This window comes from Juglans regia, chromosome 6 (assembly GCF_001411555.2).
Source record: "Juglans regia cultivar Chandler chromosome 6, Walnut 2.0, whole genome shotgun sequence".
NCBI classification, from domain to species: Eukaryota; Viridiplantae; Streptophyta; class Magnoliopsida; order Fagales; family Juglandaceae; genus Juglans; species Juglans regia.
Window position 1 is genome coordinate 37,865,434 of NC_049906.1, and position 131,118 is coordinate 37,996,551.

At 36.0% G+C, this 131,118-nt stretch overlaps 7 protein-coding genes and 1 pseudogene across 9 annotated transcripts; 4 read left to right on the top strand and 4 right to left on the bottom strand.

Annotated features, from left to right (window-relative positions):
* Positions 1–6,935: 6,935 nt before the first annotated feature.
* Positions 6,936–37,099, bottom strand: LOC109005577 (dicer-like protein 4). Of its 2 annotated transcripts, none has more exons than XM_018984574.2 (26): positions 37,008–37,099; positions 36,694–36,911; positions 35,657–35,834; positions 34,071–34,181; positions 33,400–33,540; positions 33,227–33,299; positions 31,214–31,278; positions 30,480–30,623; positions 30,234–30,362; positions 28,774–28,912; positions 28,415–28,511; positions 26,647–26,839; positions 20,032–20,192; positions 19,731–19,937; positions 19,345–19,610; positions 18,971–19,245; positions 18,461–18,894; positions 18,227–18,327; positions 16,599–16,804; positions 16,195–16,404; positions 9,557–10,021; positions 9,155–9,427; positions 8,648–8,974; positions 7,808–8,123; positions 7,614–7,728; positions 6,936–7,373 (listed from the first exon to the last, which is right to left on the bottom strand). In XM_018984574.2, the coding sequence occupies exons 2-26, from the start codon at positions 36,876–36,878 to the stop codon at positions 7,217–7,219; spliced, it is 4,968 nt and encodes a 1,655-aa protein (XP_018840119.2). In that variant the 5' UTR covers positions 36,879–36,911; positions 37,008–37,099; the 3' UTR covers positions 6,936–7,216. The 2 variants fall into 2 exon arrangements, with proteins under 2 accessions (XP_018840119.2, XP_035546826.1); XM_035690933.1 differs by having other exon boundaries at positions 36,989–37,099.
* An 8,796-nt stretch (positions 37,100–45,895) lies between these two features.
* Positions 45,896–48,700, top strand: LOC109005582. Of its 2 annotated transcripts, none has more exons than XM_018984584.2 (3): positions 45,896–46,940; positions 47,082–47,218; positions 47,982–48,700. In XM_018984584.2, the coding sequence occupies exon 1, from the start codon at positions 45,992–45,994 to the stop codon at positions 46,907–46,909; it is 918 nt and encodes a 305-aa protein (XP_018840129.1). In that variant the 5' UTR covers positions 45,896–45,991; the 3' UTR covers positions 46,910–46,940; positions 47,082–47,218; positions 47,982–48,700. The 2 variants fall into 2 exon arrangements, with proteins under 2 accessions (XP_018840129.1, XP_018840128.1); XM_018984583.2 differs by having other exon boundaries at positions 45,896–46,968; positions 47,982–48,073.
* On the bottom strand, positions 47,770–55,556 carry LOC109005581 (leucine-rich repeat receptor-like protein kinase TDR). The gene is made up of 3 exons (XM_035690938.1): positions 55,365–55,556; positions 48,739–51,321; positions 47,770–48,297 (listed from the first exon to the last, which is right to left on the bottom strand). The coding sequence occupies exons 2-3, from the start codon at positions 51,287–51,289 to the stop codon at positions 47,990–47,992; spliced, it is 2,859 nt and encodes a 952-aa protein (XP_035546831.1). The 5' UTR covers positions 51,290–51,321; positions 55,365–55,556; the 3' UTR covers positions 47,770–47,989.
* A 2,286-nt stretch (positions 55,557–57,842) lies between these two features.
* Positions 57,843–75,416, bottom strand: LOC109005572 (protein ENHANCED DISEASE RESISTANCE 2-like). The gene is made up of 22 exons (XM_035690943.1): positions 75,061–75,416; positions 73,936–74,010; positions 73,631–73,684; positions 72,702–72,767; positions 72,274–72,332; positions 71,780–71,856; positions 71,149–71,274; positions 69,566–69,600; positions 68,504–68,604; positions 68,273–68,368; positions 66,877–66,941; positions 66,287–66,358; positions 65,548–65,718; positions 62,924–63,135; positions 62,744–62,810; positions 62,036–62,211; positions 60,776–60,877; positions 60,417–60,464; positions 59,914–60,057; positions 59,715–59,810; positions 59,004–59,105; positions 57,843–58,096 (listed from the first exon to the last, which is right to left on the bottom strand). Exons 1-22 carry the CDS (start codon positions 75,292–75,294, stop codon positions 58,004–58,006), a joined length of 2,271 nt encoding a protein of 756 aa, XP_035546836.1. The 5' UTR covers positions 75,295–75,416; the 3' UTR covers positions 57,843–58,003.
* A 6,640-nt stretch (positions 75,417–82,056) lies between these two features.
* On the top strand, positions 82,057–83,172 carry LOC109015720. The gene has a single exon (XM_018998188.2). It carries the CDS (start codon positions 82,152–82,154, stop codon positions 82,674–82,676), a length of 525 nt encoding a protein of 174 aa, XP_018853733.2. The 5' UTR covers positions 82,057–82,151; the 3' UTR covers positions 82,677–83,172.
* An 18,704-nt stretch (positions 83,173–101,876) lies between these two features.
* Positions 101,877–106,032, top strand: LOC118348727 (UPF0481 protein At3g47200-like). Its single transcript, XM_035690957.1, has 3 exons — positions 101,877–102,022; positions 103,848–104,705; positions 104,823–106,032. Exons 2-3 carry the CDS (start codon positions 104,655–104,657, stop codon positions 105,717–105,719), a joined length of 948 nt encoding a protein of 315 aa, XP_035546850.1. The 5' UTR covers positions 101,877–102,022; positions 103,848–104,654; the 3' UTR covers positions 105,720–106,032.
* Positions 106,033–107,026: 994 nt separating this feature from the next.
* On the bottom strand, positions 107,027–107,990 carry LOC108979985 (annotated as a pseudogene).
* A 17,216-nt stretch (positions 107,991–125,206) lies between these two features.
* Positions 125,207–128,331, top strand: LOC108979984 (UPF0481 protein At3g47200-like). The gene is made up of 3 exons (XM_035690947.1): positions 125,207–125,355; positions 125,632–126,210; positions 126,328–128,331. Exons 2-3 carry the CDS (start codon positions 125,893–125,895, stop codon positions 128,062–128,064), a joined length of 2,055 nt encoding a protein of 684 aa, XP_035546840.1. The 5' UTR covers positions 125,207–125,355; positions 125,632–125,892; the 3' UTR covers positions 128,065–128,331.
* Positions 128,332–131,118: the final 2,787 nt, after the last annotated feature.

The window sequence follows — 131,118 nt, forward strand, 5'->3', positions numbered from 1 at the left end:
AGACCTTTATTCATACTTTTCCACATGAAAATAGAAATCTTTATAGGCAAAAGTTTATGCCAAATCCATTTTCCCCACCAGACAATTGGCACCCTTTCTCGGGTCACCATCCAAGCTGATTTTGTTGAGAAGACTCCATTTGCAATAGGCCTCCAAATCGGTTGATTCCATTTTCCCCACTAGACAATTGGCACCCTTTCTCGGGTCGCCATCCAAGCTGATTTTGTAGAGAAAACTCCATTTGCAGTAGGCCACCAAATCAATTGATTCGGTCCAACCCTCCTTGTCAATGGCTGCTCTAGAACTTATTGACAAAGATCCGCCCCTAAGAGTTGCCTAAGGAGATTCTCATTCCACCCCTCACCGTTAAACAAGTTTGTCTGCCACCACACCCTCCTGCAATCCCCCAATCTCTGTCAATTCTTTAAGAGCCCCTAAACCTATCCAATCCTCATTCCAAATTGAGATCCTTCCTTCTCTAACTCTCTAGCAGGTTTTTCTTTGGACAACAAGGAGTAGAGCTTGAATGGCCTTCCAGAAGTGTGAGTGGCGAGTAACCCTAATGATCAGAGGTTGTTCTTGAAGTAAGTACTTCCCTCTGCAAAATCTGGTCCATAGTGAGTTGTCATGGAGAAACTTCCACGCAAACTTCATAAGTAGTGCCGACTTCACTCCAAGTCTCTCAAGCCAAGACCTCCTTCAGTAGGTTTGCATGCTTTCATCCAAGCCACCCATCTTCTTTTCCTTTTACCATCACTACCCCCCAAAAGAAATCAGCAAACAAACTGTTAAGCCTTTTGATGATCATAACATGGACATTGCAAATTGACAATAAATGAATGGGAAGACTTGAAAGCACATGTTTAATCAGTGTTAGCTTCCCTCTAGTGGATAATAAGCCTGATTTCCATCCCGTCAACTTCTTTCTCAACTTCTCCATGAGTGATTCAAATAAGTTGCCCTTAATCTTGCCTGAGAGAATAGGGGCTCCAAGGTAGGTGCACGGGAGCTTCGCCTCTGAAAAGCCCAGTGTGCGCAGCCCCACCACTCTCCTAGCTGGAAAGACCAAAGTGACTTTGAGTGATTAATCTTCTGACCAGACATTTCTTCGTAATCTCTCAAAACTTTGGCACAGCCCATTAGCGATGCTTTCGATCCATTGAGGAATATGAGTAAGTCTGCATACAATAAATGAGAGATTCTTGGGAACCCAGACCTAGTGAGGAAGGCACCAATTTTCTAGTCCGCAAAAGCTTCATTCAGCATTCTACTAAGAACTTCCTCAGCCAAAATAAAAAGGTACGGGAAAAGAGGATCTCCTTGTCTCAAACCTCTAGATGATTTGAAAAAGCCTCAAGCAGTCTTATCCATCGTAACTGAGAAAAATGGGCTTGAGATGCAGCAGTGATTCAAGGCATCTAGTGATCCGAGAATCCAAAAGCCTCCATAACTCCTAGTAAGAGATGTCATTCCAGCCTATCATAGGCTTTGGCCATATACATTTTGATCATCACATTACCTCCCCTCACTTTCTTGTTCAGACTTTGTAGTAGCTCTTAAACTAATGAGATGTTCTCATGGATACTCCTTCCTTGTAAAAAGGCCCCTTGCTCTTCTGAAATCAATCTAGGTAGGACAATAGCCAATCTATTCACCAATATCTTGGGAAAAATTTTATAGGCTACAGAACATAAACTTATAGGCGAAACTTGGAAAAGTTTATAAGGTTATCTTCCTTTTGGATTGTGACAATGAATGAGGTTGTATAGTAGGATGGGAGTCTAGCCTCCCTGAAAAACTCAATAGCTGCTTCTAATAAATCTGATTTAACTGTATCCCAACACTCCTAAAAGAAACATGAGCTAAAGCCATCCGGGTCTGGGCTGCTGTCCTTTGGGATATCCTTTAAGGCCTCCCAAACTTCATTCATGGAAAGTGGAAGGCATAACTTTGTATTCTCCCCCACTGAAACACTGAGGGTGATGAAAGATCTCAGGTCCCCTTCAGGTGTCACTCAATTAGAAGTCAAGGTCCTCTGAAAAAAATCCACCGAAGCATTGTGAATTGCCTCTGGAGTTGTCAAAACTTCACCATTTTCCATCACCCTTCATTCAGCCACTTCACCCAGACTTTTGTTTTAATAGGATTTCTTTTTGTAGTAAGCATGTTTCCAAGTCCACTTTCTTTTTAAGGAAATCATCATCCACCATGTGATTAGCGCCCATCCCAACTTCCATTTCAAGCAATTCATCCTCAAGTTTTTTTATATTCTTATCAACCTAGCCAAACACCTCTATGTTCCACTTCTTGAGAACCTATTTTAATCTTTTCAATTTGGCTGCCAGCTTAATCAGCCCACTTCCATGTATAAGTTGAGACCAACTTTCTGTTATAACTCTCCGAAAGTCCTAATGAGTGATCCACATCCTTAAGAACTTGAAAAGCGCAGGGTCGTATGCTTTGAAAAGTGGTTTCTCTGAAATAACCATGGGACTGTGATCTGAAAACACCTTGGCCAAGTATTTTTGTTGTAACCCATTGCTCATAGAAATTATGCTGGGGGAAACCACCGTTCTATCCAATCTGGCCGACACCCTTGAATTACCTTCAATACAATTACACCAAGAACACTTCTAAAAAAAAAAAAATCAGTTACACCAAGAATACTTGGAACCTTCAAAATGGATATCCATAAGTTCACACCTTTGGATACAATTATTGGTCTTCCATGACAACTCTCAGCTTAGGAATACCTACCAACTTTTTAGCATCACATCGAATTGTATTGAAGTCACCACTAACAACCCAGTTTCTACTTGCATAGGCTACTCCTCTCCAAATAGTCATCTCCAAATAAATTAGTCATCTTCTCCCATAGGCTGCTCCTCTCCAAATAGTCACAACTTGCATACACTACGGATAGCGCCACTTCACTGTTATTGAATTTGAGTAGCCCGGATAGCATTTGATTGGAGCTTTGAATAGGCTCAACAGACACATCCTCTTTCCAAAGTAACCAGATTTCGCCATTCCTCTCTTCATTCGAGACACAACCTGCCATCTTTAATTTCCTAGCAATTTTGTGGGCCTTTCTAAAAGGTAAAAAAGATTCAAGCAGAGCAATAACCTCAGTATCATTGGACTTCTCAATCTTCCTCAACTTTCCCAAAGACGCCATGTTTCCTACACCCCTAATGTTCCACAAAAGAATCGGAGGTATCATGCTTTAAAGTTTTGGGGTTTTGTTGCTTTTGCTAATGCCTTTGGCTTTTTCTTTCTTGACTTTGTTCACATCATAATTAAAGGCCGATCTGAATCTGAAGCATAGCCTTTTCCATTGCTCAAGATAGTTTGGAGCAAGTTTTCCTCATCCTCCGTATCCTGAAGTGATCCAAAGGAATTAAAAAATGGAGTCTTCCACCCCTCTTGACCTTCACGTTCCTCTTCATTTTCCTCTGAACTAACAAAAGTTGAATCATGATTAGTTGTCTCCTTGGATTGAATGGAGCTCTTGACTACCTGGCTCGAGTTTCTACTAGCAGGGATCCCCTTCGATTTGCTCCTGATTTCAATATTCAATGCAGAGATGTTCCTCTCCTCTACAGTGGGCATTAGAGAAACCTCATCTATCACAACTTCTTCATCCTTCCCAACCGATTGGTAGCTATGTAGATGCCCTATTGCTGGGGCTCTTCGTCTTTAGTGGTTGAAGATTCAATAATCCCTTGACCCACACTATCCTCCTTGGCTCGACTTCCACTGGTACCTTTCACTACATACCCCACTTTATGAGAATTCCTTGTTTGCCCTTCCTCCATGATAGCTAGTTTCTTCTTATTGTCAATTCGACAAACACCTGGGGGATGGCCCTGATGTTTACATTTATGACAATATTGGGGGACTTTTTCATAGACCACCTTCTGCCAAAATCCATTGAGTTCTGAAACACCGATCCAGAACTTCTCAATCAAAGGTTTAGAAAGATCTACCTCTACACAAAATCGGGCATAGCTTGGACGTGTGAAGGCTTTTGTGGCATTATTAGCTCTCAAAAATCTACCCAAAGACCCTCCAAAAATCTTCAAATAGTCTTACTCAAAGAACCGAATAGGTAAGGTTAGCAGATTCACCCAGACCAAGGCTAGTGGTGGTTCATCACGCCCGTTAAATTCTGGGGTCCACTTGAAAACTTTGTACGTGTATCCCTCCATTTCTCTGGCCTCTCTGGCCCAAGCAAGCGTGAAGTCTTCCTCAGATTCCATTTGCACCATAATATTTCACCTGTCGAAAATACTGATGTTGGGAATCCAAGAGAGTCCCCAGCATTTTACTACATGCACTTTTATGGTGTCCAGTGAAGGCCGCCCCTTTGGAAACTTCAAAACCAACATAGGTTTAACACTTTGGATTGTTGTTAACATCTCTCTCTCTGTAAAAAAACAAATCCGGAGCTCCACTCAATTTCATGGGAGCTCTCATACTCACGATCAGATTGCTACCGGGTTATGGTTTTAGGTCCTTTAGAAAGTCTGCAAAGCAATCTTTTGAATATTGTATCGGATACCGTACCGGTCAAGATATTAGAACTAAATATTTTAGTATAGTGTTGTTTTGTGTACCGTTTCGAGATAGTCAATATATAAATAAAATATATATAAATTATAAATAGTCTAATCTAAATTAAAAATTAAAAAATGAACTTGTAGTTTGAAAAATAAAAATAAAAAATTAAAAGCCGAAATATCAGCCGGTACAAGCTGAAATATAAGTCGGTACAAAATATATATAATACCTATACTGGCCCAATGACCAATACGGCAAATACTAGCCGGTACGGTACGATATTTAGAACATGAAAAAAGCTATATGCAGTCGCCTGTTGCAAGCGCAGGGCAAATGCGTCTTACGCGGAAAAATTAAAAATGAATCGTTTCGTGTTTGACCCCTCGACTCTCCCTCTTTCTATTTTGCTCCCTCTCTGTATTTCACTGAGTTCTCAACTGTTTGTCTTTTTCTTCATTCTTCTTTGATTACTTGCTCTGAATGTGGTGTTGTTCATCTTCTTCTTCTTTTCATTATAGATCATTCTACAGCAAAACGTTTCGTTTCATTTCGTTTCGTTTGGGACTTCTTCCATTTCATCTTCAGCAAAACGTTTACAAATGGCACGCTTGACCTCCATTTTGCAGGATCATACGAAAACTCACCAAACAATGCCACATAGCGATCTGGCCTGGGTTAAAAAGAAAGCCATACTTTTCAAAAACCACACTAAAAACCAATTTTAGTGAAATTTCCCTTATTAAAAGCAAATAGCAGGCTTAATATGACTGCTCCCACATACACACTACACTGAAGGCACTGCAGTGTATTGTGAAGCTATCATTTTCTCCAATTAATCTGATACAGGGCAGTAATCAAGAAATTTCACATTGATAGAAGGTGTCCAACTTGCTGAGAATGAACGCAAAACAAAAAAAAAAGTAAATAAATAACAGTTCTTCAATTCCCCAAGATCCTCTTATAACTTGCAGACATATTAAACAATATAGAGATCGCATACATCACCAGAAAATCACAAATCATGTCAAGAAAATAGTATTCGCGCCTTTGCTTTTGAAGGCAAACTTAACTTACCAATGAATTTGCAATAAATCAATGTAATCAGTGCCGAGGCGCTTAAGGCTTTTCTCTACACTTTCTTTAATATTTGCAGCGTTGACCCGTAAAATCTTATGATTGTTTGGGTCTTCTCCCTACACATGCCTCAGACTGGGTTCCTGTAATTTGCTCTTTTGGTTTCTCACGAAGATCACTTGAAGACCACAGACCCAGCTCCTTACGGACACATCCACCTGAAAAGAGAGCACACATCCACTTGAAGACCACGAAGATGAAGACGAGCTCAAGAAGACCACTGAAGACGAAGACCCACTCCCAACCAAAGACGAATTAATTCGAGATCTGTATTCTTTGCCTCTGTCTCTTTTTCTTTTCTTTTTTTTTAAATTTATTTTCATCTGTTTCCGTGTGTTTTTGTTTTATATTAAATATATTAGACGACTCCTCCGCGCTTACCCACCGCGACTGTACCTAGAAGAGCCGTGGACGAGGATGCACTCATTGAAGATATTGGAAATTTAGCAAATCTAATGGATGGAAGTCAACTTTAGAGTATTCTTATTGAATTAGTTAAAAGTTAAATTTAATAAGTATTTAGTTATTAGAGAGTAAAATATACTCACATTAGATTAGCCAAATTCTAAATATTTAAAATTTAACTACAGTGACTTTTAAAAGTTTTTCCAGATTTGAAGATTCCTGTACATATATCAAATATATATTTTATTAATTATTTATCTCTCCATTTCTTTCTATCACATATTTGATCACAATTGATATATTAATTTGAGTTAGTGATATATTAATTTAATAAGAATAATAATAGGTAGAATAATAAAATATGATAAAATAAAATAAATTAATAATTAAAAAAATAAAATATTTTTGAAATTATTAGTTATTCATTATATAGATATAATGAATAAATATATAATCTAATATAAAGATTTGATGTGAATAACTAAAACCAAATTCATCTTATATTATTTTATTATATAATGAAGAAATAATTATTCTAATGTGAAAACTTATGTGAATGAAATAACTAAAAGTCAAATTTCTCTTACATTCATCAAATTTCTCTTATATTCAATGTCCGCGACATTGAATATAATAATGAATATTATGATGATGACAATGATTATAGCGACATTGATTTCGAGTTGTACCCACAACAAAGGAGGCCTTCTTCAACCTTGGACATCAAATTTTTTTCTGGAGTCTGAATTCCATGGTTTGACTTTAAATTCATTTCAAGTGTATAGAGGAGCAGTTATGTAAAGTAGTTAATTTATTTTGCATTAAACTTAAGCTTCATATGAATGAAATATGATTATTTAGCCTCAAGTATTCTAGTTAGTGTTTTGGAGGCTCCTCGAATTGCCTCCAAAAACTGGAAGAATACACAGTTTACCTTCCTATCTCCCTTGAGTCGATGGATTTCAACATTAACCACCATTTACAATCACCATCGCTCCTTCCACATATAATATATAGAAATTGTAGTTTTGACTATCAGTTTTAGTAAGCCTCCTGCATTAAGATCTTCAATACTTACAAAAACTGATTCAGCAACATCTTTTACAGTATCATGTCAGTCGCTCTCAAGAAACAACCCTTGGTGCTTTAAGTACCAAAGGGCTCCTTCTGCTGCATGCTCTGCTGCATCTTTCTTTTTCGACTGCGGTGTTCCCAAGCACTCCAAAATAACATCTGGGGCTTCTACTTCCACAATCACCTTGAAAGTGAATCTGCAAGAGATGCGAATTACACGAGCATTCCTATTACCTAAATTTCAAGAAAATTGGACTTATGATCAACTTTAATTTCTGTTATTTGATGAGATCATAAGTCCTGAACAAATTTCTCTCCGAAAACAAAGGGTCTATATTATCATGGACTCACACCTGAAGTCCATGACAATAGACTTGCCCAAAAGAGATTATGCATATGTGTGCTTGTTGATCTGTATACTTATATATGTGACTTACAACTTTAAGTGGCTTGGTCCTTCCTCTCTGCAACATTCAAATAGAGGGGCTTTCCAACAGTTAGCAGCACAGACTTCATACAATCGTGATCTTGCCGTTGCTTTGTTTGACCCACCTGGAAGATTATTTTAGTTTTAGAGAGAGAATGAAATACTTGTTCAACACTTGATATCCTGCAACTAAAATAATTGTACCTGTGGGCTGTAGGTCAGGATCACAGCTTGGATTTTCAGCTGTCCTGCAAGCCTGCCCACTTATGGTGCCAGGTGGGTGTCTAACAACAGGTGTTACGCATGGGGGATTACTATCGGATACTTTAGTGAGGGCTAGAATTTTTGGCTCAAAATCTCTGTCAAAAGGCTGTTGTACCGTCAACTTCTCAAATCCAATTGCATCAGGGGTATTTACATCTATAGGTGTTTCATCATATCCAATCAGTCTGGCTTCCATCTTGCAGCTTGAATTCAAAACTTCCTCCAAAGTTTTTGACTTCGGTATGTAGCCTTGAGCCTGCATCGTGGAGTGTTAAAACGTTTAAGTTAGGATATGCTAGCAAAGCAAGTCAATCGTGAATGTGTGACTGCAGTATGAAAACATTAGTACAATTATTGGTAGAATCATATTCAGGATTCCAAGAGATGCCATACAGAGTCTGGCTTTTTCGATTATTCCCAATCTGTGTAAAAGGGTACTAAATGTTTCCAGGAGTCTATACACAAATGAAATGTGTAAGATACAAAAATAAAAATTTAACATAGTAACTTTGATATGATACTTTTAAGATGAAAAGTATATATTAAATTTTAAAACAGTAGATTTTCATATTTTCTTTCTCCCTTCATTTTTTTTTTTTTTTTCCCATTTTCGTGGAGGACGCAGATTAGTCAAATAATTTATTTTTTACTCCCTAGTTTGGTTAAAAGCTACATTCTCTTCTCACAGCACTGGTGTTGAAGCAAATGATGGAAGAATGATAATTTGATACAGTTGAGGTAGCAGGACCGAAGAGCATAAAGTAAGCATACAAATTTTACCTTCAAAATTGTGGATATTTTTCGCGAAGCGATCCTAGTAGCATCTTTCTTGTTTCGGTATGTTGCAGAGGCAGTTGCACAAACATCTTTTCCATTCACTTGTGCTTCAACCAGAGACATTCCACCCTTCTCTGATGTTAACAACTGCAGATCCCAATTATAAGATTGGCAAAGTTCTTGCAGTTCCCTGAAAGGACTAATCTGCAAACTGGAGAACCTCATGATTGGATCCAAAAAGGAAAGCATTATCTTCCACATAAGCCTCAGATTAAACCCTGAATCAAGAAGAATGGCACCTAGAGAAGACTCTACCAAGTCACCCAAAGCCTGACGCAATAAGAGAAATCATTCTGAGTTAGTAATATAACAATTACATTCCCACACCCCGCTCCTCTCTCCAAAAGGAAAACAAAACAAAACTCGAAAAAAAAAATGATGCCTGGAGGTCATTTCGTCATTGTCACCATGCCACAACAGAAAAACTTCATAGAAAATTACAATGTCTACCTTCGGACATTTTGGCCCCTCAAGAAGACTCCCTTCAGGCGCTTGCATTTTAACAGCATCCACATACATCTCAATTGCCTCAGTAAGGCTACTGGAATCACATATAAGAAATTTGTGGAAGGATCGTTCTACCGCAAGATTGGCAAATGCCTCATTATTCACCAACACAGATCTCAAATCTGTCAATTGACCAGGATTCAATTTTGGATAAGCTGAATAAAGATATGATGTAATTAAGTAATCCAAGACAGCATCTCCAAGAAACTCCAATCTCTGGTGAAAAAAGACATTTCAAATTATCACAAGATAACATGTTGCATAGTTGTGCAACTGTCATAAGAGATATTAAGCGGAGAGAATATTATTGTCTAGTACCAGAAGTAGAAAGGACATAGTGCATACCTGATAGCAGCCTCCTCCATTTTTGTTGTGCGAAGGATGTACAAATGCCTGTATAAGCAGACCTCTATGGAGAAACTGATACCCTAACAAATTTTCAAGGGAAGGAATGTCCAAAGAAGTAGCAAGCGGGATGTAGCTAGTGCTTGCTATGCAGGCCTTAGAAACTTGTGAGGCTTCAAAATCTACCTGTATTCCAATCCATCGAAGAAATGCAATTGCAGCTCTGAAGCCACTATCAACTATGAACGCTCCAACAAGAGCTTCAACCACATCAGCGATTGTTTTCTTATGAAGCCAGTGGTGACCTCTACAGCATCTAGTTGGACTGGAACTTGCATGATCTGCTAGACCACTTGAATGCTGGAAATGAACAGCTGCTTCTGTCTCCTTGTTGCAGATTATTGGGCAAGGGCGGCCCAGAGCAAAGAATTGGCAGGGATCCAACGAATAATCACGGATGTAGACCTGAGATAACAGAGTATACCAAGTGCTTAGTTAATGAAACCTACTAGAAGAACACCTCAGTAATTAATCCATAAGGTGTTAATTTTGCTCAGAGTTTTCCACACCGCACTAGCAGAAAACATGCATTGGTTAGTGGAAAAAATATCAGCCAAATAAATTCTTAAATATCAAAGAAGTGGGGTCTTGGCCAGACCACAGAGAGAGAGGGAGAGAGAGAGGGCAATATTTATTTATTTATTTATTTATTTTATAATTAAGAGAGAAGACAACATTTATTTATACACTGGAGAAAAGTACCATGTCAAACACTATTTTTTTTTTTTGGATAAGTAATAAGATATTTTATTTATCAAAAGTAGGCATAGCCCAGGTACATAGGAAGTATACATGTGGATACACCAATTTAGGAACTAAAAATAGTTACAAGGAAGTCATGGAAGCTGAGATCATTCAAATCTAAATTAATGGCCCACATAAATAAAGTCTTCCACTAAAAACTCCTAAACTCTTCCAAGAAGCATTCATGATCCTCCAAAATGTCTATCGTTTCTTTCACACCAAATGCACCAAAGAATACATAAAGGAGCCATCTTCCACACAACTGCTATCTGTGATGTCCCATTAATCCCTCTCCAACTTGCTAGTAGTTCCACCACCCTTTCCGGCATTACCCATGCAATTCTCATTCTACTGAAAAAGTAATTCCAGATTTATCGTGCAAACTCACAATGTAAGAGTAGATGGTCCACCGATTCACCACTATTTTTACACATACAACACCAGTATGTGAGAATAAAACCACGTCTTCTAAGATTATCAATAGTTAGAATCTTCCTTGAGGCTGCTGTCCAGACAAAGAAAGCAACCTTCGTAGGTGCTTTACTCCTCCAAATGTTCTTCCATGGAAAATTCTGTCGATGTTGCATGGTAGTTGATTCATAGGAGGAGCTTACAAAAAATATCCCTTTCCTAGAATGTCTCCATTCCATCTTATCTTCATTTGTGACAGCAATAGCAGCGTTATACAGCAGGTTAAGAAACTCCATCAGCTCCTCCACTTTCCAATCATGTGCATATCGAGTAAAGCTAATGTTCCATTCTTGTGTGCCATGAGTTATAACCCGCAAGTCAGCCACCATAGCTTCTTTGTCTCGTGTAATTCTGAATATAGTGGGATAAGCCTCCTTCAACGCCGTGTCTCCCACCCACACATCATACCAAAAGCTGATCCTATTGCCATTCCCCAAACACAACCGAGTATGACTAACAAAGGAGCACCAACCTTTCTATATATACTTCCATAACCCCACACCATATGCCCCCCTCCCCCGCGGGAGCACTTTCATACTTCATGTCGATCACCCCTTTCCACAAAGCTACCCTCTCATTGTTATAGCGCCACAACCATTTTCCCAATAGAGCCTCATAAAAAGCCCTCACATTACAAATCCCCAATTCTCCATCTCTCAAAGGAGTACACACCTTATCCCACCCCACTAGGTGAAATTTATACTCGTCTCCTAGTCCACACCACAAGAAGTCACGATGAAGTTTCTCATGCTAGCGGGGAGGGGAAAAAGAGACAAGTAATATGTGGGAAGGTTGGATAGAGTACTCTTAATAAGAGTGATCCGCCATACAATCTTTTTCACCCAGCCAACCTACGCTCTATTTTCTCCAACAACTCTTTCCAAATTGTCTTAGCTTTAAAAGAAGCCCCCAAAGGAAGACAAAGATACTTCAATGGCAATGAAGAAACCACACATCCCAATATGTTTGCCAACCCCCTAATGTTACTTACCTCCCCCACCGCAACCATCTCCGTCTTAGCATGGTTAATCTTTAACCCGGATACCGCTTCAAAACAAAGTAAGATAGCCTTCAAGGATTGTACATGTCCTACATTTGCCTCACAAAACAGCAATGTGTCATCTGCAAACAAAAGGTGGGAAATAATGATGGAACCATGATTAGCAGCTCCCACTGAAAATCCTGAAAAGAATTCCCCCTCTACCACAGCCGACACCATTCTACTTAGAGCCTCCATTACTAGAACAAATAAAATGGGTGATAATGGATCCCCTTGTCTTAGTCCCCTCGAACTATTAAAGAAGTCCACAGGGTCACCATTTACCAATACCGAGAAGCGAGCTGTTGACACACAATGCTTCATCCACATCCTCCATCTTTCCCCAAACCCACATCTATTCAACATATAGAGTAAAAAATCCCAATTAACATGATCATAGGCCTTCTCCATATCTAATTTGCATAAGATGTCTGGTTCTCCTGACTTGATTCTGCTGTCCAAACACTAATTTGCTATAAGGACCGAATCCAAGATTTGTCTCACTCTCACGAAGGCATTTTGAGACGTAGAGATAATCTTGTCCATAACCGTGCTCATCCTATTAGTAGCAAGGACTTTGGAAAGTATCTTGTACATGCTGCCCACTAGGCTAATAGGCCTAAAATCTTGTACCTCTATTGCTCCCGCCTTTTTAGGGACTAGAGCAATAAAAGTTGCATTCAAGCTCTTCTCAAATTTGCCAAAACTATAAAATTCCTGAAAAACCAGCATGACATCCTCTCTTACCACCTCCCAACAAGTCAGAAAAAATGCCATAGTAAAACCATCCGGTCTCGAAGCTTTATCTTTATTCATTTTTCTGATTACCAGCTGTACCTCTTCCTCTTCAAATGGTCTCTCCAACCAATCCATACTACTTTGATCAATGGACTCAAAAGCTAGTCCATCCAAAGTAGGCCTCCAAGCATGAGGTTCCGACAGCAAATGTTCAAAATATCCAGCCACATGATCCTTTATCTCAGCTTGATCTGTAGATGAGTCTCCATCAATGTTCATGGACTCAATAGTATTAAAACTCCTGTGTGAGTTCGCAACTCAATGAAAGAACTTTGTGCACTCTCGTCCCCCTCCCTAAGCCACAACGTCCTTGACTTTTGTCGCCACGAAATTAGGATCAACCTTTCTAGTTCCGAAACCACTTGCCCTTTTCGTTCATGCTCGTCTCCTACACCCCCCAAGCTTTGTAACTCTTGGAATAAACTCTTCTTTTGTAGAGATACATCACCAAATACTTGCTCATTCCATGTCTTCAATTCCTTCTTCAAAGCCTTTTATTTTCCAGCCAAAACATTGCTAGGAGTGCCTTGGAGTTGAAATGAATTCCACCATTGTCTAATCAAATCCATAAACCCCTATGTTTTTAGCCACATATTCTCAAACTTAAAATGCCTTCTACCTGCTTGAGTGCCTCCACAGTCCAACACAACCAGGAAGTGATCCGAGCATATCCTTGGAAGTCTTTTTTGACATAAATCTGGAAATTGCAGCTCCCAAGAAGAAGATATGAGAAATCTGTCCAATCTTGACCAACTTTGATTATTAGCCCAAGTATATTCACCTCCCATCAATGGTATGTCCATAAGGTCCAATTCAAAAATTAGATCCGAAAATTCTACCATAGCATGGTTGTGCCCCTCCCCTGATTTTTCACTAAGAAACCTAGTCACGTTAAAATCTCCCCCAATACACCAAGGTACATCCCACCAAGTGCATAGGCCAGCAAGTTCATCCCAAAGTAGCCGCCTCTCACAATCCAAGTTGGGGCCATACAACCCTCCAAAGGCCCATAGAAAGCCATCATCTGTGTTTTTGAAATAACACCCCACCGAAAATTCTCCCACAAATTCCTCAACGTTTTCCACCACCCTCTTGTCCCACATGACCAAAATTCCACCCGAGGCCCCTTTCGAAGGTAAGTATGTCCATCCGACATATTGGCAACTCCATATGCTCCGGATAGTTCTAGTGATGAGCTTCAGTTTTGTTTCTTGTAGACAAATAATATCCATCTTCCATTGTCTTAAAAGAGATCTTATTCGGAGACGTTTGTTGATCTCGTTCAGCCCCCTAACATTCCAAATCAATATTTTGTGCTTCATTTAACAACTAATCCAGTCATCCCCTTATTTCTTCCACGACTTGCACTCCTCTCCTTTCCATCATAATTTATGAGCCAAGTCAGCCTCTTCAATTCCCTCTCTCTTTTTTACCCTACCCCATGTTGGCCTACCCCAATGGCTATTATCAATGCCTTAAACTGATCCTCATAGCCCTCACACGAAATCCCCATACAACTTTGGAGTTCCTCCACCTTTTTCATAACCCAATCAGAGGAGAGAGTAGGAGGAATCATACTTATTGGTGTAGGATCCTCTCCTAAATACTCTGCCCCCTCTGCTGAGTGTTTACATGGCTCAAATAGGATCAAAGATCCTTCCCCTTCTATCTCCACCTCCTCTGACGCACCCTCATACTCCAACACAGCAAGTTCTTTCTCCCCCTCTCCCTCCTTTCGCCCATTGAAGGATCCTTCTTCCACCATAGTGCAGTTCTGATCCTAGCCCAAGGATGTCGGCGATTTCTGCGATAGCCCAGGTCTCGCCGGCGTGGTCTGTGACAGCCCACAGGGTGATGCCCCTCCCTGTACAGCTCCCACCCTTGTTGGACACAACTCCAAGCCTTCGGCTTCTGCACTGGGCTTCACGAAGTCCCCCTCTACCACTGCCGGCATCGGAGATGGCCCCACCATACCACCACCATCATCGCAACTGACCATTGCCCAGTTTTGTACCAGGTTTGGCCCAAGAACCTTCACCGGGTCAAAGGTTTCGGGCTGTTCCTTCAAACCCAAGACGGGTTGAATACCTTCATCGGCGTCTACTCCTACCTTCGTCGGTGACCCCAAACCCTTTGCCGACATCGGAGGCTGAGCCCCACCACCCTCGACGAAACCCCTTGTTGTAGGTGGAAGGGAGGCCCCTCGTCTTCTCCAAACAAGCCCCCTGGGTCTATTTACCTCCCTGATGAGCCTTGGCCCATTTGAAGAACCGGCCTTGTCCCCTGCAAAGACCATGGGTTCCTTACCCTTGGTTTGCCGCTTGGGCCCGTCTCCTGGGTCCTTAACAGGCAGCCCATGGCCTTCCCCTTTAGTGAACCCAACCCCCAATTGCCCCAGCCCTTGATCCTCAACGCACCGTTTCAGATAGGTGATATTATCTTACAGCTCCCCCATCTATTTTAGCATATCAGTCAATACCCGCAAGACCATTTCCTTTTTAAGACCAACACCTCTCCTACCATCTTCCTCACGTCCTTGATACCCTGTATAAACGACACCACTGAAAACCCCACTAGCAACCCTCCTATCCAATTGGAGAGCCTCCTTGTACGACTGAGGAGGTTTCGGTAGTGTCATTGTCACTGGTAGTGCCTGCCCACCTATACGAGCAACTTCCCTTAACAACTCCGCCAGCTTCCACCATCCCCTCCCATCTCTATCATCAGGAACAAGGATGCAGTTCCAACGTCCACCCCCTCGATGCTCTTCCATCGCCATGAACGCACCTTGAATATTTGTGCATCTCTGCACAGTGAAGCCCCTGTCCCCTTCCCGATGGCTAGCATGAAACCCTTTCCACCTTGCAGTCCTACCATCCTCTAGGGCTTTACTAAACCACCACGTTGTGGCTAACTCCATTATCATGCTTTTCACAAACTTCCTCCCTCTTTCTGTAAGAATCAACCATCGGCCCTCCCTAGATACCTCAAAGGATTTTAGTTCAATAACTACAACTTTCACATGAGCCATTTTCCTTTCCAACCAAACAACCAACACTCAATCGTTCAAGCTATCACGAAACCATCATAATACAGTTTCGTGCAAAAAAAGTGTGAGAACGAAATTGTATGGAGAGGATTTTCTCTCTTCAAAACCACTCTCTAAAACTATCCATGTCAAACACTATTTAATCACATATGTCACTGTTAATTCCACCCGACTTTCTATAGTTCTAATCGCATTAGTTTTCCATTTCTTTTCACTATTTAATGACTAGTTGTATTTGCTATGAACTAAATAATTCAAAACCAAAAAACTGAAAATACAAAAAAAGTGAAGTACAAAAATTATCTAAAAGAACAAATTTAAAAACAATTACATTATATCAAGTAGAGATAGAGCGAAAGCATAAGCAAATATTATTATTACAAATTCAATAATGTCAAATAATACTTGCCAAAGAAAAAAAATACAGATATATTAATATTTATAAAATAAAAATCATAGCCTAAAATTCAGTGATACCTGTAACTTGCTCCTAGTGGCTAGCTTGTACAAATTGGAATTGTTCACAGCATGAGAACGTTTCCTTGTAAGTTCTCCTTCATCAAGAGTACCATGCAAAATAAAAAGGTGCCGTCCAACAGCAAATTTGAGAAAAGCATCACCAAGTATTTCAAGTCTTTCGAGGGAAAAGCGCTCCTGGCACTTCTCAGTGGTGATTGCTTCTAGAAGCTAGTAAAAAAGTTCAAAACTTTTAGTGGCAATTAAGGTCCATGCAAATATTGACACCGTACAACTTGAACATGTATAATTGAAGTCGGGTACAACACCACATGTGGGAAGTCATATAAAATACTACAAGTTTAATTAGCGCAGCTTATGAAAGCCAATGATCAAGTTAATTTCCTCATATGGGAAGACCTTACTCGATGGCATGTAACTTCAGCTCCTTCTGGGAATGCAGAAGAAAAGGTTTGCTTCAGTTCAATGGCCACAAGCAAGTTTTCCAGTCGATGCATGATTGATGGTAACAAAGATATTGAACTCCCGATATCTTTTGAAAAGCCTATGATCTTCAACTGACATAGCTCAGGAGGCAAATCAATGAAGTATTCCTCCAGTTCATGCGATTCTGTTTTTGATATTTTTTTTATAGAAGTAATTATTCTCCAGTAATAAGCACAACACAAGTATACAGCAAATAAACAAAAGATATGCCTATCTAAACTGTTTTTGACATTTTAGACTCATGAAAATAATTTGAAAGTGAGGAGAATCCTAAGAGACGGGCATTGAGATGAGTCCTGAATCAAGCAAGAAGCTCATCATTATAATTCATAACCCTTTAAAGAAAGCAAAAACACCACAAGAGGGTAATGGGTAGAAGGATGACTCAGCAATCTTGAAAGCATCTCTGCTTCCAAATAATAAATTTTTTTTTGATAAGTTAGAACTTTATTAGGCACAATGTAATAGGCGAAGCCCGAGTACACAGGAAGTATACAAAAGAAACACCTAATTACATGATAAATAATAAATTATTTATCCATATTGTTGTTCTGAAAGAATCTAGGTTAAGGGTTGCTGGTTCTTGACCCCATTCCCCTACCTTTTTTTTACACTTATCCTCAGGCTACTTTCGTGAAATTATGTAAGCGGCCACCTCAAGATAACATGGGTGAACGTGGCCTCCCTTATCTTAAAAAACTCGTCATTCAATTTCATTCTTTTAAGTAAAAGATCTCAATATTTAGAAAATCACTTTTTTTCAAGACAGTACAATATTTAGAAACCACTTACCCTATAGACTTTGGAGCATCTGTTAACATATAACTTATTTTTGCCCTCTTGTTTATGCATTTTTTTAAAATTAAATTAAGGAGCCGAGTTACTGTAGGACAAGTATCATTCATGCCACTATTTTAGCAACCAAATTATCGTATTTGCCATTCATGAATTCTTAAAACAGAAATTTTGGAGTATACAACTAGCTTTATTTTGGATGTCAGAGTGGCTAGATTATCCTAATCCTCCTTATTGCTCAATCACTCTTATCTTATTCTTCTTTTTCTTCTTTCTTCTCATTTCTGCCTCCACTTATTTCTGGGATTATTATTTGCAGAGTTAAGAAAGCCAATACACAACAGAATAAAATTATCCTACACTCCAGGTTCTATGCCTATATTCCTATTCTAACAATCCCCTGCTCGTAGAAAAATCTACTACAAACCCACTCAATGCATGTGTCACCAATAAAACAAAAAATGTAATGCACGAGAAGTTCTAAGGTTCAACAAAGGCCAAATTTTATTCTCTGCGGTAAGAGCTATATCACACAAAAACTTATATATGTTTGTGTGTTCAAATTTATATAGAAGGTGCAGCCTGAATAAACACATAGCAAAAAACTAATGGAGAAATCATTTTGAATCATACAATTGGAAGATAATAGATCACTTCATGCAAGATCCTCAACAAGAAGAACTTGTCAAAAAATCAAAAAAAAAATATCCTCAACAAGAAGAGAACTATGACAAAAAAGTCAAATAATTACCTGAATCCTCTGGCTTTCGGTTGCAGAGCAAGTTACGCAAGCAAAAAAGTGGTTTCGCATTCAGAAAAGGTTGTTCAGGGTACTCAAGCTCAATCCCAAACCTGACTTCCAACATTTAAAGAAAAAACTATGTCAAAACAAGTTAATAGAAGACAAAATCAATAGATAAAATGTATTCAGAAGGAATCTAGAATGTAATAAAAGTACAATTAGTCAAGGAGTCTAGTTTTATACTTCTCATATAAGCGCTCTGCGTAGCTTGAAGTTTCTGAGTCCTTACAAGGGCTGTATCCATTCATTCCATGAATGATGTTAGTAATAAAGTAAAACTCATTTTTGTATGGGGCATACACTAGACTATTCTCAACATCACTTCTACTTCTGCAACCATTGGCAAGTTGCAGATAAACACCCAAAGGATATTTTTCGACCATGGCATCTTCTGGAGTCCGGAAAACTGGGGACGATAAACATCTACGAATAATTTTCCAATCTACAGCAATCTTGCTCTCATTATCATGCAAAATTACAGGAAGCAACAGGTAGAAGGTTAAGGAACTTGACATAAAAATATCATTCTTTCCCACCGAAACAGGTTCAGGAATAAATTCTGATCTGTCAAGGATGACCTTGAGATACATTTCTTGAAAATTCTTGGCTAACGTAATCTGTAACAAAATAAATAAGGAACTGTCAGCAAATAAGTTTTATATCATAAAGTTTTGTCCAAAAAATACCATCTACCTCAATTTGATTGAATTCTGCAACTCCAGATGGAACCAACTTTGTCATCACAGATCTACCACGAGCCAGATGAAGATCAAGTTCCATTCTCTCAGCCTCTAGTGGGAGAGGTGCTTTGACAAATAAACCAAACTTTTTATAGATCCTATCCTTGGGATCAGGACAAAATTCTATATAGTAAGAACTAAGACGGACGGGATTTTCCGAATTAGTCCACGGTCCCTTTAGGGCAGCAGGCACAAGCATCTCATGGAGTTCTTGTCGTGAACTCTCATCTGGCAACACACAAAATTAAAGATAATTTATACAAGATAATGACCAAAAGCATAGAAGAAACTTTGAACAGGACAGTTGATACTGCTCAGCGGCTCAACCTGCACAGCTATCTGAGTTAGAAGAATCCAACCCCACTTCATCTATATATGCATCATCTACCCCAGGCAAGAGATAGTCATTCAAGGCACCCATTTTATGCAAACTTTCAATTGCTTTCAGACAAGCATCTTGTTTAGCAGCTTCCAATGAAGATTGTGGTGTACCAACTATTTGGTTTATTGGAGCATTGGAAGGTAAATTGATATGGCAGACAGTACCCCCCAAGTCATCAAAATAAAAGAACTCCGGGTTGGGGTTAAAATACCTACAAAACATAGATCCATACATCCCAACAAATTAAGATCAGTTCTACATATTCACATAACCGTTTGAGTGATTGGACTCATGATTATGAGTGAAACAATGGGAATAAATAAGGACATACTCATCATGTGGTAGTTTTGCACAATACTGGTAGAGTAATGAGATGCTATATCCAGAGCTGATAGAAGCACCAGATGAATCGACTTTATAAATTCTTTCTTCAGAACCCAAAAAAGTTTCATTTGATGTTCGATGAGCAATTTCCATGTTCATTCGATCTTCATCTTTTTGAAAATTTTCTATCAAATCTAGCTCTTTCTGGTTGCCACTGGAACATTAACATTAACAACAGTTACTCTTATCTAGATGGAATGGAAAAACCAAATGGATACCTACATACAACACATGCTTTAGAAAAGCACCTGTTCACCAAAAAGGCATATTCAGACTGAGGCATCCGTGCACGACCTCTCGATTGTATGAAGCTAGAAACAGTTTCTGGAAGATCAAACCGAATCACAAGGCAGCATGTCTGAATATCCAGCCCTTCTTCACCAACTTTAGTCGCAACCAAAAGATTTAACTGCAAACGCAACAACAAATAGGAATAAATAACAAGCCACAATCTCTAGAGAGTCGATATCTTGCATAAATGTCTTTCTATGATCATCATCACCATCATTTAAAGGTTTGCCCAATATCACTCTAATTGCAAGGAAAAGCACATTTGAGTGATACACTATTTAGTATTTTATACTGGAAAACACTTTCCATCCAGTTGATGCATTCCTGTTGAGAATGAAGAAGAAGAAGAAGAAGAAGAGAGATCTTTTGAAGAGGAAAATTTTGTCACGTAGATCTTCTATTTTGCTGGAATTCATTAATTACTCCATACGAATTAATAATGCTGAAGGAAGGTTGGTCATAAGTTTGGAGAGTTTGCTTGTACACAGAAACAATGACTCAATGTTGCCACAGATGACCAAAAATCAATTCATATATATATATATATATATATATGATTAATGTCCATGCTTTACTGTAAAGGCTTTTGGTCTTCAGAAACTCAAGAAATGATCCAAAACCATTTAGGAAATCTAAAAGAATACGGCAAAAGAGTAAAAGCCATACCATCATATGGACATAATCTTAAAGATACCGTGCGTGAAGTTACAACTGTTACAGAGACAGACAGCATTGTTCTCATAACAACTTTTTTTTTTTGTTTTTTTGACAAGTAAAAGTATATTAATAAAAGAATAGGCAAAAAGCCATGTTCAATACAAAAGTGTGTCCTAATTACGTAGGAGCCATAGATAGAAGGAAATCATGGAAGTCTTGGCCATTAAATTTAACGGCAATGGCCCAAGAACAAAGAGTTCTAAAGAAAAAAGCTTTAAGTTCCTCCATCGATCTCTCTTTATCCTCGAACGTCCGTTCATTGCGCTCCTGCCATACATACCACATGATACAAATAGGAAGCATCTTCCATACAGCCTTGATTTGTTGATTACCTCTCAGGTCTGTCCAACTAGCCAGGATTGCCACTATTGACGCAGGCATAACCCAAGCCAAGTCTAGCCTACTAAATACCTCATTCCAAATCCCACGAGCTACCTCACAATGTGGTAGGAGATGATCCACTGATTCTCCTTCGTTCCTACACATATAACACCAATCGGCGATGATCACTCTCTGTCTCCTCAAATTATTCGTTGTGAGGATATTGCCTAAGGAAGCGGTCCAGACAAAAAAAGATGCTTTGATAGGCGCCTTGTGTCTCCAAATCCTTTTCCAGGGGAACTGAGTTGGAAGCTCTTGTGACAGAGATTTATAAAATGAACGAACCAACCTTTACCAGTAGCTATCCACCACAAAAAATCAGCACGCTGGTTACTCGGTTTGAAAGAATACAAGAGGCTGAAAAAAGATGCAAAACTGTCCATTTCCCAATCATGAGCCGCGGGGCTAAAATTGATGTTCCATTGGATCTGTTCCCCTCTAACACCATGACTTCCTCCACTGAAACATCCTTGTCACTTGCAATCCTGAAGAGCTCGGGAAATAGATCCTTTAAAGCACAATCACCACACCAAGTATCATACCAGAATTTGATCCTAGTCCCATCTCCTAGACAATATCTTGTGTGGCGAGAGAAAACCTCCCATCCTCTTCTTATATGTTTCCAAAATCCATGTGCCCCTCTCACTTCTTTGATATACCAACCAACCCATAAGCCACCATATTAACTCTCAATCACCAACTTCCATAGAGCTTCTAGTTCTTTATGGTATCTCCATAGCCATTTTCCAAGTAATACCTGATTAAAAATCCTCAAACTTCTAATGCACAAACCACCATTAGAGAGAGGACGGCATACCTTCTCCCACCTAACTAGGTAAAATTTAAACTCCTCGCCTATTCCACCCCACAAGAAATCCCATTGAAGTTTCTCAATACAAAGTGTCACGCTTACCAGAATAGGGAACAAGGATAGAAAATATGTCGGTAGGTTAGAAAGCGTACTCTTTATCAGGGTGATCCTACCCCCTTTAAACAAGTACATTCTCTTTCAGCCTGCTAGTCAACGTTCAACTTTCTTAATCATTGATTCCCATAAAGAAGCCACTCTCGAGGCGGCCCCCAACAGAAGACCAAGATATGTCATCGGGAGTGAAGCAATCTTACACCCCAAAATATTAGCCAACTGTCTTATACGATGAACTCCTCTAATAGGCATCATCTCTAATTTTTCCAAGTTCACTCTCAATCCAGAGACTGCTTCAAAACAAAGTAGAAGGGCCTTCAATACTCTTAACCTGATTATGGTCTGCCTCACAGAAGATAAGAGTGTCATCTGCAAACAAAAAATGCGAAATATTAGTAAGTCCCCCACCCGGGGATCCAATCGAGTAATCAGTCAGGCGCCCATTGGCAACCAAGGCTAAGGTCATTCTGCTCAAGGCTTCCATTAAAATAACAAAAAGTAATGGGGATAAAGGATCGTCTCGTCTTAGACCTCGTGTGCTGTGAAAAAAACCTGTCGGGCTTCCGTTTATCAGAATTGAGAATTTCACTGTAGATATACACCAACGGATCCATGTTCTCCATTTCTTCCCAAAACCACACCTCCCAAGAAGGTTGAGTAGAAAGTCCCAATTAACATGGTCATACGTCTTCTCCATGTCTAATTTGCATAAAATCCCTGTAGTTCCAACTTTCAATCTACTGTCCAGACATTCATTTGCAATAAGGACCGCATCTAAAATCTGTCTATCCTTGACAAAAGCATTTTGAGGCTTTGAAATTATCTTACCTACTACCTCACTGAGTCAATTCACAATACCTTGGAAAGGATCTTGTATACCCCATTTACGAGGCTAATGAGTCGGAACTCCCTAATCTCCGAAGCCCCAACCGGTTTGGGTATCAATGCTAGAAAAGTGGCGTTTAGGCTTTTCTCATACTGTCCAGCCAAATGAAACTCCTGGAACACCTTCATGAGATCATCCTTTAGTACATCCCAACAAGCTTGAAAGAAACCCATTGAAAAACCATCAAGACCTGGAGCCTTATCTTTAGCCATTTTCCTCACTACTTCAAAAACCTCTTCCTCCTCAAAATGTCTCTCCAAACGGATGCCATCCAAAGACCCAATAGAGTCAAAAAATAACCCATCAGGCTTAGGCCGCCAACCCTCCTGCTCAGTGAGTAGCTATTCGAAAAAACCAACTATGTGATCATTAATCCTCTGCTCGTCTTTACACTCTACCCCATCAATCTTCAACGACTCAATATTATTAGATCTCCTGTGGGAATTGGCTACCCTATGGAAGAACTTAGTACAATGATCGCCTTCCTTCAACCATAACGCTCTTGACTTTTGCCGCCACGAGATCTCTTCTAATAGAACAATCCTCTCGAGTTCTGCAACTAGCACTAGCTTTTGAGCTACTTCCTCCTGTGTTAAGGTCCTAGACTCTTGAACCCTTTCCAACTCCTAGATCTCCCTTGTCTTGCATTTCTTTTGTTCCCCAATGTCCCCAAAAGACTGGCGATTCCAAAGTTTTAAGTCTTGTTTTAGAGCTTTCAGTTTACCGGCAAACATGAAACTAGGAGTACCCTGAATCTGATATGATGATCACCACTGTTTGACCCTATCAATAAAACCTTCCGTTTTCAGCCACATGTTTTCGAACTTAAAGTACTGACGTCTTCTTTGAATCCCACCACAATCCAGTAAGATAGGCCAATGATCCGAACACAACCGAGGCAATCTCTTTTGCCAGACCTCCGGGTAATGACTTTCCCACTCTGGGAAAATTAAGAATCTGTCTAACCGAGACCAAGTCTGATTATTGGCCCACGTACATAAGCCCCCCGCCATTGGTAAATCCACTAAATTCAAATCAAAAATGCATTCTGAAAAATCTGACATTGCTGGACGCATTCTTCTATTGCCAAAACACTCAATACGAAATCTTGTTACATTAAAATCTCCACCAATACATCATGGGAGATCCCACCAACTGTGCACTCCAGCTAGTTCATCCCACAATACACTCCGATCGTTGTCTGAATTAGGTCCATAAACACCTGCAAAAGCCCACAAAAAATCACCTGATACACTCTTAAAGGAACAAGCTACCAAAAATAAACCAATAAACTCCTCCCTTTTCACCACCACTCATTGGTCCCACATCACCAACATGCCTCCTGAAGCCTCGTTAGCTGCCAAATATACTCAATCCACGTGTATACAACTCCATAAACTTCTCATTATTGTTGTATTAATAACTCTCAACTTCATCTCCTATAAACAAACGATATCCGCTTTCCACCCTCGCAACAAGTTTCTTACTTGAAGACGCTTGCTAACCTCATTTAGTCCGCGGACATTCCATGATATAATTTTTAGTTTCATTTGGGATAAAATAGCCCCTTCCCCTTGGTCCTATCCCTACTGGAACTGCCATCAGAGTTCATGGACCAAGTCAGCCTCTTGAGTTTACATTGTTTCTTGGTATCAGCTTTCCTATGTCGTTGGTGACCCGTTTCAATAGCAGTGAGTAATGCCATGAATTGTTCCTTATAACCATCACACTTCAAACCCACCATTTCCTAAATATCCTTCACTGTGTTAAGCACCCAGTCCGATACACTTGCCTGATCTGGAAACAAACACTTCAACGGGATAGGATGCAACATTTGAGAATCCTATTGTTCCTCCAAATTCTCTTCCTCGAGTACCAATCCAACCTCCCCAACAGAATCATTCGACACTTGGATAAGTCTCTGGGAGTTCTCTTCGTCTGAAATAAATAACTCGTCACTGGCCGAGTCCCCTTCACAATCTCCTAGTAAAATAGCATCGCTATGCCCCTCGGTATTTTTTGCCAGAGCCTCATCTCCTCCCCCCCGCGCCGTCGGCAATTTCTGTGCACTCCCCGGAGGTAGAAAGGCGCCCGATGGTGGTGGAAGAGCCACCTCTAACTCTGTCGGCGTTTTCTGATTCTCCGGCTGAAACAAACCTACTTCCGGCTGCACCACCACCTTCATCGACGACTTCTGATGACGACACGATGAAGACTCCGGCAAGTCCACCACCCTCTGGTGGCGGAGCGACAACGGGCCTTGGAGAAAACTTCTTCCTGCTCCCCTGAAATCTGAACGAGCCCTCCACTCTTGCCAGGCCTTGGACTTGGGCCCGAGCCTATCTGCCCGCCCCTTGTCCTTAGAACTATGCCCATTAAACATTCGGGCCTGAGGCATATACGGCCCATTAGGGCCCATTCTGCCATTTGAGTCCCAAAAGGGGTCCTAAAAATGCCCCGTTTTTTCCTTTAAGCTACCCTCCCCCCCAAAACGCCCCGTATCATCCCTTTCCATAATAACCCCGACACACTTCATCACCTTTTCAACCTCCCCCTGCAAATATCCCAGTTGCACCTGCATATCTCTCACCATGCAGAGCACCTCCCGCATGTCACTGACAATTTCTCTCTCCCGAAAAGGACAACTAGTGGCTCGGTGCACGTCTCCATCAGGCCCTCCCCCTTCGACACCAGAGCTCAACACCCCAAAGACCCCCGCCGTAGAGAGAGCATCTTTGTATGATTTCGAATACACCACTTCGCCCCACTTCCTCCTCTGAACATCCCCACCACCTCCATCTCTATTTCTGTCCACCTCAGTAACCTCCCTCAACACCTCCCTCATTCTTTTCCAGCCCCTTCCCCCCTCTTCTTCTAGAATAAGAATGAAGCTACGTCGGCTCCCATCACCATACACTGCCACCTCCAAGAATCTGCCTCGGTTATTCGAACATCGTTGAGCAATAAAACTCCAGTAGCCCTCTCTTGTTGACAAGAAAAAATCCTTTCTTTCACCTATAGCACTATCCTTCAGAGCTCTCTCTAGCCATTGTGCAGTGCCCAGTCCCATCAACAGCTCCTGCTTGAATTTTCTACCACTTTCAATGATATGAACCAAACACCCTTCCCTTACAACAGAAAAGAGCTTAGATTCAATCCCCAGCTTCCTTGTAAAAACCATCTTAACGTCGATGTAACAAAGGAACTTAATCCACCATCCTCGACGACAAAGAACCAAAGTTTACTTTTTTCGCACTTGTACAGAGAGCAAAACTAAAACTAAAACTTACAATAATAATATATATGTTGTCCTATTCCTTTGTATGGCATCTTTTTTTTTTTTTTTTTTATAAGTTCCTTTGTATGGCATCTATAATTAATACATGTCCAACAATAAGCAAGTTAGACAATTCCCGATACCAACAGTGTAATCTGGTCTGGCATGGATGCATCGAGTGTTTGCTGAACAGAATGTGCATCCAAACATCCACCCTCATTTTTTACATGTATACTTTTATCAATTTGTCAGTCCTAACCAGTTTGAGCTCAAGCTTTTCTAATGCCTCCTATAATATGTTAAGCTGGCTTAAAACAAGAAGACAATTAGATGAATTTTAAGATGCCATTAAAAGACAACATAATGCATCCTATCTTACGCATTACCTCTCCAGATCGGAATCTATCAAGAATATTGTTCATGGTCTTCCGCGACATACTTTTTATTTTAGAGTGGACTCCAACAAGATAATCACACTTCCAAAAAGCTAGAAACTTAAGCTTCTGTAGCATGCACGACAAGGATCTCGCAGTTACAATCCTATTTACGAATATTATACACTTCATATTTGGTTGTAACCTGAAAAAAGAGAAATTGTAGTTTTGTCAGAATAATTGCCAATGCACACACATGCCTGTATATCAATTGCCTCAATCTTATCATGGTATATGACATAAGGCAACAAAAGACTGGAATATAAGAGCACAATTGAAGAATACACAAATCTTGGAACCAACAACGACAATCATTAAAATCAAGGTAGCATGAAGTTTGATTGCTGTATACGGGTTGTCCACAATGGCCACACAAAAGATATGATCATCAAATTTTGGTTAATAACTGCATGCTTCTTAGCACAATTAAATCCTATCTGCTTGCCAGCTATTAATTGCTCAAAACCTAGAACATATCATTAGCTTGGAGCTGCATTCCCTTAGTATTACAATTGCTTTCATCATTTCAGATGTAGGCATGCACCTAGCTAAAGCACTTCATCCCTGTTGTTTCTAGAAATGAGCTCCACCAAAATACATGGTAATTACCAAGGTCCTACAACACATCAAATGCAATCATACTATGTGGTTGGACCCCATTATGTTATCTGGTAACGAGATGGGACCTCACCCACTCCTTTTTTTTTTTTTTTAGTAGGTAAAGTAAATGGGGACCTCACCCAGTCCTCCAACAGAATCCCTTTCATGTCATCTCTTCATAGAGCCAACAAAAAATATTGCAAAAGAAATCAGCAACAGTTATCTATCAAAGTTATTGGGGTCTCCAATAATGCAAGTGATTGTAAAATCTTGCACCTTATTTGATTATTTAAAGACTAAAAGATTACTGAAACAAAGAAGTTTGAAGTTATTATGAAGTATGGTACAATCAAATATCTGTATGGTACAATCAAGTAGGGTACCTCACGGATATTTTTTTTTTTTGTTTATCAAAAAAAAATATCCGTAAAGTACCCTAGCAAATTTTTTATGAAATTTCAATGCCTTTAAATGCTTGTATTTCTCATCAGTCTCCACATGCTTTCCCAATTGTCATTGATAATGTTTCTATGGGGCATATGATGTTGGCATATTCCGAGGAAAGATGTTTATGAAACTTGTACGACCAGAATGGGAATATTAAGATAAGTGGAAATAGCAAAAAAGATAAAATAATGAAAGAAGTAATTTATTCGAAGGGTGAGGTGGCAAACCAATTGCGAGAAAGACAACCAGAAGTCACCAATTGTGCAAAAAAAAGACTGATTAATGTGCCAATTAGAGAAAAATTCAATTTAAATTGAAGGAGTGAAAAGGAGTAGAGTGAAGCCTCAATAACTGGTGGAAGTAGTAAAAGAGAATGTGATTAAACAAGAAGGCAACAGAGAGCATGACCACGTGTAGGATAGAATGGCAGGAAAAAAATACAGGCTATTGCTAACCCAAGATGGAAGAAGACCCATGGAGCTGGGGCAATTACTTTGGAATCAGAGCTCAATTGAGTTGAGTTTGAGTTAAGTAGATTGGGTAGAATTTCACTCACGAGGTAGAATTTCAAATTGCCTTTAATATATTTCAATAGTTTATAAATAAAGAACATAAAAGAAAAGGAAGCATCACCATTCGTCATAAAAGCAGTAATAGATACTTAAATACCAACCTGAAGGATGAAAGAATTCCAATAAGGCGTAAAAGCTTTCTTGAAAAATATGGCTCCTTTAAGACCTCTACACGTGACAGATCAGATGAAGCACCATCTACAGAAAAAAATAAAAATAAAAATAAAAACCTTTGTTAACTGTAGAAAGAATTATTCTTGATTTAAACCTTTTTTTTTCTTCCAAGTATTTAATGGACCAGTAAAAGATTACAGATTAAAATATAAATTGTCATTAACTGACCTAATAACAAAAGCACACAACATAACGGATAAAATAAATTATGATCATTTGAATACAGACAAGGCCGGGATGACATTACAGGCTGCAACCAAAAAGAATTCTAAACACATTATAATACCTTTCATACATTCAGAAGCAAAGACTTCAGCAGCATGAGCTAGATATCTATCGCATGCAGAATCATCACTGAAATTTCCTTCCACCTCTATTAATTCATTCCGCTCAGAGTGATCACCAGTCAAAAGAATACGGCTAGCCTTGAAAGGGGAACAAAGAACCGAGAAAAGGTGAATTATAGCATGCCAGCAAACTCAGATTGAAGGACACACGAATGACAGCAAATGAAATGGAGATAAACACAAACAGTACACATGAGACTGAAACATTAAGAAGTGTTTCTACTTTCCCTTGGACTCCAATTTTAAGTAGTTTAACTCACCCTAGCTATATGAAGGAAGGGTTTCTAGACTCCGTCTGTGTGTATCTTAATAGCGCACTAACACCAAAAAAAAACCAACAGCCAGACCTTTATTGGTAAGACAACACTCAATGCATATATCAGATAGCCTATCTTGCCATATGATCAAATATTACTGTGTTATATCATCTTTAGCTATATACCAAATTAGACAAGGACTACACTGCTTCATCACAGGCCTGCCTCTCCTAAAAGTGCATTTAATGCATATATCATGATAGTCTATCCAAAGACAAAAATCATTTAACATACCAAAGAATCCTGGAAGATCAACAATATGCTTTAGCATTACTAGACCAGCCACATCCCCAGAACCATTATATGCAACGTCTCACCATTGTCATCCACTTAACATCGTAGTGTTTCCATGATAGCATTTTAAGCTAGACATTCCAAAAAAGTTTTGTTTCTGTGACATCCAAATTTTAATAAAATTGCACGTCTAAAACTAAATCTAGAATTCTATACATTGAAACCCAGCAAAAAAGAGCCACCCAAAAATGGGGCATTCCATAATTGACACAGGTTGAAACACTAGAGCTCAAAATATCAGAGAGAAAAAAGTTTGCACTTATATTTTGAATGAGAAGCAACACGTTCATCAGGCTTCTACATTCTCAAAGTCTCTGATATGTAGCTGCATTGTATAGTTAACATATGACTATATAGGTATACATTTAAAAATTTTAAACAAATTATAAGAGAGACACAGAATCTCCAGTAAACTTTCCAACCATCTCATCACTCTCTGAGATATCTCTTAGACACCTATTCCTCTTTCTCCACTAAAGTACTCCGGGTGTGTGCGCACATGCTTACAAGCATACATTCAAGAACTCCATTAAGATGCAGATTCTTGTTGCAGAAATTCACATAGGTTTCTTTTGAATATAATTGTGCAAACATTATCTGATATACACAGAAACAGGAACCAAACAAGCTTGCCCAACACTAACCAAAAAGATACAGAAAACAAAACTAGAGCAATTTTATCCACTAAATACGTAAGTGTTTCTTAAGGAAAACAGCACAGAGAGAGAGAGAGAGAGAGAGAGAGTTTTAAGAATCAAGAATATTGTTCAGATGCTACAAGAGCTTACTTGTAATGCTCCCCAAAGGCCAAGGTTTTCCAAACAGAATAACATCTTATCCTGCATTCTTGTTAGTAGCTTCTTCGATTTCCGTAGCTTTTGATGATCATTTATCTTCATACTAAGTGTTGTTATGCACTGCTCTTATCACAGATAGATAGTGGGAAGTGAATTTCTTTTTATAAGTAGCAACAAGTGAAAAGTAGTTGAAGGAAAACAAGTTAGGACCAAGATAAATGTCACAACAATATATACCTGACGTTTCATCTCCTCAAGTTTACTACAGTATGTCAAATGGGAGCTGGATCCCTCATTTGTAACGGAACCATAATAATATACTCTAACTATAGGAGACGCTACAAAATTATCCAATTCTCCCTTATCTTCAACGGAGTAAACCTGCAAAATAAAATGAAGTGAACTTTGATCAAACAGACTTTGTAGCATCAGAGCAGAATGCAAACTTTAGTTTAAAGATCCAAAAATACATAATCTGTCACATACAAGGCAGAGACATATGTAGGTCAAATACGAGTGCATATCAAGTATACCTAGGGCCATCCATAAACACAAGAACAGCCTTGTGACGTCCCCTTGGATTCAGTCATATGAAGATAGGAGACAGCCTTCCTAAGGTTTATCAGAGCTTGGATTTTGAAAGCCCTGGCCAACCCAAGAAGTGCTTTGTGCTGTTTCCCTAGATCATGGCTAGGACCATAGCATTGGTAGGATTGGTACATCCCACCATGGCTACGACCATAGCAACGGTTATGTATATTAACACAATGAAGACAATTTCATATGAAAAAAAGCTCTTTATAGGGTACAAAGACTATTCAAGGGGCCCAAACTCTTGTAAAATTTATAACACCTGTAGTGATCTAGTAACCTAGTTTACATTGTTATTTAAACTATGAAACATCAAAAAAGGAAGTTAAGAACTGCATCAACCCATATTATAGCTCAAATTTACAGTTTCAACATCCCACCTTTGCATTGAGTAAGTTTTCAAGGCTATTGATGCTTTTTGGTAAATTTGCTTGATCGGAAGCACCTGAAAGAATAGCAAATGGATGTGAAGAATAATGTATAACGAAATGAGAGATATAGTAATTCTAGTCAGAGTCCTTACACCACACACCCCTGCCAGCATGGAATTTCTTTTTTTTTTAATCAAAACCACAACACGGGTGACTTACATCTCAAATCCTTTGCTTCAAGACACAAATATCCCCCTTCCCCCGCCTCCCCCTTATCTTCCCCGAGCGTGTAATTTTTTTTTCAAAGTTAAATGCACGCATCCCACTGCATCTTCTCCCCAAATCTCCCTGTCACCCTCCATAATCCCTTCTCAACCCCCGCCACCCTTCACCGGCTTCCGTTTAGAGTTTTTCCTCCATTTAATGCTTGAACTATGCGCAACAACCTTCACTCTACAATATGAGGGTGGTATGAAGGACTCAAAGAGAGGTTTGGAGAGGGGGTAGCCCCTTTCTAGTACCATCCAAGGCTAAGCTCCAAAAAGGCCGGCTAATGGACATCCTTTAGCGAGCCTAAGCCACTGGAAAGCGCTAGTAAGCAACCTAGAAACATTTAAATTTTTTTTAAGCAACCCAGCAACTCAGAGACCCTTTCACCCCCTTTTCCACCCGCCAAAGTTTTGGTGCGTTTATGGTGGAGAGAAAAACAGAGATCGACAGGCATTTCTCATTGCTTCACTGCAAGTATTTCTTTTTGAAAAATGATATTTGCAGTCATAGAGTATGCAAGCGCCATGCACTCATTTTGAAAAAAGTAAGTAAATATGGGATTCACGTGAAAAAATTAATTTTTTAATGGTGGACCCTAATCTTTTTCAAAAGGAGTACACGGTGCTTGCACAACCCATGATTGTATCTAGCATTACTCCTTTGCTTCCTTAGAGATATAGTGTCTGTATTATTTTCTTTAGCTTTAGCAGATTCATGGGTTTGTGGGGTGGTGTTTGGTTGACGATGAAATGTAAGAAATTGGGAAAAGATTGATTATTTGTATCTCAGATGGGGGGGGGGGGGGCCTGGAGCAGGGAGTTCTTTGCTTATGAGTCTTTCCACTTTCTAGAGTTGGGTGGCTTAGGGGGACGGGGGAGGCAAGAGGTGGGTGGGTTTTTGTTTCAAACTGAACCGTGAGTTAGAAAAGTTAGACCGGTGTATGGTGTGAAAAATAAAACCAGCTGATGTTTAGCATTTTCTGGGAGATAAGTTATTAATATCCTAGCATGGACTACCCAAGTAGAAGAGCAAGTCAAGAACCATCACGAGCAAGCAAGGCAGCAATCCTTAATATAGGTTGTATAAAAGAGGAATCGAGATAGTATAGTACTTTTCTCGTAGTACGTGCCCAACTAAATCTCTATTTAGAAATTCAAAGAAAATCTACTTGGCCAAATTTTGTTTTCTTTTCTTCTTTTGGACTAAGGAGACAACTGGCTACACAACAAAGGGAATCCTCCCACAACCTTGCTCCCACCCACCACTGCCCCACCTCCCCTTCAAATTCCAGTCAAAGCAAAATCAATCTCGCATTTCTGACAAAATCCCCTTGAAAGCAAAGTCTAGCTCACACGTTCGATCTAATATAATGTTTAATTTTGTCCATTTATAGCTACCAAGAGTCTAGCTTAATAAGCCTATCAGAATAAACTTTAAAATCAAAATCTTGACAAAATATTAGAGACTATTAGACTAAGGTGATGTTTGGATGTTGGGAGTTTCTAAAATTTTCGAATGAATAAAAATCTGAATTACCAATAACAAGCATATGAATATAGGCCCATTTAACTTAGAAATGACAAAATTACTAGTCCAAGAAATCTTGAAAATTCTTATCCAAGTCAAACACCATATAACAATGGTACAAACCACATAAATTGTATATCGACATGATGGAAGAACTGACACACTCAGACAATCTCATCAAGGTTAGTGCTAAGAATTTAAGACAAAAGCATAAGATTACATTACCTTTTCCCACAACTGGAGATGCAGTCATGCCAAAAATACGGGGATTTTTTCCAACATTGGTTTTGTAGAAGAGCTACAAAATGAATACAATCTATATAAAACTACTGACAGTAAAGATGAATGTGGGAAAAAGCAACGCATGTTAGTAATAAGTGCAACCAAGAGCCCTTTACTTTCATGATTTTTGCATAAGGATGGTTTGTTTTGATTTGAGCATGATGACACTCGTCAAATATCAGGAGTGCAATTAACTCCATCCTGATAAAGCAGTGGTATAAGTTACGCAGAAGTATTTGAGGCGTCATAACAAGAATCTGCACAAAACAAACACAGAAAAACAGAAACACTTCAAGGAAGATGAAGCAGGTACGGGAACATCTCGTGGCAGAAAGAAATAAAATTTGTTTCTCAAAAGGCTCAAAGAAATATAAAACGGTTAATGGAATATATTCTTATTAAAATAGGGGCGTGGGGGGGGAGGGGTGCGGAGCAGAATTAATGCAGATCTTTAAGAAAATCTCAGCAAGGAGGAATAAATTTCAATCCTTTAAATCAACTAAAAGGTGTTGACTTCAGTTCAAGGAAGAGGATGTTACCCCAATTTTATTTATATGCCCTCACTTGTCATATATAGATCTATCACACTTGCTATGAAAGAATGATGATATCCAGATTATTAGTGACATTTTTTTTATATAGGTAAAAAGAAATTTTATTAAACCAAGTAATTAGGCATAGACCAAGTATACAAGAGATTATTGGAGACATGAAAAAATAAATTCACAGTTTTTAGAAAGATGAACACGTCCACATATAGAATGTATATAAGTATCAAAGCTTATACCTCATACTGTTCAATCTCTTTTTTCCAGTCTTCATGGCTTTTCAAATGCTTAGAGCTCCCACCATAGATCCCGACCTTGAAATCAATAGAGTCTTCTATGACCCTGGCTTGCTGAGACAGAAAAGAATGTTGATTGAAAACCATATGACAATAGAACGGAAAGATGGCTATTTTAAATTAAAATTACAAATAAGTTATCAAATACTAGCAAATCGGAAGATGTCTTGAATGAACACAACCATGCCGCATACAGCAACTGAATTAATCAAAATAACAACCTTGTAATAAAATTTATGTACATGGAGAATTTTCTGATAGGTAATCAAGTAGATTTATTCATAATAATAGGCATAGCTAAGTACATAGGATGTATACATGAGTAATACCTAACTAGAATTTAAAACCTGTACATGGAGAATTAAAACAATAGAAAAGGCCATACAGCAAATATGACAAACAAACAAATGAGTACACAAATCATTATAAGATTTAACCAAGAAAATGGCAAAACACGTGTTAGCAAAATATGGTTGATATGTCACTAAAAGGTGATGATAATCATAACTCTATTTATTAAATTCCAAGATCCCTAGCAAGATGAAGATAGCACACAGAAACAGAGAGGCCTTCTATGATACCCCATATAATAAGAATAATGGTAGGTGGTGTATAGGATCTCACATTACTTGAGAATGAGAAGTTCTTGATCTTTATAATGTTCTAATGGGGCTCCAATTGTATCATTGACTAGTCATTTTTTAGTATAGGCCTTGTGGTTTGGGTCTTCTATTGGGGCGTTACAAATGATATAAGAGCAGGTCTCAACCAGAAATGTGGGATTTGAACCATGTCACCTTATGATGGACTAGCCCGACAAGAACGTCGGGACTTTAAGTGGGCTAGATTGTGATACTCCATATGATAAGGGTAGGTTATGTATAGAATCTCACATTACTTAAGAATGAGAAGGAGAAGTTCTTGCTCTTTATAATGTTTCAATGGGACTCCAATTGTATCATTGACTAGTCCTTTTGGAGTATAGGTCATGTGGCTTGGGCCTTCTATTGGAACGTTACAAATGGTATCAGAGCCTGTCTCAACTAGAAATGTGGGATTTGAGCAGTGTCACCTATGATGAACTGGCCCGACGAGGACGTCGGGACTTTATGGGGGGTAGATTGTAATACTCCATATGATAAGGATAAGAGTAGGTGGTGTATAGGATCCCACATTGCTTAGGAAAGAAAAGTTCTTGCTCTTTATAATGTTCCAATTGGGCTCTAATTATATCATTGACTAGTCCTTTTGGAGCATAAGCCATGTGGTTTGGGCCTTCTATTAGAGAGTTACAGCTCCCATGACCACTACATTCATGATAGAAAACTACATGAACGGGGCACTAAATATCAACAGTCCAGCCCCTTTTCACAGCAAACATGTTCACCTCAGCCAAGCCAAGGAGCAACACACCCCTCAACTTTTGTGGAGCAATGTACTAACCATATAAGCTACAAATTTTCTCTAATACTTAAGTTTCCCAAACTAAACAACTAATATGAAAACCAAACTGATAAATAGCAGCTCACCTGCTGAACCAGAGCCACTGTTGGAGCGAGAAAAATACATACATTCTTCTGGGGATTCCTTATTAAGTGACCAAGTTCGTATATAAGCAGCACGGCAATGTGGGTCTTCCCACAACCTGTCCCCAAATAAACAATTATGTTCTCCTCCAAAGCTTTCTTGCATAGCTCCAACTGGTACCTTTAGAAAACAAATGTATCAATCAAACCCCACATCAACCTCCTCCTATATTCTAGGAAAACATGCAACCAATTATTCTAAAGGAAAGAAATTCTGAAGGTAAATTAAGCCAACAGAGAAACACAATTGGCTTAATTCCGCTATGCTATATTTTCCCCAAAAAAATCAATAAAAAGAAAAAACCCGAGAAAGTTGAATGTAACGCCCCATGGAAGGCCCAAACCACATGGCTTACATTCCAAAAAGATTAGTCAATAATACAATTGGAGTCATATTGGAATATTATAAAAAACAAGAACTTCTCCTTTCCAAACAATATGGGATCTTATACACTACCTACATTTATCTTTATTATATGAAGTATCACAATCTCCCCCTTTAAATTTCCGACATCCTCGTCGGACCAATCCGTTGTAGGTGGCATGGCTCAAGTCCCACATTTCTGGTTGGGATAGCTCTGATATCATTTATAACACCCCAATAGAAAGTCTAAACCAAATGATCTATATTTCAAAAGGATTATCAATGATACAATTATAACTCCATTAGAATCTTATAAAGAATAATAATTTATCTTTCTCAATCAATATAAGATTTCATACATTACCTATCATTAACCTTATCCTATGGGGTATTACATTGAAAACTCAAGAACTTAAGCCAGACATCAGTCAAGCATTTTACTTTTTCGAAGCAGTCGCTCTCCTGGACTTTCCCATCAGCCAAAGAGCAAACAAGTCACCGACACGCAACACAGACAAATTCAAAAGAACTGAAATACTACTTCAGAAAGAATAACTTTCTAGCAAAAAAGGCAAACTCGCATCAGAAACGAACTATATAGATTGAAATAACGTACTTTCTCGCGATCTTTCTGGGGTCTTTTCCAGTCCCTTGAGCACTTGAACGTGGTTCCTGTCCATCTTCATAAACACCAGAAACACCCAAAGACCGTTCCACGGGCGGCGAGGTGGTGGTAGCGCAAAAAGTCGTAGCAACGGCCATAAGATGATCGGCTCCGCCGGACACTTCGCCGTCTGGCATTGACTGCGGTTTCTTGCTTCGGTCACTCGTTGTCTGACGAAAAAACAGAAAAAGTAATTGGAAGGATAAGAACAGTACAATCAGAACATACATTAAGAAAGGAATAATACAAAGAGGAAGAGCACCAACGTCAACCGACGACTGATCCCAAGTCTCTGAAGACAAAAGTTCTCCCCGTACCGTGATGTGGGGGCCTGTGCTGTGAGTTTAGCTTTCGTATCGTAGTCATGAAGCTGCTATGTATAAAATTGATGGGTCTCCTTTATTCTTTTTTTTCAAAAGACAGTATTTAATAGTTATGTTGTTTTTACAAATGGGATTAAATAGATTGGGATAAAAATTAAAAATTAAATAAAATATTATTAAAATATTTTTTTAATAATATTTTTATTTTAAAATTTAAAAAAATTAAATTATTTATTTTATTTTATTTAAAAAATTTATAATAATTAGATAAAATTATATGAGATAAAATAAAAATAATTGTAAAAATAAACGAGACATTAGTCGAAAATATTTTAAATTTTAAATTTTTTTTAAAATCAAATTAGATGGTATAAATATTTTACTAATTATCTATATTAAATTATAAATAAAATCTTTCTTTTACGAAAGTAAAATATAAGTTACAAGAATGGAAAGCATACAAAGTTTACCCTATGCTCTAGTTAATGAAAGTCTTTTGCACTACATATAATTTTGTGGAATTTCTATTGGGATTATTCTGAAATATTGTTTGATAAATGGGACAAGAGCGAAATCTACCAATAGGATGTCCTTGTTCATGTTAATCAATCTCTAAAATTTAATTATTTTTTTTCTCAAAAAATATCAAAAGTCTTTTATAACTTTATAATTAAAAAAAATATATTTTTTCTCTATTATCCATTGGGCCATAAAATTACATTCTTTCTTTTATAAAGATATTTGCTGAGTTTATTGATTTACAAGACTTGAACACAGGGCTTAGGAATAAATGGGATATTTGATTTGGTATTGATTCCATTTATCATCAATAAGCAATACGCATCCATTTGTATTAGTTATAAATAATAAGATTTCAATATGGATGAAGTTTTAAAAGTATTTTTTTTGTCTCTGTGGTTATATGGTTTTTTGAAAAGGTTATGCTAAACCCTCTTAATATTTTTGAAGTAGTCATGATTTAAGGAACAAGTTTCTAGTTTGGCCAACTCAATATTGACCAACCGTCATTATACCCTGCTACAACTTTCAAGAAAAGAATAATTTTATTCTTCGTTTAGATAATGAGATGAAATGATATGATTTTAGATAAAAGTTAAAAATTAAATAATATTAAAATATTAGTTTTTAATATTATTATTATTTTGGGATTTGAAAAAATTTATATTTTATATGAGAATTTGAAAAAGATGTAATGATAAGATGATATGTGATGAAACCGTTTCTATATCCAAACGGGGCTACTCATTACACATGATTTTTTTATTTTTTTATTTTTTTTCTCTTAGTAAGTATGTAATGTATGGATGATGAATAGAAGATCTCAATTAGTCTAGTAAGAATAAAATAAAATAAAAAATTAAAATTAAAACATATATAGTGTGTGGTGGGATGATGTGTAATTTTTTTTATATATAAGTAAGAGATAAATATTATGGATATGAATGAAGTAGGCATAGCCCATATACACAGAAAGAATACACCTAAATACATTCTAAGAGCGATAAATTACGACAAGAAATCATGAACATTGTCCCCATTTAGTACAATAGTGGAAAACCAAAGCAGTAAAGTGTGGAGGAAAAAATTATTCAACTCCGCCATTGTACATTACTTGTCTTCAAAGTAACGCGCATTCATTTCCGACCAAATACACAACATGATACATAACGGGATCATCTTCTATACAGTTGCCACTTGATGACAACCTTACATCTTCCTCCAACAACCCAACAAATCCACCACCCTCAAAGGTGTAACCCAAGCAATATCAACCTTTTGAAAGATCTCATCCCACAACACACTTGTTACCTCACAATGCAGTAAAAGTTGATCCACAAATTCTCCATTCTTTTTACATATATAACACCAATTCATTACAATACATCCCATTTTTCTCAGATTGTTCGTGGTCAAGATCTTCTCGAGAGCAACATTCTATACAAAAAATGATACTTTAATAGGCACACGAGACCTCTAAATATTCTTCCAAAAGAACGGTGTATGATCATGTGTTGACAAAATTTTATAGTACGCCTTAACTGTACATTTCTTGTGATTATTAGACATCCATTTCAATCTATCACGATGTGCCATAAGAATCCCCATGGAGTATAGTAAGCTAAAAAAATATGATACGCTATATAATTCTCAATCGTGAAAATTCCTATTTAAAAATATATTCCACTGATGAGCGCCATGAGAAAATAGGTGCATATCCACCATTGAAGCCTCCCTATTAGCTGCAATATGATAGAGAGCCAAAAAAGCCATTTCCAATGCATGTTCTCCACATCACATGTCCTGCCAAAAACTGATTCGATTACCCTCTTTGACTACAAATCGAATGTGTTTTTCAAAACAAGGCCACCCCCTTATAAACTTCCATAAACCAACAGCATACCCCTCATCTCATTTCGTTGGAGCACCAACCACCCTAAGCAGCTTCATATTTAGCGTCGATAATTTCTTTCCATAATAATCCCCTTTCCGAATGATATCTCCATAGCCATTTCCCCAGTAAAACTTTATTAAAAGTTCTCAAGTTACACATTCCCAACCTCCATACACAACTAGAGCACAAACTGTCTTCTATCTAACTAGATGTAATTTATTCTCCTCCCTCATGCCTCCCATAAGAATGTTTTAAAGAGTTTCTCAATCTTGTTCACCACCCCTGCAGGCATAGGAAACAGAGATAAATATATATATATATATATATATATATGTGTGGGAAGGTTAGTAAGGATGCTCTTAATAAGAATGAGGCAACCCCTTTTCGATAAATACATCAATTTCCAACCAGCCAACCTTGTCTCTATCTTTTTCACCACCCCATTCCTTATAGCTATAGCCTTAAAAGTTGCTCTCAATGGAAGGTCCATGTATTTCATTGGCAAAGAGGACACCTTACAATCTAAAAGACTTGCTAAACTGAGAATATTTGAGACTGCACCCACTGGAACCATCTCGGATTTATCAAGATTCACCTTAAGCCTCGACACTGCTTTAAAACAAAGTAATAGTGCTCGTAGAGTTTAGATCTGGCTACTATCTGCTTCACAAAAGAGTAGAGTATTATCTGCAAATAAAAAGTGTGAGATGATAATAGAACCACCAGTGCCATTACCCACCTGGAAACCAGATAAAAAACCTCCACTAACAGCGGCCTGTAATATCCGGCTAAGACCCTAAAAGAGAAGATAGACGATCTCCTTGCCACAAGTCCCGAGAATTAAAAAAAAAATCAGTAAGTATACCATTAACTAGAACTAAGAACAAGGCAGTAGAAATACAATGACGCATCTAGGAAATTCACCTATCACCAAAGCCACACCTTCCAAGCAGGTATAGGAGGAGTTCCCAGTTCACATGGTCATAGGCCTTCTCTATGTCAAGCTTGCAAAGAATAACTGAACATCCCTCCCTCAATCTATGGTCCAAGTACTCATTTGCAATAAACATGGAGTCAAGAATTTGTCTCCCACGAATGAAAGCGTTCTGAGGCTTAAAAATGATATATTCCAACACAGAATTTAACCGAATAGCAAGAACTTTCGAAATAATCTTGTACACACTACTAACTAGGCTTATAGGATGAAAATCCCCAGTAATCGAAACCCCATGCTTCTTGAGAATGAGAGCAATGAACGTCGCATTAAGGGATTTTTCAAACTTTTAAAAAGAGTGAAATTCACTAAAGACCTGCAAGACATCACCTTTCACTATGTCCCAACAAGTTCGAAAGAAACTCATTGAAAAACCATCCAGGCCCGGTACTTTATCCTTAGCCATACAAGGGATAACCTTATAGATCTCATCTTCATCAAAAGGTCTCTCCAAAACACTCGCACTTTGAGAATCAATTGCCTCAAAGGACAAGGCATCAAGTTTCGACCTCCAACTAGTTGATTCTATGAAAAGGGTCTCATAATAATACACAATATGATTTTCTAGCTGGGGAGGAGAAGATAGCACCTGAGTATTTGAATGTAGCAACTCAATAGCGTTACTGCGCCGATGTGAATTAGTCACCTTGTGAAAGTATTTCGTACACTTGTCACATTCTTTGAGCCAAAAGACCCTGAATTTTTGGCGCCATGAAGTCTCCTCCGACAACAAAACCCTCTCCAGATTTGTCATAACCGTAGCCTTTCTCAATATCACCTCCTTCGAAATATCACCCAATAATTCATTTCCCTCTAACTCCTACAATTTCTCCAGAAGAGTAGACTTCTGATTGTCAATGTGACAAAAAACTTCCAAATTTCACTTCTTCAGGTCTTTGCTTCAGAGCCTTCAGCTTACCTGCAAGAGTAAAGCTTGGAGTGCCTATAAACTAATACGATGACCACTAGGCACACACCATCTCTACGAACCCATCCGCTGTAAGCCACATGTTTTTAAACTTGAAGGACTGGCAACCCCTATGAATACTCCCACAATCTAGAGTAATAGGAAAATGATCTTAGCTGACTCGAGCTAGCCGTTTCTGACATACCTCCAGAAAGTGGGCTTCCCATGAAGGAAAAACAAGGAATCTATCTAATTTTGACCAAACCTAACCATTTGATCAAGTATACTCGCCCCCTACCAGGGGAAGATCCATAAGGTCCAAATCAAAAATGAACTCCGAGAACTCCTCCATGGCCACAAAATTCTGATAATGCCCCGATCACTCACTAAGGAAACGGGTAATGTTAAAATCACCCCACATACACCACAACACATCCCAAATGGAGTATAGACCCGCCAACTCCTCCCACAACCTTCTCATATCCATGTCCACATTAGGACCATAGGTGCCTACAAATGCCCATTCCCATCCATAAAAAATGTTTCTGAATAGAGTCGCTACCAAGAAATCTCCAATACACTCCTCAATCGCCTCAACCATTCTTTTATCTCACATGAGTAACACTCCGCCCAAGGCTCCCAAAGTGGTCAAGTAAGACCAACCCACATACAAGCACCCCCATAGGCTCTGCACGATTCTTCTATCAATGTATCACAGCTTTGTATCTTGAAATCACACTACATCACCCTTCCACATCCGCAATAATGATTTGATACGGAGGTGTTTATTGTGATCATTAAGCCCCCGCACAATCCAAGATATAATCTTAGGCTTCATATAAATATCGATTACTCCTCCCTTTCGATCTACCCCTTCCATCACTTCCTTTTTTCACATCATAATTGATAGAGCAAGTTAGCCTTTTAAGTTTCATATCCCGCTTTGTGGCTAACTTCGAACGACTAGCTTCAATTGCCACGGGAAGGACCTTAAATTGTTCTTCATAGCTTCGCAAGATACCCCAATAATAGCTTGTAACTCCTCCACCTTCTTGAAAATCCAATTTGTTGAGCAATTATGGTATTTAGGACTGGGACGGAGTGTACATAAAGGGGTTAGAATAGCCCCCTCCTCACCAACACAATCTTTATCAAATAAGGCCGATTGCAAGTCCGAAGCTGGAATTGAACCTCTAGTACATTCAACTTCACCTCTAGGTACCAAAAAATTTTCAGAGAGCCTTATCCCAGCTTCAAATTCACTTCTGATGCAATCCGCCATCAAGTCTCCAACAAAACCACCCATCTCCAACAAGGGCGAGCCTATCGAAGACCTCAGAACCACCACTGGACTCAAGAGACCATGGTCTGGCGTGACAGACGACACAAAAGAGACAGCAAAGCCTCCAACCACCTCGCACGGCTGTTTCTGTACCAACTCCGGTGCCGAAATGATGTTCTCGGCACTACGCAGGCTCAGGTTTGTTTCTTTGGACTTTGCCGACGCACACTATAACACCCCAGACCTCGCCAGCAAACCCACTCCCATCGACAACGACCCTGATCACATGGTTGTTTCTGAGTAGATTTCAACAATGAGATGCACTCACGGCACTACGTAGGTTCGGATCTGCAACTCTAATCACTATTGGCACCAACTTCGCCACCCCAAACCTCGCCGGCAAACCCACCACCATCAACGTCAACCCCTGACCCACCACCGGCAGTGGGGGTTGAGGCCCATGCAACGACGATGGGATATCAACATTTGCAGCCCTATGTCTCCAGATAGGCTTCACAACCTGGGCTTGCGTGATAGGCCCCTAGGCCACTTGAAGACAGGCCTTTGGCTGAGGCCTTATTGAAGCCACACCCTTACCCTTTAGCCCATGGAGCCCATCCGCATTTGATCCACTTTTATATTCCTGTAACCCAGTTACATTTCCCAGCCCACTATAAGAGCCTTTTTCTTGGCCCAAACCGAAGTCCTTCTTCACCCCCTCCTCAATGCATCGTTTTAGAATACCCATATTATGTTGCAAAGTTCCCACTTGCATCTCCATCTCAGCCAAAGCATGCATCAGAGTTGCCAAATTTAGCCTTGACACACACTTGCCATCTTCTTCACAGAGCTTCGCCTTCACCAAAGAGGAAGTATCGCCTGTCCTCTCTACAGGTTTTGGAGCTCAAGACAAGGCCTCTCTGTACAAATAGAAGGCTTAGTGCCCCTGCGACGGAGGAGGAGGCATCCATGGGCTGCTCCCTCTGTTATTCCTTCCCAAAACAGAGGAAGTTGCAGAAAGTTCCTTCAACATCTCTCCAAAATTCCTCCAACCTACCCCCTTCCTCCCTTCCGGTATCACTAGTAAGCCACGCCGCTTCTCTTGACCGAACTTCGATAAGGAGAAAAAACTAACATAAGAGTTATGTTGCCTCTGCACCACCAAGACTTGAGACCCATATCTTCGCGATCTAAGGAAAACAAATGACCCCTAAAATGCTACACCTTCACCATGGCAGCCAACCATCCCAACAATTCTTGGTCAATGGAGATGTGTTTCACAGCACGATAACTGCTCTCAATGATTCTCCACAATCTTGCATTAATCTTCTTAAACTCAAAACACTTTTGATCAATAATAATATTCCCACTCAATCCCATCACGACGTAACTACTCATAAAGTACCGGAATAACTGAGCTAAACAACACTGATCTAAACCACCGTTAATAAAAGAATATTACCGACGAAAAGAAAAATATTTTTTTTCAAATGTACGGAGAGAAAAAATTAAGTGAGTTATATTAAATATAGAGACTGAATAGCATGAAAACCCAATATTGTAATAAAGTTCCTAAGAAAATATCTTCAATCCTATATTTCATGCATTAAAACAATGATTTTATGCCTTCTAACTGGAAGTGGGTAAAGAAAGTGGATGCCAAGTGTATGATGAAAATTCTCGGTCACCGTGAGAGTATCGAGTCATCTTATTGATATTTATAGTGCATATTACAGTAATACAAGATGCATTCTACCATTTGAGGATTGTCTTTATACAAGAGAATTATTGATACAAAGGAAGTACATAGTTGGCTAATTTTGGTTACTAGCCATTGCATGATAGGAGGCTCGCATACAAGTGATCATCGGAAAGTTCTTGCAGGTGATGTAATAACCGTTGTGCGTGGTTGTTTCCATAGGAGTTGAGTCTTCATTTGGTAAGAGATCGGAGCTGATTAGTGATTATGGTTGTAGCCATTGATGGTTGATCTGTGCTATTAGTTGGCATCCCATCATCTCTTGGTTTCCTAAAAAAACTGAGTTTCATGCCATCATTTCCCATTTTCAAAAGAAATTAAGCACGAGCATTTAGATTTTGAAGGTCTCGATTCTGCATCTGAAAATTTTCGTGCACTAAACAGTCGCCCATCCAGTCTCATTCCATCCCCAACTTCAAAAACAAGCATTTGGATGTAGAAATTGAGTGGCTTTGGAGGTTGGTGTAGAAATTGGATTTTGAAGGTCAATAAATATAAAGCCAGTGAAGCATATTTTCATAATCATCATGGGATTTTTCTTTTCTAAATCAATGCTAAATGAAGAATTTCAAAACAAACATATATATATATATATATAGTATATATAATTTGCTTTTTCTAGGTACCTCTCATGTGGAGCTAAAGATGTTTTGCTTGGTAATGATCATTGATTCTATGTTATGGCGGCCATTGTTGCAACTATTAGGGGTCTTCTTTCCCTCGCTACATTCCATTGTTTTTTCCATTCAGTATTTTAACTCCGCCGTCCACATTCCATTAGCCTGCAGAGGCTACCGAGGTGTTACCTGATAATTCTTCTATCCCACGAAGAAGATAGAGGGGGATTTTATTTACAAGTATGAACTATATATATATATCATGTATGCAATTGATCCGAATCCAGAATTTTAAAATCAAAAGGCTGTGAGGGTGATTGCTTGTTAATGTTATTGTCTTGATTGTTCATGTGCGTAAAACTGACACTCTAGCAGGTGAGCTTGAAATCCAAGGGCTTCTTTGTGAAGTAATTTTATTTTATTTCATTTTAAAATTTTTCATAATATATTTTTTTAAATATCACAGAAACATAAAATATTTTTTAATTTTTAATTTTTAATTTTTAATTTTTTGATCTAATCTTAACAACTTTTTCAAATTCTTAAATAAAATATAAAAAATAATATAATTTTTTTAAAATTTTAAAATAAAAATTATATTATAATAATATTTTAACTTTATAATACATTTATTTATTTTCAAAAAATTATTCATATAATTTTGATCTTGTTACAAAACCATGCCTCAAACAGTAACTACAAAATCTTAGAAAAAATCTTCTTCACACTCTACTGTGTGAAGAAGCCCCAGCACACCTAACGTGTTGGATGGAAAAAAAAAAAAAAACTATGTGAGGTGTGTGGAGAGTGTAATGAACAGTAATGTGTGATATAGCATTCCTCAAAATCTTAAGCCAAAGACTATAGATTTGGGCATTTATCAGGATGGATATACAAATGTATAAATTAAGCGTATGAATATGAGCAAATAGAAACCTTAGAATGGTCCTCCCGAATGGCGAATTCGATGACCGTGACCATGCAAAATCATCGTCTTCCTCCTCCTGCTGCTGCTGCGACCACCCCACTGTCAGCCAGCAGCAAGCACACTGTCGCCTTCACCACGCCTCCAAACTACGCAGCTCGCCTCTCTCACCTCCTCACCCTCAAGGGCTACATTCCTCTTTGGTGTCCTACTGTTCTCGTCCATCCGACTCCACACCTCCTTCTTCCTTACCTATCTCCTCCCTTCCTCCAACCCTTCTCCGCACTTGCCTTCACCTCACGTACCGCTATCCACTCGTTCTCCGCCGCCGCCGCCGCAGCCCGTCTCAACCACCCTCTCCTTTCCCCTCAAGGTGACACCTTTCTCATCGCCGCTCTGGGCAAAGACGCGGAGCTCATCGACAGTGACGTCCTGGCGAAGTTCTGTCACGACCCCAATCGGATTAGAGTTTTGGTCCCGCCGACCGCGACACCTAGAGGTCTGGTGGAATCGCTTGGGGAAGGGAACAGTCGGAAGATTCTGTGTCTGGTCCCACTCGTGGTGGGTCTGGAAGAGCCTTCCGTGGTCCCTGACTTTCTCCGGGACCTGGAGGCAAATGGGTGGGCTCCGGTCAGGGTAAACGCTTACGAGACGCGCTGGGCGGGGCCGGAGTGCGCGAGGGAGGTGGTGGAGAGGTGCGAGAGTGGGGCATTGGGTGCGCTCGTGTTCACGAGCACGGCCGAGGTGGAGGGTTTGCTGAAGAGCCTGCGGGAGTTTGGGTGGACGAACTTGGGAGAACTGGTGAGTGAAAGGTGTCCGGAGATGGTGGTGGCGGCGCACGGGCCCGTCACCGCGGCAGGGGCGGAGCGGTTGGGGGTGAAGGTTGATGTGGTGAGCTCCAGGTTTGACAGTTTTGATGGTGTTGTTGATGCTCTTGGATTGAGATAAATGACCGAAGGTGTTCGGAATTATTGATCAAGTTTGTATCTTAACTTCGTTTTCCTTGGGTAATAAAAAAGTTCAATTTTTATCCAAGTGTCAGCATATTAAGTTTAAGGGTGGACTCTATTTATAATTAAAAACACACAAACTATGATTAAAATCTGCATCTTTTGTTTAGGTGTCCCAAAAATCGAGTGTTTAAAGATGACCAATTCTAAGATACAGATGAGAGCAAGATGGTTTCAGGACTGCTTTTCTGGTTTATGACTACTGAGTTCATACGCAGACATTAAAACCAAATTGTTGGAGCAATCGGTAAAAGGGCAAAGCTGTTTAATCTCTTTTCCTGATATTGATTTCTTTTAGTGTAGACCCTTTGTAATTTTACTGAAAGGTTATGGAGTATCCCTAACAGTCTAACCTTCTCATTAGCAGTCTAATTGGCTTGTCTGCCCTGGAATAATGTAGTGTCACCATGATTGTCCATTTCGACATTTAACAGCACAACTTAATCCTGAAATAGCCTCTCCTACAGTTCAATGATTTATTTCGAGGAATTCCATGCTTTCCTTGTTTCTAATGTTTCTACTTAGCTAGGACATTCTTTGTACTGAACATGGCTTTTGCCTATTCTTTTATTAATATACTTACACTTATAAAAAAAAAAATGATTTATTTCGAGGAGTAGAATACCAGAACTGAGATTTCCTGGCAAACTGAGTTATAGAGAAGAAGTATCCTTGCAATCGGATTGAAAATTTAAATTGTTTGGGACTAGGAAATGACTGATTTGAGTTCAAACAAAGAATATATGATCTAGTAAAAAAATGAGAAGGTAAAGCAGACATTAAAAAGGTAGAACAAAATGAATCCCCCACACTCATAAGAGGGGTTAAAGGTATATAACTTTATAGGCCACAATTCTGCAGCAATGCAGTTGTATTGTTTATGGCAAAAGCAAGACCAAAATCAAATATCTACACACAAGACACTCTTTTATAAGCTAACTATTTGCTACATCTGTTCTTTTCCTTTAATATGGTAATACGTAACTGAGATTATAGCCTCCCTGCTTTAGGAGTGATGTTACTGTCTTGTGAGCCTCAGCCCAGATAGCAGCTTCAGTGCCTCTTCCATGGATGGCCGATCACAGGTCCTACTCCTAGTACAGAGCGAAGCAACTTCAAGAACCAATTTGATCTCCTCTTGCACAGAGGTTCTAGGATCAACTTCATTCTCATTGTAAATTTCTCTCACAACCACCTCTGTCGGCTTGCTATGTATGCTTGTTCCTGCATTTGTCAGCTTGCCATTGGTTAAAATTTCCAGAACGAGCTCTCCAAAGCTGTAAACGTCCATGTAAAGCTCGTCTTTTATGGCTCTGTTGAATTCACCTGTGCAAAGATACAGAAAATAAACCTCAAAAGGACTGCTTCTAGCTCATGAGTAGAGACTGAGAATATATAAAGCTAATAGATGCTGAATCCAGATGTCTTCATTGTCTCTGTAGACAAAATAGACTGGTTTTGATGTCCTCTTTGAAAAAAGTAGAACTAATTTGCTATTCCTGATTGTATGCTATGATTGCCAAGGAATAACATTGGGGATACTCTTTGACTTAATAAGCAGAAACGTTCTTGATTGGACCTGTAGTGATTTTTCAAAGCCTAGAAAGTATATGTACAGGTTGTTCGGACATTCTCTGTAATCTTGGAATGTCTGGTGAAACCATTAATTTTTTTTGTTTGACACAAAGGAATAAGCTGTTCATAAACAAGAATTCTAGGATCAGCTTACATGTATAACATGAAAGAATAATGTATAGTTATGCATACCTGTTTCCTTGTTGGAATCTGCTGGAAATGAACCTTCATTCAACTGTTGCAGATATTTGAACCCAAATTCTGCCAAATGGGGTTCCATGTTTTCGTCAAAAACTATGTTACTCGACTTCAAATCCCCATGAGGAATTGCTGGATAACAATCATGGTGAAGGAAACAAAGTCCCTTAGCAATTCCGACTATAATATTGCACTTGGCTGCCCAGTCTCTTTTCATTCTTATTTTCTCAGCTAAATTCCCATTAGGCAAGCAATCATACAATATATAAGCCAAATGCTTGTTGTAGCAAAATCCCAGCAATCTAATCAAATTCTTGTGCCTCGCATTTCCCATTCGTGTTATTAGTTCTGACATGAGCCTCATTCTCTTCGCTCCCCATTCGATTTTCCTTACCAAAACTGTTATACCTGTGGGCAGAACTGCTATGCAAGCTGAATCCGATTGTGTTTGCACCGTTTCTTTTGATTCGGCAGAACTGATGCTCCTCAGAACATCATTTACTGTAAATCGAGGGAGTCCGGGAAATGAGACAATCTTCCACTGGCCTCTAAATCCTCGCTGGAGATAAACTGCGCTAAAAACCGATGCTGCAATGAATATGACCACCCCTGCACACAGTAGCAGGACCCATATAAGCCTCCCCGTGCCTTTGCTTCCCAATATTGCCACGCATGGTCTCAGGGGTGCTCCACATAGCTGAGGATTTCCAACAAATGCACTGCTACCCATTGATCTGAATAACTTTTCAGAGGGAATGGAACCAGTGATATCATTGAAAGACACGTTCAGAAGTAGTAAGCTTGAAGAATCACCAAACTTGACAGGTATTGGGCCATTGAAACTATTGTGTGACAGGTCTAAGACAGCAAGAGTAGGAAGACTTGCAAGAACTTCAGGTATATGGCCTGACAAATTATTATTTGCTAAATCCACCCTCTCAAGAGCCCTGCAATTAGAAACACTTTTCGGGACAGTTCCTGCTAAACCGTTCATGTTTAGTTCAACAACAGCAAGGGATTGGCAAGATTGAAATGGAGGAATATTGCCTGAAACATTGCAAGTGGACACTGAAAAGTTCTGAAGAAGTGGCAAAGACCATGATTGTGCAGGGATGACGCCTCCTAATTCTCGGTTGTTAGAGATGTTGAAATATTGGAGCTTGGAAGCTTGGGATATGTCTGAGGGAATCCCACCTGTGAACTTGTTCCTGGACAAGTCCACGTAAGTGATATCAGACAGATGGCTGAATCTAAAAGGGATCTCACCTGAGAATGAATTATCTTCAAGTCGAAGACGAACAATTGAAGAACAATTAGAGAGAGATGGTGAGAGACTGCCGGTAAAATTGTTCGAAAACAAGATCAACTTCGACAGCATGCCTCCTGAACATATATCAGGAGGAATGCTGCCAATGAAATTGTTTGTAGAGGCATCCACCCACTTGAGTTTGGAGTTTCTACCCAAGATATGTGGAAGTGACCCAGAGAAGAAATTGCTCCATATAAGAAGAGTTTCCAGGGATGGAATTTCTGCAATGCCTTCAGGGACAGTGCCATTCATCTCGTTGTACATAAGACTGAGCAGTCTCAGGTCCTTCAACTCGGCAAAGCTCTCAGGTATAGGCCCTGAAATTTGGTTATCGGAGAGATCCAAGCTTTTAAGAGGAATGATTTTGCTTAACTCCCATGGAATCAATCCAGTGAGCTGGTTTCTGAAGAGAAAAAGTGATTGCAGCTTCGTGAGATTGGAGAGTTGCTTTGGTATTTGGCCATAGAGGTTTGCACCGGCAATATCAAGATACTGAAGCTCAGTCATGTTGCCCAATTGCCAGGGAATGCTTCCTTCGTAAGTGTTATAGCCAATCTCCATATGGGTCACTGTTTTAAGTTTGCCCAGTTCTGGTGGTAAATTACCACTCAGAAAATTTCCTGCCAGGTGAAGAAACTCAAGGCTCTTGAAAGAACCATATACTGATGGAATTGGCCCCTTGAAATAACTCCCAGCTAAATTAAGAACCTTGAGATAGCCAAGCTGAGAAATTTCTTCAGGCAATGACCCTGAAAAGCTGTTGCTGAAGGCATCAAACACAACCAAGTTCCGGAGACCCGATATTCCAACAGGAAAATGGCCAGAAAAATTGTTTCTACTGATATCTAAGCTTCTTAGACTGGTAAGATTGAAAATTTCAGCAGGAAGCTGCCCAGAGAAAGAGTTGTAGCTGAGGTTGAGATCAACAAGCTCGTTGAAGACATTGAATTGCTTCCCTGACATTACACCATTAAGATTCTTCATAGATAAGTCTAAACCAATAACAATGGTATTATTCTTATTGCAAGTGATGCCAGACCAAGAACATGCATATACTTCTCCAGGTGCTGCATTCCCTCCAGAAGGCACAAGCCAGTCATTCAAACGGTGATAATCATCTATAAGCTCGGATTTTAAGCTCAGAAGGGCCTCCGAGTACGGATCCATGGCTGATGATGCTAGGATGAAAATGGAAGCAAGGAGAAGATTGTAAGACAAGCGCTGCAAAATCTCCATTGGAACTCGCAGTGCATGAGAAAGAGGGACAACTGTAAACACCCCCAGCAAAGCCGAGGGGAAAAAAAAAAAAGTGAACAGCCCACCCCAGCAAAGAAAACTGTTGCAATTTTAATAAGATATATACGGAGTATTTGTTTTATTGGGTGGGAATTTCATGGGGACTAGAGAAAGTAAGCTCAGCTGTGCAAAAAAGGACAGAATGAGTGAATGTCTGTGCAGTGATCACTTGATATGAGAATATTATTGGGTTGCTTTTGGGAGCAAGAGGCAACCTTTGTGTGCTTGTTTATTTGGATGGTGTTGGCCATTAGGGAAAAAAGCTTTCATATCTGGGGCATCGTTTTCTACCTTTTTGAACTGGAGATAATCCAATTAAGTTTATTTGCAGCAGTGACTATAATTTGAATTGGTATTTGAACACAGTGGGGCATGAATAAGAATCATTCATATCCTTTTTTTTTTTTTTTTGGTCTTTTATAAAATGAAATTATTAAAGTTGTCATGTGTTGTCTTTGTCCATTGGACAGATTGAAGGAAATTGCTGAATTTAAAGTAAGGTGGTGGACAGTTATATGTTGCAATATTGTTAATTGGCTTCCCTGAAACTTGTTATTTTTATATCTTTTCCATGGCAACTATTTCTGCGATCATGGAGCATAATGCATGGGGGATAAAGAACGTGCAAGGAATATTATGCCATGATTATGTTACCACCGAATATAGGCTCGGGCATATTATATTTATACATGTAACGTCTCAATGAAAAGTTCAAACCACATTACTTATGTTTCAAAAAGATTAGTCAGTGATATAATTGGAGCTTCATTGGAATCTTATAAAGAGTAAGAAATTTCCCTTCTCAAACAATATGAGATTTCATTCACCACCACCCTTATCCTTATTATATGGGGTATTACACACACAAACATATATAGAAAAATTCTATACACTATACTATCATCCCACTAAGTATGATGTGACATATTTATCACCATTAAATGATCATTTATTACATAAATGTGTCATATATCACTTAGTATGATTAAAATAGGATGAGAGTGTGGTGTATAGCATTACTCATACAGCCCTACTAGGTACAAGCAATGTCGTGTACCGATTGTCACCTAAGACTACGTGGCTTTTCATTTATTGCATCATTAAATGCAGCTACAAAATACAACTAAAGTTTATCACCTAATTCAGAACATCTCGTCTTCTTCTCTCCTCACTGCATACTTGTACGGTTGTACCTGTACCCAGTTCCATCTCCCCTCCACCTCCCCTTTGTGTTTGGTGAATTCGTTTTAAGTAGAGTTTTTCCAGTATATATGCATTTACCAAGGTTCTTATTGTACCGAAACTACAAAAATCCTTATATTTTTTCCTTCGTTGCCGCCATTGATGGACCCAGAGGAGGTCATGGAGCTCTTTGATTTTTACTAGTTCAGCCTCAAAATCTTCAAGAAACAACTCCCAAATGTACATAATTCATCGGATTTTGAAGTAAACATAGATCATCAAATTCAAGAGCTAAAATTTATGGATCTGGGTTTTTTTTTTCTCATAAGAAGATAGGAATTCAAGCTTGGCTTCAGTCGTTTCTGGGTTGCAAAGATTTGGAAAGAAAGATGAGGAAGAAGATGTTGTTGATGAATCTACAACCTCAAGGCCTTATCTTTCTGAAGCTTGGGAGGTTTTGGAGAAGAAAGTCACATAACCCATTGATGAATTGGAAATGGTGGGCTCACACCGTTGCTTCCAATGTTAGATGATGATGTGTGTGTGTGTATATATATATAGAGAGAGAGAGTTACAGTAAAAAGATCGGAGAACAGTGGAGGACTCCATGAAAGACAAATCGAAATAGATAAGTTGGAAGAAGAGGGAAAATATATAGCGAAGTCCGGCGGGGAGTGGGAAGACCGAGAAAAGAGAAATGGTGTTTTATTCAAAAAGGAGTATTGGCTGATCGATAAGTTGAACGTAGGTGAATTCAATGAAACGCTCCGTTTCATTTTCCACATCAGCGTTCGGTGCGCAATGGGTCCTCGAATTCGCCTGTCTCAAGAGTTTTCCTTACTCATATATATATATATATATAATATGAAAAATTCTATTCCTAAGCCTCATACACCACACACCAACTTTTTTATGATGTCTTTAATTTTATTTTTTTATCAAATGTGTGGTATATGAATTATGAGTAAAATAATTTAATTATTTTAAGAATAATAAAACAAAAAAAAAACTTTAAAAAAATTTTAAAAAAATAAAAAAATTTTGATGTGTAGTGTATGGGTTTATGAATAGCAATACTCATATAATATATCCCATAAACGCAAAAATCATCCTCGTACTGTTTGTTTTCTTGCTAGTGCATGAGTGAACATGAGTGATCTCCTATGGTTCTTTAGCAGGAATATGGAAACAACTATATATCCCCAAGTTTATTTCCCCAAGCACTTTATGATCTAGGGATTGGCAAATTATATATGAAGCCTCGATCCTAATTTCTTAATTTTAAATTTCTCTCTGATTTATTTCCCTAAAAGTTTCTCTCTGACCAAACCTGCCAAACAAACACTATGCATGCATTTTAAGCTCTCTCCCTCTTTTTTTTTTTTTACTCACTCTGGGCATATCATGATCATTTATTGATCCTAATAGGGTGGAGGGTTGGTGGGATTTTAATGTTTCTGATGCATGCTGAGTTACAGTGTGGAGTGGGGTCATTTATTCTGACTCTGACATAAATAAACCCTATATATATATCTATATATATATCCATAGAATTAGGGTTTTGATTTATTTTCTACCCTTTTTCTCCCCTTCTGTTGGCAAGAAAATTATATATCAAAATCACCCCTTTGTTTATCACAATTAGATATCACCGTTAGCTAGCTTCTTAATGTGAACTGTTATTTGAATGCGCGACACCGCCATTGTTAATTATTTTGTGATATATTCATAGTACGTAGTACTACTTCATAATGCATGGTGATAATTAAAGAACGTGAAAAGAATATGAGTAATGCTATAAAAGTGTTACCACCCAGAAAAGTTTGGGCATAGCAAGGAGTACAGACGTGCATCCTAACGGCTACCTTTTGTTTCCTCAATAGTATGAGTGGAAAAGAATAATATTGCAAATATATATATATATATATATATATATATGAAAAATTCTAATTTTCATCACTCCACACCCCAATGAAAAATACTTTTACACTTTATAAAAAAGTTATAAATGTAGGATGTTGAAGTGAATAGCAGCTAATATATAACATTCATCTATATATATATATATATAATATACAGAGGATTGCATTTCCATGGATATATGATCCTTTCTATTTAATTATAATTATAAAAGTTTTGTTAGCTAATTCTTACAAATATAATATTTTTTTTAGACAAATTATATATGTACATTGATAAAAGCAAAAAAAGTGGAAGATCCCAACAAACATTCGGGTACAGTCGTATATAATACAAAGGGTAGTTTTAGTGTGCCGCCCAACTTTGATCACGGGGTGTGCCCACTGATACAAATTTTATTTTTTATTTATTTTTTCCTTTTTCCTTTACATTTTTTTAACATATTTAATTTTTAAAAAAATACACCAATACACTAATAGTCAATTCCTTAATTAATAAGTAAAATAAAAAAAATTAAATGCATGAATGGTGGCGGCATAGTAACAATACTCATAATACAAAAATAGCACTTTTTATTAAGAAAATGGGAAATGGGGACAATGCTTCTGTTTAGGGTTTTGGGCAACCGAGAAAGCTGTTGATTCAAGTCCTGGCAAAAGCTTCTATTTAGGGTTTTCTTAACAGCTTATATATGTTCTTTGTAATCAACAGCTTATGTTGGACTCTTAACTAGTCTCGTTAATAAAGGTTGTACATGATGATCATGGTCAAGATTTATCCTACTGGAAAGGTCAAATTAAAGAGAAAGAAAACACGTTTATTTGAAATTTTTTAATGGTTAGCATGGACATGCATGGCTTGATAAGGTTGAATCATAATGAGAAAGAGAATGAAAGTGAAGTGGCTGTCGTACCTCAAAACGTATACTATTCCAATGCATGTGATCAGCATATGCAGTAGACAAGGGTAAAAAGCCTTTGTGAGAACATGCCAAGCTTTTGAAGTGACAGAATGAGGTGCAGGGAAGAAGTAGGTTGGTTTGAAGACATAAAAGCGCGCAGCTGCCTTCTCTCTTGATTTTTGATGTCCTAACCCTTTTAGTTTTGTGTCCTTCAAGGACATTTAAAAACAAAACAAACAAAGGAAGGTAACCCTTTCTTGACGTTTGAAGCTTTGGCAGACTGCTAGAGAGTGATTCCTCTCAGATCATCTGCTACAAAATCCCAGATCTAGTAAGAAATATGAAAATATCCAATGATTTCTGTGATGGGATATTAGCCTCTGGCTCTGGAGATATATATAAATTGACATATATCTGCAGAAGCTAATGATTTCTGTAATGCTATTTTGTAAAGGTTACACTTTGCTCAGACAATGGCTCTACAGTGTCTGTTTCTTTACTGTACCAATTCAGTCAAAGTATTGCCAAGGAAAGGTAGATGGAATTCCCACGAGAAATTTCCCAAAGACAGGTGTGATTGTGAACAAGACACCGCACCAACCGTGCGGCCATAGAACACTTCTTTTTAGGTAAAAAGAAGGAAGATTTCACTTGAATTGAAGCTTGTGATCGATCTGATATCTATTACCATAATTGCAACAAAAAGTCATTACATAAAGTAAGCACCTCTGCTTTCCTTTCTTCCTTACTTTTATCTCCTTCACTTAAATAAAATTGTAGGTACTCCATGTACAATTAAAAATAAAGGGCTCTGCTAACCTTAAATTAGGAGTTGCTGTGCAGTGACTCGAAATTAAAAATTTGTTGGAGGAAGGTCGAGTAAAGTTAAAATTATAATACAATATTTATTATTTTATTTTTAGTTAAAATAATTTTATAAAGAGGGTAAAAATAATTTTTTAAAAAGGAGATCAATATAATATGAGATAATATAATTCTATTAAATAATAAACAATTAATATATATTTGTTTTTTTCAAACTTTGGGGGCCATGGCCCCCGTGCCCCTACGTAGGTCCGCCGTTTCTGCTGTGGATAAATTGAAGGCACGTTTGGAGTTCTTGAGGTCCACAAGCTGAGAGGCGTTAAACATCTGGTCAAAATATTAGGTGGGTGCAGAAACTAATGAATCAAAGTGGGTATGCTATATATACATTCTACAATACAAAAACATCAAATCATGCAGAGTGGTTGGAGTTTAGTAAAGTGATTGAAGGAAGGGACCCATCATTGCTTTGTGTTCTTCAAAAATACTCTTGGATTACTGTTTTTGTTTTCTTCTGATCAAAGCAACTAGCATGGCATTGGTGGCAATCGCAAGATCAAGAGCTTTAAATCACATTCTAAACCTTTAAAGACTTAGGAGTAAACTTTGATGCAATCTTAAAGCCCAAGTCATTATTATTAATCCAATCAGTGTTGTTGATGACTTAACATCTCCACTCACAATTGTTATATTTAATTGAACAAATAAATTACTTTAGTTTAGATATTGCTAGATGCATCGTTACGTAAGATAGCTTGCTCACTTTTAGATCTATTTAGATATAAAAATGAGATGAAATTATCTCATCTCATCTCATATAATTTCAACTAATAATCTCATTACTATTTACAAATCATCTCATCTCATCATTTAAACGAGTTTTAGTCAAAGAAGTAATCAGTTAAACTCTTTAGCATTTATCACTTAGTTAAATGTAGTATCAAAATTACCCGTGACTTAAAAATGTTCGACTAATCAAAATAAATAAATGTTCGACACATAAGAAGAGGGTGTTAAGGGGGGACTCAAGGGAGGAGGCATTGAATTGATGGACAAAAGTTGGCTTATGCAACACACTAGTCCCCTGATTGTTGTTTGGATAGTAAGAAAATGGTAAAGGAGATTAAGGAAATGTAATGAAAATATAATCAATTTTCAGGATAATCCAACCTCCACAAGAAAGAGAGATGAGAAACGGAACCTTGTGTAAAATTTCTCATTGATGTATTACCAGGCTCATTAACAGTATTTAAACAGTGAAGAAACGGAGCTAGCAGTAGACTAATGGGCTAACTAACCAGATACTAAACAACGGGCCTAGAACAACTCTAATTAAAGCCCACCAACTAGGACTCCATCGTACACAAGAAGCTCTTTTGTATTTTAGACGTATGACATTTATAAAAGAAAAATGATAGTTACAGTTTTAAGTGTGCAAACATGCATAATCACTTTAAAAAAAGTGAATATATACGTAACCCATATAAAAAATTAATTAATTTTTTAATAATAAATCTCACTCTTTTTCAAGGCGACTACACGACATTTGCGCTCTCCAACACTGCATGTAGCATTACTCCATACATATACTTGTCAGTCATTGGGAGAGATTATGATTTTTTATTTATTTGTAGTGTCAAGGGGATTATTAATATATCATGGAAGTATGGAAATCTTTCTGTTCATATATAACTTATTTTTAAATGTCAAACTTTCTTTTGTGAAGGGTACATTTTACATATACTTGAAAACATTGGAAAAAAAAAAAAGGATCCCAATCAATGTAACGGCATTAGATAATCAAAGAATGTTGATACAAGAGTATGTCAAGCCTCCAAATGTACAGCAGAGTCAGGCCTCAGCTTATTTAGTCGAACAGTACCAAGAATGTACTCAGGTAACTCTGCCTCTTCCTTTGCCTGCAAACAAACAGCTTTCAATATCCACCCCAGTTGTGTAAGATATGCATGTAGGCATTGTTCACAGTGAAGAAATCTAGCTTTGGTGCATCAATCATTATGTCAACTGATAAAGAGCTCTATCAATAATTTTAATTGTGCACTACGTGGGTCTTGAACCACAACCTCACCCTCCTCCATCATGTTCTTAAACATCCAAGATTTTAAAAATGATTTGCCTAGCTTCCATTGCCAACATATGTGACAGCTGAATTGATGAATGTGTTAAAAAGATCGGGAATAATGATTGTTGACTAGATCTACTTTCAATCAGTCACCTGAATCACAAGCAGCCACATCTTAAAGGCACAAACATTTAGCCTGGTTTGGATAGAGAGATGTTTCCATCTCATCTCAATATCCAAACACTACAAACACAAACATTTTTCAATTTCAAATGTTCAACTTTTTTATCTAATCATTACTCAATTATTACAACCTTCCAAACAAAACACAAAAAATAATTCAGTTTTTTCAAATTCCAAAACAAAAAATAACATTAAAAATATATATTCTAACAATATTTTAACTTTATAATATCTTTATTCTAACTTTTTCCCTCTCGTTTTCAAAAATCCCATAAAACATTTTAATTCAAACAATTTCTAACTCATCTCATCTGAACTCAAATATCTCACTACTATCCAAACCATCTCAACGCATCTCATTTCAACTACTTTTGTACCAGTAGAAAAGTAGCATATCACGAAAAGAAAATTTTCTCCCAAAATATATGAAATGATAGAGGTGAAAACCTCCATTGGCATTCCAAGACGAAGAACTACTCGAAGTCCAAAACCCATTCAGAATTTCGAACACCGCAGAAGATGAGTACTTGGGAAAATAAGACCAGCAGAAAGGGACAAACCTCTATCAAAATTGCCAGGTCCACAACTATACTTGTGACATATCCAAGAACAAGGCCAATGACACTCCTTGCTACAGAGGATGAACCAATATCCACATCAATCTGCATAAAGGAGTTTTTGCAGTCATTTTACAAGGAACCGAAACAGCAACCAGCAGAACAAGACAGAAAGCAGAAGTTTGCATTCAAACAAATCAGCTAATTTTCAATAAAACTTTGGCATGGAATACACAGTGGAAGCTAATATATATGATGTTTTTAGTAAATCACTAAGAGGTGCCTGCATGTGTGTGGCAGGTTATTCGCAAAATAAAATTTGGAAGAGGTTACACTTGTTATAGATGTTAGAGAGGGGAAAATGACAATCCTCAAAGCACGCCTACCACCAAACCCAAGCAAGAAATAAGATATGACCAAACCCCAAGTACCCATGCATAGCAACACATTCAAATATATGAGGATCTCTCAGATCATGACTTAAAAATCCACCACCAATACTGGAACGCTCACTTCAAAAAGCATCAAAGAAAACCCAGAGAAAGAGATCACAGGGAGTGAAGGAGGTTTACTGGAAATAGAAAAGAAAGAGTGTAGAAACACATGCAAGAGCACTCTATTTGCTTTTTGATCATTTTTATAATAAGTAAAATCTCAAAACTAGTTTCCATCAAGAGATTGGAAGATAATGGAAGAATACTTTTGAAGTCTTACCTCCAGAAAGTTGTCTTGTCTAAAATATTTGCAGGTTACAGCTTTCCCCAATAAGCAAGCTTTTGTTCCGACCGCACGCTTGACCATCCAATACCCCTGTAACCCTTAACAAATTATTAGCTCCTCAATGCCATCAAGGGCAAAACTGATATAAGCCACTCAGATTCTGCAGAATCTTTATTCATTGAGCATTTAATACCTCCACAATACTTGGAATTAGTTTAAATCTTGCATCCCGAAACATGTCATTTCCATCCACAAATCTAGCAAGCAATGATCTCTTTTTTATGGGTCTGTCTGCGGCATAGTAAAGGACCAAGCTATAGTTTGGTTTAGCAGGAACCTGGAACAGAGAAATAAGCAATATCGATCATTATGCTATTGCAAATTCAGTTCCATGCTACTTCCTCTTCCATTTTATGCTACATTCAGGCTCATCTTTGCACCAGAACAACACCCAAAATATTTCAGGAAATCCCTCAAATTAGTTCAAAGCATCAGAGACCCTCAAATTGGATCTTGTACAAAAAATACTTTATTGTGAGAATTATAGCAAATTAACTACAATTCTCTTTCATAGAACTGGAAAGAATACAAAAATCTCCTTAGTTATTAGTATTAAATTGGTATTATATTTTTTTATTCAAAAATTGGTATTATATTTCAAAGGAGAATAAGAGACTGGAAGGAATTCATACATACCTGGAGATTAATGACAAGGATGAATGGAATCTTTTTTCCGACTTCAGACTAGAACAAAGAACGGAGAAGGGAACAATTAGACACAAGACACTTTTCAGATCAATAGCCAAGAATAAGAAGCTCAAATATTACAAAATCCTCAATCCTCAATTGCCAGACATTGCTACTATAACCTTGATGACCACAATTTTTCTTAATCATGTCACCTCAACATAAAAAATAAGAAATTTTATGGATATAAACATATCAGAGAATGTTGAGAAAATAGTTGTTTTTGCGAAAAAATTAGGGCTCACTCCATATATAGTTATGGATGCTTTAAAAGATAGACAAAAAGTACGTGAGAACTGTATTTCTACCTGAACAAGACACTTGGGATGCAGTGCAATGTTATCTATGCGTTCATCAACTTTGAACCAATCAACGGCTATGAGCTTGAGAAGAGGGTCTCCTCCCATTACCTGAAAAGAGTCCATATATTCAATTTAGCTACAATTGAAGAACTCGTACATAGCTTCAGCATGAAGATAGAATGAGTCACACATCATTCTTCCCAGAATTAAAGTAAACCGCTTGTGTATGCTTTCCCAGAAGCAATGCATATGACTATTTACCACAATATTTGTAATGGTTTACAAAGAAACAAACTAACTATGATATTTAATACTTAATCCAGGCTTTATTAATGATCAAAAGAGGTGTTTCCCCAGTACACAGGGTGTATATATCAGATACACCTAACTAGAAACAGAAGAAAAGGCAAAAAATTCCTGGATACATTAAGATACTAAAACTTAATGATCAATAAACAGAACATGAATTAAAACAAATAATCATCGAAAAAGAATAACCCATGTTTTAAGAGTTCTGTAACAGCTAGAATGTAAGAATGAGACAAACTTTCTGTGACTATTAAATATCAGAGCACATGAAATTGTTTATACGTTCTTTTGTTTATTAAGAATGATTTAAAGTCCAACATCTATAAGATGCATGATTATGTTTCAGACCCCTAACAACCTAGCACCTTGAACCTTAATGCTATTCAGTGCAGCAGATATCAAAATCTGTTAGCCACTCCTGGACTGGAAAAATAGATAAATATGCCATACCATGACAATTCAGCAACTAGCTCATTCCTTTAGGTCACATACCACACTTCATATGCACCACTTTCTTTACACATCCAGATCATGCATTCTTATTATGGCCACCAGACTAATTCCAAGTCTGGTAGTCATGATAAGTGTTTGACCACTGAGATGGAGTTTCATGATACACCACCTAAAACCTGAGAATTTTAGCTGATGGTACTATAAATAATGGCTTACCATGGAATGATCTATGACACATCAGTCAGCATTGCAGCCAGATGGTCTCAATCTATATAGATAAAACCATTCAGGAAGTTCTAGTTTGAAAGAGCAAAACCTACTCCTCTGATACAGAGCTATAACAACAACAAATGGGTAGAGGCTAGGTAAGCAGATTTACAAGGAGAACAGCAATATGTCAATGCCATTTATATTTATATCGTCACGTGCCATACCAAAAACAGAATACGAGAAGATAAACGGATTACTATGGGGCCAAAAAAGTATAGATGACTCCAAACTTACCTTCGAATTATCTTTCAGATAAGTCTTTCCTCTGATCATAAATCCCATACCACTTGGAGAAGTCCAACAGTTTGCGTCTGTGTCATCCTTTCCTCTGTGCAATGAACCTTGAAACTGGAGAGGATTGATAATGATAGGAGTTACTGTGGGGTTCAGTTCCTTATTTGCATCTGGAGCTGCATGGACAATGACCAAGTGCTTCGGTATTGAGTACTTTGCAATTGAAGGAAAGAAAAGACAGATTACAGTTTTCAGTTTTTCAGCTATACGCACTAATACAGACAGAAGTAATACATTACTTTTCTTCTTTAAAAGAATAAGTTCCTGAAGTATGAGTCATCAGAGGATCTTATTATGCTCAATGATACAAAATATAGATTCATATATAAGGCAAACAAACAAGGAGCATCATACCATAATTCATTGGCATATAACTATAATCTCCTTCAGATAAACTAGGACACTAAGACACTAATCTCCTCTTATTATAAAGGAAAGAGTTACCATTAGAAAAATATTCCAGGTAGGCCAACCTTGTCTTGGACTACCTCATTTTGAGATAGAACTCAATTGGAGATTGACTGTCATGCGAGAACAATAGAGAAAATTCTAAAATGGATATACTCCATAGTAAACGTAGGCAACAATAATATAGAGTAGCTAACTGATTAATGTTTCTCTTGAATTAAAACTACTTAAACGGTGGACCTGAAGTTCGGTGCAAAGCTAAGCTTGTGATTGCCCATGAAACATTCTTCAGCTTCACTTTCATTTCCTGACAAATTTGAGAGACAGATACTGTAACGTTATAACTGATAGTATCTATAAATGCACAAGTTGCATTCAATCAGACCCTATTTTGTATGTAAAAGAGGCAGAAACTGAAACCTTCTTTTCATGTTCACCATTACTGCTCTCTTCATCTTCTGATGATGAAGAGTCATCAGCAATTGCATCATAAAACTCATCCTGCATTTCTGCATCCTCATATTCATCATATTCACCAATGGACATAGAAATATCACACATTTTTGAATGGACAACTGTGGTGGCAGATTCATGTTTGAAAGCTGGGTTTGCTTCAATGTATTCCTTTATACCTGATCCATTCAGCCTTAAAACATAACTATCATTTAAAAGAAACATTTCTTTTAAGATAAGATCGATGAAATAAACATTTCATAAACAATCTGAACAAAAATCTTTGTAGGTATTGACTAATCTTGTTGGGTTTATGGATGGTTGATGCTAATATTGCTTGATAGTGATTGGTGATGGCCAATTATGGGCATTACCTGCTAGGGCTGGGCGGCGGGACACCGCCCCCCGCCACCGCACCCACCCCGTCCGGCTCCCCCACTTGGCCAGGACGGGGGCCCCTGTCTGCAAATGGGGGGTTGCAAGCAGATGCCCGCACCCTTTTGGTTGTTAGGGGATGAAAAACTTGTAATTATAAAATGACGTCATTTTGATGTTTGACTATGTATAGCTACAAAACCCTATATGTCATTCTCTCCTCTCCTCTCTTCTCTCTCTCCCTCCACTGTTCTCTCCTCTCCTCTCCTCTCCTCTCCTTCCCTCCACCGTTCTCTCCTCTCCTCCTCCTCCTCTCTCCTCTTCTTCTCCTCCACTTTTTCTTCTTGAAGCTTGTAACTGTGAGACACCCACGGGCCAAGGCATGGCTGTGGGGCTAAGGCCACAAATGGCCATGGGTTTGCAAAGACACCCACGGCCATGTCGTGGTCTTGCCGGAGCAGAAGGTTGTGTTTTTTTTAAGATGATTTTTTTCAATCTGTGTTTTGTAACTTTGTGTATTTTTTTGTTGGATGATGGATATGTGGATTTTAGAGATAGATCTGTGTGGTGAAAAATCTGGGTTGGTTTTGGATTTTGTTATTGTTTTCCAATTGTGTTTCGCCATGGGTGGGTGGTGGGCAAGATGGCGCAGACGGTCATGGGGGCCAATCCGCCCTCCGGCATCCAGAGGTGTGAACCCACCCATGGGGGAGGTGCCAGTAGGGCTATAAATAATTCGGTCCAGACCGGAAAAACCAACCGGACCGAAAATTTCGATCCGAACCGAATTCTGGACAGGTCGGTCTCGATCCCAAAATATGTGGACCGATGAAATTCAGTCCGGTCCTGGGGTCTACAAATTTTGAATTGGACCAAACCGAACTGGACCGAACCCATATATGTATATTTTTAAAATATTTTTAATAATTTAATACATTATTTTTATATAGTAATTATATAAGTTAATAATATAATTTTCATCTAATTTATTATCATTGACCATCAATTAATAATAAATCATAAATCATGTGAAAATTTATGTCATTATATGTAAATAGTTAATACATTCTTACATGTCTACTATTTACACTTAATTAAAGTAATTAGATATTTTTTTTTTAATACCTAAGTTGTAAACAAGCATGAATAATCTATGTACAATGAAATTATTTGATATTTGATATTCATTAACCATGTATAAAATGTATGACATTATTAATAATTATGCATACTAAAGAGTATAAGTCTAAGTTAGTAAGTAGTAACTATCAACATCATAAATATAATTATAGAAAAATATTTTTTTAATAAGTTAGTTACATAATCTACATTAATAATTCACTTAATTTTAATTTAACAATTTAAATAATTTTTTTTATTAAATTATTTGAAAAAAAAAAAGAAGAAAAAAATAATTGGCCCAAACCGAACAGACTGAAAATTCGGTCCATCACCCCCCTGCTACACAAAATCCACAAACTTGTTATATGTGCCAGATTCAAATCTGTAGGGTGAGGAATAATGGGAAAAGTCACTATGATTCAACAACAATTGACATTAGCACTTGCACTTGCTGACATCAGCAAAAAAAATACTCCAGCTTAGATCGGCGACCAAAAGTATGTGATTAAAATTTTCTTTCATTGTTCTGTGACTTCTTCTGCATTATAATGTTCTCTAATCATTCAACTGATGTGGCAAATTTGTACATCAAGATACTTTGTGTAAATGCTTAGTCAAAGAGAAAACACCATGCAAAAGCTATGCAACACAAGAAAGTATTTGTATGAATCCTTGTTAGAAGTATTGCTATTGTACTTGGAAATGATTTAAGATCATGCCATAGAATTATTGCCTCTAGCAGTTCCATTACCCTGTTGTTTTCCAAAAACCACTTAAAAGCATTTCCAAACTCATATCAGTTGGTAAATTGGTATGTTGGTTGTTGTTAGTAAGTTGTACAAGTGACGAATGTCTTCGTTTACAAAGGTCAAGGAAGAAATTATAGAACTTTAGTCTGAGCAAACTTGAAAGTATTGAGACCAATGAAGAATCTCCACAATGTTGAAATATCCTTTACAGCTCAAAATTTTTCTAAAACTGATCATAGACCAGATTGCAGGGATCATATATGCTTAACAGTCTCGAAGCTCACCTGACTTTAAACCGTTATGACAGAAAGAAAGACAATAACAAGAAGTATACGATAAGCAAACCTGCCACTTGGCATAGTATCGCATAAGGAACACTCTTTTCAAACTTTGAGAAGTGGTTTTTCTTCCATCCGAGCCAGTGTGAAGAATGTATCTCCAACATTTGAGTTACAAGACATCTTGAAGCATTCGAATCCATGGGTGTGTTTAAACTTCTAACCTCCCAGGTAGATGCTACAATTAAAAACAAAGAAAAAAAGAAGAGAAGACTGGTTAATAAAGGATTAACTCTCTTTTTCTACTGCGATGACATTATTTTATAGTTGATACCCAATATTTACCAGCGAACAAGAAAAGAAATTCAAAATACGTAATGGAGAGGAGTTTTCTGGATAAGCCATGAACAGTGAACACGGCTTTGCCAGTAAAATAAGTTTAAAAATGATTATAATAGCAACAGAATAAGCCATATGAATGGAATAACTTCCAACTCCATGGCAGCAATCTTTACTACAAGTCTACAAGGGCATATTGTAGGAACGATTACAAAAGCAACAACCTCACCGAATCCTCCCACTAGCTGGAAGCAAAAGTTGAAAACTTTTTGCAAAAGAATCTGGCGTGTCAGATGTTTATCAAATAAATAATGCAACCCATAATTGTCTAATTGGTTCATTTAAGATTGAGGGGCAATAAACTCATATATTGAGCCTGTAAAAAGGAAAAGCATGTGATCATTGCAGTTAAAAACAATGCACAGGGATTATGAAAGTTTTTCAATGAATCAAACAAAATATCTTACGACTAATTTTTGTACGACGATAACCAGATCTTGGAGGCTTCTTCTTATGTACTGTTGGAAATTGCAAGATAGCTGCATGAACAAATGCATGTCATCTAAGTACACAAATTCCCAGCATATGCAATCAAAGTACCAAGGCAAAAAGCATGATTCCATGTACTAGAATGAAGCCAAAGGTCATATCATCTCAGGCAATACGAGTTAGGAAATTTAAATGACCTTTTACACCATATTAATAGTTTAAGCCCATTGGTTTGTGGCATCTGCCAATAAAAAGTAACCCATCCAAGGATTAATTTAGGTTCCTTGCGATGGTCCGGGACAAGGCGGTACTTGTGATATTTCGGCTTGGTCCTAAAGACCATTAAGTATGATCCGTTCTTCCTTCAAAGCCATGTGACCATCCATTCTTGTGAAAGAACATGTAAGGAATAAAGCAGCCTCAGAGTGACGGACACAATAGAAGTACAATATCAAGGCCAGTAGAATTTTTAAGTAAGCATCAGAGATGTTCCAATACCATCTGCTCCGCCATGCCCCTTATATTTTGGAATCAACCTATTGCTTTATATGGAATCTGATTAACTTACTATATGTTCCATCTTGTCCGTGAAACCATTGCCTAGAGAAGATAAAATCTCTCTTGGAATGCCACCTGCCATTCAAGATTAGCAAATGATTAAGATTCTTCTTTCAGTTATCATCATAAGTTAGCCAGCTGAACCAAAACCAGGAAAAGTAAAAAGCCTGCAGCTATCAATGACGAAAGTGCAAAACCTCTAGTAGTTTGAGGGTGCAAAGTGCAAAACCCATTTGAAGATAAATTTCCACCATTTAGTCCACAATTAGTGTCACTCTATCATATTCACATCTGGATTTATTCCTTATTTTTCCTCGACATTATGATTTCCCTTATTTTTATTTTTTCTTAATCTGGTATTCCTTCACTAATCAAAAATTTAGTTCCATAAAGCATCCACCAGCCTTGTTTACCCAGAACTACACTGACTTTCAAATCTCAGGCTGAAGACCGTGAGTTTGAGAAGTGATTGACACATTACAGGCATGGATACTAGGGTTTCTTGCTTACTCTCCAAGTAGCATTGGCTGATGACAAGGAGCGGACTACACATCATGGGAGTTAATGATTACTTGAAAAGCATGAGATTCACAGGCAATCATGTGTTTATTAGCAGTTTTGAGAATCCCTCTTTTAACAAAAGTGCAAATTTCAATCACACGACATTGTAGATGTGCCACTCCATCAATCTAACCTTCCCCAAGAATAACCTGTCCAAGTGGTAGTTTTTCTTGGCCTCTACTTTCATTACAGCATCATTTATACTCCTACATTCCACTAAACCAATATTCTGACTTGGATTAAAACCCACATCTTGTTTAGTTGACTAAAGTATAAGATCCATAGACCTTATACACCAAGAAATCTCTTCCCAACTATGTGCAGTAAGTTCATACGTAACTAATGCAAAAGGGGCAACACTCAATGCTGATCTTTGGTGTAACCCATTGCAATTGGAATGAACTTCCTAGGCTATAGAGATTTAACTTAAAGTGCTCTACAACTTTTGGACCAACAAAAAACAACAGAAAACGTTATTAGCATGCATCCAGGAAGAAGTCTATACACTTTTTTTTTTTTTATAAGTACAAGTCTATAAACTAAAATCAGCACTGGTAGGAAGGCCTGCACTCGCAATGCCTCATGCTTCTTATTCTGTTATTCATATCATAAAGCACTTCACTATAACGTAGGTCAAAGTGGAGGGATTCATTCCATTAAACCCACATAAATAAACTTCCCTTGAAACCATCCATATACACAAATGTGATATTGCAGTTAATTCAAGCAGAACAAGAAAGAGTAGAAATGGCAATTATAACAGTGCAATGCATGATTTCACAACAATCTAACTAAAACCTTGTTATTTGAGGAACATAACAGCTAGATATATCTGATGAGATTACCACGTAAGATATTTTGGATCAAATATCCCATAGACAACATCATAATGCCCATCATAAGAATCTATCAGCTCCAAATCACCTGTCAACATATCCCACCTGCAAGGATAATCACTTAAGACATTGTAGTTATATAGAACTCAAAAAGTTGTACTTGGGCATTGCCTAGTTTCATTCTATTCAATAAAGATTCTTACTTATAAAAAAAAATAACTCAAAAAGCAAGCAACATACTCATATCTATGATGTCGCTCAACATTTAGGATCACTTCAAAAACAGTATCTGCAGTTGCATCAACAACACCAACTGACTTCACAAGAACACCGTTACCACTCTACAATGAGTAATAAGTAATTGAGGCAATATATCTGGTTGATGAAAATTCTATAACTTATTCAGTCCCAAAGAAAGAAATATCAGAAAATCTTGTTCCATATCCTTACTTTTTCTAGGTTTCTCTTTAAATTTAAATGAGTTACACTACAATTCAACAGCAACTGAATTCCAATATTACAATGATATATAAAAATTTGGAGGCTAACTCAGTACTATCACAGTGAAAGCCAAAAAGAGGCTAATAGTAAAGTACAATAACAGCTACATTGAAGATGAGAATGCAAGGAGAGACTGTAAGGGTAGGTGTTACATGGGATCCCACATGGCTTGCAAATGAGAAGTCTTGCTCTTTATAATGTTCCAATGAGGCTCCAATTGCATCATTGACTAGTCTTTTTAGAGTATATGCCATGTGGCTTGGGCCTTCTATTGGGCGTTACACCCCATGATGCAGAAGCAGCAAAAGAAGTGACATATCCAAAGAGAAATAAACTAATATCTTTCAGACAGCAGCAAATGGAGATTGATTCCTAAAGAAGGAAAGAATGTTCCTCATGTGAATCAAAGGAATTTTTCCCCTTGTGTATTTGGTCATGTGGTTTGGACAAATGTCATTCACAAATTTACCCTTTGTTCATCTAATATGCTGTTATAATGCAAAAATAAACACATATAATTTTTTTGTCTGTCAACCAAACAAATGCCTTGAGCCTCTGTTTGCTTCAACTGAAAATCATTCCAGGTAACATTGTTCTTCTAATGAAATTCAAGGCTAGGGAATATGATTTTCTAATCTCTCGAATCGAAGTTAACAATCGAGAATAAATTAACAATCTAGATTTATTTAGCGCTTTTTCAAAATGTATTTCCCAGCAAGCCAGAATCGAAGTTAATTTAGCAAGATGGGAACCGACATGCTTCTTATCCCATTGAGAAAAAAATAATATAATGATAGATACCTTGGAATCAGCAACATCCTCAAAGATCCTAACACCTGAAATAAAAAAGAACAAGAAGGATGTAGAAGAGGTATTAAAGACACAAAATAACTTTTCAACAGCATAATTATTCACCAAATGATGTATCTAAACAGTAGTATATTCCAGAATACGATTGATTACTTCTTCAAACTGACCCAGCAACCAGCCCGTACATATAACTTTTTTTTTTTTATAAATAAAAATTTTATTGAGACAAGTAACAAGGCAAAGCTAAGTAGGAAGTATACAAAAACTGAACCTATTACATGTCAGGAACTAGAAAAAGAAGCAAGAAAATCATGGACACTAGTTCCATTAAATAAAATGGCCAAAGCCCACTGAAATAAGGAATTAAAGAAAAAACATCTAAGTTAATCCACAGAGTGCTCCTTATCTTCAAAGCATCGACCATTCCTCTCTACCCAAAGTCCCAAATACACCACATAAGGCATAAAGGTATCATATTCCAAACAGCAGCAATTTGCACATTACCCCTTAATCCTCTCCAACAAGCAAAAAGGTCCACCACCCTCCAAGGCATCCCCCAAGCCATACCACACCTTTTGAACACTCCATTCCACAACATCCTGGTCACATCCCAGTGTAATAATAACTTTCCCTGCTCTTACAGCCTATACATAACGTCTTCGACTCTAATCAAACATTGTGTGGTACGTGCATATCCACATGTATTGAGTGCGTGCATGGTTAAACTCATCCGGGCATTAACCCTATCTTTTTCAACATACTATCCCAAGACACTATTTAGGATACGTTTGTATTCACAGCTCATCTCAACTCATCTCACTACTATTCATTACTATTCAGCAACTTTAACTCACAAATCTCACTACTATTCACAACTCATCTCATTACTATTCACAATCTATCTCAACTCATCTCAAGTCATCTTCGAATCCAAATGTCTCCTTAAACTTCCACATTGCTTTCTCTTCTATTTTGCAAACAATGATATTAGCATGATCCATAGAAGAAAGTCATGTGAAAAAAATTCTTCTCATCGGCCACTATTCACTACCCCCACACCCCACACGATATGAAAAAAAAAAAACCTATAGGTGTGGGGTGTGAGGTAGTGAATAGTGACCGATGCATAAAATTTCTCTTTGAAAGTCTTAATAAATATACTTTTACCATATATAACTGAGGAAGTAATGAATTTTACCCAAAACGCATAGAAGGTCACATTACACAAATTGAGCCTTACACCCATTCTAGCCTCTGATCATGATGACAGCTCAGACACATCCAAGTGACACTTGCCATTTTGACAATGCCATACAAGAATTTGCACTACAAGAGTACTTGAATTGTGGACCTCTGGCTTTTTCATTAACACAGAGCCAACAGACCACGGGAAGGATGGTGAAACGTGATAATCATTAGTATTAGGCTAACCAACAGGATGAATAGTTCTGGTTGAAGACAAAAATGAAGTCTTAATAAAAGACCGACCAGGAAAGGAAGGAAGAAAGGTTAACAGAGGAGAATAATGCCAGAAAACGTTTTCTAGTGTATTCTATTAGGCTGAGAGGAATCACCATTAATTGTCCGCACACATTTCCACTCATGTGCCTCAACTACATCTCCACTGTCCCTTTCACTGTACCGATCTGGCCTAACACTAGATCCCAAATCAGAAGATTGGCGTAAAAGTGTCTCTGGACCTGCAAGTAACAGAGATAGAGATATTATGTATTAATATTGGTAGATAACAGATTTCAACTCCTGCAATACGGAATAATGATATATACAATATGTGTTGTAAAATACCATTCACTAACTAAATAAATCATAGAATTAGTAGTATGATAGAAACCCACACAGAAAAAGTTACAATTATTGCAAGGAAACTGGGTAACAATGCAACAAATGAGCTTAAGGAGATCAATGCGCCCACTCATTTGATACAGAGAAACTGTTGATAGAATAAAATAACATAAAATGAAGTCTGGAATAAAATCTCTAATAGTATATTTGCCACATCATGCAAGTAATTTTTTAATAAGCACAAAATCTTGGAAATATAAGTTCAAAACAGTTGTCTTTTCACTCGAATTGAAATTCCCTTTCTGTGCCAAATAAAGAGGCAGCAGTAAAGTCTTCAGTATGACATATCATATGCCTATATTGAAAACATAAAGAAAGCAAGCCATGCACATGAAAAGTCACCTTGCCCAATTCTTATAAGGTTTCTCAAGCCATGTGCATACCGCCTCACTCTATGGCGATGCCCTTCCAGATTGATCCTTCCATAGTTTAAAGAAGTTGAGGCATTAGAGAATAATAAATGAGAGAAAATTTCGGACAATAGACAATTCAAGAACCTGTAACATATGCATGCATTGAGAACACATAAAGGGAGGAGGATTCCACCACCATACGGAACAACAATAAAATATTGACAAAAGAGCAAAATCAAGCCCAACCTCTATCCTAGCCTATTTCACCATTAGCTTCTGTTAGGATTGTAACATATGATTCATTCATAAAGAAACAATGATCTCAGCTTGTTTTGCATTTTAACAGAACAATGTGGCAGGGGGAATTAGCTAGCAGTTCCCTCTCATTCATCAATTATGATTCAAACCCTTTCTGGAAATCCATTTAACACAGCTAAAGTACTTAGTTAAACTGTATCATCAATTGATTAAAAATAAGCATACTCGGTCTCCATGTTCAGTTTGTTTCTGGCACTACCTCGTCTTGAAAGCTCGTACTCAGCCTGTCAGAAGCAAAGGTTCGGAAAGATGAATATAAGAAAAAACGAGTCAATATCATTTACATTTTGAGAAATGAGTCATCCACAAAGGGATCTCACAAAAGTAAATTCAAAAATTGATGTGGCGGGACGTGATACGTCAGAGTTTAAAGTTCTTTTTATTGTAAAGTAGATATAATGTACCAAATAAGACACGTTAGTTTGCAAGTTTACTTTTGTAAGATCCCTTTATGGATCTGGCACTCCTCTTACATTTTATATACTTTATAAAATAGTTATGCTTTTATGTCACAAGGAACACCAAAATGTATAGATTTCTCGCTGGGAAAAAAAGGAAAAGAAAACAGCAACAACCACCTTCTAGTTTTGTACCTGTTGCTTGGCATGGTCAAATGCATCCATCCACTTTCGGGTTTCCCCAGCTGTAGCACAAGCAATCTTGAAGGAAAAAGAAATCCAATTAATTGCTAGTCATTTCCACATAAAAGAAAGAGGGATCCAATTATTTTTTATTGATGAGCTTACTACTTTGTCTTTATTTTTATGAACTTTTCGTTCTTGATTGCTTCTATTTGAGTTGGGTGGGACACAATTGTGAAAATAACCGGTTTGGGATCCATCTAGGAAAGGGGTGTTTTGCTGTGAAGTCTTTCTACAATGCTTTATGTGCTCATGATAGGTCCTCTTCCCTTGGAAGCTTATTTAGAGGAATAGGACTTGCTAGAATAAATTTCTTCCCTTGGACAACAGCTTTGGGGGAGATTCTTACACAAGATAACGAGAGGAAGTAGAGCATTGTATCAGGTGATCAATCCGTGCTACATGTGTCAGAAGAATGGAAAGACAGTGGATCACCTTCCACTCAGTTGCAAGACCGCTAGTGTTTTATGGAACATGGCTTTTGGCCTAATTGGATTAGAATTAGTAATGTCATTCATAGCAGTGGATCTCCTGGTTTGTTGGGAAGGGCAATTTGGTAACATCTGTGTGCACCGATGTGGAGGATGACATCTGTTTATTGTGGTGTATTTGGAGGAAAATAAATTACATAGTTTTGAAAATTGCAAAAATCGGTAAGTCATTTTATTCTCAATACCATGTATCATTGGATGCTGATCCACAATAGTGTAGCTTGTTATATTTCTACCTTTCACGAATTTATAGAACGTTTTCCAGTTAGCTAGATCTCTTGTAAAATTCTTGTATATGGGGTTTACAACTCTTTCATATTAATCAAATTCACTTATTCCTAAAAAGGCGATAGTTTTTCAAAACCAAATAAAATGAAACTACAAACTTACTTCTCCCTTTTTTGTCTCATCCAATCGGTTGTAAAACCTTAGAACATAAACATCCTACAAAAATGAACGACATTAGCAGAAAAAACTTGCTTCCTTTATCTTCTTAAGATGGTAAGAAAAAAAAAAATCATTAATCTGGAAGCTGTTACAGTTCAAGAAAACTGAAAGAAAAGAAAATAATATTTTTTTATTGGCACCAGGTGTCCAAGAACAAAGAAAAGAAAATAATATAATTAGTGTCAAATAAAATAACGACTCATATTTACTAACAACAGAGATGACATATAAATATGGTAGAGCATTACTCCACGGTTGACCGTCCGACGCCCTATTTCCTCCACCATAAGTGTGGGCCCTACGACACCCTTCCTAATGGGTTGCTGCACCAAGAAAATGTTGGACAAACAGTTCAAGTATCAATACAAAAGAAAAAGTTGAAAAAGCATACATTACGTTTTTTAGCAGGAAAAATAATCATATCATAATTATGTTTGTTAAAAGTATTTAGTAAATATCTCTTTTTCTTATTTATTTTGGTTAATTACTTTTTGCTTCTAATCTCTAGTGATATCGAAACAATCATTTTCCTTTCTCTTGGTTCTGCTGGATTGGATTTAGACATTAAGTTAAACTTGTATAACCGGAAAATTCAGCATCGACACTACGAATGCTGCTATTCCAATCTCAAAGAAATCAACGCGTCACCACAGAATGCAGATTCCTTAGCTTGATAATATCATTAGCATTTTCTTCCTTTTCTTATTGCTAAAAACTAGTTCTGCACTAATATACAGTAATTCAAATTTGGCTAAACTAATTAGGACTTCTACAGACTTGAAGTTTAGCTGATATCGAGCATCTTTCTGTTCAGCCTTTCTAGCTCATCTTCAGTCAACATCTCTTCTTTTAGACTACAAGTATTCAATTGTGTCAGATATATGCAAAACCCTAAAAAAAAAAAGATCAGAAAGAAGAGAGAAGAAAAATTTAGCATCAAGTCTTAACACAATTTGTAACATAAGCCCTCATTGATAATCACACTAACAGTTCCTTCTTCTATATTTTTTGCTTACGAGATTTCGGAAGTTCATTGAACACCAGACTAAGCCCCAGACACACAGTCTCCCGTCCCACACATCCCATATAAAGTATTAGATGAATTTCTGGGGTGACTGGAAAACGTATAAATCCTATTTAAAATTCAATACAAATTCGCTCATGCCATATTCATCACAATCCTTCAACAATTCAATTCCCATGCACTCGAGTTTTCTATGCCAATCTTATTACTTAAAAAAGACAGAAAAAGGCAAAAAAACCCGAAGAGTCGCATTTGATCCGTTATTATTAAATTTGAATAAAAGCCAAAACTTTAAAAAGGCCGAAAGAAAAGGAGAAGGGAAATGGAAAGGGTGAGTGTGTTATCTTACAATGCCAGGGCTCTCATGGGGATCGCGCTTGTACATCTCGACATACTTTCCCCGGATGAAGAGGAAGCGGAGGTGGCAGTACTCGCGCCCGATCGAATTCACTCCCAGATGGTAAACACACCCGAAGTACTCAAATGATCCTCTCTCTTCAGATGCAGCTCCGGAGCTGGAGCCACTTGACCCGTCCTTCTCGGACCGCTCACTCCCGGACTTCCCCAAAGACGTCGTCTCCATAGACAGAAAGCGGCGTCGTCTCGTCCTCGGAGGATCTCTGAGGCGGAAGGAAATGGAACCGAAGGCTGAAAGAGAATGAGCAGAGAAGAGCCGGAGATGCAGATCGTTGAGACAGCGTTGCGCTTTACCTGTTAATGCCGTATTTATTCCAATTTTGTGGTCACGTACATAAAAATGATAAAAAGTAAAGTTAAATAAAATATTATTTATTATTATTATTATTATTTAAAAATTTAAAAATATTAAATTATTTATTATATTTTATATATAAATTGAAAAAAATATATTAATAAAATAAAATAAGATAAAATATTTTCAATTACCAAACGAGACTTAAAAAATAATATTAGAAACAAATTTAAATAGATAAACTTTATATAATTTTTTTATAAAAAAGTAGATTCTATTAAAAATAAATAAATATTTGACGTTTCATGGAAACTCCCATCTCCCCTTGCATTAATTTTTTTTTAAATAGATGGTGTGATTTGTTTCTAGAATAAGTTAGTTTTAAGTTTTAATTTTAAAGTATAACCTAATGTTTTGCATTTTAATTTTAAAAACTTATCAAATCATAAAAAATAAAAAAAATAAAAACCATAAAAATTAATTGGAAATCGTTAGAAACGAATCCCGCGAACTAACGTGTCATTGGCTGTACTCGTTGACACAATCTTAACTTCCAAAATAAAGTTGAAATCTCCTAAAAATAAAAATAAAAACATTCCAAGACATGGTGGCAAGGCGTGTCGGGCGACGATGTCGGCTAGCCGAATGGAACAATTTTATTTGTTAGAACAAAGTTGAAAATAGAAAGTTTGAAACTGCTAAGATTATATAATGTCGTTTGTGTCCCTATTTATTCATATGTCAATAAATAATTTTATAAAAATATTTTCTTTTAAACATTAGAGAAATTATATATAGTGATTAGAATTAAGGCCTTTTTATTTATGAATATATGAAAATGAAAAAAAATTATATTTTCAAAGTATTTAATGATATAATTTGTTTTAAAAGATAAATTTTAAATTTAATGTTATTATTTAAAATATATTAATTATTTGTATAATATATTAATTTGAAAATAAAATAATTAAAAAAAAAACAAAATTGAGAAATACGTGTTGCTCCCGTGGGTACCGAGCGGTCGGTCAGTTGCAACGTCCGATGGGCGATTTCAAACTTCCAGTTGTAACGACACAGATGTGACGGTACAGCCAAATTTAATATACCTAATCTGCATGTCGGCAAATTTGTCTTTTTTTTTTTTTTTTGTTAATTTATATTTGATTGAAACGACTTGCAAGTATATGACTCGATAAATCGATTTGGAGTATGTTAGGAATTCTTTGCAGTTTTATAATTTATATCTTATACACTTCAAAATTTTCAAGGCAATATGTACATCTTAATTAATGTGATTGATTTTTATCTCATTAGAAGTTTATTATTCATCATCTCACATATCATACTTATTTTTATTTATTTTTTAATTATTTTATTTTATGCTTTTTAAATTAATTGAAAATTTATACTCACCGTCTATATACCAAATATTTATAGTAAAGAAAAAAAATAAAAAATTATATATGATGTAAAGATGATGAGTAAATTTTTTTTAAATAATATTAATAAAAATAAAAAAAATCTTTAATTTAATCAAAGAGAAGACAATGTTGTGTCATTAATTTGTTTAGGTTTAGGTTACCATATAAATCAAAACGAAATTAGGACCTTATAAAATGCAATATTTGCATGGGTTCACTACTGATTTCTTCTATTCATCAAAACCTAACCATTTTTGTTGTTGATTTTACAAAGCCACCACATAAATGGAATAATTAATGTTTCTAGAGTTTTGATCAAACTCTAATATCTATAGAGGGATTGAAAAAAGATAATTAATATGGGTGACTTTTATAATGTTCATTTTGTTCATATCGATCTTTTGGGCATCATTAAATACTTGTTGTATATTAATTTATAACTTACTTTATATGTCTATTTTTTTATTATTTTAGACAAAGAATTTAGGGAATAAAAAAAAACTTCAAAAAATCTAAATTCTCCTACCTAGAATACAATGATAATAAATAAAAACGCACAAAAAATAGATAATCCGGAGATGAGCAATGTCCCTACTCTCGTGCAATAAGAGAGTGGAGGAGTAAAGCCTTTGCCTTTGTTTAAGGAACGAAGGTGCTATCATTGAAGATAGGGGACCAAGTTCAATTAAAGTATTTTTGGGAGCCAAATTTCACAAGAGATCTTAAAATGTTAGTTAAAAAATGAAAGAGAATTGATCAAAAATCCATTACCCTTATAATATTCGCAAGAGTTTTTAGACTTGAGCTATTGTGTTAACATCATATTTTGTACACCTTTTGGCCAAATTCCAACAACTTAAATTTTCAGGACTTAGGGTACGTTTGGGTGTTGAAAAGTGTTGAGAATGTTTGTGAATAGATATGAGTAGAGATTGGAGTGAGTTTGTGGGTCCCATTGAGAGTATTTTGAGTTGTTTGGATGTGTGAAGTATGTTGAGTTGTTGACTTTTGAGTAAATAGTTGATAAATGTGTGGGTCCCATAAATATTATAGTGATTTTATTTTTAGTAATAAATATTATAATGATTTTATTATAGTGATTTTTTAATATTAATAAATATTGTAGTGATTTTATTTTACTTTTATATATAATAATGATAAATAGTATAATGATTTTATTTTTAATTTATATATAATTGTGATAAATATTATAATGATTTTATTTATATATATAATAGTTATAAATATTATAGTAATTTTATTTTTTATTTATATATTATAGTGATTTTATTTTTTATTTATATATTATAATGATTTTATTTTTTATTTATATTTAATAGTGATAAATATTATAGTGATTTTATTTATTATTTATATATTATAGTGATTTTATTTTTTATTTATATATTATAGCGATTTTATTTTCTATTTATATATAATAGTGATAAATATTTTTTATTTATATATTATAGTGATTTTTATTTATTTATATATTATAATGATTTTTTTTATATTTAATAGTGATAAATATTATAGTGATTTTATTTATTATTTATATATTATAGTGATTTTATTTATTATTTATATATTATAATGATTTTATTTTTTTATTTATATTTAATAGTGATAAATATTATAGTGATTTTATTTTTTATTTATATATTATAGTGATTTTATTTTTTATTTATATATTATAGCGATTTTATTTTTTATTTATATATAATAGTTATGAATATTTTTTATTTATATATTATAGTGATTTTATTTTTTATTTATATATTATAGTGATTTTATTTTTTATTTATATATTATAGTGATTTTAATTTTAATTTATATATTATAGTGATTTTATTTTTTATTTATATAATATAGTAATTTTATTTTTTATTTATATATAATAGTGATAAATATTTTTTATTTATATATTATAGTGATTTTTTATTATTTATATATTATAATGATTTTTTTTATTTATATTTAAAAGTAATAAATATTATAGTGATTTTATTTTTTATTTATATATTATAGTGATAAATATTTTTTATTTATATATTATAGTGATTTTATTTTTTATTTATATATTATAGTGATTTTATTTTTTATTTATATATTATAGTGATAAATATTTTTTATTTATATATTATAGTGATTTTATTTTTTATTTATATATTATAGTGATTTTATTTTTTATTTATATATTATAGCGATTTTATTTTTTATTTATATATAATAGTGATAAATATTTTTATTTATATATTATAGTGATTTTATTTTTTATTTATATATTATAGTGATTTTATTTTTTATTTATATATTATAGTGATTTTATTTTTTATTTATATATAATAGTGATAAATATTTTTTATTTATATATTATAGTGATTTTATTTTTTATTTATATATTATAGTGATTTTATTTTTTATTTATATATTATAGTGATTTTATTTTTTATTTATATATTATAGTGATAAATATTTTTTTGTTTATATATTATAGTGATTTTTTATTATTTATATATTATAATGATTTTTTTATTTATATTTAATAGTGATAAATATTTTTTATTTATATATTATAGTGATTTTATTTTTTATTTATATATTATAGTGATTTTATTTATTTATATATTATAACGATTTTTTTATTTATATTTAATAGTTATAAATATTATAGTGATTTTATTTTTTATTTATATATAATAGTGATAAGTATTATAGAATGTTTGTAAATAGTTATGAGTAGAGATTGAAGTGAGTTTGTGGGTCCCATTGAGAGTATTTTAAGTTGTTTGGTATGTGAAATATTTTCAAAAGTATGAGAATACTTGGAAAGTGTTGAGGACACTTGGTCACCCAAACACAGCCTTAGGCTTGCAAAAGTAGAGAAGAAGACAATCGGGACAGGGCGACCTTGGGGCCGGAAAGTCTCCGATGTCAAAGTCAGTAAATTCTCTTGCAAGTTTATAAATAAGTGAGAAAGTTTAGGAATTAGAGAAAATTTCTCATACATGGAAGTTATTATTTATACCGTGGTCTGGGGAGGTGATAGATCATGTCTATTCCTATGAAGTTCGTGTCCTTAGTACGTCTTTAGTACTGTTTATTTTGTCAGAGTCTTTTAATGTGATGTGGTTTTGTGACGGCGTCATTAATGTGGAGTGTAGCTCGGGTAATGACGCTATCAATGCGGCGTGATTCCCTGACCTTGCTTTGTCTTTGATAATCCGTCGATGCTCTCATGTCAAGGGATTGAGAGTTCTCCGTATTTTTTGATTCCCATGATTAGGGTGTGGCCAAGTGATGTCAGGAAGGTCTGTTCCATCAGCCACTTGATTACTTTTCTTTGTAGGCATCTTACTTCATGGGTGATCTTTGAACCCTGGGCTTAAGTATTGGGCCAAGACCCAGTGGACTTGTGAAGCGGATAAAATTTCCTTACATATTTGTTTCTCAAACCAACAATATCTAGAGTTGAATAACTATCGAAAATCAGCCAAACCAATAGACATCCATCAAAACCAACTTGTCTCAAATAGAATGGATACAATCTACTGATTATCCTATGAAAACTACAGATTCTACTATTCTAACACATGGGAATCTGACTTGTATTGGGTTTTTGGAAGGGAATAGTAAATATTGAAAACTATTATAAATTCAAGAGTTATCTTGAACTCAATTATTAATTCAAATGCGATCGCGAGAATATAAGATTAACTTTAATAATTATAGTCAAAATGCTTCGTTTGTAAGCATCATAGCGAGAATAAATAAAAATCTATTAAATATTAAAAGAATATGGTTGGATGTGATAATAATAAAATTACTTACATAAAGAATAATTTTTAACGAAAAATCATTTTATAATAAAATGAAAATTTATGCGTTTATATTATGATATTACTTAATATTTATAAAAAATAATAATAATTGAAAGTTTAATGAATTGTTGGAAGGTGTTGCAATTGAAAATGGAGTATATATTCACTATGAGAAATATTTTAGTCATAAAAAGATTACACAAAAATAATCTCATAAATTGATGTAATTTTATATGGTTACGTCAGATTGTAAAGTTATTTTTATTATAAAATAGATCTAACAAATTAGATGAAATTATTTTAATTTGTGAGATTATTTTATATAATTTTTTTTTATAGATGTAATAGTTCTCATTCACTACTCAGCGAAAAAAAAAAAAAAAAAAGTTGGGGAATATATTCGACCCGGGCCACTTCATTGTCAAGTCGGTGACTTGAACCATTCAGCGGGTTGACCCGCGACTTGTTTCGATAAGATCGACTTGTCTTAGGGGTGTCAAATCGTGTTAACGGGTCGTGTTCGTGTCGTGTCAAGACATATATATTATACTATATAGGTTAACCCTAACCCGACCCGTTAAGCTTATCGTGTCAAAATCTCAAACCCTAACACGACCCAATAATATAACGGGTCGTGTCGTGTCAACCCGTTTTGACCTATTTATGTAAATGGATTAAAACAAACCCAAAATTAACCTCTTTTTACCATAATTTTATATAAATATTAAAATCACAGTATCTATAAAAAAATATAAAACTAACTACAAGTCCAAAATTACAATCTAAACAATAAAAATATCGAAATTAAAATCCCAACAATTTTATTTTTTAGGTATAAGGGTATAATTATAATTTTAACTTTCATAACGGGTCATAACGGGTTATAACGGGTCATAACGGGTCATAACGGGTTGACCCGTTATCAACCCGTTAAGCTATCGTGTCTTAACGGGTCAACCCGTTTTGACCCGAACCCGTTAAGGGTAAACCCTAACCCGCTTTTATCGTGTCGTGTTCGTGTTGGGTTAATGGGTCGTGTAACATATTGACATCCCTAACTTGTCTGCTGCCAGTCACGTTCCTCTCAGGAAGATGGTCTTATCTTTCACGACAACAAAACTTTTCACCCTCTTCCATTATTACCCATTAATCACACTTAAATTACAACTCCACCACCAGACTGCCCCGTTTTCTAGTCCTTTCTCGTAAATTTAAGAGCAATCGAGTGCAAAAATATGGCCACGTAACCGACTTCGTTAAATTTATCCCATGAAATCGTCCCGTGACTGTATTTACGTGCCCTGCGGGTAATCTTTTCACCGCTCTAGCCGGTTCAAATCCTCACGCGGGTTTCAATCCCCGAAAGAGAAGTTTATAAATACCGCTCGATCGTACTCTGATAGTTTGTATCGTACAACTGGTTTTTCAATTCCTTCTTGAAGTCCTTGCTTTCCTTAGTCATCGTTTCCCCCCTCCCTCGGTTGAAATGGCCACTGCGATTCTTCCTTCCCACAGCTATCTTCAGACCCGGGTTTGCCCAGAAACCCTATCAACTCCTCTCAAATCTCCCCGAAATTCTAGTCCTAAAGGCTCCCACTCCCGCCGGCGTAGGCGATCTCCCCCTTCTATCCAATCCAGTCCTCAGCATCGAGATCGTTCCCTGGTGGCCATGGTTCCTGCCAAGAACATGGTCATGGGCCAGGTCAGGATCCTGAAGCGCGGCGAGACGTTGAGCCAGACGAAGGTTAGTGATAATCGGAAGTCGAGGGCGAAGAAGGAACGAGATCTGAACTTGGTGCTGGGATCCACGGACCGGCTAGGTCCGGACCCGGAGACCGTCCAGAGGCAGATTAGGGTTTCCGAATTCAAGGTAAACGATGGAATCTACGGCGGATCTTCAGTCGTCGAGTCGCCGCCTCCATGTTCCCTTCCTGTCCCTGGCTTCTTGGGGAAGAACAGCGGCTCGGCAACAAGTGATTTGCGCCGGATTTTGCGCCTCGATTCAGTATGATGGGTTTTTGTCATCAGTCTGAAAAGTCGGAGGTCCTCGTGTTGGTGATTGTTATACATGGCTCTCTGAAGTCTTTCTTCTTCATGTTTTTGTTCAAGAGGATGGCTTTGGAGGTCGATCGAAGTAAATTAGTTAATTTGTATCAATATATTTTCGAATTGTCTTGTTGGAAGTTGAACGGCGGAGATTGGATCAATCGCTCCTACCCCGCAAGACAAAACGAGAGTAAAAGTAGTTTCAGAGTTTTCTCGAAGATTAACAATAGGATGGCTAGTGTTTGCTAACTTATTTATTCTTATAGCTTGCCTTTATGGTATGGTCGATGTGTGTATTTAACAATATACAGGGCACAGCGTGTGTCTGTCTGTGTGGGTGTTGGGGTTTCATTGAAGTTGATTTAGGATTTCTGTATGTGCTAATCCTTAATATCATGTTGTGGGGTTGTGCCAGTTTACAGAAAGAATAAGAATTATAAGATCTAGATTGAGTAGCATGAGCTCTGCTTTTACCCTCTCTCCCTCTTTTAACTTGTGTTAATTTTTACTGTTGTTATTGATGATGCATATGATCTCATTGCTGAAGAAGTGAGTGAATTCTGGGAAAGATTAGTGTCTTTGGAAATCATTTGACTCCCCTATATTGGGAAAAAAAAAATGGAAAAATATTGGCTGCAATCTGCATTTGAGTGAGAGCTCAGAAGCATTTGTTTCTCCCAGGTGTTTTGGGAGGTGCCTTGCTTCAGAATCCGAGTTTATGCACAATCACGCCATGGTTCTCTGTGGCGTGTTCTGAGAAGAACTTGTTGGATGCTTTTAACTTTCTTGGTCTAGTTGCATAAGCCTCTCTCTATTGGACTGGGTTGGATGTTACCTTTACCAACCCAGTCCAATTTTTTTTAAGGCTTTTAGTTTTTCAGAAGCATTGAACGAAAGGGCATTTCCAAACATCCAAAAAATACATGTAAATTATTTTTTTCAATGCATTCTACTGCCTTCACAAATACAAAACACAACCATGGACGTTTGGAAACTGAAAATTTCAATAATTTTCTGTTATTCTTTTTTTTTTTTGAAGTAAACATGGTAAATTTCATTAACAACAAATCAATCATTACAATATTTCTCCCTCAACACACAATTCTTGATCTGTGGAGGACCCTCCTCTATCCATACAAGTTCATCATTACAAGAGCGAGCCAATTTGGCCAGTGTAGGAGCTACATTGTTAGCTTCCCTATGAGTAAACTTTACAAACCAGTTCAAATTATTTTTTTTGCATTTTCCTAGTATCCGCAATTATAACACCATAATCTGTCCCAATTTCATCTATACCATTTGTATCCTTAACTATCACCAGAGAATCACCTTCAAGAACAGCATTCGATAACCCCAACTCTAAACAAAAGATCATTGCCCTTCTCAAGGCATGTGCCTCGGCCATAACAGGCTTCAAGAGAGTAGGCAACATTAAGCACAAACAGGCAAGAATCTCCCCCTCCGAATCTCTGATTATAACCCCAATTCCCAGCTTCTTATTTTTAGCATCAAGGGCAGCATCCCAATTAATTTTATAGGCCAAAGCATCGAGTTTCTTCCTTCTAACCAGGATTCTGTCAGTGTGAGAAGGCTTAAAACAAGTATTAGCAGCTCTAAAATCTGCATAATTCTGCTGAGCAGCAATGATTAAAGCTCTTGGGCTTTCAAACTTCCTCTCAAAGATAAAAGAATTCCTCCTCAACCATATTCTCCTCAATGTACAGGCCACCAGACCATCCCCCTCTCAGCCATCAACCTTGAGTGCTCGAGATGGTAAGCACTCCGAACAGAAAAAAAAAACCATTATGTGAGAAACCCCATCTCATTTTATCCTCAGAACCCAACCTACTAAGAGGGATACTATATGGCCTCAGTCTCTTCTCTACTGAAAATTTCAGAAATTAGCAATACATTTCAATGACCTGTGTTCTCATCAATAAGCTGCTTAATAGAGGAGTCTTCAGATAAAATCTTCACAGGAGAATGCACCATGTGAGAGGAAGGTGAAGGAACCCATCTATCCTTCCATATTTTAATCCTATTGCCACTCCCCTCCATATCAGTCCATTTTTAATCAAATCAATAGAAGACCATAGGCTTCTCCATATCAAAGGACCATGGCCCAATCTAGCTTCCAACATATTCCCCTTTTTGAAATACTTCTCCTGCATTTGTTATCAGAGAAGAAGGGTTATTCAAAATCCTCCAAGCTTGCTTAGCCAACATGGCTTTGTTAAAACTCTCAAGCTCCCTAAAGCCCAACCCTCCGCTCCTCTTTGAATCCCCCATCTTTGACCAGCTCCTCCAATGAATTATTTTATCATTTTGCATATGTCCCCACCAAAATCTAGCAATAACAGTAGCAATTTCCTTACACAATCTCCTTGGAAGCATGAAAACACTCATTGAATACGTTGGTATTGCCTGGATAACAGCTTTTAATAATATTTCCTTTCCTGATTGAGAGGAATGTATTCTTCCAATTATTCACTTTGTGCCATACCATCTCCTTTAAGCTCTTGAAGGTGTTATACCTTGATCTACCCACACTGGAAGGGAGACCAAGATGTTTTTCAAAACTACCACAGATAGCAACTCCTGCTTCTTGCTGGATTTGTAATCTTGCTGCCATAGGTGTATTAGAGCTAAAGAATATAGTATTTTTTTGTCTATTTAAGCCCTGTCTCGAGGCCCTCTCATAAGTGCTTAGGAGCTCTTGTATCTTAAGCCACTTTAACAACTTAGCCCTCCCAAAGATAAAAAAATCATCAGCAAAGAGTAAATGATTTACTCTTATGCCTCCTCTGGTTACAGTAACTCCCCTTATATCACCTCTCCTTTCAGCCATATCAAACCCTCAGCACAGAGGATAAACAAATAGGGGGATATGAGATCTCCCTGACGAATTCCCCTTGAGGGCTTAATGACACAACCTAGTTGCCCATTCACAAAGACATAATATGTTACAGAAGTAACACACTCCGTAACCAATTTAATCTATAGTTCACCAAAGCCAAGCTTTCTCATAACAACCACTAAGAAGCCCCACTCATTCTATCATAAGCCTTGGAGATGTCCAGCTTCAATGCCATGCTTCCAACCCTTCCTTTTTGCCTTGTTTTCATTGTATGCAAAGTTTCATATGCAACCATGACATTGTTTGTAATTAGCCTTCCTGGAAGGAAAGCACTTTGGCTCTTTGAAATGATCTCTGGCAGCACCGTCTTCAACCTGTTAGCTAGGACTTTTGACAATAATTTGTACAATACATTACAAAGGCTTATAGGCTGAAAATCACTAGCATCAGCAGGTTTTTCAACTTTAGGAATGAGAACAATATGAGTAAAATTAATTGAACAATCTAACCCACCCCTTCCATTCAAAAAAGATAGGATAACTTGGCTTACCTCCTCCCCAACAACATTCTAGTAGGTCTGGTAGAAGCATGCTCCAAAGCCATCAGGCCCTGGAGATTTGAGAGGGCCCATATCTTTGAGAGTAGCTACAATCTCAAGCATTGTAAACTCCTTCTACAATTTAGCATTCATAGTACTCGTGACCTTCATCTCTACTCCTCATAATCCATCTACTATCTCATCTGTTGAAGGGTTTGAAGAACTAAACAGATTGCTGAAGTACTGAGAGAATACCTCCTCAAAACCTTCTGATCTTTCACATTTCTTCTCTGTGCATCTAGGATCTCTCGAATATAGTTCCTTCTTATTCTCTGGCTAGCACATTCATGAAAGAACTTGATATTTTTGTCAGCAAGTTGATACCAAGTTCGCTTGGCCCTTTGCTTCCATTTTAAGTCTTCCTTTTCAAGGAGTAAACCCAACTTCTTCTGCAAGTCTCTCACAACTGATGCATTATGAGAACCCTCAATTTCCTGCTCTTTTTTCAGCCTCTCACTCAACCTTAGGATCTCCTTTTCCCCATCACTAGCTCTTAGGGAATTCCATCTAAGAAGGTCACCATTACACATTTTCAGTTTCCCTTATACCTTATTCATTAGACTTTGAGCAGCATTATTTCTTTCCCAAACAACTTCCACAATCCTCCCCCCTTATCTTCCAAAGTCCATTTTGCCTCAAACCCGAACAATCTCCTTCTAGCCCAGGCAGGATGCATATTCTTAGACATTATCAACAAAATAGGCTTGTGGTTTGAATAAAAGTGTCATTTGAATGCTTATTTGTCCAGGTGTATTTTATACCCTGCCATCCCAAATCATACAAATGATTGCCCTCTAAGCACTGTCTGAAGACCTCCATTTGACCCTCAGACCTTTCCTCTCCTCCCCCCCCCCTTAACCTCTCAGATTGTGAGACTATTTCATTAAAGTCTCCAATCAGACACCACCCTTACTCCCTTAAGGTTTTAGACTAGACAATAAGCTCCATCTTGAACTTCTTTTAAAGGCCTCGGGGTGACCATAAAATCCAGTCAACACCCATCTTTTCATGCCATTATCATGCATCATAGTAACACTAATATGGTGCTGAGTGAAATTAAGCACTTCAACGCTAACCTCTTGACTTCATAGTAGGGCCAATCCTCCACTACTGCCTCTAGCATCCACCATAAAACAACCAACACATCCCAGTTTCCTTTTAATAACATCAAATTTTCTTGCTAATGGTTTTGTCTCCATGAGAAAAAGTATATTGGGATTTTTATCCTTTACCAAATGGTAGAGGTCTTGAATTGTCCGGGGGTCCCCAAGCTCCCGGAATTCCCAATTTAAGATTTTCATAATGTTTGGCGGAGCTGATCAACAACCACTGCCAATCCCTTGGAAGGCAAATCATCATCACAAACCCCATCTAGCCTTCCTTTTTTCACAAGGTTTTCATTTACAGCAACATCCTCATCAACAAGCTGTAAACTACATTTACTATTTCCAGGCAGTACAATCTCAACAGAAATTCCTGTATTCCTTGCCCTTCATTTCTATTTCCCTCTACTAAGCACTCCATCCCCCTCATTCCTCTTTGAATCATTCTGTTTCAGTACTATCAATTGAGCTATGGCCCTTAACTCTGCTTGTTTCTTTTTTGTTTCTCCTGAACCTATCATGCTCCTTCTTGTACGAATAGTCTTAAGAGTCACTCAGAGTTTCAATTGCAATTGTCTTAATCTTTTCCTCAAACACATGGTTGGCTAGCATAGTACCAACTTCTTCATTGTGTAGAGAAGGCAACAAAGGATCACTGACACCATACTCTTTCACACCACTCACATTTAGTCCATTCACTCCTTCACTGCTATTAGATTCCATAGATCCCTCAGCTTGTACAGGATCAGAATGAGAGGATTTCCCATCGTTTCTCCCCAAATTCTCAGCACGCGTCTTCCCTTCACTCATACAAGGATATGCACTTTCATCATTAAGAATTCCACTCCTCCTCCCCATAGGATGACTAGCTCATAGCCAGGTTCCATACTGCTTCACTAATGCACTCCTACCTGAATTAGAGCATCCTTTTCCCCCATGGACAATCATACCACAATCAAAAGCACATTCTAGGTAATTTCTCATTAAGGAAATCCAGTGCTTCTTTCCCAATAAATTCACAGTTCTTCCACGAGCAATGGCTTTCTTTAGATTCAATTCGACTTTAACTCTCAGAGCACCTCCCCAACCGGATCCACCCTCCCTTACATCAACCTCCTGAACCACCCCTATTGAATCTCCAATTTGCTTTCCAATCTCCCATTTCATATATACAAACGGTAGATTATACATTTGAATCCAAAAAAGCTCACAAATAAAATTCATCTTCAGCGGATGGATAAGACCATCAAGCTTAAGGAGCAGTAGACAGTTACCAAAAAGCCAAAGCATTCGTTCTAGCACTCATCGTTTGTCCTCCTGGCAAGCAAAGGTGATAACAAACAGATTTGTATTGATTTCCTGGAAAGTGAATAAACTATCAACTCTCCAGATCTTAGCCATGGTAGAATGAACAACCTCCTTCCCAACGCGACGATTAGACCACAATTTACTCACCAAACACCTCTCTCATTTCTTCGCAACTTCATTCAGATCAACCGAGCCAATCTCAATTACCGAATTCTCATCTTCAGTAAGACTGCATTGATCCCACTGCATCTCCAAATCCTACATTTCTTCCCTCCTTAATCTTTTCAGTTTGATTAAGGGGAAGCACACTCCCTCAGTCACTCCTAGCTAGAGCACCAAGACAAACACACTCCACCTATTCTCTCTCGTCGAGAGAGTTTTAGAGGAGACTTTTCCTTGCACTTCTTTCTTTATGGCAGCTGATAGTTAGCCCTAATTTTCTGGTATTCTTGAAAGAGAAGTGTTGCACCATAAAAAAAATTCTCATAAAAATAATTTCACAAATTGACATGATTTCCTATAATATGATAGATCGCTTTATAATCTAATATACCAAGTCAAGTTATTTTAGTTAATTTCGTTGTAGTTAAAGTATTTTTCTTCTTAAAAAAGAGTTCATTTGGAGGTAATAAAGAATGAGTCGGTAAAGTTTAAGAAATTTAATTGAAAATGATTATGAGGATTTAATATCTCATTGGGAAGTTAGATTATCATCAGGCCTATACTTTGACATGGTCACTTCACACATCTATAAGTCATGTTCAATATTGTGGTTGTTTTTTTTTTTTTTTTTGTGTACAAAACCTTTTGAATGATATTGGTATTGCTGTCTTACTGTGCAATGAGATAATACTTGTGCAACTTACGGGCTGTGTAACTTCACAGTGGCTGTTTCACCTAGTTCCATGAATTTCCTTGCCTCTCATTGCTCTCCAGTACACCTCCAACAACTTCAGGCATTATTCTCTTCCATAACCATTGCTTCCTCCATAGGAAAATCATCTCTTCAATTGAAACTCCCTTAGTTTCGAGTAGGAAGATGTAAACAAAGATGGTCATGATGGTAATCCAGCCAGCAAAGAAAAGGAAGATACCGAACTTGAATGCACAAAGAAGGGAAAGGAAAGACTGGGCTAATAATGAATGTGAATAGAAGGTTCACAGCTACTGTAATGCTTTGTCTTGTTGATCGAATTTCCAAGGGAAATATTTTACTTGGCACTGTCCAGCAAAGTGGACCCTAAGACCATCCAAAAGCTAGAACAAAGAAGCAAGCGACCAGCACCACCAATATAGCTTTGTTTCTTATATTTCCAGGAGATAGAAGAATTTCCCAAGAAGATGCATTATCCAGTTACTGATCATCGACTATCCATGCAACTAGCCCAATCCGAGTCACAAAATGCTCGGAGGTGCATGGAAGTATTAGCTGGAAGAAATATTCCTTGGCCAAGTGTCTGTTTGATGTAGCAAAGGACACAATGAGCTGCATCCAAATGAGGTTGTCGAGGAGCTCCCATGAATTGGCTTAAGGTTTGTACCCAGTAGGCAAGGTCAGGTCTTGTAAGGGTTAACCTGTCAATGGCTACAAAATTGTTGCTTGCTATAACAATGTCGTCAACATAGACAAGTAATGCAATAACAGAGGAACTTGTGTGTCGAGTGAAGAGAGAATGATCTACTTGAGATTGCTGGAAGCCATAAGCAATTAAAGCACATGAGAATTTTTCAAACCATTGGCCAGATGCTTGTTTCAAGCCATATAATGATTTGTTAAGTCGACAAATAGTGCGCTCCCCTTGTTGAGTAAAGCCAGGAGGAAGAGTCATATACACTTCTTCATGCAGATCTCCATGAAGGAAGGCATTGTTGACATCTAATTGACGGAGATTCTAGTTGTGTGCAGCTACAATTTCAAATAAACAACTAACAGTAACAAATTTAGCAGCAGGTGAGAAAGTTTCATGATAATCCAAACCAGCTTGTTGGATGTACCATTTTGCTACCAATCATGCTTTGTAACTTTTGATTGAACCATCAGATTTATGTTTGATGTGATATACCCATTTGCAGCCAAGCATGCTTATTGGGAGGAAGAGAAGTGAGAGTCCATGTCTGGTTATCTTTTAAAGCATGTACCTCAGCAGCCATGGCATCACACCATTGCTGGCATTTCACAGCCTCACGAAATGATGTGGGTTCATGGTAAGATGACAAAGCAATAGAAAATGCACGATGTTGAGGTGATAAGTTTTCATAAGATAAATAAGAGGAAAGTGCATGAGAGGTACCTGAAGGTGTGGAGCCAATCTGCATGGAAGGAGATGGCAAATGAAGGCAACTAGCTAGGTGGCAGTGATAATCCAGAAGGTACTGAGGTGCACGACGAGATCGAGAGGACCTAAGAATGGATGTTGGAGAAGATGAAGGGAGGGATGTGGTGGTGTGGTTGATGTCATCTGTGAAGGTAGGTTGGGGGAGAACTAAGGATTGATCTGTTGGTGGAAGGTGAGATGTGGCTATAGGAGCAAGAGGAAAATTTTGTTCCTAAAAAACAACATCTCGTGAGATGAAGGTCTGATTTGTGTGTAGGTATAGGAGCTTATAACCTTTGGTGGCAAAGGGATAGACAAGAAAGACACATTTTCATACACGAGAATCAAATTTGTGGTGTTGAGATACAAGTGTGGAAGCATAGCAGAGGCAGCCAAATACTCGAATATGTGAGTAGGAAGGTTTGGCATTGAAAGGACTTCATAAGGTGAACGTCCTGAAAGGATAGGGATGGGAATACGATTGATAATATATGTGGCTGTGAGAACACAATCACCCTAAAAAGAGAGGTAAGTCTACTTGGAAATGAAGTGCGCGAGCTACATTGAGAATATGCTAGTGTTTACGTTTTACGACACCATTTTGTTGAGGTGTGGCAACGCAACTACATTGATGAATGATGCCAGTTTCAGCAAAAAAGGTAGGCATGTCAAATTCAGGGCCATTGTCATTGCGGATCTTCTTAACACTTGTGCTAAATTGAGTTTTAATGAGATTCAAAAAGGATTGTAAAAGTAGACGAGTTTGATATTTGGTAGGCATGAGGTAAAGCCATGTACATCATGTATAGTCATCGACAATAGTAAGAAAATATTTTGAACCAGTAGTGGTAAAGGTGGCAATCGAACCCCATATATCACAGTGAATAAGTTCAAAATGAGAAGATGGTGAAATTTGACTAAGAGAAAATGGTAATCGATGTTGTTTGCTAATGGGCATACATCACAATGTGTTTGTGTAAAACTAGAAGCATTCAATACATCTTTATTTAAAGAAGATAGACGAGAAAATGAAAGGTGTCCCAAACGTTGGTTCCATAGTGTGGCAAAAGATCTGGAGACAACAACAGCTGTGGATGCAGAAAATGGAAGGAGGTGGTAAAGACCATGTTGCCGTTCACCCAAACCAATCGTCTTCCATGTCAGAAGGTCCTGTATAAAATAGAAATTAGAGAGAAAAATGAGATAACAATGAAGTGAGGAAGCAAGTTTACTGATAGAGATGAGGTTAAAAGAAAATGAAGGTACACAAATAACATTTGTGAATGTGAACGTAGGAGATAGGACAACATTACCAGAGTGAGTAACTGGTACTGATGTACCATTAGGTAAGGTGACAGAAAGTGATATGGATTTAATAGAAGATAATAAGGTGAGGGAGCTGACCATGTGGTCAGTGGTTCCAGTGTCATTGATCCAAGTGGGAGAGGAAGAGGCAGAAAAGCTTGAGGGATTACTTGAGAAGTGACTTGTGGAAGGCGTGAAAGTACTTTCAGTGATGTTGTTTGCCATAGGTTGCGTAGATGTAGGCTTCAAAAGACTTAATAATTATTCACACTGCTCTTTGGTGAAAGGAAGAGCAGGAATATCAGATGGTGGTTCAGGAGTTGAAACATGATGAGCTGAAGCTGCAGGTGATGAAGTGGACTTGTGTAACCGATGACCAGGGTGGGTAACCATGAAGTTTGTAACATCGATCAATGGTGTGACCATGAATTTTGCAGTGATTATAGAAGGGTCTCTCACGCTTAGGTCCAAAGCAGGTGGGAGATTTCTTATTGTGAGTGAGCATTGCAACTGGTTCAATAATCATAGAAGGGTGGGAAGAAATGGCAAGTTGCATTCTTCCTGCAGAACCAACGAGAAAAATTTGTTGATAGGTTGCAAAGGATCCATCAATAAGATTTGGCCTCGAACATTGGAGAATGAGTCATTGAGTCCCATGAGAAAATACATGATTTGTTCTTGTTGTTGGTAATCAAGAAGAGTCTTTGATGCTCCACAAGTACATGAAGGCAGATGATGAAAATTGTTGAGTTCTATGGGTCTAAAAATAAACTGAAAAATTGGCCCGGACCGGTTGGTTCGGTTCGGATTGGTTCCTTCATTTTAAAAACCAATAAAATCCGGTCGAGAATCGGTTTTACGTTTTCCAACACTGGATCGGTTCACATATTATATATATTATTAATTATTAATATTAAATATTATATATTTTTTATATTATATAATTATGTATGAAATAATATATTATAATTTCATCATATGTTTTAAATATAAAATATATATATTAAATACATTTTATTGCATAATAAATTCTCAACATATTTCTTTTGATAAATACATTAGTAATACTAATATACTTAATATATTAAAACCGGATCGGAACCAGTAAAACCGGAAGTACTAGTTTAGAGGGGTAATTGGTGCGTAATCGGTTTTAAAAAATACAAAACCGGTGTTACCGGTTTAGTTTTAGATTTTGTCCAAAACCGGACTAAATCGAACCAGTTATACCCCTATTGAGTTCATCCCAATATCCTTTTAAGTAATGTGAAATATGCACTAACAGAGTGTTGGTTTTGGGAGAAAGAAGAAATGGTTTCCTGAAGTTGAAAGATGCGAGGGGCATTACTTTGAGAAAAACGATCTTTGAGATCTACCCACATAGCATGTGCAATACCAGTGTAGATAATGCTCGCTGCAATTTCCTTAGAAGCATAATTTAAAAGCCAGGATAAAACCATATTGCTACATTGGGACCAAGGTTCAAAGAGGGGATCGGTTGGTGGGTTTTGAAAGAGATCCATCGATGAAGCCATTTTTATTCTTGGCACATAAGGCCATGATCATTGAATGGCTTCATGTGGAGTAGTTGTGGCCATTGAGGGGATGAGATACCAGAACAAAACCAGGACTATCACCGGTGTGTAGAAAGTAAGGATTTGAGGGATTGCCAGCCATGACTATAGAGATCGATTCTCTAACACCATGACAAATTATGAATGGAAGAATATTTTCTATTATGTTGTTTGTGTATAGAAGCTTGGAATATATATACACGTAAATAACAAAATGGATAATAGAGTTCAAACTAAAACAAACTCATGTGAAATCAAGCCCAAATCTTAAAAGCAATGATTTAGAAATAAGGGGAAATAATGTAACAAGGTATTCAAATTGGTTCGTGGGCTATGCATTACTGAAAGGCTAGATGGCATTTTTCAAACTTCATATTCAGAGCATTCGCAATGAATTTTGTAAAATACAATGTCCTTTAAAATATAAAAAAGATTTAATCAAAAGTGGCATCCAATGAGTGTTGTATCTTAACTTCATTTAACATTTTGCTACAGTATTTCCATTAGATGTGGAGTGAATTGTTCACAATCCGGCCGATACTCCCATATTTTTGTTTCACACACACATTCTCTCTCTCTCTCTCTCTGTCTCTCTCTCTCAAAAGTGGTTTTTTCCTTCGAGTTCATCGATGCTCGTTGACTCCATCACCAATCAAGGCCATTCTCATGCTTCAAGCTCGCCTCTCTCCGACCCAAGCATTCTGTTATATAAGACAGTTGAGTTAAACATTTTGACATTTTTTCCTCCTTTGATTTCGTGTAAAGTTTGGGTAGTTAGAGATTTATTTTATTTGATGAATATGGGTCTAAGAGGCTTGTATTTGGAGAAAGGAAGATAACGTGTGGGTGAGAGGTAGAATGCTAGTAACGATGTCGTTGATGTCTAATGCAAGGAATGTGTGACATTGTAGTAACATTTCATCATCTAAAGGATGTTCTTTGTGGGATTTGGATGTTCTTTTTGAGATTTGGTTGGTGTTTATTATTTTGCATCAGATTAAAGGAAATAGGTTTTGTTATTTATTGCGAGTCGCATTTTCTGAAATATAGTTTATTGTTTGCTGAAATTGACTATTTTACTTGAATTATTGTGCTCATTTGAATGTATTGTCATGAAATTTGATTTGCAGAGTATAACACCCCCTTCCCTTAGTTTAGGAATGTCACATATTTTTCAAAATAAACTCGACAAAATATCTCATTTTTAATAAATAAACTTTAGGATTTATTTTTTAGAAAAATTGTCTAATAAAATATATTTCACAAAAATATTAAATGAATAAATTGAATAAAATTTCTGTCACAAAAACAATTTTATTCTAGAAGATTTGAAACTAAATTAACTGCTCCTTCTAATCCTGGCTTGCTTGCTCGTGTTCATCATTCTCACCTGGGTGGTTAAAAACATGAAAACAAACTAAAATGAGTGGAAGACTCAGTAAAAAATTCATCACAACGTAAATGTAATAAACATAGGTTTTCATAAAAGTTTTCATGCTGAGAGCTTAAAATTCATGACTGTTCATATTGATGCTTATGCTATGTATGACTGATTTAACTGAAATAACTGACTGATTTGACTGATTTATCTGATTTAACTAATTTATCTGACTGGCCAATACACTTAACCCTGTGTGCGAGGTTGTGCACCAACCCCACATCCCGCTGCAGCAAGGGGAGCTGCTGATAGTATTATGGTATACTATGGTGGACCACGACTAAGTTCGTGGCTTGCACATCCACCCTAAACTAAATTGCAATGATATCATGCATCTGAATGGTCATCTTATTAATTGATCTGATCTTATCTTGTACTTTGAACTTAAGATAGCTTATGTGTCTTATACACATGAGATGCATGACATAATATATATAATTATAATTTCTGAATCTGAACATGATGCGGAATGATATGATCGTATACTATGCTGGATGACATGTTTGCATATGACATGAGTGGTTCATAAATAATGACTGTCAATGAACTGACTTGAATAATACTTATATATAAGCTAAACTGTGATGATCCTAATTTATGATCAAACTACTTACCTCGCTGCGCTTTTTCTTGAATATCACTTCGTAACTCGACACCTAAACGCAATAATAACTATCACTAAATCTGTTTGGAAACAATATGTACTAATATCATACTTAATTAATGGTAGGTTTGGTGGGTGAGATGAGAATTTTGTATTTTGTTTTGAAGTTTAAAATATTAAGTTTTAATATTATTATTGTTTTGGGATTTGAAAAAAGTGTATTGAGATTTGAAAAAGTTGAATTGTTTATTATATTTTGTATGAGGATTTGAAAAAGGTGTAATGATGAGATGAGATGAGATGAGAATTTTGTATTTTGGTTTTGGCCCCAAACCTGCCCTAAATTCACAATCTAAAAGATAGTCAACTAAATCTTTTGTTTAACACTATAATCAATAAATTCTAGTATTTAAATTACTTAAATACTAATAATCTATTATAATTTAGTAGAATACTTGGGTATTTTAAAATAAGTCATAAAAACCTCAATTCTTAAAATAGATTTACTTTCTCATGATTAACATAATTATTTATTTTAGCAAGAAATCTAATAAATACTAATATTATTTAAATATTCTGAACATAATAATTTTATTAAATTCTACTAAATAGACAAATGAATATTAACAAAATATTAGGCTCAATAATATACTTTAAAACATATTTCAAATTCTTTCAACACTTTTTTAATAAAATGAGCATTTGACTAATATATTTATTTAATAAAATTAAACTCAACTTGAAATATTAAACTCAACTTCAATTAAAAAAATGACATAATAATATTTATAATTAACATATACTTAAATGTAAGGTGATAAATATTATTATACTTAAAACACTGCTTCAAGATACTAGATTAAAAAAGGGCATACTTGTAATTTTATCAATTAACACTTGAAAACCTAAAAATACAACATGTATCATTAGAAGAGAGAACAGAGACTCGGGAGAGGGGCGTGCGACAGAGGAGCTCACCGAGAGAGAGGATGACGTGCGGCGGTTCTGGATGGCTAGCGGGGGGGTCACAGTGGCATGGCTGGGTCCCTAGCAGGGTGGTGCGACGCCATGAGAGAGAGAGAGAGAGAGAGAGAGAGAGAGAGAGAGAGAGAGAGAGAACTGCCAAGCCGAGAACGGGAAGTCTTCACCGATGAGAGGTGCTCCGACGTCCTTAAGGTGGCTGGTGAAACTGGCTACGTCGAGGTGGTCTCTACGGGCGGTGGTGGCTGGAGAGTGGCGGCATGAGCTGGCGGCGTGAGAGCATACGTGAGTGATGGTGGTTTCAGACGATCGGGATGCTCTGTTTTTGGTATAGAAAAAAAGAGTATTCTAAGAGGTTAGGGATGACTGGAGGTGCGGCGGGGCTGCTTGAGTTTTCTCTTAACGCATAAGGGATAAGCGTAATATATATATGTAGATGATTGAGAAACAAAAGGAAACCTAGAGGAATAGAGAAGTGCATGTGCATGGGAGTGGAGACGTGCGGAGTGGAGAAATTGATCATCAACTGAGAGACGTACGGGTTTGGAAGTTTATTGTGTTTATTTCAGAGACTAAAATCAAGAGATGAGGTTCTGTAGAGATATGAAAATAAAAAAGATAATAAGATTTAAATTCAAATTAAAACTTAAAATCTGATAATAATAATAATAATGATGATGATAATAATAATAAAATATTTATAGGTATATAAAAATATATAAAACTTATCTTAGGATCGGATTGTTACACAGAGAACCACCAAAATTTATAGATTTTAGGCTTTGTTTCATATTCCATTTTTAAAAATATGTTGGTTGGATGAGAGAATGGAATGAAGGTTCAGGAGGTGGTTGTTGTGTTACCTTGTTGGTAGGCCCGTTTGACTGTTTTAGCATTTTATTTTATTTTTTAATATTTAAGAAAGTATTTATTAATACGTTAATATTTTTTAAAATATTTAAAGATATTTAAAAAATATAAAAAAATGAGATGCGTGCCGAGTGATAAGAGCTGGATGGGTCAAAGGACCCTTAACCAAATAGAAATTTATACACTGGTGAGAATTAAAACTGCCTTAAAGCTCTTAAGTTATGTTGAATCTAAGTCACTGTTTGGATTTAAACAATGTTTTATCTAATCACATTTTATTAGTACAATTTTTTTAAATTTTTACATAAAATATAATAATCAATTCAACTTTTTAAAATCTCAATTCATCTTTTTTAAATTCTAAAACAATAATAATTTTGAAAAATAATATTATAACAATATTTTATTTAACTTTTATCTTTTATCTAAAACCATCTCATCTCATATCAGAATTCAAACCAGTTAATCTAAATTTAAGGTCCTGTTTGGATTTGGAAAGCGTTTTATCTCATTATTACAATTTTTATAAATTTCTATATAAAATATAATAAACAATTCAACTTTTTTAAATCTTATCATTCATATACACCACACTTATTTTATATTTATTTGTATTTTTTTAAAACTCTTTTTGTTTTATTCTTTTTAAATTAATTGATTTCTTTTACTCGTTATCTATAGACTATATATTTAATAAGAGAAAAAAATAAAAAATTATATGTGTTACAGAACGTGAGGATGACGATCATTCACTTTTGAAAAAGAGAAGGGTGGTAATGTAATTTGGCAAGGTCTATCATTATTATTATACATGCTTTTTGGTTTGGAGTCTATGGTAACATTATCCAATCTTTTATGATCCGACATGTTTTCTGGTTTGGAATCTTTGGATATTGACAAACACAAATCTGACATTATTTACATATGATGAAATATATTTGGATGGGTCAAAGGACCCCTAGCCAAATAGAAATTTATCCAAAAATTATTGAACCGAATAGCTTTGTTGAATTTGATTTTATATTCGTAGTACTTCCACTTGAAACACTGGTGGGAACTAAAACTGCTTTAAAACTTTAAAGCTATGTTAAATCTAAGGCTCAGTTTAGATTTGAAAAGCGTTTTATCTAATCATATCTCATTATTATAATTTTTTTAAATTTTAATTCAATTTTTTTAAATTTTTAAATAATTATAATATTAAAATATAATATTTTAATAATATTTTATTCAACTTTTATATTTTATTTAAAATTATTTTATTTTATCTCATGTTTATTTCAAAATCAATTAATATGAAATAGGACGTAATTAAATGACGTTGGACGTTGGTGAAGATGACGCCATTGCTGAAATGGAATGTTTCTTGGAGGCGAAGGGCATTATTATCTGACATGCTTTTTGGTTTAGAGTCTATGGTAACATTATCCAATCTTTTATCATCTGTCACATGTTTTCTACTTTGAAATCTTTGGATATGGACAAACACACATCTGACATTATTTACCGATATATTTGGATGGGTCAAATGACCCTTACCCAAATAGAAATTTATTCAAAAATTATTGAACCGAATAGCTTTATTGAATTTGATTTTATATTCGTAGTACTTCCACTTAAAACACTGATGAGAACTAAAATTGCATTCGTTTAGATATTAAATTGAGTTGAATTGAGACGATAAAATATCGTTAAAATATTATTTTTATTATTATTATTATTTTAAAATTTGAAAAAGTTAAATTATTTATTATATTTTATGTTAAGATTTAAAAAAATTATAATGATGAATTAAGATGTATTGAAGTGAATTTGATAACCAAACGTACGTTAAAGTTTTAAAGTTATATTGAATCCAAAGTCATGTTTAAATTTAGAAAGCATTTTATCTAATCACATCTCATCATTATCTTGATTTAGTTACAATGAGATTCCAAATTTTTGTATTCTTTTATATAATAAGAATGTTGTAGCCTTACCTTCATTGTTCAAAAGAAATACATCTGGGCATCTACTAAAATAAGAAAAAAACCTATTATCTGTAAATTAGCCCAAAAGCCCATCAATATGTATAAAGCTTGAAATTAAGCCGAAAGTAAAGACATCTCTTTGAAATCCATTAATATAGTTATGAGCACAAAACCATCCGGAAATGAATTCAAAGATAAAAACTTAAAAGCCGAAAGTTTAGCCCATTTCCAAAATCATTAAAGACTCATTATTTGAACAAAATTGAAATGCTAATAATTCAAACACAAAGTTGAAAGGTTTCACTCTAATACCAACCATAAAAAAACACATCTTGAAAGAATAAAGAGATCTATAGGATCTTTTATCTCCAACCATTTAGGTTTGAGAACTGAAAAACATACAAAGAGAGTAGATATTTTCTGTAAAGAATGGGACTTCTAGTCTTTTCTCTTAGAATTTTATGGGTTTCACTAATGAAAAATACAAGACCCTTTATATAGGTAAGACTAATGACCCTTACTTATTACTCCTACAACCTTTGGGCTCCATACCCTCATTATTTCATCCAAAAAAAATTAGTAAGAGTTAACCACTTTATTTATTTAAGGGTAATTTGCTATGCTTGATAAATAAAGTGAATAATCTTAGATGAAGTGAACCACCTTAAAAAAGACAAATGGTTTTCTAGAGAAATCAAAAGTCGAACACTCATCTCATGCTCAAACATGAATGGAAAATTCTAGTTTACTGAAAAAGTTTTTCCATACTAATATGTTTGAATATATAGAACCTGCATAATTGTAATATTGTATCATTATTACTTCGATCTATATATACATATATATAATATTATCTACACCTCACTTAATAACCTTAATTTGACAGTTACGACATAGGTCAATGCTAATAAAAGTTGGCGACTGCATGCACGGTCCAATATCCTCTGTTCGATCTTAAGTTTCAGTAGTAGTAATTGAGGTAGATAGCTAGGCTGCTTTAATCTCATGGTTTATATCATTTCATCTCTTATATAGTAAGTATCACTACAACAAATGTTAGTTTTAGAGACGAAATTTGTTAGAGATGAAATTCATCTCAAAACATGGAAAACTTTATAAATCCGTTTGAACAGATAGATACCCGTTCGAATCTAATATTCTGTGATGAATTAGTTCGTCTAAAAAATTCTAAACCTTTTGAACTGACAAAATTATGTTCGAACAAATAATTAAGCCTGTTCGAATGGTGTATAATCTGTTCGAACGAAACATACATATTCGAACAGTGAATACTTTGGTGAGAAAGTAGGTTTGGAAGGTTAGATGAGATTTTTATATTTTATTTTAATGTTTAAAATATTATATTTTAATATTATTATTATTTTAGAATTTGAAAGAGGTGTATTAGGATTTGAAAAAATTGAATTGTTTATTATATTTTGTGTGAAAATTTAAAAAATGTGTAATGATGAGATGAGATGAGATGAGAATTTTATGTTTTGTCTTGTGCCCCAAACTTGCCTTAAAACTGCCTTAAAAGTTTAAAGTTATGTTGATTCTTAGGAACTGTTTGGATTTAGAAAGCGTTTTATCTAATCAAATCTTATCGTTACAATTTTTTTAAATTTTTATACAGAATATAATAAATAATTTAACTTTTTTCAATCTCAATTTAATTTTTTAAAATTTCAAAATTATAATAATATTAAAAAAAAATATTTTATTTAATTTTTATCTTTTATTTAAAATTATTTCAATTCATCTTAATCAAAATCAATTAATATGCAATAGGACGTAATTAAATGACGTTGGTGAAGATGACGGCATTGATGACGACATTGATGAATGGAATATTTCTTGGAGCATTACTTTTGAAAATGCGAACGGCATTATTATCTGAAATGCTTTTTGGTTTGGAGTTATTGACAAAAGCGAAAAGGTTGTCAGGTCATTTAGCAATCTTTTATCATCCGACACATGTTTTCTGCTTTGGTATTATTGGATATTGTAAAAAATGAATCTGACATTATATACAGAGAAGGCAACCTGATTTGATCAATCAATTGAAGCTGCAACGTTAGAAAAGAAAACAATTGCAAGCGGTTAGGTGCGGGAAAACAGACTTGGGGAAAAGATGTGGCTGTGCGGCGAAGGCTTACAGAGCGGAAAGAACCAGAGGGCACAGTGCGACGATAAAAACTTCCATTTGGCTGAGAAAACCGTGGCTTGGCGGAAGGTGAAAGTTTGATGGGAGGTGATTGGCCAAAGTTTTCTGGGTTGGCCGAATAGTTTTCCGACTCTCCCTGTGGCGGTCGATGGTGGAGAAGGAGCAAATCACACAGAAAAGGTAACCTTCGGCGTCTTTGGATGTCTTCCGACGGCGGCGAGGTAAGTGTCATGGCTTGAAGAGAGGTTGTATGGTGGCTTTGCTGGGTTTTCTCGGTTTTTCTTTGTAATGCTCCGTTGCGTGTTCTATTTCATTTCTGGAAGAGGGACTGTGTTTTGAGCAGATGGCAGTGTAGGGGAAGCGGTGGTCGGCGGTTTACTAATTAACCATGTTCTCTATCTATTTAGAGAAGATTAGGCCTCCGTTTGGTATCGTGTTGCAAGACTCAGTCGAGCTCAGTTGAGTTCAATCTAATTTTAAGTTGAATTTAATATCTAAACATTTAATTATTAAATTATTAAATTTATCTCAACTCAAAACCTCCTTACACATGAAATCTACAATATTTTTTAAGTTAACATATCTTTTTACGTGGAACCAACAACCTTCTATTAAAACTACTAAATTCATCTTAACATCCAAACACACTTTAAACTCAATTTAAATGGATCCATATAACTTCCTTCACTACTCAATTTACTACTATTTATAAAAAACTGAGCTCAGCTAAGTTCAGCTCAACATCCAAACGCAACCTTATTATCTATATATTTCATTTTTAAATATTACTTGGTACAAATATTTTTTAGTTTAGTTTAGTTTATTTAATTATTATCTGATTATTATAATTTTTTTAAAATTTTACATAAAACATAAAAAATAAAATATTTTTTAAATTTTAAAATAAAAATAAAAATAATAAAATAATATTTTAATTTTATAATACTTTTATTCAATTTTTTTTCTCATTTTCCAAAATCTAATAAAACATTCTTTCTTAAATTATTTCATAAATCATTTCACTACTATTCACAAATATTATAAAATATATTTAGCATTTGAACGAGCTATAAGATTCCATTTGGATGGTCACGTAGATGATATGAGCTAAAAAATTTGTAAATAGTAGTGAGATGATTTTAGTTTAGTTTTTTTATTGTATTTTGAAAAAGTTGAGAGAAAAAGTTGAATAAAAGTATTATAAATTTAAAATATTGTTAGAATATAATTTTTTAATATAACTTTTATTTTGAAATTTAAAAAAATTAATTTTTTAAATTAATTTTTTATGTATTATATAGAAATTTGAGAAAGTTATAATGAATAGTAATGATTAGATAAAAAAATATGTGAGAGAAATTGAAAAGTATTTTTGTTTAGGTAGTATTTACATCTTGAGATAAGATAGAAGAAATGATATGAAACCAAATGATTATCTAAACGGGCTAAGTCAATCACCAGTGAGTACTCCACATGATGTTGCTTGATGTGAAAAGAAAAGGGGGGCGCTGTTTATGGTAATTTGATGAACTAATATGATCGACGTGACATTAAGGGCTAAGCTGTGATATTTATAGTAACTTTATGAAACCTTAAACTTTATATAATTATATATATTATATATTCATGTTTTAAGTGATCTTGCATCGTATTTAATTAGAGAAATTCTAAAAAAAAACTTTATACCACACATTTCCACCTAACCAATATGTGATCTATTATTTTGACGTACTATCTTAATGCTTAAATTTGTGTGTATAAATATAAGGCCAAAAATTAAAAATTACATGTTGATTAGACAGATATGTGTGGTGTATCATTTCTCATTTAAGTAATGCTACCTAATTCTATAAATTCACTACTCATCTAATTAAACTTTTGAAACCAAAGGTCAATGACATATATGATTAATCTCTTGGATTGAAAAGTTTAGATTCAGCCCCATCATGTATTTACATCGATCATCATGATCCTTAAGTAGTTACTATATATATGGTCGGTCATAATGAGAATCTCAGCATTGTGATTATTTTATTTATGGTACAGATTGAACAACTATCGAGAATTAAGTTTCAGCATCTTCATAATAATTAAGAAGAACTGAAAGTGCTGTTGAAAGAAATGGAAGATGATCATGATGTGGAACAGATATTTGAAACCAGTAGTCAACAATCAAATGGGAGTACTTCAGATGCAGTTCACAAAGCAAATCTTGACATTGACGTAGAATTGAAAGATGACAATTCAAATGAAGATCAGAGGCGTACGCGAAGAGTCCAAACACATGAGCAACGTAGAAGATTAGGAAAAACTATTCCTAGTCAACATGCTAGCCGAATCAACGAGAGTACTTCGGATGCAGCAGCTTCTGGAAATATTGATCATGAAGAAGAATATGCTAATTCTAGTACGTTTGGCATTGATTACATAGAAGAAGCAGTTGTTGGCATTGGTGGAGAAGAAGATGACTATCGAAATGAAGAGAGACAAAAATCAGGAACAATTGTAACTCCCGAATGTGTGATTCGAATCAACGATAATGAGAGACAAAAACCTGTTGTCATCAGCGGATCAGGATGGTCGACATTGAAAGTTCCTGCACCTCTATTCAAAGTCGACAAAGGTGCTTATGTCCCCAAGATTGTCTCCATCGGTCCATTTCATTATAATGAACCAAGTCTACGAGCCATGCAAACTCAAAAATGGCGGTTTCTCGATCGCCTTATTCGAAACCGAACAGGGCAGCCTAACCTTGAAGAAAGTCTTAAAAATTCCATGAGAGAATTGGAGGGAAAGACCAGAGATTTCTATGCAGAAGACTTTTAGGCTATAAAGCCTGATGATTTTGTGCAGATGATGGTCCTTGACGGTTGCTTCATTGTAGAAATCATGTGTTTATACGAGGTATTAATTTGTTATACATTCTAATTAAGTTGGTTTTTCACTCTAATTTTCCTTTACCAATTATGATCACATGAAGGCAAACTGATAATCACATTTATACTTCTTGACTTCTTGCAGAAAAAATATGTGGGGGAGCCCATTTTTGAAACACGATGGACGCTGCTAAATATCTCTCGTGATTTACTTTTGCTTGAGAACCAACTCCCTATGTTTGTGCTGCAGAAGATTTTTGAACTTACTGGGGAGGCAAGTCCTAATCTAAACACACTTGCTCTTGAATTTTTTGAACCCTTGAGACTTGGGAAGGATGAGTCTACAACACATAAGCTGAACAAGTACACCGACGAGTATATACATCTGTTGGCTTTGTTTCACTCTACCTTAACGTCAGATGATAACATATACCCGAAACAGCTTGCAAAGAGTGAAAAGAACAAACCACATCTTATTCTTCCTGGGAAAGGTTGGGTGCATAATGCCGAAACACTTCGTTATGCTGGTGTTGAGTTCAAAAACAATTCTGGTAGTATTCTCCGCATACAGCTTAAAGGCAAGACGCTAAATATTCCGACCATGATCATCGATGATAGCACCGACCCTTTGTTGAGGAACTTGATAGCCTATGAACAAAACAATCGCTCTGTAGCTCCATATTTTTGCTGTCTTGCGGTGTTCTTGGATAGCATAGTGGATACGGTCGAGGATGTCAAGATTCTTCGTGATGCCGGGATTATCAAACAGGCAAAGGGTGGAGACAAGGAGGTGGCGAATCTTTTTAGCAGTCTCACTAAAGAGCTGGTGTTTGATATTGATAAGGAGGACTGCTACCTGATCGAGCAAATCGAAAACATCAACCGTCTTTGTCGAGCACACGACACCAGAGTTCGAATTTGCCGTCTTCTCGCCAAGCTGAACTACAAGGGATTACTCAAAACATACGCTTCCATCTTGGTTACAGTCATCTTTTCCCTTATTGTTGCTAAGTTTGCAACTTACAACCCCTCCGTTAATTAGTACTATTCACCTCTACCTCCACTCGACAACCGCGTAAACATTCATAAGCATTACGACAAAAATAAAGCACCATTTGAAATGATTGATGCTGGTTTATTTGGTGGAGCCGACATCGATAATTGAGCCCTGCGTTTGCACATCATTTAGCTTAATATTGGGTTTTCAATAAAAGTGAGAGTATTCGGAATCTCATGTAGCAGTGTTTTTTTTTTTTAAATCATGTCGTGTATGCTATGTTGCTGTTTCATTGCATATGTCAATACTATGTGTATTATGTTTGAATTTTGAATATAATAAATCCATCTTGGAATCAGAAGTTGCTGGGGTTCGCTCCCAATCCATGCCATAGATTGTGACCTCCATAAATCTTCTAATTTATATTATAAAGAACGAAAAATGTCTTCTAATTTATAAGGAATCCCTTTGATTTTCTTTCATACATATATATCACGATTATGTGTAACAAAAATGATTTCCTCAAAAGTAAAAGCCACAAATACGTAAGGCATTTTTTAAGTTTTCAGAAGCATCGTACGAAAGGGCAGTTTTAGGTGAAGCATTTTGCAAACATTCAAAAAATACATGTAATTTTTTTTTTTTTCAATGCGTTTTACTGCCTTCACAAATATGAAGAACAACCATGGACGTTTGGAAAATGAAAATTTCAATAATTTTATGGGGTTCTTGAAAAAGGGTTCATTTGGAGGTAATAAAGAATGAGTTGGTAAAATCCATTTTTGTTCTTACAGTGTAAATTTGATTATATTAACTTCAAAAACTTAAAAGTAATGGTGCAAGGTTTTAAGATACTTCTTTCGCATTTGCTTTTCCTTTAGGTCGTGCTTGGTGATTCACCCCTTCAACTTTCTTCTTTACTTAAAAAAAAAGGTGGGGCATGTGATGCTATTTTTGCCTTTTCTCATTTTATAATCAACAAATTGAGGGATCAAATCTATTTTTGCTATGGCAAGTTATTGAGAGATTGGAGCTTGAGGAAAAGGTATAGTTTGAACCATAACTATCTTTGAGTGGTCACTTATGCTGCACCTTAGCTTAATAGAAAAGCCAAAAATGAAGTACTATAAGCTTAGGTTGCTTCTGGATTGGTAATTCCTCATTGGGAAGTTAGATTATCATCTGGCCTATAGTTTGACATGACTTCACACATCTATAAGCATGTTCAATATTGTGGTGATTCTTTTTCTGTACAAAACCTTTTGAATGGTATTGGTACTGCTGTCTTACTCTGCAATGAGATAATACCTATGCAGCTTACGGGATGTGTAACTTCATAATGGCTGTTTCACCTAGTTCCATGAATTTCCTTGCCTCTCATTGCTCTCCACACCTCCAGCAACTTCAGGCACTAATCTCTTCTAGAACCAGTGCTTCCTCCACAGGAAAATCATCTCTTCAATTGGAACTTCCTTAGTTTCGGGTAGGAAGGCGTAAAGAAAGATGGTCACGATGGTAATCCAGCCAGCAAAGAAGAGGAAGATACCGAACTTGAATGCAGTAAGAAGGGAAAATAAAGACTGGGCTATAATGAATGTGAATACAAGGTTCACAGCTACGGTAATGCTTTGTCCTACTGATTGAATTTCCAAGGGGAATATCTCACTTGGCATTGTGCAGCCAAGTGGACCCCAAGACCATCCAAAAGCTAGAACAAAGAGGCAAACGACCAGTACCACCAAATTTCAGCCCTAAGATTATAGTGACGATGACCTGTTTCACACACACAGATAATGATTAAATGGAAATATGAGTTTAATACAAGATCTTTTTTGTATGTTCAGAAAATCCAATGCTTCTTTTAGTAGAGCTGCTGAATTGAAACATGTTATGTACCGAAGGGGGAATATTGCCAAATCCAAGTTTTGGAAAACACCATAAAAATGACTGCATTTAGAAACTCTGGTGCTCTTTTTCATTTGACTTGTCGTGTAACTTTACCTGGCATGCAATCATTTGAATTTCACCACCTATAAGTAGAGCCCTTCGACCCAATCTATCTACTGTTGCAATAGAAATTAGCGTGGATGAAGCAAGAATAGCCCCAGTCAAAGCTGAAGAGTAGAGAGAAGCATTGCCACCAAATCCCATATTCTGAAACAACACTTGAGCATAGAATATAATTGAATTTATGCCTTCGAGGATTTGAAATGTTGGCAAGAAGATTTCCATAACCAATTGAGGTCTGTTCTTTTTTTCAAGGATGTTACGAAATGGATGCTTTATTGAGTTTGCAAGCTCACTTGCATCAACCATATTGAAGAAAGTTGTGCGGATACAGTAATCTGAAAAAATAAATGTGATTTTGAGGCGTGTAGAACACTATCTTTAAGACGATAATTGCTCACAATTGAAATAGTTTGCTATCGGGTTACAAGAAATTCACTTCCAGGATACAACAAAATCACCAGCTGTAGATAACAATTCTGAATCTTTTCCTTTAGAGTTTCGCTACAAAATTGTGTAAGTGATTGAAAATATGATAGAAAAGAATGAATAAATTCGTGGGTCTCATCCTTTATTTATAGAGAATGAAGTGACACCATGTGAAAAATCATAACTCTTAACTTGTGATTTTTCAACTGACAATTGTAGTTTAAAGGTCATATTATTTCATTTTGAGACTAAAGAACATGTCTGATCAAGTGGTTGGATAATAAAATAATGAGCATGTGATATAATAATAATACATTAAGTTGTTTATAATGAGAAAAAGTTGCCATATTTTTCAAATATACCCAAAACATGCATTATAAAAGGGGCTCGCATGTTATTATATTATATTATATTATATATTCAATGACATACTCATGAAGCTCGGATCGGTGTGACAAATCAATATCTGATCATGTACATTTTTCTGAAAATTATGAAGAGCATGCACAAACAACGTACAGTACTCTTGATCTGAGACGTGACCACCTAAACGCTGGCCACCAAACCCACAAAGATAAGAGCCTCTACTTGGCGATACCCCATTGGCCATTGATTTTATTAACTATTGAAGCGCAAGTGGAATGTGATCAGACCAATGATCAGTAGGTGTATGTTTTTTTTTTTTTATGGAAACAAACTCGTTTCATTAATATAACGAAGTTACAAATGTGAGTTATACATGGAAACTCCAAACTACAAGTCAAACTACGCATCAGCTCTGGGGCTTCTCCACACACAAATTCCTTTGTGGCGGACATTGTCTTAACTTCTAAGAACTCTCTCCAAATAGAGAAAGCGTTCTGTAAGAACAGAACTACACGACTCCCTCTGTCCTCACAAGGAGGAAGAGTACGGTATACTGTTATGGATATTAAATCCAACAGCATATTTCTATTATAATACTAACTAAAATAACAACAAATAAACTACAAATAAAAACACATAGCCAAACTACAAATCCACAAGCAATGGCGTGAACCCGGACGTCACGCCTACCGCAAGCATCGGCAAGTCGAATCTCGACGACACGAGCACCCAGTAGGTGTATGTTGATGCCTAACAAATCATGGGTCCATTCCATTCACGAGACTAACAGTTTACACATGAACAAAGGCATCAAGTTTCAACTTAGGTATAATGCTTTTAATACATATGATAGCAATTGACTAAAGGCCCCCTCCCCAAGAGAATCTTTGTTCTTTCTTTGTACATGTACCTCTAGATGTCACGGTGTCCAAAAATGTAACCACAACATTTCTTATGTCATAAGGCAGAGTTTATTGTTATTGATAAGCTAAACTATCGTCCTAAAAATAGAAAAAGAAAAAAGAGTGAAGAATGCTTTAGAAATGAATTAGCGTATTTTTCAATTGAAGGAAATTCTATATATGTGACAATATAATTTGAAATTTAATCATAAATGATGGCATATAATATAGTCAAGGTCTACTTTAAATTATAGATTGGTCCTTAAAAAGATAAAGCAAAGATATATCACATGCTCATTATTTTATTGTGAATATATATTTTTTCCACTACAAGTGTAGAAAGGAAAGATATTATAAAGCCTATGCACAAGTCAGCAATGAGATTCTCTCTTTCTTCTTTTGCTGTTCAAGTACGCATCCTCGATTTATATTTTCATTCCGTCCCTTTTAATTTATTTTATTTATATATATATATATTTATTATTTGAATAATATTATTTTTTATATTAGATTTTATCTATTAAGTATCGTATCAACATCTGAATCATCATTATCGACGGAAGATTATTCTTCCTTCCTCTCCGATCTGTTGTATAAATTTATGTATTAACAATGTCAACTAGATCATCAAGATTTAATGATATTTACTTGATGATATATTATTCACCACGATTTCTTAAATATTTTTATTACAATGTTTTATATAGCTACGTACCAACGATGTCATTCTCAGCTAGGTAGCTAGCTACTCTATTTTTCCAGCTAGCAAGCCAATAGGATTCGATTGGATTAATTAGTTAATTACATGATTAAATTTGACCCTTGTGGACCGGATCGATGGAAACAAATCGAGTCAATTAACAAAGACTTGTAATAATTAGTGCATGGATTTTAAAACCCTAAAACTCTTCGGGGGCGGGCATGCAATTGCATGGTATATATTTTTCTTAAAAGTTAGCACTATTGTTATCTTCAAATTTGTTTTTTAGCAAAATACTACGAGAATATCATAAATGAAAGAAAATATATAAACGGAGAATACGTTGTGTGTTCTCATCTTATTATAAAATGTCAACATAAAAATCATATGTGATAGGATTAATGGATCTATATCGATCATGTCATCTATATTCCACTATAATTTAATAGTTTTTGTGATCATCTTTCGTTCCCATTGTAAAAAAACACATCTTGAAAGAATAAAGATATCTATAAGATCTTTTATCTCCAACCATTTGGGTTTGAGAACTGAAAAACCTACAAAAGAGAGTTGAGATTTTCTGTAGAGAATGGACCTATAGTCTTTTGCCTTAGAATTTTTTGGGTGAGTTTAATTGAAAACACAAGCCCCTTTATATAGGCAAGACTACCTAGGGACCCTTACTTATTACTCCTACAACTTTTGGACTACCCTCATTATTTCATCCATAAAAAATAGCAAGGGTTAACCACTTTATTTATTTAATGGCAATTACCTATGCTTGATAGATAAAGTGAATCATCTTAGATGAAGTGAACCACCTTGGGGAAGACAAATGGTTTTCAAGGGCAACGATGCATTCCTCTATCAGATCTTACGATCTTGATTTTCTTTTCACTTTGATTCTCTACTTCTGCTTTATAGGCTTTGAAAGCATCTAATACTTGAGCTTCTCATTAAGAAGACCGAGATACATATACCTATAGAATAGTCTTCAATAAATAAGATAAAATATCTTTGACCATTCAAGCAAGGGGTAGGAAATGGTCCACAAATATCTGTGTGTATAATCTCAAGAACACTTGAGCTCCTTCTTGAACCTTTGGAATTACTGTTGGTCTGCTTGCCCTTTATGCAGTCCACACAATTCTTGAAGTCAGTAAAATCGAGATCCTGTAAGACCTATTCTTTTACTAACCGTTTCATCCTCTTTATAGAGATGTGTCTCAATCTCTTATGCCATAGTAGAGAAGATTTTTCATTCAAAAGGTTTCTCTTAATGCCAACTAAATATAGGGAGAGATAATTCTCCTTAAATTCGAGATGAATATCTAATTTAAACAAGTTATCAACTAAAGTTCCAAAACCAACAATAATTTTATTCTTAGAAAAGTATAGTATTCTCAAAAAAGAAATTGTAACTTTTAATAATAAGTCTGGAGACTGAAATTAAATGTCTACTAAATTCTGGAATATAAAAGGCATTATTTAAATCTAAAAGATGTCTCGATTTGAGAATCACTCTAAAAACTCCAACTGCAACAACATGTGAATGCCCTTTATTTCCACGAAAACCCAAAACTCACTTGTTGTTGGTTTCCTTCAGGTGAGAAAACCCTGCAACGTATTCACAATATGTATTGAAGAACTGGAGCCAATCCACCATGAATTTTTAGGAGCATCAATGAAAAAAGTTTCATGACACACAAGAGAGATAGAGCTACCTTCCTTTTAAAGTCATTGTAGCTCTTCTTTACATGGCCCTCGTTCTTGCAAAAGAAACAAGTCTCCTTTTTGCCATTAGATTCATTGGATTTTGATGGCACATTATGCTTCCTTTTCTTTCGAGGTCCACCTTGGCCTTTCTCAGTCTTAACTTTATCATTCACGATCATATTTGCACTTTAAGGTCGATCATGTTTCATCCTTTCCTCTTCTTACACACACATGGTCAGAAGATCCGTAATTGACAAGTTTTCCTTATGTGTGTTATGAGAGATCTTGAAAGGCCCATACTCAAATGACAGTGAGTCAAGGATGAAATGGACCAAGAAGGCTAAGATATCTCTATCTTTAAGCCCTTAAGTTGAGAAACAATGTTTCTCATTTCCATAATGTTTGCACGCATACCCTTAGAACTGTCAAAAGTTTTAGTAGTGAATTGTTCGATAAGAGTTCTAGCTAAAGCCTTGTCAGAGTGAACAAACTGTTTATCAATTGCCTACATTAATTCCTTAATTATAGCGTAGTCACCAATAGAACCTCTAATGCACTTATTCATACGAGACTTTATGAGTATTAGACTTAGGCGATTAGATCACTCCCACCATTGGCGACTATCGATGACTTCCTGTGTATCCAGTCAGAATAACTAGTGCAATCAAGCATTGGAATAAAATAAACACCATCAGCTAAGGATTGTGGAACAACAGCTGCAAAACCAAGAAAACTTTAATGCTATGAATTCAAGTAAATTTTAACCTTCCTGTAGGAAAAAGTTGCACAACAGCATAAATTTACCTATCTTAATTTATAAGACAAATTATTCCAAATATTAACAAATAAAACTATCCACACCTCCAGGCAGAAGACAAATTTTACCATCAATACTGAAAATTATTTTCTTATACTAATTATATCACAAAACAAATTAAGGATTTCCTTATAGGGATAAATTCTTAAAACATATGATTTAGTTACAATGAGATTCCAAAATTTTGTATTCTTTTAAATAATATGGATGTTGTAGCATTACCTTCATTGTTCAAAAGAAATACATCTGGGCATCTACTAAAATCGGAAAAAACTGTAAATTAGCCCAAAAGCCCATCAATATGTATAAAGCTTGAAATTAAGCCCAAAGTAAAAACATCTCTTTGAAATCCATTAATATAGTTATGAGCACATAACCATCCGGATATGAATTCAAAGACAAAAACTTAAAAGTCGAAAGTTTAGCCCATTTCCGAAATCATTAAAGACTCATTATTTGAACAAAATTGAAATGCTAATAATTCAAACACAAAGCTGAAAGGTTTCACTCTAATATCAACCGTAAAAACATACATATTGAAAGAATAAAGAGATCTATAGGATCTTTTACCTCCAACCATTTGGTTTTGAGAACTGAAAAACATACAAAATAGAGTAAAGATTTTCTGTAAAGAATGGGACTTCTAGTCTTTTCTCTTAGAGTTTTATGGGTTTCACTAATGAAAAATACAAGACCCTTTATATAGGTAAGACTAAGGACCCTTACTTATTACTCCTACAACCTTTGGGCTACATACCGGCCTCATTATTTCATCCATAAAAAAATAGCAAGGGTTAACCACTTTATTTATCCAAGGGCAATTAGTTATGCGTGATAAATAAAGTGAATAATCTTAGATGAAGTGAACCACCTTAGAAAAGACAAATGATTTTTTAGAGAAACCAAAAGTCGAACACCCATCTCATGCTCAAACATGAATGGAAAATCCTAGTTTACTGAAAAAGTTTTTCCGTACTAATATGTTTGAATATATAGAACCTACATAATTGTAATATTGTATCATTATTACTTCGATCTATATATACATATATATAATATTATCTACACCTCACTTAATAACCTTAATTTGACAGTTACGACATAGGTCAATCCTAATAAAAGTTGGCGACTGTATGCACAGTCCAATATCCTCTGTTCGATCTTAAGTTTCAGTAGTAGTAATTAAGGTAGATAGCTAGGCTGCTTTAATCTCATGGTTTATATCATTTCATCTCTTATATAGTAAGTATCACTACAACAAATGTTAGTTTTAGAGACGAAATTTGTTAGAGACGAAATTCATCTCAAAGCATGGAAAACTTTATAAATCCATTTGAACGGATAGATACCCGTTCGAACCTGATATTCTGTGATGAATTAGTTCGTCTAAAAAAATCTAAACCTTTCGAACGGAACATACATGTTCAAATGGTGAATACCTTGTTCGAATGCATAAACAAGAGTTCGAACGAGATTGTTTAATTATAATAATATCTTGTTAAAGAGGTCCCAAATATATTGTTATCATTTTCAAAATATAAAAAATTTGTATATATTATATATTATATATTATGATTTACAGTGAATTAAAATATTTATGAATTCATAAATTAATTTTATGTAATTAATTTAAAAATATTTTAGTTATTTCTGTTAAATAAAATTTTTATTTAAATAAATATTACTTTAAATATAGTGTCATTTTTTCTATTATTGTTAATCATAAGTATAATGAAAAGAAAACATAATTAACAATAAAGAGGCTAGCAAACACTAAAAATAAAAACCATAAATTAATTACATCTCAAAACTCTAATGTTCGATACAACATAAAATAGTAAAATAATAACTAACACTATCTATTTGTTAAATAAATCAAAATCCTCCTGTAAGGTAGTTTAACGTCCATCCAGCTCCTTAAGCTTCTCCATGATAGGCTCAATGAACTCTTACTTCATAATTTGGCAGTGCTCTGCCAACAGAGCTCGTACCTCATCGAAAGTAGCCTCAACAGGCTGTCTCTCAACACCAGCAATAGTAGTAGAAGCTGGATTGGTAGGCATGCCACTATCCTGTACTGCAGGAGTCTTCGGCAAGTGACTCTTGCTCTTGTTGAATCTGATCTTGTTAAGGGGCCCCATCTGTGGTGACCTCCGCTCAGTCCCTTGCACTGTAACCCCTGATCGTAGTAGGAGGTTAGATATCAGTAGTACAAATGGTAGACTACCTCCACTCGAATAGCGTGATTTCGATCGAATGCGGAGGAAGAAATACAATGCTAGATCAATCGGAAGCTGACATCGCAATGATATTCTAGTGATATCAGAAGCTGACTCCGAACGGTAGAACGTTGAAAGTTGATGCATTGTTAAAAATGGAAGCTGACATCGCAGTGATATTGTGTAAATTAGAGAGTTTGTACTCGACTTCCTTGTTGGATGTAATGGTTCATTTGGCTGGGCAACTACCTCGTGAGGTTTTAGTTGTTGGCCCGGTTCAATATAGATGGATGTATCCTATTGAACGGTTTTTGAGAAAATTTAAACGATTTGTGGGGAATAAGGCTCGTCCAGAATGTTCGATTGCAGAATCATACATTGATAATGAATGTGATACATTTTGTTCAATGTATTTCCGTGGGGTTGATACTAGATTTATGAGACCGGATCAAAATAATGAAGGTGGACAAATGAGAGTCTCATCATCATTTTCCGTGTTTTCTCAAACGGTACGTCTCATAGGCGTACAAGGGGACTATGACCTATGTGGACAAGAGTTTGATAGAGCCCGATGGTATGTCTTGAATAAGTTCACAGAAATTGAGTACTACTTGAGGTTAGTAATGAATCTCCATATCAATAAAGTTTTGCATATTGAAGTCATATAATATAATATAATATAACTTGATACAAATTAATAGTTAACATGAACATGCGCAGTGAACATTTACAATTACTTCATACGGGTGGTGTAATTGACAGTCAAGAAGCATGAAGAGGAATTCACCTCATGGTTTAACATACGATATTATTCAAAAATTAAATTTAGTGGTATATACAAACTTCATACGCTTAAACTATACTTTTTTCTATTGATATCTAATAGCACAAAATATATTTAATGATGTAGGTTCTATCGAAATATGTTGAAAATTCTGGTGAAGTCTCACCAGAACTGTATGCATTGGCACATGGTCCGTCCAAACAGGCCATCCAATACTCAGGATGTTTGGTGCGTGGATATATATTTCACACGTGTGACAGAGAACGATACAGAAAAACTCAAAATTATGGGGTCGTAGTCAAATGAAGCCATGGAGATGATAATATTGACTTTTACGGAGTTGTAGAAGATATCATAGCATTAAAGTACGTAGGGGGATATATGGTTTGGTTGTTTAAATGTACTTGGGTGGGATGTCTCCAATCCTAGGTTGGGAGTATGTAACGATGAATATTTTGTCAGCGTTAATACATCTCGCACATGGTACGAGGAAGATCATTTGGTTCTCGCTTGCCAAACGAATCAAGTTTTTTATTTAGATAATCCAAAGTATGGGAACCCATGGCGAGTGGTGGAAAAGTTTGCACTAAATGTATATGATTACATTCTAGAGGTAGACGAACTACATGAAGAAGTTGATAGTCCAGCAAATGACGAAGCATATCAAGAAAACGAATCAGACATCAATCTATTTGTTGATCTAAGCCAATATGACATGGTCCTATTGCGTAGAGAAGATGATGAACTAGAAGTAATTGAGGGTGAAATTTTGGAAGACCATGAATCAACTGAAGTGTCTAGTGAGGATGAGGGCGACTGGTCCAGCAAAACTGATAGTGAATGAATCTAATATTTGTGTAAGTATCATTCTTATAAATATCCGCAACGTATCTTATACTATATATAATTTATTAACTTTTTAAACAGATATGCTTCCCAAATGCAACGCAACACGTGCGCCATCCCCATCCATTATCGACTCCCCGTGTGGTTCACCTGCCATCAATAGTGGGCCAACATCACAAGCCCAGAATAAGGTATTTTATCAAATTAAATGGCACGTTTAACGTATCAATATAAGTAATTTATTTTTGAAAATAAAATAATTTAATTAAAATATGTGTTTTAATTACTGTATATATAGTTGTTGTAAGCCAGCGCCAAGGTCGAGGCACTACGTGGGGTGTCTACACAGAGAAAATAAGGAAATTGGATAAAATTGAAGTTAATATTCCTGATGATCACACCGGTTATTCCGGAGATTCGGCAGCTTGGCTTGCTTCTTAAGTTGGTACCTTACTTGCACGTATGCACCGATGACTACATCCTCCTAAGCTAAAGTTCTCCAAGATGTGAAAGACCACATAAAAAATTATTGCTTGGTAATGAGCTACATCCCAAGGAAGCAAGAAATAAAATGTCGATTTAAAATTATTTTGTATTTATGCTAATTGTTTATGATTTTTTAAACGACGAGTTTGAGCTTAATTTTGGTCGGCGAGAGGATCGACTAACGGTTGAGAAGCTGATGTCAAATGTATTCTAGAGGTACAAAAGTCGATGCCATGCACACTATCAGAAGTTCAGTACTACGACAGAGGCTCATCAAAGTCCATTCCAAGCAATGCCACCAAACGAATAGGAGAAGGTTTGTGATATGTTTGAAGATCTTGCATATCAGGTAATTTCACTGCTATCTTTTTTTAATTGAATATGATAGATGTATTAAACATATAGTTATAACATTTCTTCTTTAGCAACGAGTACTGTGAACAAAGTAAATAGATCAAATTTAATGATACACCATCTTGGAGATTCTCGATCTTTTCATCGCTTGTCTAAAAAAATGGTAAGTTATTCTAATCCCCCTTAAATATTAACATATGGAGTTTTCTGATTTAAGTTCTAATATAGATTTTAATTTTGTAGCAAGAAGAAAGTCATGCTGACTATGATCTAACCCAATTGAATGCTAAAACACATAAAAATCGTGATGGTGTTTGGAGCAGTCCCGAAGCAAAGAAAAATTATGTAAGTTTAAGTTTTTTTAATTCCATTTTCTAGAAATGGTTTTTGTTACTGATACTAACTTTAATTTTTTTTTTTAAGGACAAGATGATATCTCTTAAGGAAACTGTTGTGGATTCATATGATGAATCACCTGTCAACGATGCTAAAATCCTTTCACAAGTTCTTGGATCACGTTTTGGATATTTGAGGGGCTTAGAATGTTGCGTGAAGCTATCCTCAACATCATCATCATCTTTTAAAGCTAGATCGAATGACGAGAAAACTAAGAAATTAAAGGAAGCATCACTTGAGATAGAATGATTGAGGTCCAAGAAAAAAGAGTTACTGACCCGATTAGATCAAGTAACGGATTTATGGTGAGATTAGAAGAGAACATTCATAAGAGGCTGGAGTTAAATATCCAAAAGTTGTTTGAACAGTGTCAGTCAATGATGTCCCAAAACTCTATGCTACCACCACAATCTTAACATTTATTTTTTCTTTAAATGCCTGTCTATTATGATGTTCTAAAACATTTGAACAATTGTGATGTTTAAATTACAATTTGTGTAATAGTAGTATGATTTCTTTAATTAAATATAATTTTGTATGATTACGACTATTCGAATGGTAAATAACTTGTTCGAACAGTAAATTACCATTTATAGATATCCATTCGAACGATAACCGAGAAATACAGTCCATACTTCCATTTGAACTATAAAATTTTTGTTCAAACAACATTTATATGCAAAATCCCATTCGAACAGACATAATTTTTAAAATAAAAAATCTGTTCGAATGAACATAATTTATATTCGAAAACAAGTCATTAGAAAAATTGATTAGTTCGAATGCATAAAATCTGTTCGAACATTCAGTCCGTTCAAATAGGATCAAATATGGTCATTAGTTAGAATCAAAATTTCTTATAGTTTGGTATGTGTCGGTTCAAATGGATTGGGTTCCATTCGAACGGAGTTTTGAGAGGAAAATGATTCGTCTCCCCAAAAAGTCTATTCAAACGGTTTCGACTGGTTTAGTCGAATTTTGTCCCTGAAAAGGATTTTTGAAGACGAAATTCAATTTTCGTCTCCAAAAACCTTTTGTGACAGGCTTTTCTAGACAAAAGTTTTTCATCTGCAAAAATATTTTGGAACGAAATTTGAGTTTTTTTAGACAAAATGATTTGTCTCAAAAAACCCAATCTCTTGTCGTGTATATATGTAACATCTCCATGATCTCTTAGGTCTGGGATGTCTCGTACTTATTAAAAATAAATATTTATTTAATAAAAGCAAAATTATTAAATAAACGCGCCTTAATAAAAAATAACTGAATTGAAAAATGTATGTCTTAAAACTAAATAAAAAGCCTTGAACTAAATATTATTAGTCTACTCCATTTAAGTCTCGCATGCCTTCTCGTACTCATCATCATTCTCACCTGACTGGTTAAAAATATGAAATAGAACTAAAATGAGTTAAAGACACAGTAAGAAACCCATCACAATGTAAACATACTAAACATAAAGTTTTCATAAAATTTCTCAATGCTCAGAATTTAAATCATGATTATCTATAGATGAAAAATTCTAGATGCAGTCCCAGTTGGGGGCCTGCGTGCACACGAAGTGAAACGCTTTGTTTCATTAAAGTAAAAAATGCATTGAAGTATAAACCTGTCGCTTAACTTGGTTACTGTTTTAATTGCTCAAGCTCCTTCTTCTCCCAAGTCAAATCGCACCCCTCTTCATCCTGATGTCTCAAAGGAAGAATCGCATGAATATTACTGAAAGATTGGAATGATTTTTTTACAGATGAGCAATCAAAGTTTTTTCGTTGGAGACTAAAATTTCGGAAAGAAATTCAACTGGATCCATTTTTGAAGTGGTCTCTTTTTAAGCATCTGTTTTTGGAGGACGAGATCTATTTTCAGAGCACTTTTACAGATGAGCAATCAAAGTTTTTCTCGTTGGAGACTAAAATTTCAGAAAGAAATTCAACTAGATCCATCTTTGAAATTGTCTGTTTTTAAGCATCTGTTCTTGGAGGAAGAAATCTATTTTCAGTGCACTCAAATGCTTCAAATGAGACTCTACATGCCGACAGTGGTGGAGGAGATGCAGAGGAACTCAAACGGTAGAAATCTATTTTCAAACACTCAAACGCAAGACCACTTTGCTTTGGGTTGACGTGTCTGGGCCCGTGTTTTGGGAAGAGAGATAAGAATGAAAGTGCAAAGTTATATCGCATTGTTTGATGGAGGAAGATAAAGAGAGGTTATTTTTGACATTTGAGCAAAATTATAGAGAAAATGACATAAATATCCATTTCATGTGCACGCAAGCCCCCAACGGGGACTGTACGTAGCACACCTCTCTATAGATATACTTATGATATGCATGACTTGTCTTGACAAATCTGACTCGCCAACACGCTTAGTTCTGTGTGTAATGTTGTGCACTAGTCCCACATCCTGTGGTCACAAGGGAAACCACTGATAATATTATAGCATATTATAGTGGATCACGCTTAAGTCCTTGGTTTGTACATCTACCCATAAATCGTATTGGTACCATGCATCTTAATGACTATCTCATTAAACTAATCTTATGTTACACTTGATCATAAAAAAAGATTATGTATCTTATGCAACGCGATGCATGACATACATAATACATAAATAACTATAACATGTTGAGTCAAACATGATCATGTAATATGATGAATGACATGATTGTAGATATCATGACATACGTGGTTTATAGAATTGGTTTCCAAAGAACTGGCAGTAATAATAATCTAACTAGCTAATGCGTGTTAATCCTAATTTATAATCAAGCTACTTATGAGTAGCACTAATTCCAAACTTTGCCTTGTAGATCTTTACCTATACGAAGTACCAAATGTCACTAAATTTCTAGAAAGACATGTCATTATATGCAATTCAATTAAATATATTGTAGAAAATAATATTATAATTATTAAGTTTTTATACAGTATTAATAAATAATAATATTATTTAAATACTCTTAACATATCTCTATTTTAAATTTATAGCTTAGTGGAATAATTATACTTTATTTAAATCTATTAAAATAAATAGCGGAATGCCGGTTCATAAAATATAATTAATCATGCTTAAATCAAATCTTTATATTTTTACAGAAAAGCTAAAGGCAAACCTCAATCTTGAAAAGAATAAGGGTCCTTGTGGTATTTAGAATATCTCAAAGTATTTGTGAATAATAATAAAATAGTTTATGAATAATAATGAAATCATTTGAGTTAAAATATTTTATTAGATTTTGAAAAATGAGAAAAAAAAATTGAATAAAAATATTATAAAAAGAATATAAATTTTTAATATAATTTTTGTTTTGAAATTTAAAAAATGAATATGTTTTTTTTTTTTTTTTGTGAAAGTTTGAAAAAATTATAATGACTAGATAATACTTTGATGAAAAAGTGAAAAGTGAAAAATTAAAAATTAAAAAATATTTTATATTTAATTGATGTTTGAAAATAATGTTTGGGAATGAAAAAGTTAAAGAATTTAAAATTTAAGCATAATTTAAATTGTTTTATTGAAGGATATTTTGCCTTGTTAAACGGTTATGGAGCATGAGTTTTACTACTTATCATTCATATATATACTTTACACACTACACTTATTTTATATTTACTTATATTTTTTTTAAAATTTTTTGGTTTCATTCTTTTTAAATTAATTGATTTCTTTTATTCATACTTTATCTTTAGTAATAGAAAAAAATAAAAAATTATATGTGTTGCAGAATGTGAGGATGACGACCATTCACTTTTGAAAATGAGAAGGGTGGTAAAGTAATTTGGCTAGGTCTATTATTATCATACATGCTTTTTGGTTTGGAGTCTATGGTAACATTATCCAATCTTTTTATGATCCGACATGTTTTCTGCTTTGGAATCTTTGGATATTGACAAACACAAATATGATATTATTTACAGGAGTAATGCTACGTACAGTTGTGGAGTATGTAAGTACTATGTAATTACTTTGAAAAAGAGTAGAATCTGCTCTTAAAAAATTAATTTCTTTTCATGTGGGTCTCATATTTATTCATTTTTTTCAAAATGACTGTATGATATTTGTACACTCACGATAACAAGTATCATTTATCTATTTACAGATGATGAAATATATTTGGCTGGGTCAAAGGACCCTTAGCCAAATAGAAATTTATCTAAAAATTATTTAACCGAATAGCTTTGTTGAATTTGATTTTATATTCATAGTACTTCCATTTGAAACATTGGTGAGAATGCATGTTTGGGAGGTTAGATGAGAATTTTGTGTTTTATTTTAATATTTAAAATATTATATTTTAATATTATTATTATTTTGAGATTTGAAAGAAGTGTATTAAGATTTGAAAAAATTGAATTGTTTATTATATTTTGTATGAAAATTTGAAAAATGTGTAATTATGAGATGATATGAGATAAGAATTTTATGTTTTATCTTGTGCCCGAAACCTACCTTAAAACTGCCTTAAAAGTTTAAAGTTATGTTGAATCTAAGGTACTGTTTGGATTTAGAAAGCGTTTTATCTAATCAAATCATATTATTATAACTTTTTTAAATTTCTCTACAGAATATAATAAATAATTCAACTTTTTTTCAATCTCAATTCAATTTTTTAAAATTTCAAAATTATAATAATATTAAAAAATAATATTTTATTAATTTTTATCTTTTATTCAAAATTATTTCATTTCATCTTAATCAAAATCAATTAATATGAAATCAATTAATATGAAATACGACGTAATTAAATGACGTTGGTGAAGATGACGACATTGATGACGACGTTGATGAATGGAATATTTCTTGGAGCATTACTTTTGAAAATGCGAACGGCATTATTATCTGAAATGCTTTTTGGTTTGGAGTCTATGTTATTGACAAAAGCGAAAAGGTTGTCAGGTCATTTAGCAATCTTTTATCATCCGACACATGTTTTCTGCTTTGGTATCCTTGGATATTGACAAAAGCGAATCTGACATTATTTACAGAGAAGGCAACGTGATTTGATCAATCAATTGAAGCTGCAACGTTAGAAAAGAAAACAATTGCAAGTGGTTAGGTGCGGGAAAACAGACTTGGGGAAAAGATGTGGCTGTGCGGCGAAGGCTTACAGAGCGGAAAGAAAAAGAGGGCACAGTGCGATAATAAAAACTTCCATTTGGCTGAGAAAACCGTGGCCTAGCGGGAGGTGAAAGTTTGATGGGAGGTGATTGGCCGAAATTTTCTGGGTTGGCCGAATAGTTTTCCGACTCTCCCTGTGGCGGTCGATGGTGGAGAAGGAGCAAATCACACAGAAAAAGTAACCTTCGGCGTCTTTGGATGTCTTCCGACGGCGACGAGGTAAGTGTCTCGGCTTGAAGAGAGGTTGTATGGTGGCTTTGCTGGGTTTTCTCGGTTTTTCTTTGTAATGCTCCGTTGGGTGTTCTATTTCATTTCTGGAAGAGGGACTGTGTTTTGAGCAGATGGCAGTGTAGGGGAAGCGGTGGTTGGCGGTTTACTAATTAGAGAAGATTAGGCCTCCGTTTGGTACCGCGTTGCAAGACTCTGTCGGGTTCAGTTGATTTTAATTTAATTTTAAGTTAAATTTAATATCTAAACATTTAATTTTTAAATTATTAAATTTATCTCAACTCAAAACTTCTTTACATATGAAGCTTATAATATTTTTCAACTTAACACATCTTTTTACGTAGAACTAACAACCTTCTATCAAAACTACTAAATTCATCTTAACATCTAAACACACTTTAAACTCAATTTAGATAGACCCATATAGCTTCCTTTAGTACTCAATTCACAACTATTTATAAAAAAGTTGAGGTCAGCTAAGCTCAGCTCAACATCCAAATGCAGCCTTATTCTCTATATATTTCATTTTTAAATATTACTTGGTACAAATATTTTTTAGTTTAGTTTTTTTCATTTAATTATTATGTGATTATTATAATTTTTTTAAAATTTTACATAAAACATAAAAAATAAAATATTTTTTAAATTTTAAAACAAAAATAATATTAAAAAAAATAATCTATTAATTTTATAATACTTTTATTCAATTTTTTTTCTCATTTTCCAAAATCTAATAAAGCATTCTTCCTTAAATTATTTCATAAATCATTTCACTACTATTCAAAAATATTATAAAATATTTTTGGCATTTGAACGAGCTATAAGATTCCATTTGGGTAGTTAGGTGGATGATATGAGATAAGAAATTTGTGAATAATAGTGAGATGATTTGTAAATAGTAGTGAAATAATTTAAGTTAAGTTTTTTATTGGATTTTGAAAAAGTTGAGAGAAAAAGTTGAATAAAAGTATTATAAATTTAAAATATTATTAGAATATAATCTTTTAATATAATTTTTATTTTGAGATTTGAAAAATTAATTTTATTTTTATATTTTATTTTTATGTATTATATAAAAGTTTAAAAAAGTTATAATGAATAGTAATGATTAGATAAAAAAATATGTGAGAGAAATTGAAAAGTATTTGTGTGTTAGGTAATATTTAGATCTTAAGATAAGATGAGAAGAAATGATTATCCAAATGGGCTAAGTCAATCACCCGTGAGTACTCTCACATGATGTTGCTTGATGTAAAAAAAGGGGTGCTGTTTATAGTAATTTGATGAACTAGGGGGTGCTGTTTATAGTAATTTGATGAACTAATATGAACGACATGACATTAAGGGCTAAGCTGTGATATTTTTAGTATTTTTAGTAATATTATGAAACCTTAAACTTTATATAATTATATATATATATATATATATATATTCATGTTTTAAGTGATCTTGCATTGTATTTAATTAGAGAAATTCTAAAAAAAAACTTTATACCACACATCTCCACCTAACCAATATGTGATCTATCATTTTGACGTTCTATCTTAATGCTTAAATTTATGTGTATAAATAGAAGGCCAAAAATTAGAAATTACATATTGATTAGATAGATATGTGTGGTGTATCATTTCTCATTTCAGTAATGCTACCTAATTCTATATATTCACTACTCATCTAATTAAACTTTTGAAACCAAAGGTCAATAACATATATGATTAATCTCTTAGTCTTTGGATTGAAAAGTTTAGTTTCAGCCCCATCATGTATTTACATCAATCATCATGATCCTTAAGTAGTTACTATATATATGGTCATAATGAGAATCTCAGCATTGTGATTATTTTATTTATGGTACAGATTGAACAACTATTGAGAATTAAGTTTCAGCATCTTCATAATAATTAAGAAGAGCTGAAAGTGCTGTTGAAAGAAATGGAAGATGATCATGATGTGGAACAGATATTTGAAACCAGTAGTCAACAATCAAATGGGAGTACTTCAGATGCAGTTCACAAGGCAAATTTTGACATTGACGAAGAATTGAAAGATGACAATTCAAATGAAGATCAGAGGCGTACGCCAAGAGTCCAAACACATGAGCAACGTAGAAGATTAGGAAAAACTATTCCTAGTCAACATGCTAGCCGAATCAACTAGAGTACTTCGGATGCAGTTCGCCCAACAACTTTTGGAAATATTGATCATGAAGAAGAAGATGCTAATTTTGACATAATTGGTCATGAAGAAGCAACTACTAAGTTTGACGTTGTTCCCAAAGAAGCAGCAGCTTTTGGCATTGGTGGAGAAGAAGATGACAATCCAAATGAAGATCTCTATGAAGATCAGAGGCGTACGCCAAGAGTCCAAACACGTGAGCAACGTAGAAGATTAAGAAAAACTGTTGCTAGCCAACATGCAAGCCGAATCAACGAGAGTACTTCGGATGCAGTTCACCCACCAGCTTTTGAAAATATTGATCATGAAGAAGAAGCTGCTAATTTTGGCATAATTGGTCATGAAGAAGCAGCTGCTAATTTTGGCATTGTTCCCAAAGAAGCAGCGGCTTTTGACATTGCTGGAGAAGAATATGACTATCAAAATGAAGAGAGACGTCAAAGAGTCTTGACACAAGAGCAATGTAGAAAATCAGTTCACAAGGCAACTTTTCACATTGGTGAAGAATTGGATGATGACAACCCAGATAAAGATCAGAGGCTTACGCCAAGAGTCCAAACACATGAGCAACGTAGAAGATTAGGAAAAACTATTCCTAGTCAACATTCTAGTCAAATCAATGATAATGAGAGACGAAAACCTATTATCATTAGCAGATCAGGATGGTCGACAATGAAGGTTCCTGCACCTATGTTCAAAATCCACAAAGGTGCTTATATCCCCAAGATTGTCTCCATTGGTCCATTTCATTATAATGAACCAAGTCTACAAGCCATGCAAACTCAAAAACGACGGTTTCTCGATCGCCTTATTCAAAACCAAGCAGGGCAGCCTATGCTTGAAGAAAATCTTAAAAATGCCATGAGAGAATTGGAGGAAATGACCAGAAATTTTTATGCAGAAGACTTTCAGGCTATAAAGCCTGATGATTTTGTGCAGATGATGCTCCTTGACGGTTGCTTCATTGTAGAAATCCTGCGTTTATACGAGGTATTTATTAGTTATATATTCTAATTAAGTTGGTTTTTTTCTCTAATTTTCCTTTAGCAATTATGATCACATGAAGGCAAACTGATAATCACATTTATACTTCTTGACTTATTGCAGAAAAAATATGTGGGGGAGCCCATTTTCGAAACACGATGGACGCTGCCAAATATCTCTCGCGATTTACTTTTGCTTGAGAACCAACTCCCAATGTTTGTGCTGCGGAAGATTTTTGAACTTACTACCTTGAAGGGGGAGGCAAGTCCCGATCTGAACACGCTTGCTCTTGGATTTTTTGAACCCTTGGGACTTGGGAAGGATGAATTTGCAACACTTAAGCTGAACAAGTACGCCGACGAGTATATACATCTGTTAGCTTTGTTTCACTCTGCCTTAACTTCAGACGATAACATATACCTGAAGCAGCTTGCAAAGAGTGAAAAGAACAAAACACATCTTATTCTTCCTGGGAAAGGTTGGGTGCATAATGTCAAAACACTTCGTTATGCTGGTATTGAGTTAAAAAACAATTCTGGTAGCATTCTTGACATACAGCTTAAAGGCAAGACGTTGAATATTCCAACCATGATCATCCATGATAGCACCGGTCCTTTGTTGAGGAACTTGATAGCCTATGAACAAAACAATCTCTCTGCAGCTCCATATTTTTGTTGTCTTGCAGTGTTCTTGGACAGTATAGTGGATACGGTCGAGGATGTCAAGATTCTTCGTGATGCCGGGATTATCAAACAGGCAAAGGGTGGAGACGAGGAGGTGGTGAATCTTCTCAACAGTCTCACTAAAGGGCTGGTGTTTGATATTGATAAGGAGGACTGCTACATGATCGACCAAGTCGAAAACATCAACCGTCTTTGTCGAGCACACGACACCAGAGTTCGATTTCGCCGTCTTGTCTACAGGCTGAACTACAAGGGATTACTCATAACATACGCTTCCATCCTGGTTACAATCATCTTTTCCCTTTTCGCGGCTAAGTTTGCAAGTTACAGCCCCTTAGTTAACCAGCACTATTCATGGCCAAAACCTCCACCTCCACCTCCACCTCTGCAACTACCTCTACCTCCACCTCTACCTCTACCTCCACCTTCGCTTCTGCGTCCACCTCCACCTCCACCTCCACCTCCACCTCTGCAACTGCCTCCACCTCCATCTCTACCTCTACCTCCACCTTCGCTTCTGCGTCCACCTCCACCTCTACCTCCACCTCCACCTCCACCTCCACCTCCGCATCTGCGTCCACCTCCACCTCTGCATCTGCTTCCACCTCTACCTCCACCTTCACCTCCACCTTCGCATCTGTGTCCACCTCCACCTCCACCTTTACCTCCACATCTGTGTACACCTCCACCTCCGCTTCTGCGTCCACCTTTACCTCCACCTCCACCTCTACCTCCGCATCTGTGTCCACCTCCACCTCCACCTCCGCATCTGCGTCCACCTCCACCTCCACATCTGCATCCACCTTTACCTCCACCTCCACATCCGCATCTGTGTCCACCTCTGCATCTGCGTCCACCTCCACCTCGGCATTTGCGTCCACCTCTACCTCTACCTCCACCTTTACCTCGGCATCTGTGTCCACCTCCACCTCCACCTCCACCTCCACCTCCACCTCGGCTTCTGCGTCCACCTCCACCTCCACATCTGCGTCCACCTTTACCTCCACCTCCACCTCCACCTCCACCTCCGCATCTGTGTCCACCTCTGTATCTGCGTCCACCCCCACCTCAGCATTTGCGTCCACCTCTACCTCCACCTCCACCTCCACCTCTACCTCCGCATCTGCCTCTGCATCTGCGTCCACCTCCACCTCCGCATCCATGTAAATGTCCATAAGCATTACGAAAAAAATAAAAGACCATTCGAAATGGTTGATGCAGGTTTATTTGGTGGAGCTGACATTGACAATTGAGTCCTGTGTTTGCACACAATTTAGCTTAATATTGTTTTTCAATAAAATTGACAGTATTCGGAATCTCATGTAGTAGTGTTTTTTTTTTTTTAAATCAAGTTGGGTATGCTATGTTGTTGTTTCATTACATATGTCAATACTATGTGTATTATGTTTGAATTTTGAATCGAATAAATCCATCTTGGAATCAGAAGTTGCTGGGGTTTGCTCCCAATCCATGTTATAGATTGTGACCTCCATAAATCTTCTAATATATATTATAAAGAATGAGAAATGTCTTCTAATTTATAAGGAAGCCCTTCGACTTTCTTTCATACACATATATATATATATATATATATATATATATCACGATTATGTGTGACAAAAAGATTTCCTAATAAGTAAAAGCCACAAATACGAGAGGCATTTTTTAATTTTTCAGAAGCATCGTACGAAAGGGCATTTTTAGGTGTAGCGTTTTGCAAACATTCAAAAAGTACATGTAAATTATTTTTTTCAATGTGTTCTACTGCCTTCACAAATACAAAACACAACCATGGACGTTTGGAAACTGAAAATTTCAATATTTTTCTAGTATTCTTGAAAACGAGTTCATTTGGAGGTTATAAAGAATGAGTTGGTAAAATCCATTTTCGTTCTTATAGTGTAAATTTGATTATATTGACTTCAAAGACTTAAAAGAAATGGTGAAAGGTTTGAAGATACTTCTTTCGCATAAGTTTTTCCTTTATGTCGTGCTTGGTCATTCACCCCTTCAACTTTCTTCTCCACTTGAAAAAAGCTGGGGCTTGTGATGCTATTTTTGCCTTTTCTCATTTTATCAACAAATAGAGGGATGAAATCTATTTTTGCCATGGCAAGTTATTGAGGGATTGGAGCTTGAGGAAAAGGTATATTTTGAATCATAGCTATCTTTGAGTGAACACTTATGTTGTAGCTTAGCCTAAAAGAAAAGCCAAACATGAAGAACTATAAGCTTAGATTGCTTCTAGATTGGTAATTCCTCACTGGGAAGTTAGATTATCATCGGGCTTATACTTTGACAGAGAAATAGTATTTATCAATTTTTTAATTAAGTTAGAGATTGGGGTGATTTATTTAGAGAGAGAGGCGATTGGGGCGATTTTTTCCTCCTTTCAACTCTTTTGTTTTGGAAAGTGCAGAAATCTTGGACTTTCTTTTTTGGGGTGACTGCTAGAGTTCTGACGGCTAGGGTTGGCTGCTCTTTGGTGGTTCAACCCTCTGATGGCCTTGCCATCGGCGGGGAACGTTAGCCCTGGTGATGTTCCAGCAACGTATGCTGCTGCTGTCTCAAAATCGGCAGATACTACATTCAAAACCCCTTTGCGGTTTCCTGTGGAGATAAACGGCGAGCTAGGATTTATTTTTTCAAAAACAGAGATGACAAAAGCAGTGGAAGAATACAAGTTTGCGATTGTGTTGAAATTCTTGCGTGTTTGGTTGTAACATCCTTTTCCCTAGGGTTAGGAATGTCACGTACATACGTAACTAAAGCCAGGTAAGAGATTTGCATAATTTGAAAAAAAACATTGATCATTCCAAAATAAAATTTAAGTTAAACCATTTTAAAAAAATATAGTCATATCCAAGTTTCCAAACCAACTAAATTAAAAGAAATTATAAATATAGTCTAAGGTTCTTTAGTCCGCTCCTTCTAAACTTGACCTGCTTGCCTGTAGTCCTCATTCTCCTAGCCTGGTGGTAAAAAGAATGAGATAAAACTAACATGAGTTGAAGACTCAGTAAGAACTCATCACAACGTAAACATAATAATTAAAAGGCTTTAATAAAATTTCATATTGAATAAAATTATTGTCATATTATGCTGAATAAATTCATGTCATATCATGCTGATACTCATACTCATGCTATGCATGACTCATCTAAATTAACTGACTAATCTTACTGATCTGAATTAATTGACTAATCTGACTGATCTGAATTAACTGACTAATCTGACTAGGCCACACACTTAACCCTATGTGCAAAATTGTGCACCGGCCCCACATCTTGCTGCAGTAAGGGGAGCCACTGAGTAGTATTCTGACATACTACGGTGGACCACGCTTGAGTTTGTGGCTTGCACATCCACACTGAATACTGAACTGAAAGGCTATCTGATTAATTGATCTGATTTGATCTTATCTTACACTTGAAATTAAGATAACTCATGTGTCTTATGCAACGTGATATGCATGACATTCATATTAATATAAATAATTATAAAATGTTGAGCCTGAACATGATGCAGAAAATTAACATGATCATATGCTATGATGACTGATATGCTTATATAGATCGTAACATGCTTGGTACATAAAAGAACGGCTATCAAAGAACTAGCTTTAACAGTAATAGTCTAACTATATACTAATCCTAATTTGTGATCAAATTACTTACCTCTTAGCGATGCTTTCACCTCACTTTGTAGTTCGTTACCTATATAAAGCACTAGTCGTCACTAATTTTCTAGAAAAACATATCATCGCATTCCACTAAATTAACCACATTCCAAGGAAAGCAATTTAAAAATATTCGGTTATGCACACTAGTATCATATAATCATTTAAACATTAATATCATATTCAATCTTCCAATTATACCTAGTAGCATAATTTAAAACTTATTATAATTTTATTAAACAAGTCAAAGAAAATTCAATTAAAAAAAATGGATTTAATTGTATTCAAAATAATTAAGAATCAAAATCTGAATTCTTATATATATATATATTGCAGTAATCTAGTTTATTAAAAAAATAATACCAAATGACATAATTTAACTCTTACATATTTTTAAAAATAAGATTTTTGACTATTTATTTAAATAGAAATTCTTTAAATAGAATTCACCTCAAAAGCCGAAAACATAAAAGGATTATACATGCTGGTCCATGAGGCTTCCAAAGACCTCTAATGTAAATTAAAAATGTATTGTTTAAAGGGCAAATTTGT

Coding starts and splice junctions, on each gene's coding strand:
- LOC109005577 (XM_018984574.2), bottom strand. CDS start 36,878: ATGCCAGACGGCGAAGTGTCCGGCGGAGCCGATCATCTTATGGCCGTT. Junction 18,328..18,460: donor GCAGAGCGCTTATATGAGAA/GTATAAAACTAG, acceptor GTTGGAAGTCAG/GTTTGGGATTGAGCTTGAGT. Junction 8,975..9,154: donor AGGGGCCAAAATGTCCGAAG/GTAGACATTGTA, acceptor TTATTGCGTCAG/GCTTTGGGTGACTTGGTAGA.
- LOC109005582 (XM_018984584.2), top strand. CDS start 45,992: ATGGCGAATTCGATGACCGTGACCATGCAAAATCATCGTCTTCCTCCT.
- LOC109005581 (XM_035690938.1), bottom strand. CDS start 51,289: ATGGAGATTTTGCAGCGCTTGTCTTACAATCTTCTCCTTGCTTCCATT. Junction 48,298..48,738: donor AGATTCCAACAAGGAAACAG/GTATGCATAACT, acceptor ATCTTTGCACAG/GTGAATTCAACAGAGCCATA.
- LOC109005572 (XM_035690943.1), bottom strand. CDS start 75,294: ATGGAGACGACGTCTTTGGGGAAGTCCGGGAGTGAGCGGTCCGAGAAG. Junction 74,011..75,060: donor CCCATGAGAGCCCTGGCATT/GTAAGATAACAC, acceptor TTCTTGGTGCAG/CAACCCATTAGGAAGGGTGT. Junction 63,136..65,547: donor GATACTATGCCAAGTGGCAG/GTTTGCTTATCG, acceptor TGAATGGATCAG/GTATAAAGGAATACATTGAA.
- LOC109015720 (XM_018998188.2), top strand. CDS start 82,152: ATGGCCACTGCGATTCTTCCTTCCCACAGCTATCTTCAGACCCGGGTT.
- LOC118348727 (XM_035690957.1), top strand. CDS start 104,655: ATGATGGTCCTTGACGGTTGCTTCATTGTAGAAATCATGTGTTTATAC. Junction 104,706..104,822: donor AAATCATGTGTTTATACGAG/GTATTAATTTGT, acceptor GACTTCTTGCAG/AAAAAATATGTGGGGGAGCC.
- LOC108979984 (XM_035690947.1), top strand. CDS start 125,893: ATGAAGGTTCCTGCACCTATGTTCAAAATCCACAAAGGTGCTTATATC. Junction 126,211..126,327: donor AAATCCTGCGTTTATACGAG/GTATTTATTAGT, acceptor GACTTATTGCAG/AAAAAATATGTGGGGGAGCC.